Source organism: Ahaetulla prasina, chromosome 12, assembly GCF_028640845.1.
Source record: "Ahaetulla prasina isolate Xishuangbanna chromosome 12, ASM2864084v1, whole genome shotgun sequence".
Lineage (NCBI taxonomy): Eukaryota > Metazoa > Chordata > Lepidosauria > Squamata > Colubridae > Ahaetulla > Ahaetulla prasina.
In genome coordinates, this window is record NC_080550.1 from 12,179,494 (window position 1) to 12,284,941 (window position 105,448).

At 42.6% G+C, this 105,448-nt stretch overlaps 4 protein-coding genes across 10 annotated transcripts; 3 read left to right on the top strand and 1 right to left on the bottom strand.

Moving 5' to 3' along the window:
- The first annotated feature begins 15,612 nt into the window (after window positions 1–15,612).
- Window positions 15,613–23,250, top strand: PDCD5 (programmed cell death 5). Of its 2 annotated transcripts, none has more exons than XM_058155356.1 (6): window positions 15,613–15,780; window positions 18,502–18,542; window positions 19,309–19,370; window positions 20,379–20,470; window positions 21,159–21,306; window positions 22,002–23,250. In XM_058155356.1, the coding sequence occupies exons 1-5, from the start codon at window positions 15,715–15,717 to the stop codon at window positions 21,264–21,266; spliced, it is 369 nt and encodes a 122-aa protein (XP_058011339.1). In that variant the 5' UTR covers window positions 15,613–15,714; the 3' UTR covers window positions 21,267–21,306; window positions 22,002–23,250. The 2 variants fall into 2 exon arrangements, with proteins under 2 accessions (XP_058011339.1, XP_058011338.1); XM_058155355.1 differs by having other exon boundaries at window positions 21,235–21,306.
- A 396-nt stretch (window positions 23,251–23,646) lies between these two features.
- Window positions 23,647–100,434, bottom strand: ANKRD27 (ankyrin repeat domain 27). Of its 6 annotated transcripts, none has more exons than XM_058155335.1 (29): window positions 100,300–100,434; window positions 77,925–78,059; window positions 75,945–76,055; window positions 75,206–75,362; window positions 73,905–74,059; window positions 71,441–71,500; window positions 71,291–71,344; window positions 71,133–71,198; window positions 70,034–70,110; window positions 68,588–68,709; window positions 67,323–67,401; window positions 63,571–63,703; window positions 49,698–49,790; window positions 47,238–47,365; window positions 46,561–46,643; window positions 43,420–43,535; window positions 41,084–41,176; window positions 39,753–39,950; window positions 37,999–38,058; window positions 36,677–36,793; window positions 35,398–35,442; window positions 33,417–33,539; window positions 31,398–31,595; window positions 30,446–30,565; window positions 29,681–29,842; window positions 28,282–28,381; window positions 26,638–26,719; window positions 25,730–25,802; window positions 23,647–25,082 (listed from the first exon to the last, which is right to left on the bottom strand). In XM_058155335.1, the coding sequence occupies exons 2-29, from the start codon at window positions 78,024–78,026 to the stop codon at window positions 24,825–24,827; spliced, it is 3,165 nt and encodes a 1,054-aa protein (XP_058011318.1). In that variant the 5' UTR covers window positions 78,027–78,059; window positions 100,300–100,434; the 3' UTR covers window positions 23,647–24,824. The 6 variants fall into 6 exon arrangements, with proteins under 6 accessions (XP_058011318.1, XP_058011320.1, XP_058011319.1 ...); XM_058155337.1 differs by lacking the exon at window positions 100,300–100,434 and adding an exon at window positions 83,215–83,316; XM_058155336.1 differs by lacking the exon at window positions 100,300–100,434 and adding an exon at window positions 83,043–83,127.
- Window positions 83,343–84,688, top strand: RGS9BP (regulator of G protein signaling 9 binding protein). Its single transcript, XM_058155354.1, has one exon. It carries the CDS (start codon window positions 83,798–83,800, stop codon window positions 84,509–84,511), a length of 714 nt encoding a protein of 237 aa, XP_058011337.1. The 5' UTR covers window positions 83,343–83,797; the 3' UTR covers window positions 84,512–84,688.
- A 15-nt stretch (window positions 100,435–100,449) lies between the features above and the next one.
- Window positions 100,450–104,728, top strand: NUDT19 (nudix hydrolase 19). The gene is made up of 3 exons (XM_058155348.1): window positions 100,450–101,156; window positions 103,015–103,222; window positions 103,786–104,728. Exons 1-3 carry the CDS (start codon window positions 100,455–100,457, stop codon window positions 103,989–103,991), a joined length of 1,116 nt encoding a protein of 371 aa, XP_058011331.1. The 5' UTR covers window positions 100,450–100,454; the 3' UTR covers window positions 103,992–104,728.
- The last annotated feature ends 720 nt before the right edge of the window (window positions 104,729–105,448 follow it).

A 105,448-nucleotide genomic window follows, 5' to 3' on the forward strand; every position in this document is an offset into this window, starting at 1 on the left:
ACACAGCTCAGCCGTGATCGTCAGAGCCTTTTTTTTTTTTTTACTTTTAAAAGTATTTTTTTTTTATAACCTATTTGGCTAAATGGGTAGTGAAAATACTTTTAAAAGTTAAAGAAAAGTCTCTGGCAATCGCACAGCTCAGCTGTAATAATAATAATAATTTAATTTTTATACCGCCCTTCTCCCGAAGGACTCAGGGCGGTGCACAGCCAGATAAAATCAACAATCCATGGATACAATACAAATAAAAACAATGCTAAAAAACTTATTAAATTTGGCCCCTAAATTAAAATACATAAACCATAGAATCCCATTTAAAATTACAAATACTAATACTAATTCTATGCCAGTCCTGCGTGGAAGAATAAATACGTCTTCAGCTTGCGGCGAAAAGTCCGGAGATCAGGAAGTTGACGAAGTCCTGGGGGAAGCTCGTTCCAGAGGGTAGGTGCCCCCACAGAGAAGGCTCTCCCCCTGGGCGTCGCCAGCCGACATTGTTTGGCTGACGGCACCCTGAGGAAGCCCTCCCTATGGGAGTGCACGGGTCAGTGGGAGGCAAACGGTGGCAGAAGGCGATCCCATAGATAACCCAGTCCTAAGCCATGGAGCGCTTTAAAGGTGGTAACCAACACCTTGAAGTGCACCCAGAAGACCACAGGCAGCTTACCTGTGATCGAGGGATTTTTGCTACCAGTTCTAAGAACCACCCGCCGCCATTGCTACCGGATCAGCCGATCCAGTCCGAACCGGGAGCATTTCATCCCTAGTGTGTACCATCTACTGTGTAATGCTTTATTTTTAAGAAAACCATTGTGACAATGAAAGTATTTGCCCATTTGAACATTGCAAACAGAATTGAAGAAAACTCTTGGCTTGATGCAGAGCTACTACAGGTTTTGAGTAGGCGCCCATCTGCTGTGGGCACACCCTCTCTTAAGGGGATGTCCTCTTAAGAGACATCTTAACGTCCTTAAGAGGATGTTCTCTTAACACAAACCTTATTGAAACGGATGGTAAGTAAAGAAGGAAATGATTTCTGTCTTCCTAATTTAAGCACTCTTAAGAGTAACTCCCAGTGGAAGGCAGCCGGTGTTACAAATGGTGGCGGCTGCCATCTGCCTCTGGAAAGCCATCAAAGGATCCTTAGGGGTATCTTTGGTTGATTCAAGCAATTCACGTAAGAAAATTGTTACAATTAATTTCTAAATGCAAGAAACTTTACAGGGTTTCGACTAGCACCTCCCAGATTTAATTAAATCAAGATGGATAATGAGATTAAAGCTCCCCCAACAGAGCTGTCTTCCGTTTCCCAATTAATGAAAAGGTTTCCTCCTTGCCATTGTTCTTGGGAATACCACCGCGGGAAAAAGTCGCGGTTCTTCTGTCAATCGCACACCAAATTCAGGTAGAGGGGATGTTCTGCAACCAAAAAGGAACAAGGTGCCTTTAAGTCAAAGCTGAATCTAGACCGCGTTTTTCTTCTAAAAGTGCGAAAGTCCCTCAATAATTTATCTCGATTCCCTTAATGAGCTTGGAGTCCCCTGCCAGTTCAGCAGAATTCAATAATAAGGTGTTTCAGTTAAGTACTAAACTAAAACTTTAATTAAGCCTACAGGGATGCAAGCTTGATCTTGCCAAGAAGACCGTCTCTAGATTGGTCAACGGGAAAGGTAAAATTTAATTTGTGCTAAGTTCATGACTCGGTGATGCCTGCATCTCTCCCAGGTTGCCTAGACAGATACAGGTCAGCATCACATAATACATTTAACCCCGCTTACTAATAAATGCACTGTCTAGTTTCTCAAGAGAGAACTTCATTTGGATCAATGTATGTGCTGCCCCACTCACTCACTCACACACATGTAGCTGTAGTTTAGTGCAGGGGTCTCCAACCTTGGTCCCTTTAAGACTTGTGGACTTCAACTCCCAGAGTCAGGGAACTCTGGGAGTTGAAGTCCACAAGTCTTAAAGGGACCAAGGTTGGAGACCCCTGGTTTAGTGAGTTTATTAATATTCCCCCTCAATTCCCTTCACCAAAACCCAGAACGGTCCCAATTAAATCCAGCCACAAGCAGACCAAGGTTAGTCCACAGAGCAATGGCCCAATAGTCCACAAAGCGCTTGGAAGTTGCTCAGACAAAATAATCCCACCCGACAAACTTAAATCCACCAGACCAAAACTTAAATCTGCACAGAAAAAAGCTCATGAGACAAGAAGAGCCCAGGGTTTCCAACGCGCGATTCGATTCCAAACACGGTGTCAATCCAGAGTGAGGCAGGAATCAGGACAACCGGAAAGCACACAGCTAAAAACAAACAAGTTCTTCCCAGCAGTGCCTCCATCATCTGCTGTGAAAAATAGCCAGCTTTCCAGTGCTGCCCATCAAGACGGGCAGGGTTTTCTCCTCTTGAGTAGTCTGGCTGACCTTCTCTGCTCCTGCCTTTTCTCTGCCCTACATGTTCTTGGATCAGTTGCAGGAGGCAGTTCCTCCTCCTCTTCGCTGGTCGTCTGCCACTGCAAGCTTTCCCCAGCTGGAGACCCAGCCAAATCCCTTCCGGAGGGCCGTTCAGAGCCATCAACAAACTCAGTTCCTGACGGGCCGGGTATCTGCTCATCCTTCCCCGAACTGACATCTAAGGAGGTATCTGTGGAATTGTCCAAAGGAAACATCTCAAAGTATGGTAGCTTAGCTAGGTATAGGTAAAGGTTCCCCTCGCGCATATGTGCTAGCCGTTGCCGACTCTAGGGGGGCGGTGCTCATCTCTGTTTCAAAGCCGAAGAGGCAGCGCCATCCGAAGAGTCTCCATGGTCATGTGGCCGGCATGACTAAAACGCCAAAAGCGCACGCAATGCTGTTACCTTCCCACCAAAGGTGGTTCCTATTTTTCTACTTGCATTTTTATGTGCTTTTGAACTGCTAGGTTGGCAGAAGCTGGGACAAGTAACAGGAGCTCACCCCATTATGCAGCACTAGGGATTCGAACCACTGAACTGCCGACCTTTCGATCGACAAGCTCAGCGTCTTAGCCACTGAGCCACCGCATCCCTTAATAAGTTTAGCTAGCGCTTCTCAGAAGAGGAGAGGATAAACCAGAGTCCCAGGTGGCTTAAAAGGAAGCCAATTCTGCTTCTTAACATCAGACACCGTGACACACCAGGCAACCTCGGCTACAGATAGTCCTCAACTTAAAAACACTATTTATTTAGCGACTGTTCAAAGTTATAGCAGCACTGACCATCGGTCCTCGTACTTAAGACCACTGCAGCATCCTGGGCATGTATTTATAATGGTTGCAGCACCTCAGGGTAATCACGAGATCACTATTTGTGACCTTCCCAGCCAGTTTCCAATAAGCAAGAGTCAATGGGGGAAGCTGGGTTTACTTAAAAATGACATGATTCACTTAACAACCATGGCAAAAAGGGGTAAAATTAGATGAGACTCACTTAACAATTCCCTTGTTAAGCAATGGAAATTCTGGGTACCTAATTTTTGCTAAGCCAGAGCCCACATTTCTTTTTTTAAGTCGCATGGTCCTCAAAAAACAATGAGCAAAGCCTCGACAAAAATTCAATTTCAGCCCAACAACTTTTCTTTAAAATGTAGAATTACTTTGATGATCCTTTAGTCCTGGGTCTAATAGTTTCCTCTCCACTGTACTGCTAAATATTACAATGGAAAAGAAATATTAGGAAGTTTCTGGTCTTCCGCAAATTTTTAGGGTGTCCAATGATGGCTTGAATTTTTAACTAGCGCGGCCACTGCTGTCATAGATCAAAAGTGGTCCTTGGTTTTTCTTTTGTGTTTGAAGCGGGGGGGGGGGAGTGAGCTGGAAATTGCTTAATTAAAGGCATGAAAACAAGGCATTTTCCTGGAAAAAATATCCAATTGACTAACAAATCCTTGAGCATATACTTTAACTGAAATAGCAATAACAATATCTCTTAGACTTATATACTGCTTTACAAGTGCTTTACAGCCCTCTCTAAGCCGTTTACAGAGTCAGCCTCTTGCCCCCAACAATCTGGGTCCTCATTTTACCCTCCTCGGAAGGATGGACGGCTGAGTCAACCTTGAGCCTGGTTGAGATTCGATCTGCCAAATTGCAGGCAGCCGGCAGGCAGCAGAAGTAGCCTGCCATACTGCATCCCAACCACTGTGCCACTACGGTTGCACGGAAATGCAGAGGAATTTTAAAATGTAAATTTCACATCCCTTTTTTATCTGCTTTGTGGAAGACACACAGAATTTGTGCAAGGAAGGAAGGAAGGAGAGAAAGAAGGAAGGAAAAAAGGAAGGAAGGAAGGAAGGAAAAAAGAAAGAAAAAAAGGAAAGGAAGGAAGAAAGAAAGAAAGAAAAAGAAAGAAAGAAAGAAAGAAAGAAAGAAAGAAAGAAAGATGTATACACCTCCTTTGCTACAATCCATTTTGTCTCAAACCTTAGAAAGGCAATTGAAATTTAAACACAGCGGCAAAAACTTGTTACTATTGTGAAACACAACTGATTGTTGAGCCTAGAGCACATTATGGATGCAAAATACAAATTTAAAAAGAAAACCCAACTGCAATCCCATCTTTGTACATTTAACACAAACAAGAAAGGTTTTTTTTAAAAAAAAAAAAACAATTACAGGCACATAAATATTAACTACTACCTTAGCTGACACCAATATACTCCTTATTTGTGCATTTTTCTTTCCAAGGCAAATGTTTTATTGTCCCAGTCATTCTGATCAGGCGCAAACACTTCCCCAAGCACTAACCGTTGACCATTTTTTTCCCCTCCTGCTAAAATAAATTATAATAAATCTGCATTAATTTCTCTCCTTTTTTTCCAAAGAGCTTTATATTCTGCAGGATTTATCGCCATACTTATCATTTTTATTGCGGCTTAGCGTTTCTCAAAGGTTATGATCCAAGCCGTTTTCAGTAATGCTGCAAACAAATCCCTGCCTTTTTGTTGTTGTTGTTGTTGTTGTTTTAACCAAAGTAGAGCTAAAATTGAGATCACAAATACCATGGGCAGACTTGCCTTAAATAAAGAAAAATAGCTACGTCCATGATTTATTTGAGAACTTCTGCCTTCAGGAAAAGGTGACTTCTGCAGCCTGAATACATTACTGAACATGAGGAGAAATGCAGGCATTTTCTAAATCTTGTCTGGTTTTGTTTTTTTTCTGTCTTCCAATAAAACCTGCAATTCCCATGTTCGTACATCAATACCTGATGTTTCCAATTAAAAAGAACCTTACACAGCAGATGCTAGGAAAGATACCTACGTGATCTCTAGAAAGATGCTCCAAGCTTCAGGGGATGCCGTGTCAACATGTTTGGCTTCCTTTCCATTGTTTTCCTAAGAAGTTTTTTTTTAAAAGGGTTGTATTGAAGTTTATCTTCGTGTAAAATACAAATGGAAATAAAGACAGGGAAAGTGAGGTAGGAAAAGGAAGCGAAAAAGAGATATGAAGGGAAGAAAAAAAGAAAAAAAAACCCAGTAACTTCCAACTTTTTTCAGTGCAGTAAATTACGAAATAAAAAATTACAGTCTCTGTTTTTTCACTTTCATATAATTAGTCGCTACCAGCCATTTCTATAACAACAAATTAATCTTGTCATCAAAAGCCCAAAGTCAAGGATAGCAGGATGAATTTCCTTAAGATTTCCTTACTTTTGCCATCTCTGACAATTCGATCACTTTTCCCCATCAGTTGTGGGAACTGACGTATCTTTCCATATTTGCACATATAAAACTCGCGCTGCACATGGTTTTCCTAAGATTTTAGATGACTGCATGGACTGAGCCGAAAGGATTCTTACGAGCCTGTCTAGGCCTGTGTAGATAGCAATATTTTAGGTTTTTCTTACATACATCCAATGAGAATTGGAAGATAATGCAAGATCTTTTTCTGCAATTCCCCTGTAACATCTCAAAGTTCTCCTATTTTCTCCTGTTTTCTCCAATATTATAGCATTATTAGTTCACCTTATCCAGTAACTGAGGGGCAAAGATTGGGAACGCCAGACACGTCTTCTCTTACATTCCATCATATTTACCACGTTTCCCCGAAAATAAGAGCCTGTCTTATATTTTTTGAACTCCGGAATAAGCGCTGGGCCTTATTTTGAGGGAGGTCTTATTATTGCGTGGAGCAATATTCCTTCCTTCCTTCTCCTCCTTCTCTTTCTCCTTCCTCCGTCCTTCCTTCCTCCACTCTCTCCCTTCCCCTCCTTCATCCATCCTTCCTTCTTCCCCCTCTCTCTTCCCTTCCTTCTTCCTTCCTTCTCCTCCTTCTCTTTCTCCTTCTCCTTCCTCCATCTCTCTCTCTTTCCTTCTTCCTTCCTTCTCTTTCTCCTTCCCCTTCCTCTTTCTCCTTCCTCCGTCCTTCCTTCCTCCTCTCTCATTCTTCCCTTCCTTCTTCCTTCCTTCTCCTTCTTTCTCCTTCCCCTTCCTCTCTTTCTCCTTCCTCCATCCTTCCTTCCTCCCCCTCTCTTCCCTTCCTTCCTTTTTCCCTTCCTTCCTTCTCCTCCTCCTCTTTTCTCCTTCCCCTTCCTCTCTTTCTCCTTCCTCCAGCTCTGTCTCCCTAACCCTAACCAGAGAAAATGGCAGGGACCGGCTGCGCATGTATTTAAATATTTTTGGGGAGGGCTTATTTTTGAGGAGGGTTTATTTTCGGGGGGGCTTATTTTAGTGCATGTGCTCAAAAGGCTCAAAATTGGGCTTATTCTCAGGGGATGTCTTATTTTCAGGGAAACACGGTAATAAGTGCAAAAGTTATTCACCACCACAGATGAGAATGACGTGAACCTTCCCATAACCCTCCCATTGTCCATCAAAACCCAACAGTTCAGTTCATAATCCAACTGTGCTTTCTAATGATCCAATTCATAACTCATAAGCCATTTTTACATGTTAAATACAATAACAGACAGTTAACAGGGATTTGATTAGCGTAATGTTTGGCCTAACCTGTTGACGTATGTATGTATGTATTATGATTAGATCTTGGGTTGATTTGATTATGAGATAGAAATGGAATATTTCTTACTTAACATAATATTCTTGTTAAATAGAGATGGGAAAGTTTATAACTATTTGTAGACTTGTTATGTAAAGGGGAGAATTCATCGTTGTTGTTTTTTCTTGTTTCAATATCCAGCAGGGGTGGATTTTAGATGTTTAATGTTAAATTTATTTGATACTTGAGTCATTTTTTTTTCTTGTTATTAGTGCTGGATCTATTTGTTGTTGTTGTTGTTTTTCTATTTTATTTTTGCTGATAAAACAAAATAAATATATATTTAAAAGCAATTCATGGATCATGAAGATGACCCCTGTTTCTATTTCAGCTTCAAAGACTCCTCCAATATTTTCAGTTGTTAGGTAGAATTTGACTTTGTGTTGATTCCTAAAACTGGGCAAATCAGAAAAATACATTTTACGCATGGACAGTGTTGTTACTATATGAGTAGATAGTGCTACTTGTGTTAGAGATTTTTAAGGGTATGCAGAAGCAAACTATGTCTTGTGGGAAAGGAGATGAATCCGATTATTATTAATCAATATAATTATGATTAGTACTTATAATCAACAATCTACATTAATTCAGCCAACACATTTCTATACTTATTAAAGCACCTGTCTATATGAATGAAGTTTTATTTAATTTCCAAAGATGTATTTATTGGCTCCAGGAGGTCATAACAGATCTGCTAATGGTGGGCTGCATTTATTGATCTATTTAATCGTTCAATAAATACATGTGCTACCCCATCCACATGGCTCTCCGCTGCTTACAAAAATGCAAAGACATAGTAAACGAGTTAACCTTAATCAGTGTAGAGGTTGGCAACCTGGAGCCCCTTTGATACAGTACATCAATTTTCCATCAAATGTTAGGATAGTTTATTATTGAATAAGAGGCAAGCTGGCCAATTTCCATAGTTTTAAAAGCAAATGGGTATTTCAGTGGGTCTTCCATTGAAGAGAAGCAAATCAGATTAGAGCTGTAAGGGACCTTAGAGGTCTTCTGGTCCAGGCCCCTGCTCAAACAGGAGATCCTATATACCATTTCAAATAAGTCTTTTCTTAAAAACCTCCAGCAATGAAGCACCCACAACTTCTGAAGGCAAGTCGTTCCACTGATTAATTGTCCTCGCTGTTATTTCTCTTTATTTTGCTTCTCTCCTTGATTTAATAAATTTTAATAAATAAATAAAATAAAATAAATTAGTTTCCATCCATTGTTTCCTGTCCTGCCTTCTGGTGCTTTGGAAACTATACTGACCTCCTCCTCACTGTGGCACCCTCTCAAATACTGGAATACTGCTATCATGCCACTCCTAGTCTTCTTTTGTCTAGATTAGCCAAACCGAAATCCTGCAATTATTCTTCTAGGCCTTTAATCATCTTAGTTGCTCTTCTTGGCACTTTTTCCAAAGTCTCAGCATCTTTTTTTGTATTGTGGTGACCAAAACTGGATGTAGTATTCCAGGTGTGGTCTTATTAAGGCCTTATAAAGTGGTACTAAGACTTCATGTGATGTTGATTCTATGCCTCTGTTTATACAACCAAGGATTGTATTGGCTTTTTTGGCTGTTACCAAAATTAAGGCGGAGAGAACGAGATACCATCTCAAGAGAGAGCTAAAATCTCTGGGGAGGTGAATTTTGATGTGGACTATGGGAAAGGAATAAGAAAGAAATGGGAATCATATTTTACAAACCTGGTGGTTACAATCACATTTTCAGACAAGTTGAATACTAGAATAAGATCAATGTCTATTATCTGCCAGCGCTGTCCGAAGACGTCTCCGTGGTCATGTGGCCGGCATGACTAAACGGCAAAGGCGCATGGAACGCTGTTACCTTCCCACCAAAGGTGTTTCCTATTTTTCTACTTGCATTTTTTACATGCGTTCGAACTGCTAAGTTGGCAGAACCTGGGACAAGTAACGGGAGCTCACCCCCTTACGCAACACTAGGGATTCAAACCGCAGAACTGCCGACCTTTCAATCGACAAGCTCAGCGTCTTAGCTACTGAGCCCCCACATCCCAGTATCTACAGGGTATTATAAAAAAGACAGACATGGCAATTCAGTCAAAGTTCTACCTATTTTTAATGAACATTATGATTGGTACAAATAAAGCCCGCCCATCTTTTTTATGCGCAAAACATGGCGGCCGAACTGCACTATCGTGGCTGCCATCTTGTCTTTTTTTGACCCCTCCCTGCAGACATCCCGCCCTCCCCTCCCCCTGATAGAAAGGTTTGGTACTCTTAACATAATCCCTCACAGGACTCTTATAAAACCAACATTTCCAAGCTGTCAAGCTGAAGAGAGCAAAACGCCTTTAGATAAAAGCAGAAAGAGAGGGGACAGAATCATTTTCTCTCCCTTCCTGCCACTCTTAAAATACGATCTTCTGAACTCTTGAAAAATTATTTCATTAATATTTCAAACGGCGCTCTCGGGGACACCCAAAGCATTCCCTTCCTCTTCATCATTAACACTGACAGCCGCAACAATAAAAGCTACCTCTTAATCCTTCATCCCGATCATCGGAGGAGATGCTCGTCCCCAGACACGTCAGCTGTCGTTCACGTGGCTGATAAAAACATGCTCGGGGGGCCACGTCTAGAGAGACAAGGAACGGGAGATTAAAATACTCGAGTGTGGAACTTCTGTCGGCAATTCCTTAAACTGTCTTCTTGCCCGTTAAATGAAGACAAATAACTCAGGTGATATCAAAACAAACTCTTCGGGCCATTTATAATCCTAACATCACTCAAAAAAAACACCACCCCAACCTCCAACCCTTTTCGATATCAAGTCATGTCACATTAAATTTGTTCAAGCAGATAATATCTGAATAACAGATTCCCAGCACTGCTGTAGTACAGTTGGTTGTAACTTTACTATCTCTTTCTTTCTTTCCAAGGCTTCACTTGGTACCTAAAGGTGACGGGCGTGGGAAAAATCAGTACTCAGATGAGTGGAAGGGATTAAATTGATATACCGTATTTTTTGGACTATAAGATGCACCGACGTATAAGACACATCAAGATTTCAAAGAGGAAAACAAGAAAAAAAAATAGTTTTTGGCCTTTTCACGTCCGGTTTTTACCCTCCCTGGCCCCCAGGATCATTCTGAAGGTCTCCCAAACTCTCTGCCCGTCCCATTTTTGTGGAAAACAGGGCTGTTTTTGGCAAAAACGGGATGCGCAGGGCAGGATTCCGGGAGGCCAAAAATGGCTATATTTGATGTATAAAACGCACCAACATTGGGGGGGGGAGTGCATCTTATACTCCGAAAAGTACAGTATAGACAGAGGTGGGTTTCAGCAGGTTCTGACCAGTTCTGGAGAATCGGTAGTGGAAATTTTGAATAGTTCGGAGAACCGGTAGTAAAAATTCTGACTGGCCCTGCCCCCATCTATTCTCTGCCTCCCGAGTCCCAGCTGATCGGGAGGAAATGGGGATTTTGCAGTATCCTTCCCCTGGAGTGGGGACGGAATGGAGATTTTATAGTATCCTTCCACTGGAATAGGGAAGGAATGGAGATTTTACAGTATCCTTCCCCTGCCATGCCCACCAAGCCACACCCACAGAACCGGTAGTAAAAAAAAATTGAAACCCACCACTGGATATAGACTTATAAGGCCAAAGTTTGTTATCTTATTTATTAGAACAATTGCATAGATTTGCAGTAGGATTTCTTTTTTCTTAGTGCCTGATTTTCTCTTACTGCTCCTTCCTCCTGATGTATGGGAGATGTTTTCCTCCCGGTTTGATTGTATCACAGGTAGGCCTAAACTTACGACCACCAATGAGCCCAACATTTGTGTCGCTAAGCGAGACAGTTAAGCAAGTTTTGCCCCATTTTACAACCTTTCTTGCCACAGAAAGGTTGTTAAGTGAACCATCACAGCTGTTAAGTCAGTAACACGCCTGCATAGTGAATCTGGATTCCCCATTGATTTTCCTTGACAGGAGGTCGTTGTTGTGCCTCGTCCGCTTTCCCCGCAGCCGGGGCCTTCTTATCTGCTTCCGAACGCTGAGGAATGTCCTAGCATGCCTCCCGGCCCCAGCCCTGGCTCCATGCCCAGACAGGCTGAGGAAGAAGAAGCGCCTCCAGCCCCCAGCCCTGGCTCCATGCCCAGGCAAACGGAGCCACACCCCATGGCCTATATAAAGGATCTGCTTTCTGGCATTCTCTGAGTCAGGCAAAGTCGAACATATCTGGCTGAAGTCACTTTCTGGTCTCCTGCCTGCCTTGAGAACTTTGCTAGGACTTTGGCAGAGCTGCAGAGGCACGCCTGATTCGGATTTCCCTGACCCGGCCGTCAGCGGAGGAGTGGGACACGACAGTCGTAAAAGGGGATCACATGACCCAGGGACACTGCAACTGGCATAAATATGAACCGGTTGCCAAGCGTCCACAAATCTTTTTTCCCATGGCCATGGGGATGTTGCAACGGTCATAAGCATCATGAATCACCTGTTTTCAGTGCTGCAACTTTGAGCAGTCAGTCAGTGAACCGCTGTAAGTCAAGGGCTACTTGCATATCCTCCCTTTTTTTTTTTTTTTTTTTGGTTTTTGAAGGAAAACAGCCACAGGAACTAACCTCAGCTCCCATTCATCAGGAGGAGGAAGCAGTGTGGGAATGTCAGGCACTAAGAAAAGAAAAATCCTATTGCAAATCTATGGAATTGTTTTAATAAGTCAACAAACTTTAGCCTTATACCTCTATATAGCAATTTAATCCTTTCCACTCATCTGAGAATGGATTTTTCCCACGCCATCCACTATTTACTTAGACTGTATTACTATTATTATTCTCATCCTTCCTATTACCTATCTCCTCCTACTTATGACTGTAACCTTGTTACTTGCATCTTTACGGTTTATATTGCTTTATTTTGTTTCCTAGTATGATTTGATTGCTTATTTAATATCCTATGATTATCACTAAGAGTTGTATCTTATGATTCTTGACGAATGTATTTTTATGTACACTGAAAGCATATGCACCGAAGACAAATTCCTTGTGTGTCCAATCACACTTGGTCAATAAAGAATTCCATTCCATTGCATTCTCTATTTACTCTACTCTACTCTGCTCCCAGCTTAAGCCCTGGAAAGGAAGAATGAGATAGTAAAGTTACAGCCAACTGTAGTGCAGCATTTGTTATTCAGATATTATCATCTTGAACAAATTTAATGTGACATTGACTTGATATCAAAAAGGGTTGGAGGTTTGTTTGCCTTTTTGAGTGATGTTGAATTTCTACATTTATAAAATAGATTTATAAATGAAGAGTTTGTTTTGGTATTACCTTATTTGTCTTCACTTCAACTTTGAGCAGTCAGTCAGCGAACCCGTTGTAAGTCAAGGACTACTTGTATTCCTCCCGTTTTTGGTTTTCAAAGGAAAACAGCCACAGGAATTAATCTCAGCTCTATTACCTGTAACAAGTTGCGATCCTTTCTCCCTGCCTCCCCCTCACATCCTTCGGGCCCCCCCAATTCCATTTCAAGCCTTCCTCCCGCCCCTCTACCTGCCCTATCCATCCGGCTCACCTAGCCAATCGCACCGTTCCGGTCAGGTGCCTCGAGAACTGTCAGAAGAGCTGGCAGGGCACAGGGCAGGGGTGAAATCCAGCAGGTTCCAACAGGTTCTGGAGAACCGGTAGCAGAAATTTTGAACAGTTCGGAGAACCGGCAAATACCACCTCTGGCTGGCCCCAGAGTGGGGTGGCAATGGAGATTTTGCAATATCGTTCCCCCAGGAGTGGGGAGGGAATGGGGATTTTGCAGTATCCTTCCCCCAGGAGTGGGAATGGAGATTTTGCAAAATCCTTCCCCCAGGAGTGGGGAGGAAATGGGGATATTGCAGTATCCTTCCCCAGGAGCGGGGAGGGAATGGAGATTTTGCAGTATCCTTCCCCCAGGGATATTGCAGTATCCTTCCCCTGGAGTGGGGAGGGAACAGGAATTTTGCAGTATCCTTCCCCTGGAGTGGGGTGGGGATTTTGCAGTATCCTTCTCCCAGGGGATATTGCAGTATCCTTCCCCAGGAGCGGGGAGGGAATGGAGATTTTGCAGTATCCTTCCCCCAGGAGTAGGGAGGGAATGGGGATTTTGTAGTATCCTTCCCCTGGAGTGGGGAGGGAACAGGAATTTTGCAGTATCCTTCCCCTGGAGTGGGGTGGGGATTTTGCAGTATCCTTCTCCCAGGAGTGGGAATGGAGATTTTGCAAAATCCTTCCCCCAGGAGTGGGGAGGAAATGGGGATATTGCAGTATCCTTCCCCAGGAGCGGGGAGGGAATGGAGATTTTGCAGTATCCTTCCCCCAGGAGTAGGGAGGGAATGGGGATTTTGCAGTATCCTTCCCCTGGAGTGGGGAGGGAACAGGGATTTTGCAGTATCCTTCCCCTGGAGTGGGGTGGGAATGGGGATTTTGCAGTATCCTTCCCCCAGGAGTGGGGTGGGAATGGGGATTTTGCAGTATCCTTCCCCCAGGAGTGGGGAGGAACAGGATTTCACCACTGGGGCAGGGTCCACCGTAATCGGGGGCAAGGCGCACTCCAGCCGCGCAGGGGACAGGATCGCGGACTCAAAAGCCCCCCCCCAGCGCTGGGAGTTTTTTGGGGGGGGGGGAGTTTAGAGCGGAGCAGCGCAGCAGGGCTGGCGTGCAGCGCTGAGCGTCCCTGCAGCGCCTGGCCGGGGCAAAGCTGCAGCTTCCGAGCTGCGCCGGAGTCCCCCGGGCGCAACAAGACTCCGGGGTTCAGGATGCTGCAACCGCTCTCGCCCTCTTTTAAAGGACCATTTCCCGCCCCACTTTCCTCCACCTTCGAGATCGGAAGAAGCTTCTTGGATGAGAAGCGAAACGTCTTTCAAAGAAAAACCAAGGAAGTCCAGTTGCGTCTTGAAGAAGGAAAAAAAGCACCTTTAGGACAACAGTGAGAATCTCCATAGACATTCAAGATCCGCCACCTCAATTTCTTTAACGGAGGGGAGATTAGAAGAGGGCGGAGCGTAGGGAGGGAGACCGACCAATCAGCGTCCAGGTGGGAGGCTTCAATGAGAAGAGGGCGGAGCGTAGAGAGCGTGACCGACCAATCAGCGACCAGGCGGGCGGCTTCAATTAGAAGTGGGCGGAGCGTCGGGAGGTTGACCGACCAATCAGCGACCAGGCGGGCGGCTTCAATGGACCCGCACGTGGTTCAGCCGCATCACGGCCATTCATAAAAATTCTCGCTGGGCTTTAAACTATAAGTTATAAAGTATAGTTCAAGCAACTAAGACCCTGCCTTAGTTCTTGGCCCAAGGTTATTTTACGGGATCTCCAAATGGAGAATGTTCCTTTTATTGTCAGTGCGTTGCCTCGCACGTATTTCCAAGACATTTAAAAACACAAGTCTATTTCTGATTAATGCTCCCAGGCAGGAAAAAAAAAGAGCTAAAGGTTAGGATAAAAGAAGATTAGGTTTATTTCAAGAATGAGTGGATTTACTGCTTGAAGTGGAAAAGGAATGAAACTTTGATTTTGGGTTTTACCAAATAGATGGATAGATCTTTATAGAAATGGCTTGCTGGTATTATTATGAAAAAGCAAAAAAGTTGTGATTTGATGCTAATGCCTTATTTTACTTGCAACAGAGTCGGAAGCCAATGCTTCTTTTTCTTTTCTTTTTTCCCCCCTTATCCTTCCCCACTTCTCTTCCCCCCTTTTCCTCCCTACTGCTTTTCTATTTACTTTTGTATTTTGTATCTGATAATATTTCATAACTCAATAAAAACGTTAAACTAAAAAAATGAGTGGATATACTAAAGTCTGTAATTTTATTTACAGTCTCCGTGGTACACAGGTTTGTAGCTCTGCTGAAATCGTTGTGTCTCAGGTGAAGGTTTTACTTACAAGTATGTCCTGGCTATATTACTGCCGCCTAACAGCACAGAAAGCACAGATAACCGCATTTCCTTCCTTCCTTATTCCATAGCAGAAAAATAATAATTTTGGATAGAGCCGGCGCTCCCTCTGGTGGCCACAAACCCAGCGATTTCACCAGATGGGTTATAAAATTGGGTGGGGGGGGAAGTGTCTACCAGACCAAACCATACCTAAGGATTTATTTATTTATTTATTTATTTGCCATTCCGCAATCTACACCGTTTCCCATCCAATCGTTCTTGAAGGTTAAGGCTTATTAGCAATACTTTGGAATAATTTAAAATGCAAGAAAACCCCTGTTGGCTAGCCAGTGCAACAATACTGAGGGGGGGGAAAAAACACATATTGCAAGTATTACAAAGTCTATCTCTCCTGGCCTCTCTCCCTGCTTCGCTTGCCAAGATCAGCCGAGCGCTCCCACCTGCGGCCACCCTCTATAATATATATATAATCTAACACCAGCGCCTTCTTTGATTCCAGGATCCTGGTGATCGGTGCTCGAGTCGTTAGGCCTGGTAAACCGAGGCCTCTTTCCTGTTCAAGGTCCGCCGACGCCGCACGGCTCATGCGCGCGCTCGCTTTGCTCGGCACTCGACTCCTTGGGTCTGGTAGAAGGCGGTCCGCGCAGGCGCAAAGAAGGCGGCCCGAGAGGCAGGACAGAGGCGGCGGGCGCGGTCGGTGCTGCTGCTGCTCCTCCTCCGTCTCCCTCACGCGCGGCGGGGCTTCTCCGGCCCGTCTCCCCTGCCTTCGAGGCCATGGCGGACGAGGAGCTGGAGGCGCTGCGCAAGCAGAGGCTGGCCGAGCTGCAGGCCAAGCACGGGGTGAGGAGGCGAGCGACACTTTCCCCGAAGGTCTCCCGGCCGACCCCGCGTGAAGGGCTGGCTCCACACGGGGCCCCCTTTCCCTTCCCTCAGCCTCGCCTGAGGGAATCGCGCCTCCCGTCAGAACGGAGCCCCGCAGCTGCCCAAGAGGGAGGGGGAAGAAGCCTTAGGCCCATTTTTATTTTGTTCATTTTTTATTTTATTTATTATTTTACTTATGTATTATTAATTTTTTAATGCCTCCCATCTCCTCTATCATAAGGCGCAGGGACTGGTGGTGCGGATCAGCCCCTCCCGCTTTTCCCCTCATACATTCTTACACATACGCACCCAATTGTGGATTCGCACAACCTGCTGATGCGCGTTTGTGGCCTGTGCTGGTGGGGGGAAGCCGGCCTGTTTTCTGACTCGGGGCTTGAGGCCAACGGCCTTAAAAATGCCTTAAAATGGAGGGATCCGGGTTCAGCTTCCTTGTGGTGGGAAGCTGGAGCCTCCTTGATTTTTTTTGCCTCTTATCTTATCCTGCATTACTATTAATCTTCTCACCGTTCCCCTCACCCATCTCCTTTCACTTATGACTGTAACTTTGTTGCTTGAATCCTTTATATGGATATTGATTGCTTCCTGATTGCTTACTTGTACCCTATGACTATCATTAAGTGTTGTGCCTTATGATTCTTGACGAGTGGATTTTTTCTTTTATGTACACAGAGATCCTATGCACCAAAGACAAATTCCTTGTGTGTCCAATCACACTTGGCCTATTCTACTCTACTCTACCCTGCCCTACCCTACCCCTACCCCTATTCTTATGATTCTTTACAAACGTCTTTTCTTTTATGTACACTGAGAGTCTATGCACCAAGACAAATTCCTTGTGTGTCCAATCACACTTGGCCTACTCTACCCTACCATGCCCTACTCTACCCTACCCCTATCCCACGCTACCCCTACCCCTATTCTTATGATTCTTCACAAACGTATCTTTTCTTTTATGTACACTCAGAGCATATGCACCAAGACAAATTCCTTTGTGTCCAATCACACTTGGCCAATAATCAATCTTTCTTTCTTTCTTTCTTTCTTTCTTTCTTTCTTTCTTTCTTTCTTTCTTTTTCTTTCCTTCCTTCCTTTTCTTTCTCTTTCTATCTACCTACCTACATCTATCTCTCTATCCTATCTATCTATCTACCTTCTTACCTTCCTACATCTATCTATCTATCTATCCATCCGTCCATCCTAGCTGTGGCTTGTCTTAAGGTGGTTTGGGGAATAAACCACATTTGGCATCTCTTGGGTCCCATGCTGAGCCGAAATAAGCTTTGCAAGGATGTGTTGTGGTATAAGGGAAGAGAGTCTTCTTCCAGAGGCTTCATTTCCTTACTACTAGGTTGCTGTGGCTATTAATTTTTATCCTGCCTTTTTTTAAATACAGGTAGTCCCCAATTTATGACCACAGTGGAGAGCACAATTTCTGCTTTACTAAGTGAGACAGAGTTGAGTTCTGCCCTGTTTTATGACCGTTCTTGCCACTGTTGTCAAGCAAATCACTGCAGTTGTTAAGTTAGTTATGCGGTTGTTAAGGGAATCTGGCTTCCTCATTGACTTTGCTTGTCAGAAGGTAGCAAAAGGGTTGCTAAAAGGGACCCTGGGACACCGCAACCATCCTAAATATGAGTCGGTTGCCAAAGTTCTGACTTTTGATCGCCTGACTATGGGGGTGCTGCAGCGGTTCTAAGTATGAAAAATGGTCATAAGCTACTTTTTTATTGCTGTTGTAACTTGATCACTAACACGAAAAGTTGTAAGTCGAGGACTATAACTAAAGGCAGCAAACAGATTTAATTGTCCTACCTTTTCCATAGAATAGTAACCCTGTGAGATGAGGTGGGCTGAGAAAAAGTGGCCCAAAGTCACCCAGCTGGCACTTATTTTCTAGATTTTTCTTTATTCTGCCTGAATTTCTTTTATAAATAACTCACGTATCTAATAAACATCTGATAAACAAATATCTAATAAATGTATCTAATACTCCTTCCTCCTCCTGTTTTCTCCATGACCCAGTGAGGTGGGTTAGGCTGAGAGAGAGGAAATGACTCAAGTCACCTGGTCGGCTTTCATGCCGGAGGAAGGACTAGAACTCACCGTCTTCAGGTTTCTAGGCCAGCATCTTCGCCACTATACTAAATTGGCTCTTAATGGAGATACTGCACTGTTGTGTTTTCCAGTGGAGGAGATTTAATTTGCTAGCTTATTTTTCAGTTTCTGTGTAGGAAGAGCCAGCTTCTCTGGGCCACCCCACTTCAGAGAAGTACTAAAATTAGATGATTTTCCAGTTGGAGAGCACAATATATTTGGGGATAAGCTGAGAATTGAGAATATACAGTAGTTTTGTTTTTGTTAACAGTATGCTTTTGACATAGCAAGCACTGAAGATTGTTTATATTTGCAATTTACATATTCTAAAAGGGATAGAGGCTGGGCAGTTTAAAACACCCAAATAAAATTGTCTTCCTTTAACCCTTAAATTCTTTCTTGCTAAGGTACCATAATGTTTGTGCATATAAGAGCCATTTGATGTTGAGCAATTCTGCCCTTGAAACTCTTGTAATATTAAGGAATATCATGCATGATTTTAGCATTTTGCCAATCAGAGCTCAGAAGAAACATTTCAGTTTATTGCTTCAGTTATCAGTAACCTGATTATTTCTAACTTTTTAGGATCCTTCCAGTGAAATTGCACAACAAGAATCTAAACAGAGGTATTGCTGTGTTCTTTCAGAACTTCTTTCTAGAACTTCTCATTCTTTTTCTCTAACAGTGAGGCATATCCCAAACTTAGCACAATAGCTTATAAATGTTCAGTTTCAAATCTTATGGTTTTAAGAATATTTATAAAAATGATTTCGTGTGCTTTTACAAACATTTCATGATAGAGGATATATTTTCTTTCAAAAACATGCATTGCAGCATTTTAAATGGCGTATTATTGAATATTTGGAAAATCTTTAGAAAAGAGAAAGTTGTAATGGGTGTACACTAACTTTTATGATTGATCAGTATTCTCTGCAAACAGTAGGATCAGAGCTTTTGTTCTCTTGTTTAAAATTTGCCCAGTATTCTGTTGTTATAACATTTTACTGTTCAATGCTAAAAGATATATTCACGATCAAGCTGGTAAAATAAATGGATTTTATGTTTTTCCAGTTAATTTCTTATTAGGATATGAGCTTTCTGGGATAATTTGTAATCTGTCACCCTGATTAAAAAATTTGATCTGGCAATTACTTATAAATGTAAAACTGATTTGATTTTCAGTTTTTGAAGAATTGTAAAAATTAAACATATGTTAATGTTAAAAAATTAACATTCTGGAATAATTAATGGAAAAATACCAAAAGATGATATATAACTAAGTCATGTATTGGTTTATAAAAACAGACATTATCATTAGCATTTTAGCAGAAAGGTTAACATCTTTGGAGCAATTTTTATTTTCTGCTGTGTAAAATTATTCCATTATTACAGGGAAGCTGAAATGCGAAATAATATTTTGGCTCAGGTTTTGGATCAAGCAGCACGTGCCAGATGTAAGTATTTATTTAACATTGTTTGACTTGTTGTATATGACCATTGAGTTTGAGGAAAGCAATTTTGGGTGACATTTGTAAGAACATTCAAACAAGGAATTAGAAAATAGAATACAATAAACCTCTTAAATGGAAGAGAAATCAACATAGCAACAAAACTAACAGAATTCATAGGCCAATCATAGTTTCAGTCAAGATGGATTCATCCAACATTCTAGCCCAATGCCCAGGGAGGAACCAGGTTTCCAAGAAAGACAGAGGAGTCTTGGCATAGACCTCTAGATTAAAGTCTTACTTCATTACAAGGAGGAGTGTCATGGGCTGCAATACTATCCATGCATAAATGGCACTGACATTGTATACATACTCAGAATTTCATTGGTCAGCAGTCCTCCACTTCCCCACCAGCTTTGAATTGCTGTATCTTACTGGGAACTTTCATCCAAAAAGCATTACAGCATGCTATATATATATAATTATAGCAATATTTACATATTACCTGTAGGTATTTTATTTTGTCTTGATTGTGGCATCTGAATACTCTCAAAAGTTATTTGATCTCTACTTGAAAAAGTGGTGCATAAAGCAAACTTTGTACAGTTGTACTAAGATCAGTTAGAATACAAACCATTCCTTGAATTCTGTACCATCCCAGTTGGTCAGCTTTTACAATAGGCTTTATTTAAACACCAGTACATATAAGGGTTACTCTTCTTAATTCAGGGTTAAGGTGAAAAGTCTGGGATGGCTGCAATCATCTTTTTGTTCTTGAATATTAAAGTTGTGAGAGCCAGCATGGTGCTTAGAGTATTGGACCAGGGCTGGAGAGATCAGATTCAAGTCATTAATCAGCCTTGGAAATTTACTTGGTGATTTTGGGCCTTTCTTCCACCCAGCCAAGGCCACAGTTTTGTCCTTTGTAGTCTTGAGCTCTCGCGAGAGCAGACAAATATACCTCTGGCAAATGAATGATGTTTAATTAACCAAATATCTGTTTTCCTCTTGCAGTAAGCAATTTAGCACTTGTAAAGCCAGAAAAGGCAAAGGCGGTTGAAAATTACCTTATACAGATGGCAAGATTTGGACAGCTAGGTGGAAAAGTAAGTTTATTTCTTGTTCTTGGCCCCCTGCAATATTACTCTCTAGCAAAGTATTCAGAGTTGAGGGCATCATCTGTTCCCAAAATACATTTGGTTGGCTATTATTTGAAAAGGGAATAAAAACCTGGGGTGTTTTTTTTTTTCCCCCTATTTGGAATTCGGATGGTGTTAACAGCCTGCCAAAAAAACTTCTAAATTCTTCACTGCAATTAGAATGGTTATCTCTTTATCTCTCTCCCTGGGTAAAGTCCTCTGGTTTCAGAGAACAAGAAGCCGTTTTATATAAAGGAGAGTATAGATGGACCCTTAAAGAACCACTTGCTCCAAGGGAACTTCTGCTGGCGATGTTGCTGAGCAGAAGTGTTTCCTACCTTCTTTATAACTTGCTTCAGTGGGGGAAGAAGCAGCCTGTCTCCTAAGTCCCCTGAGCATTCTGGAGAATGAAGAGATTAGTGACTTGAACAATTAATATGGCTAGTAAATCGAACTGTTAGCTATTCATAATATTTTGACGGTTTGGCCACCTTTGCTTCTGCTTCTGTTCTTTGCTACTATGCTATTGTACGTGGAGGACAAAGTCATAAGTATAGTTCAAACATTGCATCATTGCTATTTGTATTTTAATAACTAAGGTACCAATAATTCAAAATGAGAACAGTAAATATTTTTAAAACCTGCATTTTTTCAGCAAGAGCTCTGTGTACCATACTACCAAGTACTACTACCAAGTCAATATTTTTTCTGTTCCTGTCCTGACTTCTTAGATATCAGAACAAGGGTTGATAGAAATACTTGAAAAAGTGAGTCAGCAAACGGACAAAAAAACAACAGTAACGGTAAGAGGTCTTAAAACTACCGGTAATTTAAATTAATTAAATCTGGTTTGTAAGGAAGAAATGTAGAAGATACAGCATAGCTGCCAGCGTGTATTTGACATAGCTCTTCAGGTACAATAGAGCAAATTACATCACTGCAACATGATTTACAGATATGAAAGGCTTCCCATTTATTCAATATCTGCTCAGTACATTGCAGATTTTTTCCTTGGCCTCTTTTAATGTTTTCCCTCTTTACTCTTCCATCTTTAAACTGCTCCCACTCTTTCAATATTCTACAAGCTGACTGTTCTTTTGAGTTGAGTGTTAGGATGGTGGTGGAGCCCATTTGTATGTTTTGCTATTTGGTTCTTTGGATTTTGACCCTAGTTGGTTGTCTTTTTGCCCTTTTTGATATCCCTTGTTTTCTTCTAATTTTATCTGCAATCTGTCCAGATTTTTCCTTCTACCCCCCCCCAGCTTAAGATACTATGAAAGCTTTAAGCAGATACATTTTAAGAATATAGTTTCACTTTGCACCTTAAAATTGTATAGGAAGACTACCAAGCAATCATATGGGATTACATCAATGCTAGAATTGTTATACATGTGTGTGTTCCATAAAGATTTGATATTGTTACTGTAAATCAACTACTGACAATTTAGCCTCCAACTATTTTAAGCCTGATTTCACCTATATTCTATCGTTCTTCTAGTTCAATAGAAGAAAAGTGTTGGATTCTGATGAGGAAGATTAATTAATGAAATATGAAGAAAGTTGCCAACTGCTAATCACCTGGAATATGTCAAGGAAAGTATCTTCTGTCATAGGCGAAAGTTTACAAAATGTTCTGTACACATTTTTATAAAAAGTAAAACTGATAAGCTTGCCTTCTGTACAATTAAGTGAAATTGGTTTCTTAGATAAGTTTTGTATAATGAGCTTGAGAAATAAGGATTCATTCTCTAAGGTTTTAGCTTTCCTTTGACACCATGTAGTTAAATTTACTGTGCATCTGGCAGGTGTGAAAATATACTTGCCTCTCCTATAGGTGCTTCATGTCCCATAGGAAACGAAATTCTACCTTGCCGACAAACACCAATTTAAGTCTGCAGGCTAAATTACATATTGGAAAAAGAATTTTGTTTTTATATTTAAAAGGGGGGGAGGGGCATACATTAGACCCACACAATTTTCATTTCTTAACCATGAATAAAAAGTTGAGCAGCCATCAAGTTTATTCTTTCCGCCAAGTAGAAATTCTCACCTCATTTTCAATTATCTTTATTGTGACTAATGCCAAACAGGATTCCCTGATAGCTATGTTTTTGAAACTGGCTTTGAAGCCTGATTAACATTACCATGGTTTCAAAGGATCAGAAATACCATGTGTACATTACATATCAGAACACTTCCTGAAGTTTTGCTAAACTTGGCTTGGAACCAAGCAAGACAGGGTTGTTCACAAAAAAATACGGCTGCATTATGTATTGTTGACTGATTTGCTGTATTGTAAATTCAGGATGTTTTGCTTAGAACATCATGAAATTTAATTAAAGTCCGGGAAAAGAAAACGTTCAGCACGTTGTTTTTATACAGAAGTGGATTAATAAATGCTTCAATCTTTGAACATAATTTAGCCAAAGTTAATTTTAAAAAGGAGATTTTGCTGAAATCAATTAAAGGCTGGTTTCTGTATTTTGTCTTGGTTTAATCCACCACCAGATAAACACATTCACGTGCACTGAAAGTTCCCATTTTCAGAGTTGTAAAGCTGCTCAAAGACTATCTTTCATGCATGATGCCACTGTAAACGATGTTGTGCGTTTTTGTTACTGAGCATAAGTGTTTGATCCATACATACAATCTACCCTGTGTAAGTCAGAGTGTTAAAAGGCACGTTTCTTTTTCTGGCTTGTAAGGGCTCTGAAATGTATTAAAACCTTTCCATTGAGCAAAGTTAATTGACCAATTCTTGTCTATTCCTATTCCATAAAGTATTGTTTCTTAATACACATTTTGTACAACATTGGAAGTCCTCTACCTCTCTAGGATGGTGTCTGTAAATATGCAAAGTTCTCCAAGTAGCTTTGAGGGCCAGAGAAGCCGTGTTCGTAGATTGTGTTGAGACCATTTGATTAGATTGTTGAATAAGCATTATAGTTGGGTTTACATGACACATTAAACTAAACAAGCATAACCAAGCAGATGGAGATTTCATCCTATGTTCAATATCACATTGATCCTCAAGAAATGCCTTGTGTTCCAAATATACAGGCACCAGGAACATTTTAGAAACATCTTTGATGCAGACAGATTAGCTTACAAATCATAATTTTGAATTAGAGTCAGACATTAAGAACACAGAACCATTAATTTTACTACTTTAGTTTACATTATTTGGCACAAGTCTAAGGCACCTAAGGAAAATTAGGTGAATTACTTAGTAGAAAAATAAACTTTTTCAGCAGCAAGCTAAAGCTCAGTTTTTAAACCGTATATTAATGTACAGAGAAATTCTAAGACAACCTTGCTACCTAAAACAAGTTATTAAAGACATATCAAACCAATTTAAAAAGCACACAGTTTTGTATACAAACGTTATATAAACACAAAATATGAAATGAAATTATTGCGCTATTTACCATAATTGAATGTTCAACCTAAAGCTGACATTCCATTTCTAAAAGTGCACAACAGACTAGCTGGAAGTGCCTTTGAAAGTAAGGGCAATGAAGCTGCTTTTCAAAAATTGCAAATTATATCAGATGTGCTCTTCTTAACTAGCCTCAGCTTAAGTAGGCCCATTTTGTGTTCCACAAATAATTTAAAATAGCAAATGCGGTTGGGCTGCTCAATTATGTGGGCATTTTGTATAATACAGACATGTTTGGAGTAGAAGTTTCAAATCTGCTCACAGAGGGAATTCTTTTTTTAATTAGTGTCTACTCTCTTCCGCAAGATATAAGGTACCTTTTGTTAAAAGCTATTACTCTAATTTCCAGCCTCCTTTGCAATCAATTCAGTGAGCACCAAACAAGCTGCACAATTTTGCCTCTTTTAACTTTTAAACACATCTCATACTGTTGGGATTACTGTAAGCATTCCATCAATCAGCAGTTCACCAACTAAAACCCACTGCTTTTTCAGAATAAAAATAGAACAATCCTTCCAAATGCCATAAAAAGCTTTGCTCTCACATATCTATTATTACTAAAATTGATTAGAGAGTGCAATACTATAGAATATAGATTCTGACATCTCAATACATTTCTAGGTTTTTTTTTTAATATAGATCTACTGTACGGGATTTTAATGATTTATTCCAAAATAAAACAGGAGTGTCAGTCTCTTAGAAGTGCAAACTCTGTGCCAAGTCAGAGGGGGAAGCTTCTCTTCCTGCCGAACGTCCGATGTAATTTTGAAAACCTTGATCCCGAGTAGCCTCTTCAATGCTGAATGGGAAAACCGCTCTACCTGAATCTCATTTTCCTTGTGTAAGACCCCCAGATTTCCTTATTCATCTTGTTTTAAAGCATCAATCCTCCGGACAGCTGTCAGTGGTATCAGCATTTGCATCTCTGGGCAAGCTGTAGAAGTCACTGGTATCTGTTGTTGAAAGCGCCACGCTAATAGTGTGACTCCGATGTACTTCTCTTTTTCTAAAAGGTGCTATCCCTGCATCACCTTCAGCTGATACAGGTTCTTCACTGCTATTGGCATCAAGATTATGAGTCTGAATTTTCTCTAACACATCCCCTTGCTTCTGCTTGTTATTAAAGTTCTTGATAGCTAGCTTAAAGAAGAAAGGGAGGGAAGGATGGCAAGGTTTATCTTGTTGAAATGCAAAGAATTCCATCTCCAAAAAAAACAAACAAACCAACCCCGCCATTCTGACTGTTCCATGTCCTCCAGAACAGCACTCATTTTGGTACTTGTTTTATAGATTTCCAACCTACCCCTCCTCTTCAAAGAGTTTTATTTCAAATTGCTAATGTCTCTTACTGCTAAAAATCCTTGAAAAAAGTGTTACATTTTGTTCCAAGGTTGAAATAATTGCACGCCCTAATCGGAGATACATTTAGAATCCCTAGTTGGAGAATAACAAAATGCCTTGATAAGATTTTGCAAGGCTGAAATTAAAACTGTGTGTTGAAAGAGAATTAAATCTTCACTGCTAATGCTAGCCACCGTTCATTTCCCTTTTTTTTTTCAGCAAAAAGAACATTGGCAAATCTTACTGTAGGGTCCTGACAGCCAGATAGGTTTCTGCCTTAGCTATACAAAACATCTTTCCCTTTCTACTTTTTCCTCTTCTACCCCAAATGTTCCTGTTTTTATTCTATTAAATAATAGCTAACAGTTTATCTTGTGCAGAATTTATTTGTGTTTTAAAAAGCAAACAGAATCGCAGTGGTATGAAACTATTACTGTATACTTAACCTGGTGCAATAATTCTTCATCAAAGTTAGGCACGCTTTTATCTTTCGTTATGGCTTTGCGCAGGTTTCTTGATCTAAGAGAACACAAGATGAAAACTAAGTTACTCCATGCTTCAGTCTATATCTCTAGGTTCCTCAGGCCAGCCGCTAGGTGGCACTATTTCAATTGAAAGAAGACCAACTTATGTACATTTATAATGTGTCCTTTCCTGGTTTGGATGGATCATCTCAAATTCAAGATTATCTTCCTTTTGAGTTCAATTCAGTAATCTTAAAATGCATAGACACTCAGCATAGAGTCTTAAAAGAGTCCTATTTTTAGAACAGCCAATACAAAACATTGATACCAATTACAGATACTCCTCGGCTTACAACCATTTGTTTAACAACTAAAATTGTGGTGTTGCTGGAAAAAAAGGTGAATTACGACCAGTCTTAACACGTATAGCTGACACAGTATTCCTGTGGTTACATGATCAAAATTTGGACACCTGGTTAGCATGTATTTATGATGCTTGCAATGTCCCAGAGTCACAGCATTGCTATTTGTGACCTTCCCAGCTGGCTTTCGACAAGCAAAATCCATGAGGAAACCAGGATTCATTTAACTACCATATGATTCACTTATGGTAGTGACTGTGACAAGAGGCCTGTAAAAGTTGGGCACAACTAATTTAACTGCATCGCTTAATGATGGAAGTACCGGTCTCAATTGCAGTCATAAGTCGAAGACTACCTGTAATAATAACTGATATGCTACAACATGTCTCCATAATTCTGGGAAGATCATCAAAAGATCCAGTCCTTATTAGATTCCAGTATCTGAGGTAACGTCAGCTCTTCTCATTTACTCTGGCAATATCTTTTAAAATCAGCAATTTAAATACTTCACCAAAATTTGAAGCCTACTTGTTAAATCGGTGGATTGACTCGAGTAGTTGAAGGCGCCGGGCAATGAGATCATCCGTTGACTCAGGAGTCTTAAAACTGACTGTAGATTTAAAGCACAAATATTCATGAAATGGACAGTATCCTTGAGCACTTGACTAGGCAATCCTCCACTAAAATGAACCGTCAGCGAAATCTGCTTTTTTGACAAGCAAAAGAAAGGCCCGAGTAGGTTCAGCGTCATGGTGACAGTGCACTTTGTAATGCTGAATGGGTTACGGGTGGATCAATACTTAAGGCAGAATGTGATCTGGAACGGGCTATATAATTTTTGGCAGCAAGTACAGGGATACGTTTGGATGCTCACTTTATAAATAATAAAACTTCCATGGCATATAGAAAACAAACTAGAGTTAGTCCTCATTTAGCAACACAGTAACTTGGTTATTAAGTGAAATGGCTGCTTAAGTGAAACCACAACTTGTGCTTAATCGTCTCCAGCTTTCTTTTGCTTAACAGGTCTGCAGAGGTCATAATGCAAAGACAGTTATTTTATTATCACTGTCGTAACTGCAAATGGTTACTCTAAAAGAGTCACATCACTAAACAAGGACTACCTGTAGAGGTTTCTCACCGTTACGTATGCCTGCAGTTGTAGGTACATGGACAGGCGCAGAGATGGGAAACAGTTTTAAATACCGCAACTCTGTTTACTTGTCTCATGAAGGGCAAAGAATCTTTCATAACACTGCTAGCTTTGCCATTTACATTTTGTTAGGTGTGAGCTGAAAACAACGCCAAGCGGAAAGGACGTTTTTTGCAGAAATCACAACAATCAAGGGGCCGTCTGCCTTGAAATAGGATCCCCCCAAACAAGAACAGCTGTGTAAAGTTTGTAACTTGTGAGTTTTCTACCAAGTTCTTCCTGGCTACATAAGAGAAGGGTCAACTGGAATAAATGGACTTTCGATCTGATTTACGGCAAAGAATTTTCAAAGGAGACAAATTCCTTCATCCACCAACCAGGATAGAAAGCTCCCCTTAAAAGAGACCCATTTGCAGTATGACTGAGGTTGGTCAATTGTTCTCCTCCTGAGTAACGAAAGCAAGCGACATTGCAATCTGCAATCTATGTTGCAAGTCGGTTGTGAAAAGAAAGCTAAATCTTTGCCCATTTCCATTTCTAGATTCTCAGAGTGGGTGTCATTTTAAAGCTAGGAATAACTAAGCCACAGGTAACAACCTTGCTTACACAATAGGAAAATAAAAAGGTTTAGCTTTTCTTAAAAGCCATATTCACCCTTGGTCCTGGCACAAACTCCATCAATTAACATCTCAGCATTACTGCACTATTCAAACAACTTGGCATTAAGCAAAAAATAAGCTTGAGGTCAAAGATTCAGTATCCGCAAAAGACCCCAAATTCTGTTTTGAAGTAATCGGCAACCTTGCTGCATTGCACCCACTTAAACATGATTTGCAAAAACTCCAGTAATAGTCAGGTAAACACTGACAACCAGCTACCCTCTCGCACACGCACAGGTCGAAACATACCAGCAAAGAGACAAGATACTTTTATTTGTTCAAAACAATCATAACAATATTCCTGTGTTCTAGCTGCTCTTATTCTCAGGAGGCTTTTACTAGTCACAATGGAACACTCACTTTTTTTCCTGATCTTCCGCGTCTTGCGAGTTTTGCAGAGTGCCTGTCCGTCCTCTTTCTCAGATACTGCAGCCTGAAGAAGCTTGAGGAGGCCTGAATTCTTTAAACAGGGTGGAAGAGGAAGGATAAACGGGAGGATTTACTCTTATTAAAAAGATTACTGAATCCCACTGATGTTGCATATGTCACCCAACCATTCCGTCTTTGAGATTAAATTGAAACCTGTTGTCCCATCTGATGCGCTGCATTAATGCTGACGAGGAAAAGACTGCCCTGAGTGAACAAAGACCGAGCTTGCAGGCAAGAAGCCCTGGATTCTGTGCTCGGCGTCTCTAAGCAGACCTGGCTTATGGGATGAACTGGTGGCTCCTGATTTCCTGAGTGGACCCTAATGGATTGACTTTGTGGGACATACTTGTCAAACTGTGGTTTAAAAAATTCAGCACGAGGGATCGTTCAACAAGTAAAGGCATGAGTTGAACATAAAGAGCGAGCCAGTCATCCTGAGCAATCCTGAAACAATGGCCTGATTTGAACTAGGTTACTAAGACATTTTTGTCTTCACAGATAGTCCTCACTTAAGGATCATACTTGGGATTGGCGTTTTCATTAAGCAATGAAGTTGTAGAGCATAATGTCCGATGATCAGCTGCTTAGCAACAGCAATTCTGGTAGCTTTGGTTAAAAGGTAAAGGTTCCCCTCGCACATATGTGCTAGTCGCTCCCGACTCTAGGGGGCGGTACTCATCTCCGTTTCAAAGCCGAAGAGCCAGCGCTGTCCGAAGACGTCTCCGTGGTCACGTGGCCGGCATGACTCAACGCCAAAGATGCATGGAACACTGTTACCTTCCCACCAAAGGTGGTCCCTATTTTTCTACTTGCATTTTGTATGTGCTTTCAAACTGCTAGGTTGGCAGAAGCTGGGACAAGTAAGGGGAGCTCACCCCGTTAACGCGGCACTAGGGATTCGAACCGCTGAACTTCCGATCTTTCGATCAACAAGCACAGCGTCTTAGCCACTGCGCCACCGCGTCCCTAGCTCTGTTTACCATCCTTAAATAAATCGCTGCAAGTTGTTAAGCGAGGACTGACTTAGCTCATGGACTGCAAATCACAATTACATGATTGTGGACCCTTGATGGGCAGAAATCCATGCCGGTTGCTGAACAACCAGATCAAGATCGCATGATCATGAGAGCGCCACGAGAGCAGAACTCCGCATTCAGCGCCATCATAAGTTTGAACAGCATTTAAGCAGGACCATCTGTAGAGGGTCTATCAACCAATTCATGCCTTTTTGCTGTAGGACATATCAAGGCTGGAAAACATTGTGAGCCCTATAAAGATTTAAGCATTTCTTGGCATAGATAATGATTCTGAGACTTCACGGGCCACTTACGGGTTCAGCATAGTCAAGAGGGGTGCATTGCTTGTTGTTCCTAAGGTGCGCCAATGCGCCGTTCCGCAGCAGCAACTGAACCACAGCTTCATAATGTCCTATCACCGCTTTGTGAAGAGGTGTGTTCCCTTCGTTATTGGAAAGGTTAACTGAGGCTCCACGCTGGAAAAGCAAAAAGGGGGGGGGAAAAAAGAAGAGACTTATTTTACAAGCCGTGCCTGCAAATTTCAAAGCCTTTCCAATTTCAGTTGATTCATTCATGGGCAAATACAGTTTAATCTGTGAGGGTCCTGCAAAAAAAAATTCAAAAATTCCATAAAACTTCCTTGGTATTCAAGAGTTGTAAGCGTTAAGTTCCCACTCTCCTTAGAATATTTCCTTTAAAAAGTTTCTGTAGCAGTTCTTTATTAAAGCCTGAAGAAAAGGCTTTTGCTACGTGTGCTAATTTATTATCTTTTCAACTGGAAATGCAGAAAATGATCTTTTTCTGCAAGGTTACCACCCTCGGATTTAAGAGAGGATAGGCACACTTCTGTGCCTTCTCTTCAACACAGTCTTAAAAGAAAACAGAGAAAACAGCTTGTTTGTTTAAAAAGACCCCATGTTTCTGTAACTTCCAAATGTGAGAAGCAAACTTCAGTAAAATGAAAACAAATGTTTTCAATCTCAGTCCTTGCGATCATGAAAAAACAAGGAATTGGTCCGTGGTTACTAAGGCAAAAAGAATAGAAAAACAAAAACAATACTGAATAATGATCTTCTCACCTGTAATAAAATAGCTGCTATCTCCTGATAGCCATTCAAGCAAGCATACATTAAAGGGGTATTTCCATAAATGTCCTTTTTGTTTTGTTTAACACTGCACTCTGTCAGATATTTCACTACCTGTTGAAAAAAGGGGACATTATAGCTAATTGAGTTTCAACACAAAACAACAACAAAAATTCCATTTCCACATTCTCGGGGGGGGGGGGGGGAGTATGAAATCTGCTGCTTTAATTATTGATTCTGATTATGTGCCATCAAGTTGGTGTTGACTCCTAGTGGCCACACAGGTAAGATTTTCTCCATGACAATCTGTGCCCAACCTGGTCTCCAATGGTGCCCCTATCACTACAACTGAATCTATCCAATCTCTTCTTTTCCTTCCACCTTTCCCTGGAACAGACTTTTCCAGAGAGGTAGAACTTTGAACTCTGGTGCTGGAGAAGACTCCCTTGGACTGCAAGGAGATCCACCCGGTCAGTCCTAGAGGAGATCAACCCTGACTGTTCTTTAGAAGGCCAGATCTTGAAGAAGAAACTCAAATACTTTGGCCACCTAATAAGAAGGAAGGACACGCTGGAGAAGAGCCTAATGCTGGGAACAATTGTTGGCCAAAGAAGAACGGGACAGCAGAGAATGAGGTGGCTGGATGGAGTCACTGAAGCAGTAGGCGTGAGCTTAAATGGACTCCAGGGGATGGTAGAGGACAGGAAGGCCTGAAGGAACATTGTCCATGGGGTCGCGATGGGTCAGACACGACTTCACAACTAACAACAAAATGTCCAAAGTAGGTTAACTTGAACATGATCCATTTGTGCTTCAAGTGACACCTCTGGACTGAGCTTTACTTATTAACCGCATGAACGCAGATGGTGCTGCAGGTTGTCTAATCATGATCCAAAGGCCAATGTATTCACTCATGAGCTTCCTAACGGACCATCTGGGGGCTCACCTGAAAATGGCCATTCTGGCAGGCGAAGTGGAGAGGTCCTGCTTGGTTCACATCTTTGGCTTCAATGTTTGCTCCATGTTTCAGTAAGAGGGCTACCAAGTCCAGATGCCCATGTCGGGCGGCAACATGCAGCGACATCAGACCACTTTGGTTGGTAACGTTCACTCCAAGGCCATTCGAAGGCAGTCTGAAGAACTTCTGTTGGGAGAAATAAAATCAGACGGGATATTATCCCAGCATTTCTGCACGATCTACCCCCCACCCCCACCCCAACCAGCTGTCGTGTCCCACTCCTCCGCTGACGGCCGGGTCAGGGAAATCCGAATCAGGCGTGCCTCCGCAGCTCTGCCAAAGTCCTAGCAAAGTCCTCAGGGCAGGCAGGAGACCAGAAAGTGACTTCAGCAAGATATGTTTAGACTTTGCCTCACTCAGAGAATGCCAGAAAGCAGATCCTTTATATAGGCCATGGGGTGTGGCTCCATGACTCAGCACTTATCCAGGCCTGCCCCTCCCTTCCTTCTGTTGCCTCCATCTATCAAGTCTTCTGACGCGTGGGTCACTCCAGTCTGCAGCTGTTGGCAATTGACCTCCCTCAGGCTCACATGCTGTGGAGGAGGGGGAGGGGTCTAGTTGTTCAGTTTGCCTGGGCATGGAGCCAGAGCTGGGGGCTGGAGATACTTCCTCCTCTTCAGCCTGTCTGGGCATGGAGCCAGGGCTGGGGCTGGGAGGCATACTAGGACATTCCTCCGTCTTCGGAAGCAGATAAGAAGGCCCCGGCTGTGGTGAGATCGGACGAGACACAACACCAGCTAAGACCAAGGATAACAATCCCCAAAACACCATGTTTTTACTTCAAACTTCCTATGTGTTACCGTGAGTGGGGCCAACGCCAAATGCACCAACGTGAAATTATATTGGTTGACCTGGAACTAAGGAGGAATTTTCAGGCACCGAGAACAGTTAATCAAACTTAAAGGAAGGGGCTCTTGATCTGCAAATTTACAAATTAAAAATGGCAATTCTAGATACCATTGTGGGAGGGAGGGGGGAAAGTAAGATGACAAGAAAGACACCAGACTGCTGGGAAAGGAAAATTTTGGCTTACTTGCCTAGGTACAGAAGCAGAGGATGAGACAATGGCCGAACAAACTGTAGAAGAGTCAGCCAAGTCAAGCCTATCAAGCCATCTTCTTTGGAAAACCTTAGCAGTGAAATGAATTTCCCTTGACCAGCCACCTAATCCTTACCAACAGCCCACTTAGTAGAAAAGCAGCTTTTCCCCCAGCAGCTCTGTTGTAGTCCGCCAGCAGCCTGCGGAGCTAGCAATGGAGTCAGACAGCAATGAGGCTAAGGAAGAACATGGGCCAGTCCTGGAGGCTGGGGAAGGCCCAGATGAGGGCTCTGCATCGGAGGCAGAGGTGGGGCCAGGACCATCGGGGAGTGATGTGCAGACTCCGGAGCCTCCAGAGGCTGATAGTAGTGAGGCAGAGGAACAGGAGGAGCCTGTTCCTCATGCACTCATGAGAAGAGCTGCCAGAAGGCAAGAGCAGCTCAAGCAAAGAGGACGACTCGGGATTAGGGCCAAGAGATGATTGGCCCCTCCCGTAAGGCTTAAAAAACCAGCAACAGCGTTTGGGTTCTTTGCCGGAAAACAACGCTGATAGCTTTGTCTTGCTGCATTTGTTTCTTATCGGCGTCTTCTGCTTTTGAACTTTTGCCAAGAAAGGCCTTTGGCCGTTTGCCTAATTAAGACGCAAGGTTGGTGATAAGACTGAGGAACTGTGTTGGGAAAAATTTGCTCTATTTTAGTTTGGACTACGCTGAGAATAAGTTAATTTTCAGCTGTTCTAATAAAGTTTGTTCGTTTTTAAACTGACTGAGTTTACTACTACCTACTTGGGCCTGGGTCACAAGAACATGGGGAACATCTTTAGAAGACAAGTGCAATTAATCACAGACTTCTTACAAGCCAAGTCAGAACATACCAACGTGCCAACCCGATAGGGAGCATCCACCAACCTTTTGCACAGGGCTGCATCTCGAACACTGACACAAAGGGTGACATAACTCTGGGGTCCCCATATTGCTGCCTTCCTTGGGATCTTCCAGGTCATCATCTCCCCATTCCAAGAGATAGCGCACCTAGAAGAAATGCCGAGGGTTGGAAAAGATCCCGTTCCCTACTACACAGTGATCCATCTTTATAAACTCTGCACCCTTTTCGTAGGCAGCCTCACTGATTTCCTGCCCTAATTAAAAATTCCCCTAACGGGAAGAAGCTTAAGACTAAAACATTTGGCCTTTGGAAATCTAGTTTTCCGCCTGAAAGGATTTTTGCCCACCTGGGCATTACAGAAGCATTTTGAAAATCTTTATCACTCTGCAGGTTTGCCATTCTTCAGCCCGGGGGGGGGGGGGGGGGCGGGAAAGATGTCATTTCCAGCAAGCACAACCCAGCTGTCTGGTATTTCCCCAGAAACGGGCAAATTAAATGAGACATGCCAAGAGACGTAATATGGCCCCTCATGACATTTCATTTCCTACCCGGCGAGCGATAGAACGGTTAAATGTTCTCGCTGCCAAGATGAATTTGCTAAGGAGATGTGATCTAAATTAGAAAAGACAGCCCCCCCCCTCTTAATCTAGACTTTGATGTTCTCCTCTGCTCAATCCTTTTAGCCGGGATTGCTGGAGATTAAAAACCAGAAGGCTTTGCACCAGAATAGGCCAATGTCTTTCCTCGGCTCTTGCTGCTATTTTATTGATCTTTTCAATATGCTTCATATGTTTGAATGCCGGAATGCTAATTTTTATCTAGAAGAAATACACTTTTTTTTTTGACTGCAAAAAAACAGCACTTTGCTCCCCCAGTCAGAAATGAAGGAAACATGGTTACAAAAGCTTTTTTAAACAAGCCCTGCTGTTTAAAAACCCAGCATGTGCTCCATCTAGATCTAGAAGAAAAATTTCTGTTGGACCAGATGTTTTTAGTGCCCTTCACCTCTGGCCAGGAATCCACTTTCTTCTTCTTCTTTTTTTTTTTAATTTGAATTTATATCTTGCCCTTCTCCGAACACTCAGGGCGGCTTACATTGTGTAAGGCAATAGTCTCATCCATTTGTATATTATATACGAAGTCAACTTGTATTGCCCCCCACCCCAACAATCTGGGTCCTCATTTTACCTACTTTATAAAGGATGAAAGGCTAAGTCAACCTTGGGCCTGGTGGGACTCGAACCTGCAGTAATTGTAATTGCAGGCAGCTGTGTTAATAACAGACTGCATTAGCCTGTTGAGCCACAAGAGGCCCTTCTTGGCACTTTGAGTGACATAACCTATTTGCATGCTTCCTCTTTCGGGTCCAGTCAACACCTCCTAAGGCAGGGTCTCGTTGTCTACATCGCATCACAGTTTGCCATAAACCTACATCATACACGGTTACGGAGAAACCGTAATGGTTGGTGTTCCTATAATTGCGAAGCCAACCCAACCATGTACAGACCAAAGCAAAGCAATGTGTGAGAGAACTGTAACTCTAAATCAGTAGTGTCCAACTGTGGCAATTTTAAGACTTGTGGACTTCAACTCCCAGAATTCCCCAATCAACACTGGCTGGGGAATTCTGGGAGTTGAAGTCCACAAGTCTTAAAATTGCCACAGTTGGACACCCCCCACTCTAAATATTCACCTTTTAGCTCCCATCCCACAGATAACCGACTCTGATGTAGGAAACGCTTCATTTCTCACAACAAAACCTAGAAGTTGCCCACCATTACCAGTGGGCAACTAGAACAGGGCGAAGTTTTACAGCCTGCCCCACATTGAGAGTACAATTCTAGATATTACCATTATGCAATCGACAAATCTATTTCCACTTGGATTTTTTTTTTTCAGAACTGCTGGCTTATAGTGGGAAACTCTACTTAGCACCATCATCAATGCATGCACCCACTAGTATCTTCAGTCTTGCAAAGCATGGATCCAGTGAACAGCTCTTACCATCTCCAAATCTCCATCAGCAACTGCTCTTAACAGTTTGTCCACCTACAGAATAAACAACACCAGAAAAAAGAAAGCATCTATTACGGAATTGATATACAGTATTGCAAAGCAGGGTTTTGCTCTTATGAACAGCCCAGAAGCTGCAGCACATACAGAACAGGCTAAGGTAAAGGTTCCCCTCGCACATACGTGCTAGTCGTTCCCGACTCTAGGGGGCGGTGCTCATCTTTATTTCAAAGCCGAAGAGCCAGTGCTGTCCAAAGACGTCTCCGTGGTCATGTGGCCGGCATGACTCAACGCCAAAGGCTCACGGAACGCTGTTCCCTTCCCACCAAAGGTGGTCCCTATTTTTCTGCTTGCATTTTTTACATGCTTTCAAACTCCTAGGTTGGCAGAATCTGAAACAATTAACGGGAGCTCACCCCGTTACGTGGCACTAGGGATTCGAACCACTGAACTGCCGACCTTTCGATCGACAAGCTCAGTGTCTTAGCCACTAAGCCCCACTGTGTCCCTACAGAACAGGCTATGAACATGTTAAATGGCTGCTGAAGCTGAAGGTTTGATTTGACATAAAAGGACCCTAAAATTTAGAAAGAACTGGGATAGAAAGCCAGTTTGGCTATTTCACCACGCTAAAAAGCAGGATACCGTGAGTTCAAAGCCACACCTGAGCCATGAAATCTGGCTGGGTGACCTTGGACCAGTCACTGTCTATCAGCTCAAACCTCCTCACAGGGTTATTGTGAAGAAAAGAGGAGGAGGAAGGTGTATTGGATATATTCACGGCTTTGAGTTATTTGTAAAAATAATAAAGGCAGGATACAAATGAAATGAGTGAATGAATGAATGAACAAATAAATATCTTACGAATGCCCTTCACTGTTACAAATCTAGTTGACTGCTAAGTGCAAGAACCATGCATGTAAGCAGCCTTCTTAGTCGCAACCCCTTCATTCTGAAACGTGTGAGATGCTTAACGATTTTGAGCTTTTAAGCTCCAGTAAAAGATTATCCCCCTTCTCCCTTCCCAGTATGCATCTGTGCTATCCTCTCTTTCATCTTCTATATTTCATCATCTACATTCATCCACTTCAATCTTCCTTCCGCAATCTGAAGTTGGCAGCGCACGAGGGGGCATGTATGCACCTTCGGCCTCCCGCATCTGCCAATCAAACGGAGGGAGCCCGATGCTATTTAAGGAGGAGCAACAAAACGGGAGTTATATTAGAACTTGGGACTGCCCGGCCAAATGCTCACCAGATCATCAGCTTACCTCTTTACAATTAGATTTGGTTTCTTCTGTTGTCACTGGCATTATGAAAGATAAACTGGAGGTGGATGAGAGTTGGCTGATGGTGTCTTCACAACACGAAGAAGATTGGACGGGTGACTAGGGGACCCCATAAAGAAATCAAATGGAGAAAGTTAGCTGCATCCCTCATTTATGTAACAGCTGATCAGGAGGATGCCTCTAAGCCGGGGGGGGGGACAAACTCAAGGCCTGGGGGCCGAATCTGGCCCATGGGGTACTTAGATCTGGCCCACGGGGCCACCCTGGAAACAGCGAAGGACTGTCCAGTGGTGCCTCTGCCAGCGAAAACAGAGCTTGGGGGGGGGCATACGCCTGTTTTCTCTTGCAGAGGCACCACTGGCCGGTCCTTCGCTGTTTCCAGGGCAGCCCCGTGGGCCAGTTCTAAGCACCCTATGCGCCAGATTCAGCCCCTAAGCCTTGAGTTTGACATCCCCGACTTAGAGGTATCCTCCTGCAAAATTCTGCCAGCGAAAACAGGCACAAGCCACCACCACCCCCAGCTCTGTTCTCGCTGGCAGAGTTTTGCAGGAGGTCATCGCAGCCAAAAACGGAGCTCAGGAGCCCATTTTTGCTGGCAGAGCATTCAGGCCACCTGTTGTGTCTTGCCCGCTCTCACCGCAGCCGGGGCCTTCTTATCTGCTTCCGAACACGGAGGAATGTCCTAGTATGCCTCCCGGCCCCAGCCCTGGCTCCATGCCCAGACAGGCTGAGGAGGAGGAAGCACCTCCCGGCCCCAGCCCTGGCTCCATGCCCAGGCAAACGGAGCAACTAGACCCCTCCCCCTCCCCCACAGCATGTGAGCCTGACGGAGGTCAATTACCAACAGCTGCCGACTGGAGTGACCCTCGCTTCAGAAGAATTGATAGGCGGCGGCGTCAGAAGGAAGAGAAGGGCAGGCCTGGATAAGTGCTGAGTCATGGAGCCACACCCCATGGCCTATATAAAGGATCTGCTTTCTGGCATTCTCTGAGTCAGGCAAAGTCGAACATATCTTGCTGAAGTCACTTTCTGGTCTCCTGCCTGCCCTGAGGACTTTGCTAGGACTTTGGCAGAGCTGCAGAGGCACGCCTGATTCGGATTTCCCTGACCCGGCCGTCAGCGGAGGAGTGGGAAACGACACCACCACAGGTGCCCCCTGACACAAGTGATGTCATGCTGGCCAGGCCCACCGCAGCCAGGCCCACCCTGGCCCACTGAGGTCAAACACAACCCTGATGCGGCCCCTCAAGGAAATTGAGTTTGACACCCCTGCTCTAAGCTTTGGGACTAATCCTTTGAATTACCTGAGAAGCATGTTGTCCTTTTTCAAAAGTGAGGTAGTTCAGTTCCATTAAGGAAACAATCTGCGGAGAGATGAAAACCCAATGAGCCAGAAGTGCAGATCTTAAGAAATTAATCACCTGGATATCATAGAGGCTACCAGAAAATAAATGAACTGAATTCATAGATGGTGCTAAATTATAATAAAGCCTGTTTTCTTATGGCGAACACATCTGACAACCATTGTGGCTTGTAAACCATTTTTTTTTTACTCAAGTGTTTTCTGTAAAAACAGCCAACTGTGGGTGATTCAGGAAACTTCAGTGAAAGAAAAATGCCCTAACTATATCCCCAAAAACTTAAAAACTTAAGTAAAACTTAAACTGGGCCGCGGTGTGGCTCAGGCTGTAAGAAGCCTGTTATTAAAACACAGCTGCCTGCAATTACTGCAGGTTCTAGTCCCACCAGGCCCAAGGTTGACTCAGCCTTTCATCAGGTAGGTAAAATGAGGACCCAGATTGTTGGGGGGGCAATAAGTTGACTTTGTAAATATACAAATAGAATGAGACTATTGCCTTACACACTGTAAGCCACCCTGAGTCTTCGGAGAAGGGCGGGATATAAATGTAAACAAACAAACAAACAATAAACAAACAAACAAAAAGAAGCCAGTCAAGTGCATTTTAAAGTCACATAGGATTTTGTTTTGTTTTTTGTAGCTTCACAACAAATTTTTAGGCAAAGTGAAAAAAATAATAATTAAGCCAAGCAGAATAGTAATAAACTTGAACTGGTTAGGTCTTTTAAGATGTCACAGGACTGCTTGTTTTTATTAATTTGTATTGAAGGTGCTAACAAAACAAACAGGAAAACTTTGGGAGCCTCTACTATGCATAAACACAAATATAAGAGCACACGCATGGAGATTCCATATTTCTCTTGCAGCTCTTCTGTCTGTATGAGTAAGTATAAAACACAACTGCGACTTTTCTCCAACATTATCAGTCAGAAGCTACTTTTAAATGGCTGTGCAAAGATGTCTCTTTTTTAAAATAAGTCCTCTAAAAAATCAAAACAGAATATGTTTAAAGGAAGAACAGATTCTTTGTGGGGCTGCCACAAAGAAGAGGGAGTCAGGCTATTCTCCAAAGCACCTGAAGCCAGGACAAGAAGCAATGGATGGAAACTAATCAAGGAGAGAAGCAACTGAGAACTAAGGAGAAATTTCCTGACAGTTAGAACAATTAATCAGTGGAACAACTTGCCTCCAGAAGTTGTGAATGCTCCAACACTGGAAATTTTTAAGAAGATGTTGGATAACCATTTGTCTGAAGTGGTGTAGGGTTTCCTGCCCAAGTAGGGGGTTGGACTAGAAGACCTCCAAGGTCCCTTCCAACTCTGTTATTCTAATGTGGAGGAAGGGCACAGCAAAAGCTGTGGGCCACGACCCAAGGGTTGGTGCCCCCTGCTTTACAGCACTCTCTGGGCAGTTTACAGTGTCAGCATATTGCCCTCACCATCTGGGTCCTCATTTTACCAACTTCGGAAGGATAGAAGGCTAGACAATCGGGATCAAACTCCAGGCTGTAGGCAGAGTCAGCCCGCAATACTGCATTCTGACCACTGCGCCACCCTGGCTCTTTCATTTAATTATTGCTGTAGTATTGCTAAGATCTCTGCCCTCTCTTGTAACTAAACCGTGGGAATATGCAGGATGTCTTGGCTTCGAAGTTACAGGAAAAGCATCCCAAGAACGCTCAAGTTGGTTAAAAGGTACCGTTGAATTCAGTGCGCATTGCAGAGGTGTCTCTTTCATCCGGTTCAGAATGCTTGGGTTGGCTCCATTCTGCAGGAGGACTTCGATGATCCCTTGGTAGCCCCAGCGAGCAGCTATGTGAAGAGGAGTGTCTCCTTTTTCATTGCCAATATCTAACTTGCAAGAATGGACATCGTAGTAAACCAGAGCTTTGACGCACTACAAAGTTAAAACAGAACAACTGATATAAGAACTTTGCATGAAGGCTACAGCACATAGACAGCCTAAAGGAAGCTGCTCCTTCCAGAGATTAACCCTGCTATGCCATGAATGCTTGAACACCAAAGTCTCCTCTCAGACAACACACACACACACACACAACTGACACATTTTTCCATTTAATATAAGAGCGAGGAGACCGACTGTTCTAAGCATGGCCCTCAAGATTTTGACTTTCAAAGAACCACAACAGTAGCAGGGCCACTGTCAGAAGACACCCGTATCTTCATCCACATCCCCATGGAATGTTTTAATCTCTTGCAGTTTTGTGTTAGCATGCATTGGATTTAATGTGTTTCAGAGAAACCTTGAAAGGCTAGTAGTGGTGTCTTGAGCGCAGGAAATGGAGAAAGAATGGCGTACAAATAATTCGAATCAATGAATAGCCTATTTTTACGTTTTGTATCCGCAAGAATAACCAAACACTTGATAGGAAAGGAAACTAAAGCATTTGGAATTTGCTTGCCCCTCAAAAGGGATGGATAAGAAAGTTATGGTCTAAATGACACTTCACTAGCTTCAGCAGGAGTCTCCAATCTTGGCAACTTTAAGACTTGCGGATTTCAACTCTCAGAATTCCTCAGCCAGGAATTCTGGGAGTTGAAGTCCACAAGCCTTAAAGTTGCCAAGATTACAAAGGTAAAGGTAAAGGTTCCCCTCACACATACGTGCTAGTCATTTCTGACTCTAGGGGGCGGTGCTCATCTCTGTTTCAAAGCCGAAGAGCCAGCGCTGTCCGAAGACGTCTCCGTGGTCATGTGGCCGGCATGACTCAACGCCAAAGGTGCACGGAACGCTGTTACCTTCCCACCAAAGGTGGTCCCTATTTTTCTACTTGGATTTTTTACGTGCTTTCGAACTGCTAGGTTGGCAGAAGCTGGGACAAGTAACTGGAGCTCACCCCATTAAGCAGCACTAGGGATTCGAACCGCTGAGCTGCCGACCTTTCGATCGACAAGCTCAGCATCTTAGCCACTGAGCCACCGTGTCCCACTTTGCCAAGATTGGAGACCCCCTAAACTACAGAACTGAAGGGCACCTAGGAGAACTGCTGTTTTAAACTATCTACTTACGTCCTCATGCCCGTAAGTGCAGGCTAAATGGAGTGCAGTGTTGCCATTATTATCCTGGGCTTCCGTGCTTGATTTATAATGTAGCAAGAGGAGCTGAAAATAAAAGGAAAAAGCCAATGTTATCCAGAGAAGAAATTATAACAGGCTGGTATATCTACTGGGCGCTTTATCATTTCTAAAACCAAATGAAATCACTAACGCCCATCTTCCCTTTTTGGACCGAGCTGCAAACTGGCATGAAAACATCTCATTCTGCACTATTAAAAAAAAAAACACCAATGCAGAGTTACCACCGAGCTACCCAGACCTTTCTACCAATAGGTAAACACTGCTTGGCACTTCAAAGAACAGCTACAAAAAAATAAAAACTCCTTAAGCTAAGTTAATCAGAGGAACGACTTATCTCCAGAAGTTGTCGGTTCTCCATCACTGGAGGCTTTTAAGAAGACACTTGGCCAATAAAAAAATTCTATTCTATTCTATTCTATTCTATTCCATTCTATTCTATTCCATTCCATTCTAATGATTCTTGATGAAAGTATCTTTTCTTTTATGTACACTGAGAGCATATGCACCAAGACAAATTCCTTGTGTGTCCAATCACACTTGGCCAATAAAAATTCTATTCTATTCTATTCTATTCTTTTAAAAGCAAAAAAAATGCTTTTAAAAGAAAAGAAAAGCCTCTGCCGATCAGGCAACTCAGCTGGGATCGTCAGAGCCTTTTAAAAGCATTTTTTACAACCACTTCAGCCGAAGAGGTTGTAGAAAAAAATGCTTTTGAAAGTGTAAAAAAAAAAAAAGTTGGCCATGCCCACCCAGTCACATTACCTCCCTACCAAGCCACGCCCACAGAACCGGTAGTAACAAATTTTACATTTCACCCCTGACTTGAAGTCAACATTTCCAGGGTCATTTCAGGGAAGGCTCAATGACGTCACTGCCAGTAAAAATGATTCTAAAAAGCTGGCCTTTCGCTCTGATATAGGACAGCTTTCTCTTTCTTTTATTAAAAGGCTTTTTTTTAAGTTAAGAAACTTGATGGTGGGCAACAGCAGAGGTGGCTGGAACCATCTGGTAATGAATGACTTTTCCAAAAGTCATTCATTACCAAATGTTTCAGATGTTTGGAAACATCTGAAGCACTTTTCATGGAATTTAAATTTTACAACATTGAATTGTTTTTCCCAAGTCCACCTCTCCCCAGCTCCCCAACTCCTGAATCCGAAAAATGGTGGAAGATGCAGTTCCATCAATCAAAATGTTTTATTCATGTTTGGCTATTTACGGAGACGTTATCGCAATGCCCGTAAAAGACATCGGGAAGCGGGCACAGAAGAACTGAAGGCTAAATGCATCCGTTCTTTGGGCTGCAGGCCAGTATCAGTATGAAATAAAATTACAAAATTCCATATGCAGGGCCAACATTTCCATTAGGTAGAGTGGGGCCACCAACTCTAGGAGGAAAGGGAAGAGCAAGGAATAGAAGCCAAAGGTTAGCAAAGCACCGAACAAGGTGACCATTTTTCACACTTACGACCGTTGCATCATCCCCATGATCACGTGATCAAAATCCAGGCGCTTGGAAAAACTGGAAGCGTCGTGGTGATACTGTCTGGAAAAGAGCAAAGCTCCAACGAGCTTCGCGAAAATCCAGCCAGATAAACTGCTGTCGGGGGAGACTTCGGACCAGAACTGTCTTGGAGGGACGGGAAAGAAAGAGAGGCCAAGACGAACAGGCAAGTTCCTCAACGGGTCGGAGGCAGCTTTTTGATCCGACGGGGGGGGGAGGGGGATGGCGGCCATTTTGAACGACCGCTACAAGCTGGGACAACCGGACTAAGATTTGTGCAGGAGCGGCGACTGAATGGAGTACTGTTACCGGGTGAGTGATTGGCCAACTCACAGGTAAGAAGAAAAACTCTCTAAAGCTTAAAAAAGGTTTATGACGGTTGCAGTGTCCCAGGGTCATGTGATCCCCTTTTGCAACCTTCTGATCAGCAAAGTCCATGGGGGAGCCAAATTCACTTGACAGCTATGTTACTCACTTAATAACTCGCAGTGCTTCACTTAACAACGGTGGCAAGAAAAGTCATAAAATAGGGGCCAAACTCACTTAACAACGATCTTCCTTAGCCACACAGAAATTGTGTGTCGTAAGTCAAGGACTAACTGTATTCTAAAAAAGCCATCATTCCACTATTAAAGCAATCAAGCATTTTGCTTTCGGGTGACTCAATGCTGAAAAAATACCTAGATGTTCTTTGTTGTCTGTCTAGAAATAAAAACAAAATGACACATAGCGCAACGTGATTCACAAACTGCTTGTAGCTTACTGTAACGTTCTGATATCCTTTTTGACAGGCGAGATGAAGGGGTGTTGACCCGTGGTAATCCGTGGCAGTGACAACAGCGCCTTTGGAGACTAACAAGTCAATTAACGGGGCTTGCCCTGCAGAGGAAAGAAACGTGCTCATTACCACCCACATGATACCATGTGGCTGTGGCTTTTTTTTAAACCATGTTGCATTTCAGAGTCGGTTTTGTTCTGACCTAGGCCTCCCAAGATCATGAAGCAGACTCCTAGTCCCGACCAAACCTCTTTTATTTAGGTTAAAGGGAAATTCCACTCCAGCAAAGTCCCAGTAAACAGTCTTCCATGAGATTTCACAACTACAGACCTTTATCAGGCTTGGAGAGTTGCCAGGCCAATAACTTCCAAACGCCAGGCTGTAGCAGCAATTACTTGGCAAGAAGTCAGGAACAGATCTTCACCTTCATGAATTGAACTAATTGCCTCCTGCAAACTCCCCTCCCCTTCGCTCCTTTTTATTCCCTATGGGAGAGGCCATTCACTGTCCATCTGTGACTTTACTCCTGAGTCGGCCCTTGTTCCTTAGCTGTTCCCTTCTCCTGGCAGCTCTGTGCATGCGCACATCGGGAACAGGATCCAGCTGTTCTTCTGCCCCACTAATATCCGACTCTGAAGGCAGCTGATAACTGTCGGATGGCCTTGGCCCCCTCTCTGCCTCCGACGCAGAGCCCTCATCAGAGCCTTCTCCAGACTCCAGGACTGACCCATGTTCCTCCCCAACCTCCTCACTGTCTGACTCTGCCCCCAGCTCCGTTGGCTACTGGCGGGCCACAACAGGTTCTGAGAAAATGAATAATTTTCTTGTTATCCTTCCTCTGCAAACTGTGCGATACAGATAGTCCTCGACTTATGACCACAGCGGAGCTCAAAATTTATGTCGTAAAGTGAGAAACCGGTTAAGTGAGGTCTGCCGCCTTTCAACGACTTTCCTTGTCACATTGGTTATCGCCGCAGCTGTTAAATTAAGCCACCCGGTTGTTAAGTGAATCCGGATTTCCCATTGACTTTGCTGGTCAGAAGGTCGTAAAAAGGGGATTGCATGACACACATACCCCTGCAACCGTCATGAATGTGAGTCAGTCGTCAAGCATCCGAATAGAAATCACGTGACCTTGGGGGGAATGCTGCAATGGTCATAAATGTGAACGATGGTCGTAAGTCACTTTTTTCAGTGCCGTTGTAACTTCGAACGGACACTAAATGAACTGTTGTTAAGTCGAGGACTACCTGTAACTCTTCAAGGGCCCACAGCAATTTTTCGATTCTGAGCTGAGCAAGCGAATGCCCAGCAATTAAAAATGAGGTTGCCTTATTCCTGAGGTTCAGAGATGAATACCAGCTGAAGGCAATACAGCAAAACCATAATTTATTTGAGGGGAAACTAACCAAGCAACCTCCAGATAAGGCAGGGGTCTCCAACCTTGGCCACTTTAAGACTTGTGGACTTCAACTCCCAGAATCCCTCAGCCAGCTTTGCTGGCTGAGGGATTCTGGGAGTTGAAGTCCACAAGTCTTAAAGTGGCCAAGGTTGGAGACCCCTGCTCTAAAGCACTGTGAAGTGGTATATAAGTCTAAGCGCTATTCAACTCCCAGAGCTTTGCTGGCTGAGGGATTCTGGGAGTTGAAGTCCACAAGTCTTAAAGTGGCCAAGGTTGGAGACCCCTGCTCTAAAGCACTGTGAAGTGGTATATAAGTCTAAGCGCTATTCAACTCCCAGAGCTTTGCTGGCTGAGGAATTCTGGGAGTCGAAGTCCACAAGTCTCAAAGTGGCCAAGGTTGGAGACCCCTGAGATAAAGTATTTGCCCTCAAACGTTCAAATATTAATGATATTACCAAGAACATCAATGTCAGCTTTCAAGACTAAGGCTCACACTTTCTCAAGGCAAGGCAAGAAACTGGAGGAGCCAAAATGATTTTAAAACCTGTTCCCTGCCAAGTCAAAAAACCAAGATAACCTACTATCTATTTCCTTCTGGGGAAAAAAACCAAAATAATCAAACTCTGCAGCTCAAAAAAAAGTTCTTATCTTGCAAACGGTCGCCTTGAAAATTGCTTCATATCATGTTGCTTCTTTGCATCATTGCAGCTGCCTAGCCACTTGCCATCACAGTATTTCATAATTCAAGGTTTTTTCAGTATCCTCCTTAGTTTTCCTAGCTCTTCATACAAACTGTTTGATCTTTTTTTAAACGCAAATAATCCTTAGTATTTTTTTCCCCTGGTCAGATACATTGGTCCGATGCAGGTTTTTAAAATGCAAATTCTCCTTTTCCGAGCTCACTTTTTATAGGTTACTCCTCTTGTTTACACAGAACGTATTAATTTTTAAATAGCATTCAAAAGTTGTTGTTGTTTTTTAATATTTATTGGAGACAGTACGCCTATTTTTATTGGAGAAAGTGAAATACAGATGGACTTGGTCCTGGCTCCCAAATCAGCTGGTAGTGGCATATCCCAATTCATTTCCAGCAAAAATATTCCTTAATGAAGTAAATTTTTTTTTGTAATCCTACTTTTTTCGTTGGTTTATTTTGCAAATGTATACAATTGCCCATTTCAATGAAATAACTCTGGGCGGCTAACCAAACATAAAGCAAAACCAAACAGGTAACAGTGTTAAAAATAAACAACAAAAATGTCCAAGTAATAATGTTTCAAACAAAGTAAAGAAAAACACAGAGATGGGGCTCTTTGCCCTAAAGGGTTTGAAACAGGGGTGGGGATTCTACCGGTTCAGACCGGTTCAAGCGAACTGGTAGCTCCAACGATAAGCTGGAAGCGAACTGTTCGCTCCGACAATCAGGTGTGCTTTACTTACCTTTATCTTCTTAGCTGATTGGTGTGGCAGAGCGGATTGCCGCGCCTCACCTTTTATTACTCCCAAATGGTAACACAGGAGATTAGTATTTGTAAAACTGTGCACGCATGCACAGCGCGTGTTAGGCGCGCGATCACCAAACTGGTTGTTCAACTGGCAGCATCCCCACCACTGGTTTGAAACCTTGAGAACATCCAACTAACAGAGCTAAAGGATCTCTGATTGTATTGGAAAAGGCTATGCTGCTACATTTGAAGAAGGGGGGGGGAAATTGCAGCGCTCACCATAAATAGCAGCTACATGAAGTGGAGTGAATCCCTGATCATCTCTAGAAAATGGTGTAACAATCGAAGGATCATTCAGCTTCCTTAAAGCAATAATAAAAGACACGATCAAACCCAAGCAGAATACAATTTTAATATCCTCGCAGAAGAAGTACTATAAGTACTAAAGTATTTAGAAGTATTAAAGTACAGCTGGGACACGAGGGTTCCAAGGCCACCCATTATAATTCTGCTGTCCTCTGAACTTGTTCTTCTGTCAGCTTCAACCCTTTCCTTCTAAAAATAATGGCATCACTATCGCCATTGACAAATTCACCATCTGCCAATTGCAAAAGGCAGCTTTACTTGAAACAGCTTACATCCTGTGACCGATACGTCTAACACTATCGAACACCCACATCTGTCTATCCCAGATCCTTGGGAAGGACTCGATAGGTGGCTAGAAATGCCAAATCCGGTATGAACAACTGGCTGACTCTGCGACAAACAATAATACTGGCCTAAGCCTTGGGAAGATGACTGAATGAATGCCTGAATAATCCTTATGCACATGCAGATCATAATCTGGCATTAAATCTGAATTAAGCCACTGAAGGCAGAATCAAATGTCTTAACTTTCAATCTGAATCGCTGGTGATAAACCCTTAGGAGAGAAAGAAAAGAAAACAACCTCTTACCCAGAAACTAGCTTCTCACATTTGTCACAAAAGCAGAGCGGGTGGCACATGTTTTGCAAAGCATCTTTATCGCTGTCTCCTTGGCTCAGTAAGTGTTCTACTTCCTCTTGGTTGCCCGAAGCAACATGCTGCAAAGAAGAATGAGAGAGACTCATCTGGGCAGGTTCAAAACCCAAAACTCAAACAGAGAAGACACCACAAGAAGAGAAAGTCCTTGGAGAACCATAAGAAGGACTCAAGGTCAGTTCTCACATCACAGCAATTGGTAGAAAAGCTGGCCGTTGTGTTTCCATCACAAGTCCCTGGCTGTTGTGACCTAGGCCCAAGTAGTTATTACCAGACACAATCAGTCCTAAACAAACATATTTTATTAGAACAGCTGAGAATTTCTTCATTCTTAGCTTAAATCCAAATTAATTCCAAAACAAAGTCCTTCAGAAAAAACTTTGTCTTCTTTGGCACCCTGCCAAAAGCTTTTCTTGGCAAAGCCCCACGAAGTTCAAGAGACGCCGACTCAAAACAGATGTAGCAACGTTGCTTTCCTACAAAGAGCCCAAGAGACGTTACTGCTCTTTTAAGCCTTATGTGAGGGGCCAATCATCTCCTGGCCTTACTCCCAAGCTGTCCTTTTTGCTTTAGCTGTTCTTGCCTTCTGGCAGCTCTTCACATGCGTGCACTAGGAACAGGCTCCTGCTGTTCCTCTGCCTCTCTGCTGTCCGCACATCGCTCCCAGATGGCCCTGGCCCCCTCTCTGCCTCCAACGCAAAGCCCTTGTCCGGGCCTTCCCCTGACTCCAGGACTGGCTCATTGTCCTCCCCAGCTTCCTCACTGAGTCCACTGCCAGCTCTGCAGGCTGCTGGCGGACCACAACACTGGTTTATTGTCTACCATCTCTAACAATAATTCCAGTTCCAATACACCTGGAAAAAAAACCAGGTAGGAAAAGGTAGGTGTGAGATTACAAATTTTGCTCTCTATGATATATTTCCATAAGCTATTTTAAAAATGTAAGAACTGCACCATTTAACAAGACAGGAGTGGAGTCCACACTCCACTGACTGTTTGGATACTGGAGGTTTTTAAGAAGAGACTGAACAGTCACTTGTCTGGAATGGTATAGACTCCTGCTTGAGCAAGGGATTGGACTAGAAAACCTCCAGGGTTCCTTCCAACTCTGTTATTCTGTTTTTTCTAATAAAAACATCTTCATGTTATTAATATGACTTACCACCCCCAGGTTAACCCTTTCTTAGGATCGTATAACTTTATTTGAAAATGTGGATTGACGTGTGGATTCATCTCTCCATTTACAAGAATTTCCAAAGAAGTGGATATTTTTTAAAAAAGAAAAATAAATTTAAAAATTGTACATACAACTTCAAGAATAATAAAAGGATCACAATCAAACTGATTCAGCAGCTTCTCTGTGCCAGCAAAGCCATAATCAGCTCCAAAGAAAACTCTCAACGCATTAAAGTTTAAATATTTAACTAAAAAAAGGAACTTTAAGAATGTGCCCACGGAGATCACTGCTAGGAAAGCTCCCCTCCCAGACTCATCTCTCCGGTGGAAGATGATTAAGTGGAAGGAGAAATCACACAGGCACCGCTTAGAAAATAAATATAATTAAAGCCAAATTCCACTAATGGTGATGCTACTCCAATTAAAGCATCCATAATTTGTTGTGTGCTGCTGGCATCCTCAGGAGCTGGCAGCAGAGTCAGACAGCGAGGAGGTTGGGGAGGAACATGGCCCAGTCTAACATGGGGAAAGCTCAGACGAGGTCTCTGCGTCGAAGGCAGAGAGAGAGGTAGACACCAGCGAGGCAGAGGAACAGCTGGAGCCCATTCCCAATGTGTTCATGCACAGAGCTGCCAGAAGACAAGAACAACTCAGAAAGCAGGGTCGACTTGGGAGTAAAGCCACACCTTGGAGATGACTGGCCCCTCCCATAGGAAACAGAAGAGGAGCGAACGGGAAGAGGGCTTTTGCAGGAAACAATTCGCTCATTTGGTAGTTTCAAGAGTGTAAAGTTCTGTTCGTGACTCTAAGAGACTCTGTGCCAAATTTTGCCTTACTCTGCGTTTGGAAACAAGTTATGTTGCAGCTTGCAAGCGAGATAAGGTCTGTGTTGATAAGTATTCCTTTGAAAAACTGTTTGGACAGGCCTTGCTGACTGTGAATGAAAGTAATTCACAGTCATGTAAATAAGAGAGGTTCTGCCAGGACCAATTCCTGCTTCCTGCTTTTTAAGGGAGCCTAGGTCAGAACATAATTGTAATTCTAAAAGCCAAAATAAATGGCACAGGAAAGATATGTGCTGTTCTTTTATCAATTCCCAAAAAACCCAGTTTTAGTCCACAGATAGCCATGGAGACAGTCCTTTAATGGGTATGCAGGAAAAAGGACAATATTTGGCTAATTCTTGCTGAACTAATCTGAGAGCTATGCAATCCAAACCTTAAACAAGCAGTCTATCGGGGTGATGGACAGTTGAGAGAGAAGATTCATTCTTTGTCTTAAGAACAGCTTTTCGCCAAACCCTTCAGATCCCTACAAAAAGAAAAGAGAGAAACTATTAGCAATGAGGAATATGTAACTGAAAACAGGTATTTGCGGCCCTCTTTTTTCCCCCTGCTGGTTTAACAGGCGTCTGACCCGTTTCAATCGACAAATTCCATTTTAAAGCCCAACTCTCAAAAAATTGAACACTACCAGTTTTCTTGCACGGAGAGGTAGGGGTTTTCAGTTTTAATTTAACCAATGACTAAAATGAATTCCCACTTTCAACCAAAAGCTTACAAATACGTAGATTCCTAAAAAAAATAAAAGTGAGCATTAAGAAAAATAAAATCGCCACCAAACAGACGACCACAATGTCGTCCAGGGAAACTTCTGTTCTTTTACCAACTATGTTATTGATCTGATGTATATCCCGCCTCTTTTAGAGAAGCTCAAAGTGGCATACTTAAGGAGCCCTTTTTATCTTAGAATGCAACTCTGCAGGGTGTGTACAAGTATTCTGCAGTAAGGTAAAAGTAAAAGTTCCCCTCGCAGATATGTGCTAGTTGTTCCTGACTCTAGGGGGCGGTGCTCATCTCCGTTACAAAGCCGAAGAGCCAGCGCTGTCCGAAGACGTCTCCATGGTCATGTGGCCGGCATGACTCAACGCCAAAGGCGCACAGAATGCTGTTACCTTCCCACTAAAGGTGGTCCCTATTTTTCTACTTGCATTTTTTATGTGCTTTCGAACTGCTAGGTTGGCAGAAGCTGGGACAAGGAACGGGAGCTCACCCCGTTACGCGGCACTAGGGATTCGAACTGCTGAACTGCTGAGCTTTCGATCGACAAGCTCAGCGTCTTAGCCACTGAGCCACTGAGCACTGAGCGTCCCTTTATCGCTATAAATCAGAGACTCCTGCTTGTTTTCCAACATCTTAACCACTACCCGGCATTGTCTCCAGTTTTATAATATTAAAAGTTTGAGCAGCATCTGCACATGGCAGAACCTCATTCAAGAGTCAGTCTGATGGAACATAGCCTTCCTTGTATCAAGACGGCCCAGTTTCTAATATTGTATCAGTAGGGATTTATTTGTGGCCACAGATCAGAGTTGTATCGACAGTAACCATTCTCAGATAGGAATTATAATTACATTTTCTCATTCAACAGTCCTCTTGCAATGGAGTGTTTAATCGGCAATGTTCACACTATTTTTTAAGGAATAAAAAAAAATTGATACAGGTAATCCTTGACTTACAAGTAGCCAGGGTGGTGCAGTGGTTAGAATGCAGTATTGCAGGCTAATTCTGCTGACTGCCAGCAGTTTGATCCTGACCGCCTCAAGGTTCATTCAGCCTTCTGTCTTTCTGATGTTGGTAAAATGAGGACCCGAATTGTTGGGGGCTACAGGCTGTAAACCACTTAAGAGAGGGTTCTAAAGCAGGGGTCTCCAACCTTGGCAACTTTAAGACTTGTGGACTTCAACTCCCAGAATTCTGGGAGTTGAAGTCCACAAGTCTTGAAGTTGCCAACATTGGAGACCCGTGCTCTAAAGCACTGTGAAGTGGTATATAAGTCTAAGCGCTATTGCTACCACTACACTTGGAACCAGATTTTCTGTAGCTAACCAGGTTGTAGCTAAATCACAGCCAAATTTATAAAAAAAAATTTGTCATGGTTCTTAGCAAGTCATTGATTTTGCTCAGGCAGGACCGCCTGCTGCTACCGAATACCTCTCACCGACCCGTGCGCTCTCACAGAGAGGGACTCCTCAGGGTGCCGTCGGCTAGGCAGTGCCGGCTGGCGGCGCCCAGGGGAAGGGCCTTCTCTGTGGGGGCTTCCACCCTCTGGAACGAACTTCCCCCAGGACTTCGTCAGTTTCCTGACCTCCGAACCTTCCGCCGCGAGCTTAAAACACATCTATTTATCTGCGCAGGACTGGACTAGATTTTAAAATTTAAATTGGTTTTAAATGGGTTTTATTATGTATATTGTTATTTTTAATTATTCGGCCATTTGTAATAAGTTTTTTAACTGATGTTTTATTTTGTATTTATATGTATATTTTTATTTGGCTGTGAACCGCCCTGAGTCCCTAGGGAGATAGGGCGTGATAAAATAAAAATAAAAGTGAGCATTAAGAAAAATAAAATCGCCACCAAACAGACGACCACAATGTCGTCCAGGGAAACTTCTGTTCTTTTACCAACTATGTTATTGATCTGATGTATATCCCGCCTCTTTTAGAGAAGCTCAAAGTGGCATACTTAAGGAGCCCTTTTTATCTTAGAATGCAACTCTGCAGGGTGTGTACAAGTATTCTGCAGTAAGGTAAAAGTAAAAGTTCCCCTCGCAGATATGTGCTAGTTGTTCCTGACTCTAGGGGGCGGTGCTCATCTCCGTTACAAAGCCGAAGAGCCAGCGCTGTCCGAAGACGTCTCCATGGTCATGTGGCCGGCATGACTCAACGCCAAAGGCGCACAGAATGCTGTTACCTTCCCACTAAAGGTGGTCCCTATTTTTCTACTTGCATTTTTTATGTGCTTTCGAACTGCTAGGTTGGCAGAAGCTGGGACAAGGAACGGGAGCTCACCCCGTTACGCGGCACTAGGGATTCGAACTGCTGAACTGCTGAGCTTTCGATCGACAAGCTCAGCGTCTTAGCCACTGAGCCACTGAGCACTGAGCGTCCCTTTATCGCTAAAAATCAGAGACTCCTGCTTGTTTTCCAACATCTTAACCACTACCCTGCATTGTCTCCAGTTTTATAATATTAAAAGTTTGAGCAGCATCTGCACATGGCAGAACCTCATTCAAGAGTCAGTCTGATGGAACATAGCCTTCCTTGTATCAAGACGGCCCAGTTTCTAATATTGTATCAGTAGGGATTTATTTGTGGCCACAGATCAGAGTTGTATCGACAGTAACCATTCTCAGATAGGAATTATAATTACATTTTCTCATTCAACAGTCCTCTTGCAATGGAGTGTTTAATCGGCAATGTTCACACTATTTTTTAAGGAATAAAAAAAAATTGATACAGGTAATCCTTGACTTACAAGTAGCCAGGGTGGTGCAGTGGTTAGAATGCAGTATTGCAGGCTAATTCTGCTGACTGCCAGCAGTTTGATCCTGACCGCCTCAAGGTTCATTCAGCCTTCTGTCTTTCTGATGTTGGTAAATTGAGGACCGGAATTGTTGGGGGCTACAGGCTGTAAACCACTTAAGAGAGGGTTCTAAAGCAGGGTCTCAACCTTGGCAACTTTAAGACTTGTGGACTTCAACTCCCAGAATTCTGGGAGTTGAAGTCCACAAGTCTTAAAGTTGCCAACATTGGAGACCCGTGCTCTAAAGCACTGTGAAGTGGTATATAAGTCTAAGCGCTATTGCTACCACTACACTTGGAACCAGATTTTCTGTAGCTAACCAGGTTGTAGCTAAATCACAGCCAAATTTATAAAAAAAAATTTGTCATGGTTCTTAGCAAGTCATTGATTTTGCTCAGGCAGGACCGCCTGCTGCTACCGAATACCTCTCACCGACCCGTGCGCTCTCACAGAGAGGGACTCCTCAGGGTGCCGTCGGCCAGGCAGTGCCGGCTGGCGACGCCCAGGGGAAGGGCCTTCTCTGTGGGGGCTTCCACCCTCTGGAACGAACTTCCCCCAGGACTTCGTCAGTTTCCTGACCTCCGAACCTTCCGCCGCGAGCTTAAAACACATCTATTTATCTGCGCAGGACTGGACTAGATTTTAAAATTTAAATTGGTTTTAAATGGGTTTTATTATGTATATTGTTATTTTTAATTATTCGGCCATTTGTAATAAGTTTTTTAACTGATGTTTTATTTTGTATTTATATGTATATTTTTATTTGGCTGTGAACCGCCCTGAGTCCCTAGGGAGATAGGGCGGTATAAAAATACAAAAAATAAAAAATAAAATAAAATAAAATAATAAATAAATTGGAAGCTGTGTGGGAAGGTTGCAAAAGGTGATCACGCGACCCTGGGATGCTGCAACTGTCATACATACATACCAGTTGCCAAGCATCCAAATTTTGATCATATGACGATGGAGATGTTGTGACAATTGTGTGAGGACCGGTTATAAGTGACTTTTTTTTAATGCCACTTTAACTTCCTTACTACTACTAAATAGGTTTGCAATGCCCTTGTCTACTGCTGCTTCTTTTATTATAAAGTTTGGTTTTCATTTGTTTGGTCAGTCATGTTGAGCAATTCTCTCCCAGGAAGTTAAAAATGTAGAGGGTCAACTGTGAAATGATATATTGAACAGGTAAGAGAGCGAAAGCTGTTAACAGGGGTAAAGTCTGAAAGTCCTCTGTTGACCCACACTCTGTCAAGGGCCTAGGAGTACTCATTTCTAAAGATCTAAGTCCCAGAGCTCACTGGAACATCTTGTTGTGTCTGCGCTCCCCGAGCCGGGCCCCTTGCCAGAAAGTGACTCGGAAAGTGAGGGGGAAGAGCCATCAGGACCTACCTCGGGAGCACTGGCTTCCCTGGCTCAGCTCCAGGAGCCAGAGGCAGGCCAGGTGGAGGAGATAATGAGGCCTCCGTCCCCTGACTCTTCCCTCCCCCCAGGCCACACCTCCAGACCTGGCTTATGGCAATCAGGCCTGGCTGGATCCTAGGTTTCGTAGGCAGGAGAGGCGGGAACAACAGAAGCAGGGGTGGGGCAGGCCTAGGAAGTGCTGAATCACAGAGCCACACCCCACAGAGTATAAAAGCAGTCCTGGCTGCTCTTCTGCTCCGTGACAAGCAAAAATTGAGCTGAACTCTTTGACTTGGAGAAGTGAGCTGAACATTCTGCCTGGACTGCTGACTTCCTGGTTGCCTGGCAACCCCAAGATAAAAGGGAGACTTTGGCAGGCAGCTGCAGATTCCCTGTCAGTACTGATAGCAGCTGTGAACTCAATTACTGGCTCGTTTAGCCACCTTGTGTGGCTGAGGCTGCGAGGGGACAGAACACATCATTGCAAAAATGGCATTAAGAGTTGTCAATCTTATTTTACAAAGTTTTCTCTCTGGTAACGCTGTACTCCAAACTAGGGCATATAAAACCTTTGCCAGACCTATACTTGATTACTGTTTACCTGCCTGGAACCCTCACTGTTTTTCAGACATCAATACATTAGAAAGGGTCCAGAGATATTTTACTAGGAGAGTTCTCAAATCTTCTGCTCAAAATAAAATTCCCTATCCCACCAGGCTTGAAATCTTAGGTCTAGAAAGCCTCGAACTACGCTGTCTACGTTCCGACCTATGCTTAGTTCATAAGATTATTTACAACGCTCTACCTGTAAATGAATACTTTAATTTCAACTCTAATAGTACAAGGGCCATCAATAGATTTAAACTCAATGTAATTCGCTCTAATCTTAATTGTAGGAAATATGAGTAAATGTCTGGAACAATCTACCTGATCCTGTTGTTAGTCTCTCTAATCCTCCTACCTTTTACCATAAACTGTCTACCGTGGACCTTTCACATTTCTTAAGAGGTCCCTAAGGGGGCGTGATTAAGTGCACAACGTGCCTACTGTACCTGTCCTACTGTTCCCAATTTTATGTAATCATTCTATGTGTTTATGGCTACATTTTGCCAGTTCATGTCAGAGGGAAGAAATAACTAAGTTTACATCGAACAAAAGTTGTGATGCACTTTGGCCTTAGGCTTTGTATGTCATGTGTCAACTTACTGTGGCTTGGAAACCATCATTTGTAGTTTCCATAAAGTATGAACTTAGCCACTGTGATTCATTCAAGGCTCAACACATATTTTGTAATCCTCTGTGCTGTAATGACATCGTTCACCTCTACACTAAGCTAATATGCTGGCCTATGTCTGTAAGAAAGGTTTGATTTGATTTGCGCTAAGCTAAACCCAAATGAAATGCTTTTATTCAGCACATCGTGTCAGCCTAACTAGTGTTGCTTTAGAACATTCAGAGAGCCATTTGGACACGTTTCCCACAGAAAAGAAAACACTGGAAGCCACAAAACCATTTCCGTGCCTATTTCCTGAGCGGCCTCAAAACTAGTATATATAGTTGAATTAAACATTGTGTTTTCTCCTGAAACATTTCTTTTCTTGAAATTATCCATGGTTGGCTTACCGAGGGTTGAAAACCTCAATAAATCACGTGCCAGCGCAGTGGTTCTCAACCTTTATAGTGCTGCGACCCCTTTAATACAATTCCCCATGATGTGGCGACCCCTTTAATACAATTCCCCACGATGTGGCGACCCCCAACGGTAAAATTATTTTCGTTTTGAATTTATTGCGCCTGAAGCCGTATTGGCTAGCGATCTGAACTGCTTGTGATTGCCTTGAGGACGGAGGCATTAAAGCGGAGACTCCTCCCCTATTACATTTATGGCGCCTGAAGCCAGATTAGGCTAGCGATTGGGAGTGATTGCAGCTGGCTTGAGAGGGAGCAAAGATTTCTCTCTTTTTTAATTGATCGCGCCTGAAGTCGAATTCGGCTAGCGATTTGAAGAGCCTGCAGCTGGCTTGTGGAGTCAACCATTGGAACGCGATTCTTCGACTCGCAAGTATACTTCCCATATTTCCGATGGTCTTAGGCGACCCCTGGCAAATCGTCATTCGACCGCCAAAGGGGTCCCGACCCACAGGTTGAGAACCGCTGTGCTAGCGGGTATCACACATTTGAGGTTGTGATGCATATTTTGAGCGACACGGAGCTGCAACAGAGGGATGAAAGAGCCACATGAGGCTCCAGAGCCACAGGTTGCTGACTCCTGCTATAGATTATGATCTCATTTGCTGAAGACTTCCCACCCATGTTTAAGATAAGAATAGGCAACCTGGTGACCTCTGGGTATTTCAGCCAGCCATTCCAGAAATCCTCAACAAAACATAGGAGCCAAGGATGAGAAACTTGGTCCTTCTAGGTATGTCATTAACAGATCCTGACAGCACAGCCCACGAACAGCTGAAGTGCAACATCTTTAGTGTATACTTGGGTGGAGAAGGCAGCCTTAACTTTTTATAACCCAGGAGATTATATCCTTGTCTTCCCCCCCCCTCAAATTTCTGAAAGAATTGCAGCCTGAATCAAGACCAATTGCAGTCCCAGTTGGTAATGAAGCAACATTAGCAAGTCAGCTTGGATCAATTCTAGTTGATAAGGAATATTACTTATTTCTTTTTCTTATGCCACCCCAGTCTAGTTCATCTTTCAGACTGAGATATATACTTTGCTAAATCATTGTGGCTTCATCTGACTCCTCACAAGGTATAAGGTATTTTCAAAGAGTAAAGGGGGAGAAGCAGCACCCCAAATTCCCAGCATATATCTGACCAAACATTTTCCTTACTTCCTAAGCTATAGAGCAGATAGATTGAGTAAGCTACACTTCAGTTACCATGACTAAATCTTGTCATGTAAGCACAGCATTGGGGATTTAAAGACAAGTTAGGCCAAAAAGGTTGAAACAAGAAACGCATGTAAAATCCAGATCTTCTGCAAAGAAACATACATGCAGCCATTCATGATTTGCCCCCCAAGTGTTCTATGTTCTAACATCCGAAATAAGAAGTTTTTAAAAACTGAGGTGTAGATAGCTGCATTTAAGCAAAAGTACCCAGAAAAAAATGTAAACAAGTACTGGGAAACTGGGCATGTTTTATTTGCTCATTTTATACTTTAAAGAACTGCACACACCTCAAATTTATCAATGTGTTTTATTTTACAGAAGGCAGCAAACCTCTCCGTCATCGCAACACATTTTTGCCTTAAACTTCTTCAGAAGTTAGCAGAATAACAAGTTACGAACAATCGTCCAACTAGCTGCAGGCCAAGTATTAATAAGTGCAACCATTCCATTCCATTCCACACATCTTCCCTCACCCGCTTTTTTTTTTTTTTAATTTAACATGGCTCTGAGATCCAACGAGCAACATTTCTGATCCACCTCTGCCATTTTAGAAAGGGAAAGACAAGTTTGCTTGAAAAGGTATCCCACCGAGAAGCAAAGTGAACAGCGTTGCAAGGGTGATTTTAAAGCGCAGAAGAGGAGTGAAGAGTTTGCCAGAAAAGATCCCCAGACCTTCAGCGTCAAGTGATCCAAAAACCAAGCCATTAAACCCCTAAAGTTCCATTCTTTGTAGATGGCTCACAGGCGCAGCTTCCGCTCAGGTTATCGCATCCACCTCCTCCATCTTCGATTCAGATCAGGAGCACCTAAGGTTTTGGAAGTTTCTCTCATCATCAACTTTGTAGTAACTCTATTATCTAAAGCACAAAAGAACCACCTGTGGCTCTCCAAAAGTTGACAAGCTACAACTTCCAACATATGTACCATATTTTTCGGAGCATAGGACACACTTCTCCCCCCTTAAAGAGGCTGAAAATTTGGACATAACATAAATTTATCAGATTGGGAGAAAATATGGAACAGAAATTATAAATTAACAAAATCAGCAGCATACAAAGAAAATGCATATAAAATGTTCTACAGGTGGCACCTGCCCCCTTCGAGACTAGCGAAAATGTATCCCAAAATGTCTCCCATATGCTGGAAATGTAAAAATAAAGATGGAACATATTACCATATGTGGTGGTCCTGCCCCGAATCACGTAAATATTGGTTAAAAATTAAAAAGTGGCTACAAGAAATTACGAATGAACAATTGGATCTAGAACCCGAACTTTTTTTATTGGGGATTTTAAAAAAAAAATACTTGAAGAGTATAAAATATTTAATACTACATATATTAACTGCTGCTAGGATGGCCTTTGCTCAATGTTGGAAACAGCCATGTGTGCCCTCAGAGAGACTTATTATACAAAAGATTATGAATTGCGCAGAAATGGACAAACTAACTCTGAGTCTGAAGGGTAAAGAGACATCAGTATTTTATGGTATATGGGAACGGTGGTATGGATGGATGGAAAGGAGATAGGAATATTTAGTTACTAAGCATAATCAATAGATAAAATAAGAATACAAATATGTAGAATTTAATGTTTGTCATTATTGCACGGATTATTGTCAGATGAAAAACACCACAAATAGCTGTTAAATGATATAAGCTTTTCTTTTTCCTTTTTTTATGCTTTTAATGTAAAAAAGTTCAATAAAGTATATTTAAAAAAAAAAAAAAAGGCTGAAAATTTGGGTGCATCTTATACTCTGAATGTAGCCCCTGCCCACCTGCCGGCCCCCACCCACCGGCCTCCGTGTGTTCTCTTCCTGTTTGCAAAGATTGCCGCCGACAATGGCTTGTGTTTTTGGGCTCTGAGCATCACATTTGGAGGCTTAAAACGCAATGCGCGGTACCCAAAATGTCTACTCGGAACAGCTGCTGCCTTCTCTTATCCCTTCCGAACTTCACTGGAGCTCCCTCCGCTGGTCAGCTGTGCTTTGGAAGCTTTTTTCAGCCCTAACGAGGCGCTAGTGACCGAAGCGATCTTCCGCGCTTCGCCTGCTTTTCTCATTGCTTCTCTCTCCAATGATCAGCTGTGCTTTAAAAGCTGTTTTTTATCCCCAGCTAGGTGCTCAAAACCAGTGAACTAATGTGCTGAAGCTGACCAGACTAAGGACGCTAGCCAGATGAATACCTGGTAGGCAGGGATTTATTTTTTTTTCCTATTTTCCTCCCCAAAATCTAAGATGCATCTTATACTCCGGTGCATCTTATACTCCAAAAAATAGGGTAATTTTGATCATGGAAGAGAGTCTTGAAGACCTTTTGCTTCATATCATGGAAAATTCAACACTGGCTTAAGCTCCAGAATGTTAAAGTATCTAACGTTCTGCATTCAGAGTGATTAGGTTCAACAGGCATATCTAAGTTAGAATGGCATCACACTAACTGGCTCAGCGGTCATACCAGTTCAGGGACAAGATATAAGCCCTATTCTAACAGTGGCCAGTTCCAGAGCCCAGCAGGCGTGGACATTTCAGTAATACTGAAATGTGACTTAGGCCTCCACATGATTTAAAACATGTGTTCTATTCTGCAAACCCCTTAACAATACAGAAAAGGAGGTGGTGGTAATGGTTTTGTGACTGTAAGACTATTTCCAGTCACAAAAGGAATACTGGCAGGTCAATAAAAAACCCTTGCCCATTCAGGGAAAACTATGGCCACCCAGGATTATTGACTGAGATGGGCAGGCATAGAAATCGTACAAATAAATTAACTTCATTATGCCGTAAATGGCTGTGAAGGAGTCCTTAATATTTTCGGGGTGTAATTTTTTTTTTTATTCGTAAAACAACACAATATGACAAACACAAAACATATATTCCCTTTTTACAACAATTTTGTAATGGTAGTCTTCTACTATTTACATTTTCCCCTAGCTCTCTTATAATATATATATATATATATATATATGTATGTATGTATGTATGTATGTATGTATGTATATATATACATATATATATATATATGTTTTCTGAGGTTTTCACGGGTGTTTGTATGTAGGTCTTTGCTTGTTCGGGTTTTCTCCCGTGTAAAATTGGAAATGTCTTGGCAACGTTTCGACGAAGTCTCATTCGTCATCTTCAGGCTTCAGCTTCGTGCTTCTGGGAGCAATGTGTGATCACAGCTGTTTCTTCCTTTTAAAAGGAAGAAACAGCTGCGATCACACATTGCTCCCAGAAGCACGGTTGAAGCCTGAAGATGACGAATGAGACTTTATATATATATATATATATATATATATATATGTATGTATGTATGTATGTATGTATGTATGTATATATACATGTATGTATATATATGTTTGTCTTGGCAGCGTTTCGGCGAAGTCTCATTCGTCATCTTCAGGCTTCAGCTTAGGTGCTTCTGGGAGCAATGTGTGATCACAGCTGTTTCTTCCTTTTAAAAGGAAGAAACAGCTGCGATCACACATTGCTCCCAGAAGCACGAAGCTGAAGCCTGAAGATGACGAATGAGACTTCGTCGAAACGTTGCCAAGACATTTCCAATTTTACACGGGAGAAAACCCGAACAACCAAAGACCTACATATATATATATATATATATATATATGCACAGGTTTTGGTATGTTCGGTTCTTTTCCCATGTAAGATTGGAAGTATTTAGGCAACGTTTCGATGAGATCTCATTCATCATCTTCAGGCTTTGGCTTTGTTCCTATGTGAGCAAAGATTTGCTCAAAGATTTGCTCACATAAGAACAAAGCCAAAGTCTGAAGATGGTGAGTGAGATCTCATCGAAACATTGCCTAAATACTTCCAATTTTACACGGGAAAAGACCCGAACTTACCAAAACCTCCAACTTTCATCTTAAATGCAGAGCAATGGAAGCTGCTAGATTTTTATTAGATGGCACAAACTGAAAGAAAACGCCAGATGACCTACAATAATGAAGCATCTAGCAACGCTTTGAAGATAAAAAATAGCTATCACTATTGGTTAAAATCTGCCAGCTACCTCTATTTTCCTTCCAGAAAATACCTTGAATTGCTAACCTTAAATTCCCTATCCATCAGCTTTTAAAAAAAATTATCTCCAGAGTGCCTTCAAAGTATTAGTGCTTTCTAAAATATCTCTGCAATACCCCGCTATGGTTTTAGTGACATGTGACCACACCTTCTACAAGCAAAACCATTTATTGCTGGCAGGAAAATCACTGTAACTCAGCTGTATGTCTTGACACACAAAGGTTGTGGATTTAGCACTTCGTTCTCCCTCACTCAGCCCAGAGTGTAAAGCTGTTCAAATATATTCCACTTAATGCATCGGCAAGGCTCTAAATGATTTGACTAAGCCCAGAAAGCTGAAAACGAAAGGTGACTGTTTTTAACTTCTAAAAAAAGGACTTGTGCCAACATAATCCTAAATCAATGGTATTTTTAAACCAGGGGTGAAATGCTCCCGGTAGTGATGGTGGCGAATGGTTCGGAGAACTGGTAGCAAAAATCCATGCCCCCCCCCCACCCATGCCCACCTGAGCCGTGCGATCATCAAAGGTGGTTGGTTTGTTTTTGTTTTTTGCTTTTAAAAATATTTTTTCTTCGGCCGAAAAAATGTTTTTGAAAGTTAAAAAAAAAAGCCTCTGATGATCGCGTGGCTCAGCTGGGATTGTCAGAACCTTTTAAAAGCATTTTTTCTACAACCTCTTCAGCCAAAGAGGTAGTAGAAAAAATGCTTTTAAAAATAAAAAAATAAAAAGTTGGCCACGCCCACCCAGTCACATTACCCCACTGCCACCAAGCCACGCCCACAGAACCGGTAGTAACAAATTTTACATTTCACCCCAGTTTTAAACCCATCTCTAAAAAGCCCTCCATGAACTGCTGACATAGGCTAATTTTTAGTGTAACAGAAGGTGACACGTTTATGAAATACAGGGCAGATGATCATCCCAGTAATGTATCAAATTAAGTTTGATGCGACATATTCTATCAAAATATAATCTGCCTTGGCCCCGCTCTAAAGCAGGGATCTCCAACCTTGGTCCCTTTAAGACTTGTGGACTTCAACTCCCAGAGTTCCTCAGCCAGCTTTGCTGGCTGAGGGACTCTGAGAATTGAAGTCCACAAGTCTTAAAGGGACCAAGGTTGGAGACCCCTGCTCTAAAGTTTATCCTTGACTTACAACCACTTGTTGAGTGACCATTTGAAGTTACAACGACCCTGAAAAAAGCGACACGATTACTTTTCATGCTTACGACCATTGCAAGATTCCCATGGTCATGTGATCAAAATTTGGACGCTCCGCAACTGGCATATATTTAAGGCAACTGCGGGGTTCCAGGCTCACGTGATCCCCTTTTTTGTGACCTTCTGACCAGCAAAGCCAATGGGGAAGCCCGATTCACTTAACAACCGTGTCACTTACTTCACCGCTGCCGCGACTCGGTTAACAACTGCGGCAAGAAAGGTCGCAAAAGGTCGCAAAGCTCCCTTTCGCAAACATCTCGCCGAGCAAACAAATTTGGGGCGCTCAATTGCGTCATTGTAAGTCGAGGACTTACCTGAACTGGCACGCCGTGCAAAAATAATAACAATAAAAATCAAAAGCTCCTGTCTTGGGACACGGTTTATGCTTCAGTAAATAAAATCCTGCATCTACAACTGAAACGCGTAGGGGGGAAAAACCAAGCCGCATTTACGCAAGGGTGTTTTCTGCAGTGTGCAATTTTCAGTTTTGGGTCTGTCCTTCACGCTCTTTATAAGCACCAGATCAAAGACGGGTTTATTTATTTATTTTTACATCAGCCTTTATAATTCAGCAGCCTAAGGTTTCAGTTGCTAAAATGCTTGAGCGGCCTAGGATAATGACCTGGCTCTGACAAGTGAAATGCATATCTAAGCTAGCTCTCCGGACTCCTGTTACAACATGGCTAGAATCCCTCAGACCCACAAAAAGCGGACACTATTAGAGAGATTTTGAGGCTGGGATAGGATAGACGCAGTGGTGGGATTCAGCCGGTTCGCACCTATTCGGGAGAACCGGTTGTTAACTTTCAAAGCAGTTCGGAGGAACGGTTGTTGGAAGAAATCTTATTTTGTTTTTTTCCACTTTACAGGGCTAATCCTGTAAGGAAGGCAGGAAGGAAACATTCTGGTGGTGTTTCTAGCCTAATCTTTATTGCCCTGCTTACAGAAACTGCCTCTCGGGTTAACCCTTATTACATTGTAACAGCTAAGGCGAAATGCCCATCAACGTGAATAATGTTGAGTTGGCCACTCCCACATGGTCACATGACCACCGAGCCACGCCTACCCAGCTGGTCATTAGGGGAAAGAACCAGTTGCTAAATCATTTGAATCCCACCACTGGATAGACGGCATTACAGGGACTTACCGGTGTCCGGTCAGAGAGGTTTCCTTGACGGATATATTCTATTGCAGCCTCAACTGAGGTCAAGCAATATCCCAGCTCATCCTTGGCTGAGCTGCAAAATCTGAAGTTTTTGATGTAGCTCAGGTTTGCCATCCTAGACAGGGAATAAAAACGACATAAGCAATGGCCAGGAAAACAAAAAACAACAACACCACCACTTTGTGTAACTGGACCCAATTTCTATCCATTAAACAGAGCTGGGCGTTTTCTGATACTTGTTTTTAATTCTGCTCGAGTTTTCAGTTATGAACAAGTCAGTGGTGAAATCCAATTTTTTTTTTACTACTGGTTCTGTGGGCGTGGCTTGATGGGTGTGGTGGGCGTGGTTTGTTGGCCGTGGCAGGAGAAGGATACTGCAAAATCTCCATTCCCACTCCTCTTCTGTGGGAAGGATACTACAAAATCCCCATTCCCTCCCCACTCCTGGGGGAAGGATATTGCAAAATCTCCATCCACACCCCACTCTGGGGCCAGCCAGAGGTGGTATTTGCCGGTTCTCCAAACTGCTAAAAATTTCCGCTACTGGTTCTTCAGAACCTGTCAGAACCTGCTGGATTTCACCCCTGGAACAAGTATTGTATTTCAACTCGGATAAGTTCTAAGTTTACTCTTTCCAAAGAACCAGACAGTTCTTATTTGCGCATCCTATTTTATAAGGCCCATTATGGTTATCATGGTGATCCAGGAGACATTAAAGATAGGTTCACCTATGGCACAAAGCCATGATATTCTTAAATCAGTCCGTCTGCTGGACTTGCACATTTTGCTAAGCTCTATTTACTAACCCTAGCAATTGAGTTTGTACAACATACAAGGCCAAAACCAAACGGCGCTATGGCTGTAGTCAAATTTGATAAGCCTCTCACCAATTTTTACTGAATAGTTGGGTTAACCCAATGGCTTCATCCAATGTTCTAACTATATATCACAAGTCTCAACCATTTTTTTTTATTTACATTTATATCCCGCCCTTCTCCGAAGACTCAGGGCGGCTTACACTATGTTAGCAATAGTCTTTATCCTATTTGTATATTTATATACAAAGTCAACTTATTGCCCCCAACAATCTGGGTCATTTTACCTAACTTATAAAGGATGGAAGGCTGAGTCAACCTTGGGCCTGGTGGGACTAGAACCTAAATTAATTGCAGGCAGCTGTGTTAATAACAGACTGTCTTACCAGTCTGAGCCACAGAGGCCCTGTGCCATAAGCATAGGCAGCTGGATTCCCAGAATACACTGTGTCACCAAAAAAACAACAACAAACTACACTATGGCTTAACAGAGTATGTGAACTCAACCAGAATGCAGAAATCCAAAACGGAGCCCAAAAGTTTTATCTACCATCAAAATTTGGGATGTACTACAGTCTTTGAGATCAAGAGTTTGCGCCCATATTCACCAGGATATGAAATGGCAGAGCAGGGGTGTCAAACTCAATTTCATTAAGGGCCACACCAGGGCTGTGGCTGACCTCAGGGAGCTGGGCGGGCGTGGCCAACTGAGTGGGCATGGCCAACTTGATGCCACTCCCCAAAATGTTGGCATGTTTCCTCTTCGCATTGGGTAGACCGGGCAGAAGTGATGTGGGACAACCCCTTACATTTTTCAGGACAGCCCTGTGGGCCGGATCCGTCCACATCGCAGGTTGGATACGGCCTGTGGGCCTTGAGATTGACATCCCTGTGGTAGAGTAACAGAATTTGCCTAGCCATAAAAAACCAAACCAGAATTCAAGCGCTTACCACATTTCTGCTTATTTTGATTATATAATGCATATTGCCCTTAAAGAAAATACATTCCAAAAATGTTTAGCTATAGAGCTTTATTTTTGCCTAGTATCACCCTGCTATAAAACTCACCCCAATACATTTACTAACAAACTCTGAAGAGGTATCACAGAGTATTGTGGGGTACGGAGGTACAAAAATGTGTGAGCTTTTAATCCTTGGTTTTGACAGTCAAAGATACAAAGAATTAAAAATCAGCTTTAAGTTATAACTGACATCCAAGAACCTGCGTATATTTCTAATGCACATAATCCATGTAATCCATGGAAATACAGCAGTTAAGAGGCAGATGTTTCGTTTCTATCTGCACATCACGCCAAATAATGGTCAAGGTCTCTTTCATAACACCCTATACACATTTCAAAATCTGCGACCAAAAACACATAATGTCTGAGCTGCAGGAGTTGCTGATGCCCTAAAGCAACAACAACAACAAAAAAGAATATGCATTCTGTTTAGTATTCAGTTGTTACTGGAATTTTTGGATGCTGCTGCTATTATTATATTATTATTATTATTGTTATTCTTGGGATGGATAACATATCATCAGTGCTACATCATCATCATCATCATATAGCACTGATGATGTTACCTAGTCTGGGTAATGAAATGTCTACAAAAAAAACAAGCTGGAACGGAGCACACTCAAAACTATAGAAATGGTGGTAGACTTTAGGAGAAACCTCTCCATATTTCCACCTCTCACAATTCTAGACAACACAGTATCAACAGTAGAGACCTTCAAGTTTCTAGGTTTTACAATGTCGCAAGATCTAAAATGGATAGCTAACATCAAAAACGTCATCAAAAAAGCACAGCAAAGAATGTTCTTTCTGTGTCAACTCAGTAAGCTCAAACTGCCCAAGGAGCTGCTGATCCAGTTCTACAGAGGAATTATTGAGTCTGTCATCTGCACCTCTATAACTGTCTGGTTTGGTTCTGCAACCCAACAAGACAGACACAGACTTCAGAGGATCATTAGAACTGCAGAAAGAACAACTGCTACCAACCTGCCTTCCATTGAGGACCTGTATACTGCACGAGACAAAAAGAGGGCTGTGAAAATATTTACAGACCCTTGCATCCTGGACATAAACTGTTTCAACTCCAACCCTCAAAAGGATGCTATAGAGCACTGCACACCAGAACAACTAGACACAAGAACAGTTTTTTCTCCAAACGGCATCACTCTGCTAAACAAATAATTCCCTCAACACTGTCAAACTATTTACTAACTCTGCACTTCTATTAATCTTCTCATCGTTCCCATCACCCCTCTCCTTCCACTTATGACTATATGACTGTAGCTTTGTTGCTTGTATCCTTACGATTTATATTGATATTGATTGGTTCCTGATTGCTTATTTGTGCCCTATGACTATCATTAAGTGTTGTACCTTATGGTTCTTGATGAAGGTATCTTTTATGTACACAGAGAGAATATGCACCAAAGACAAATTCTTTGTGTGTCCAATCACACTTGGCCAATAAAAAATTCTATTCTATTCTATTCTATTCTATTCTATTCTATTCTATTCTATTCTATTCTATTCTATTCTAATTCTAATTCTAATTCTATTCTATTCTAAACTCAGAGACCACCAAAGACCCCTCATTCTGGATCATTTGAAGCTTCTGAGTGGCTTCCAAAAACATCCCCATGTAGAAGCTACTGCAATACTTGAGCTCTGAGGTTCAGTGAGAATATTATTTTAGCTAGTGTGGCTATAATGTCCAGTTCAAGGAGGATTCTCCCGTGATGTTTCATCAGAGCACTGATGATGTTACCTAGTTTGGGTAAAGAAACGTCTGCGATAAAACAAGCGAGCTCAGAGAGCAGCAGGAACCCCCTCATTTCAACTTTGAGCTACCAAGGTTCTCCTTCATAGGATTCTTTGAAACGGGGGAAAGCAGGTTACGTACCAATTGGGAATTTCTGTTTTCACAAGCAGATAGAGCAACACAGAAAGAAGATCGTCGGCACACATGGTCTCCATGTTAACTGAAGGGGAAAGAGAGAAGAAAAGAAATGCACCCCGTTTAGAACAAGTATCTCAAACGTTCTATTTAGGCACTTTGGAAACATGCTTAGAATAGGAGAGTTCCTAGACTATAGATCGACAATGCTGAACCTAAATCAAATTATAAATGAATGCCTAATCTAATCATAATTCGTAGCGGTTTTGAAATGGCTTAAGAGCTTTGTTCTCCCATGAAGCTACCCTGTAAAAGATTGTTTCTCAGGCTTAGCAATTTGAAAATGTGCGGATTTCAAACTCCTAGAATTCCCCAATTATTCCAACTGTCACCATCGGGTCAAGGATTAAGTGGACTTGAAAATGTGAAGTCCAGAGGTTTAGTGTCTATGGAGTCACTCAGGTCATGGTTTCCCAAAAGTGCTTTTTTTTTCAGGAAGCATTTGGACTTTTCTTGTTGTTTTGAAGATGTTTCGCTTCTCATCCAAGAAACTTCTTCAGCTCTGACTACATGGTAGAAAATGTAAGGATTTATACTCCTTGCAAATATCTGGTCATTTGCATTCACCTGGACCATGATGACCCAGATAAACCTCCAAGTGGCCTCAACGACCCTCTAAAAGGATGCAAATGACCAGCAAATGACCTTATGATTTAGATTGATATTGATTGTTCCTGATTGCTTATTTGTACCCTATGATTATCATTAAATGTTGTATCATTAAGTGTTAAATTGTACCCTATGACCATCATTTGTGTTGTAAATGTTGTACCTTGATGAAGGTATCTTTTCTTTTATTTACAATGAGAGCTTATGCACCAAGACAAATTCCTTGTGTGTCCAATCACACTTGGCCAATAAAGAATTCTATTCTATTCTATTCTTTCTGCAAGGAGTATAAATCCTTCCATTCCCCACCATCCAGTCGGAGCCGAAGAAGCTTCTTGGGGGAGAAGCAAAACATCTTCAAATAAAACTCCAGAGGTTCAAACACTACTAGCAAATTACTTTTCATCCCAGCTCTTGCGCTGCATTTCTCCATACAAGAGAAAGATGCTTCCACGCGAAAGTCAAGTTGCTTCCTCCGTTTTCCGAAGTCATGCAGACAAAGCAAAATCTGGACCCTGATTTAAAAGCTCATGGAGGATGCTTTCAAAAGGGCAGAGAAGCAACTCCTTGAAACGGCAACTTCAACCCCGCCAGTGACACACCTCTTTGACTTGGAGACTGCATGATAATTTGGACCACTTTCCGCAGGCAGAGGAGCTTCTGTTGTGGAGAGGTGCACTTGTTCAGCTGGCCCAGTTCCCGCTTGGCCCGTGGGATGTTGAAACTGAAAAAAGCCCAAGTCAGAAAGAAAACATCAGCTTAGAGTGCAACAGGGGCAAAATAGAATAGAATAACAGAGTTGGAAGGGGCCTTGGAGGTCTTCTAATCCAACCCCCTGCTTAGGCAGGAAACCCTACAGCACTTCAGGCAAATGGTGATCCAACCTCTTCTTCAAAACTTTAAAAGAAATAAAAAGAAGTAACTTCTCAAAAGGTATCCAGGTTTTTATCCTTGACTGAAATTGAGCCTGTGTTGTGACCCAGGTTCCTGGACTCGGACTGGGACTCGGATGATTCAGAAAGTGAGGAAGAAGACCTGGCAAGGCCTGCTTCTCCTGGGCCCACTCCCTTCCTGGCACCCACCCAAGGGGAGGAAGAGGAACCAGCAAGGCCTGATTCCCCCGAGCCTTCTTCTGATTTGGCAACGCCCCAAGAACAATTTTGGCTTGATGCAAGACTGCGCAGGCATGACTGGCGCGCGCAGCAGAGGCGGCGTTGGGACAAAGTCAAAGAATGATGAGTCACGGAGTGACACCCACAGAGACTATAAAAGCAGGAGGCGGAACTTCCTGGCTTTTTGTCTTGGACAAAGCAGTGAATTTGCGCGGGCAAACTGTATCAATGGAGGGAAGAATATATTCGTGAGTAACTCTGGCCTTATCTATAATTTCCTAGTTATCTCCAGAGACTTGGCAGGCGCATGGGTAGACGTGGCCAGAACATTTATTGATGTAAATAAACTAGAAAAGAAGGCCTTTGACTGACTCTTTGTTGGGAGTATTGGGGGAGGGAAACAGAACAGCCTGCATTTAAGCAGGTCATCATCATCCCTGATTTTATAACCTTTTTGCAGCGGTCGTTAAGTGGAACTTGGCGGTTGCTAAGCAAACCATCATTCGCCATGGGATGTTTGTTGCCAGAAATCAGAAGAAAATACCGGTTTACACATCAGTTTCAGTGTTCATACATCCAAAAGGAATTAACAGCCCAAGGCAGCCGTGAGCGAAACGTTAGGCCACTATCTATTTAAAGCAGAAATAGCAAATTGCATCCTTCGGGTTACGTCTTCTTCTTCTTTTTTTTTGAAGCAGCAAGAAGTTGGCTGTCTCCGTTTTCCCAAGTTTATCTATCCATACTTTCTTCACTCTTCCCAGGAAGAAAACAAAACAAAACTGTGCTAGGAAAACCCTTTAAAACAGGGATCTCCAACCTTGGCCACTTTAAGACTTGTGGACTTCAACTCCCAGAGTTGGCTGGGGAATTCTGGGAGTTGAAGTCCACAAGTCTTAAAGTGGCCAAGGTTGCTTTCAAAAGTAGTTGAGAACTCACCTGAACTCAGGTTTGATACCTAGCTCTTTCTGCTGCAGATCTTGTAAACTTCGGGTGATTTTGTTGAAAGCTGCATCCTAAGCAGGGGAGACATCACAGTAAATCCTGGCACAAGAGGCTTTTAACAGAACTTCATTGACCATCTTAGTATCCCTGAGCATCTGTAGCTCCAGTGACTCTACTAGTCAACCTCTATTATTTATTTATTTTTTTGATAAAAAGAAAAGAAGTTAACATAATCTAAAGCAGGGCTGAAATGCTACCCAGATGTCGTGTCCCACTCCTCCTTCCGGGTCGGGGAAGTCTGTATCAAGCGTGGCCACAAAGCCTCTGCAGCTTTGCCAAAGTTCTGTCAGAGTTCTCAGGGCGGGCAGGAGTCCAAGATGTGACTTCAGCAATCCAAATTAGACTTTGCCTGACTCAAAGAATCCTTACACACTGTAAGCCGCCCTGAGTCTTCAGAGAAGGGCGGGATATAAATGTAAATAAAAAAAAAAAAAGAATGCCAGAAAGCAGATCCTTTATATAGGCCATGGTGTGTGGCTCCATGACTCAGCACTTATCCAGGCCTGCCCTCCCTTCCTTTTGCTGACGTCGCCTCTCCATTCTCCGGAAGCGTGGATCCCTCCACCCTCCAGCTGCCGGCAATTCCAGCTCGTGACTGGCTTCCTGCTCCTCATGTTCACATGCTGTGGGGGAGGGGTTTATTTGCTCAGTCTGTCCGGGCATGGTGCCAGGACTGGGGGCATGCCAGGCCGTTCGCCTTGCTCCGTCTGTCCGGGTATGGTGCCACGACTGGGGGCTGGAGGCATGCCAGGCCGTTCGTCTGCACTATCAGTCCCTGGCTGAGGTAACAGGAGATGAGAGGGGCCCGGCTGCGGAGAGGGGGGCGGGCGAGGCACAACACCATTCGGGCAAATCAGTAATAATAAAAGTTACTGGTTCAGGAGAACCGGTAGTTAAAAAATGCTACTGGCTCATTATTTCCGACAATCAGCTGTGTCGCATATATTCTCAGCCTGGGGGGGGAAAAACTACCCCTGTGTTTCGCAACATAACTTTGGAAAGGGGAGGACCTGAGGCACATCTGGGTACCTACCTCGCTGGCTTCAATGGTCCCCACATATTTGAAGATGACGTCATAGAGAGAGTGATGGACATACATCTGTACCAAGAAATAAAAAAGCAAAGAAAAGTTTCTGAAGGTCTTCTCCGAGGGGGATAACCAAGATCCTAACGACCATCCAGGATACTTACATCCACCGCTTGCTTCATCAGGTTCATCTGAAGTTCCTGCTTTGCAAGCATTCTCTAAATTATTTTTGGGAGAAAAGAAAGCATAATGAATGCACAGGCTTGCCTAAGAAACACACTGCCGGATGTTTCCATGCGCACATCTATACTTACAAGATGGGAATCTCGCAACAGCTGCTGGATGCACTTGGTGTAGAGGGCGTTCACAGAATCCTGAAGATCAAAGCAAAAGTGTACTGAGAAAACTGGGAGCTAGTGGGAGCTAGGAATAGCCAAGCATCTAAAAATACCAGCCAAATCTTACTGGAATAGCAATGGCACTTAAGATTTAAATACCGCTTCACAGTGCTTTTACAGCCCCTCTCTAAGCGGTTTACAGAGCCGGCCTATTGCCCCCCACCAACAATCTCAGTCCTCATTTTACCCACGTCGGAAGGATGGAAGGCTGAGTCAACCTTGAGCCTGGTTGAGATTCGATCTGCCAAATTGCAGGCAGCCGGCAGGCAGCAGAAGTAACCTGCAGTACTGCATTCTGACCAGGGGTGGGCTTCAAAAAATTTTAGCACGGGGTTCTCTGGCCGGCTGCTGGGTAGGAGTGGCCTAGTCGGCTTCCTGCACCACGATGGTGGGGGAGGCCTTTTTGCCCTCCCCAGGCTCCAGAGGCTTTCCTCGAGCGTCCAGGAGGGCGAAAATGGCCTTCCCAGGGTCCAGTGGACCTCCAGAGGCCGGAAATGGGCCCCTCCCGAACTTCTGGTAGGTCCGTTTTTTACCCTCACCGAGCCTCTACATATGCCCTGCACTTACCTGCATCCAAAATGGGCCGTGTGGGAACTCCTGAGAGGGGCACTGCAAGGTGGGCATGGCCAGCCAGGAGTGGGATTTGGGGGGTTCTCCGAACTGCACAGAATCTTAGCTAGAGGTTCTCCCGAACCCCCAGCAGCCCACCCGATTCTAACCACTGCGCCACCGCGGCTCATAATTAAATGTTTAAACAGAACGATAGGTCAGTTATAAAAGAACGTTGCAGCTGTGTACATCAGTGGTTCTCAATCTTTTTTTTTTAAATTTATTTATTTATTTACATTTATATCCCGCCCTTCTCCGAAGACTCAGGGCGGCTTACAGTGTATAAGGCAATAGTCTCATTCTATTTGTATATTTTACAAAGTCAACTTATTGCCCCCCCCAACAATCTGGGTCCTCATTTTACCTACCTTATAAAGGATGGAAGGCTGAGTCAACCTTGGGCCGGGCTCGAACCTGCAGTAATTGCAGGCTGCTGTGTTTTTAATAACAGGCTCCTTACAGCCTGAGCTACCACGGCCCATTTTCTTCACTGTGGACCACCTTTAAATATCTTTTATAGCCACGGACCACCAAGGACGGTCCACGGCAAAGAAAAGATTGAGAACCACTGAGGTACACCGTAACATTTCTTCAAGCCTTCGCGGAAACCCCTGTGATAACTTCACAGAACCTCAGGAATCTGCAGCCCACAGGTTGGGAACCACTGGTGTGCATTACAGTTTGTCAAGTTACAACAGTTCATTTAGTTACCGTTCAAAGTTATGACGGCACTGAAAAATGTGACTTATGACCATTGCCGCATCTCCATGGTCACATGGTTTACATTCAGTCGCAGACAATATTTAGTTCATATTTATGACGGTTGCAGTTCCGGGGTCATGTAATCCCCTTTTGCGACCTTCTGACAAGTCAAGTCAAGGGGGAAGCCAGATTTACTTAACAACCGTACTCCTAATTTAACAAAACTGCAACATTCCAGCAAGAAACAAAACTGGCAAGAAAAGTCATAAAATGGGGCAAAACTCACTTAACAGATTTTCTGCTTAGCAACATAATTCTGGGCTCAATTGTGGTTGTAAGTCCAAAACTACCTGTATTCAGGGATACATCTGAGGCACTCTTAAAAAGCTGCCCACAGCTGTTTTTCAGAGATAGATGGTATAAGGTAAAGGTACCTCTCGCACATATATGCTAGTCGTTTCTGACTCTAGGGGGCGGGTGCTCATCTCCGTTTCAAAGCTGAATAGCCAGAGCTGTCCGAAGACGTCTCCGTGGTATGTGGCCAGCATGATTGAATGCCAAAGGCGCATGGAACACTGTTACCCTCCCACCAAAGGTGGTCCCTATTTTTCTAGTTGCATTCGAACTGCTAGGTTGGCAGAAGCTGGGACAAGTAACGGGAGCTCACCCCGTTATGCAGCACTAGGGATTCGAACCGCTAAACTGACGATCTTTTGATTGACAAGCTCAGCGTCTTAGCCCCTGAGCCACTATATCCATTTAATAAATAAATATCAAATATCGTGGTAACACTTAAAGCTACACCCCGATTCAAACGATTTGCAAAAAAAAACAACACCAAAAAGTCTTGCAGGATCATTCTACTTACACAAGCCAGCATATGACTAATTCATTTCAAATGTAAGCAACATACTTTAGGTGACACGCAGATGACATGGCCAGAATTTCCACATACCTCCTTCCCCATATAGAAGAGATTGTTAAAGAGATTGAGAAATGTTAATTTAATGCTTTTAATCGTTTTGCCATAGGCTGTTAAGTATTATTAAATTCATTGGGAAATACTAACGATATAATGTCGCAGGATTTTCCTGTCATGATCCTTGAAAGTCCTATGGAAAGATGCGATGGCTTTATCGAATTTTTCTGCATGCCTTCCCAAGAATTCTTTCACGTCTTCCATGTTTTTCAAGGAGTAAGAGTTGGATGGCGTTGAGGATGGTTCTGAAATGGGAAGGCACTCGTCAGCAGACCGAAAAGTTCTTTGCTCCCTCCAACAATCAGAGGAAAATTCACACAGTGGAATTCATAGAGGCAGACTTTAAAGCAGGGGTGGGCTCCTGGGGGTTTGGCAGGGTTCGGACAATCCTCTAGCCAAGGATCGCCGAGGTTCAGCGAACCCCAAAATGCCCCCCCCGGCTGGCCATGCCCCCCCAGGAGTCTCTATTTGGCCCGTTCATCATTCCAGGTAAGTGCAGGGGTCGCGTGGAGGGTCTGGGAGGGCAAAAAACAGGCCTACCGGAGGTTCCGGAAGTCCGGAAAGGGGCCTGTTTCCAGCCTCCGGAGGGCCTCTAGCAGTGGTAGGTCGCTATTGGTTCGCCCTAATTCGGGCGAACCGGTAGTAGCGGAAGCGGGAGGCTCCACCCACCCACCCATCCGAATGTCATCAAAAACGCTCTGTGCATATGCAGAAGTGGTGCACGCACGAGTGAAGCAAGCGGTAGCAAAGGTCAGTGAAACCCACCACTGGCCTCCGGACCCCAGGGGAAGCAGTTTTCGCCCTCCCAGAGGCTCGACAAAAGCTTCTGGAACCTGAGGAGGATGAAAAATGCCCCCCTCCCCCTGCTGTGGTACAGGCACTGACTAGGCCATGCCCACCATGGCCACACCCACCCAGCAACGGGACAGCGAACCTGTTGCTAAAGGATCTGAAGCCCATCCCTGCTTTAAAAGAAGGTTTATAAACTAGGATGGTTCTACTGCCAAATTTCTTTGATTCTGCTTGTTTTGTGACTCGTTGACACATGATCCAAAGTCATGGTTTGCTTAAACGTGGTTGGTTGATTAAGCCACAGTTAGCTGGATTTCCACAGCACCAAACCAAACTCAGAAACCAAGATGGCTGGGTTCATTCAAGACGCCCAGCCAAAATTCAATGAAGCCATATTATGATTGAATGCAATGGGTGAACTTAGCTGCCGATAAATTGTTCCTCACAGGTGTGTAAAGAGGGTTTAAGCTTCATTCCTGCAGGTTCATTTTTTTTTTATGATTCCCTTTCAGGCTGAAAAAGTAGTTTACTCATGCAGAGACAGGAGGTGTTCAAAAACTGATCAAGCACCTACGGTCAATGCTGAAAAAAACCTTTACCTTTATTTTCATTTTTTTCTAGAGGATGAGCTATACAAAGGATGTTAAAGCTCTCTTCCCTGTCATTGTAAAACGTTTCCTCAAAGAGAATAGGTATCGAGCAACGCTGGTTAAATTCTCCCCCAAGGATGATCATATTTCCTTGTATAAAGACTTCCTGTATAGGGAAAGAGAGACAAAGTCAAAGAAAAATCCAATAACTAAACAGAGCAAACGGTAAAAACCTGCAGGCTCAGAGGCGCCAACTATATTCCCGAAATAATATCTATAGACGTCCAAAATTAAATCAAGATTTAAAAATAGCCAAACTCTACGAGATCATTTGCTCTCATGAAGAGAAATAACTGCTAAAACCTCATTAGATTGTGGTTAAGAAGGTTGAAAATCACTATGGCTATTATACCTAGTTTGCAATTGTTCAAGCCGCCACTAAATGCAGCAAAAGATACCAAAAGTGCAATATTTTTTTTGCATTCGCAAGGACCTTCAGAATTTTGCAGTTCAAATATTCTAGCTCTGGAAATCACCAGCCGTGGAAATTACCATCCTTACAGACAAACGTGTCTAGGTAATGTAGCCTAAAACAGATTAATAAATTCTTTAATCAAATCTTGCTAGTTTATCGCATTTCTCAAATCATCATGAATGAATTTGTTTACATTTTTTTTCTACAGGTGAGACTGCAGAAACATTATCCATCCAAGTCTGAACTGGCTCCCGTTATTTCTATCGCCCGTACCTTTCCATTCAAAGTGTGGAAATTGTTGTCTGCTGCTTTAAGAATGTAAGAGTCAAACTGGCAAGCTGAAATGATGCTGCTTGAAAGACTGCCTTTACAAGGTACCAGTATCTAGGGAAAAAATTAGACGATGTTATTGCATCCCAAATCCAACACACTTTTGCTAACTACAGTATTAGAAACCAAACTATGGCATTGGATTTCCTGCTTGAGCAGAGGGTTGGGCTAGAAGACTTCCAAGGTCCCTTCCAACTCTGTTATTTAACAATGAAAAACAAGCAGGGCCTAGTACCCTACTGCTTTATCTACAATTTCATCAAATATTGAACAAGCAAATAAAAGGCTGAGTTTCAAGAAGAACTAAAGAAAGAGCACCAAGGAATATATATGTATTGTGTGTGTGTGTGTGTGTGTGTGTGTGCGCGTGTGTGTTTTCTGAGGTTTTCGCAGGAGTTTGTATGTAGGTCTTTGGTTATTCGGGTTTTCTCCCGCATAAAATTGGAAGTGTCTTGGCGACGTTTCGACGAAGTCTCATTCGTCATCTTCAGGCTTCAGCTTCGTGTTTCTGGGTCTTCTTGCTCCCAGAAGCACGAAGCTGAAGCCTGAAGGTGACGAATGAGACTTCGTCGAAACGTCGCCAAGACACTTCCAATTTTACGTGGGAGAAAACCCGAATAACCAAAGACATATATATATATATGTCCAACCAAAGACATATATATATATATATATAAATTATTTTTAGATTACCAATCAGTCGATCTTTACTGCGGTCAAAGACCAAAATGTTAGATTTGTGTTTGTCCACCTTAGAATCTTGCAGATGTATGGACTTCAACTCCCAGAATGCTGAGTTGGCTAAGGGAATTCTGGGCGTTGTGACTCCGGCCCTCAAGCCTGTTCTCATGGAGAGTGACTCGGAAAGTGAAGGAGAGGAGCCAGCAAGGCCTCCCTCACCAGGACCCTCCTCGCTGGCACCGCCCCAAGTTCCAGCTGCAGGCCAGGAGAAGGAGCTGACAAGGCCTCCCTCTCCGCACTCTCCTCCTCCCTGGCAATGCCTCAAGTCCTAGCTGCTGACGATCAATCCTGGATTGATCCGAGGCAGCGACGTAAAGATAAGCGTCAGAGGAAAAGGTGTGGCAGGCTCAGAGATTGCTGAGTCACTGAGCCACACCCCACAGGGTATAAAAGTGGGTGGAACTGCCATGTGGGCCTTGTGACGGACAAAAAAGCTACCAAGGGTGCACTGTAGCTTGGTTGTTGGAGGGTTAATAGAGTTTGTCAGTGAGTTTTGGCAACGGATCTTGGATACGAGATAACGGACGGTCACTGCCAAGTATTTCCTCAATTGAAGAAAATCAGGTCTGTAGCAAATAAAAAGACTGGGAGAAACGCGTCTTTGTGTTTGCTCTGTGAAGTGGGGACGGGGACAGAACACTGGGACTTGAAATCCAACACATCTTCAGATTGAACATAGATTATACTGTACTGAATCAATCCGAGTGTCTTTTAATTGCTCCGTAGCGGAGTTGCTAAAAGAAGCTTTTCAAATTATTCCAATCATAGAAGCTATGGTCAACAGCCTCAGTTACACATAGTGTCACGTGTCCAGTCCTTTCGCTGTGAAGATCAGACACAAAAGTATCCTTTTGATGTTACAGTGGGAAGTGGTACATAAATATTTTGAATAAACACATCCCTAGATCAGTTCCCTTACTGGGAATTCTGAGAGTTGAAGATCACAGCGTTGTTAAGGTTGAGAAACATTGTCCTAGATCAGGGGTCTCGAACCTTGGCAACTTTAAGACTTGTGGACTTCAACTCCCAGCAAAGTTTGACTGAGGAACTCTGGGACTTGAAGTCCACAAGTCTTAAAGTTGCCAAGATTGGAGACCCCTGTCCTAGATGAAACCTATGCTCACTCTTGACGAGTGAGAATCTTGACGAAGAGAATCTTGGGAGCAATCCTAATCTACTTACCGTTCCATGGAGTTCGGCAACTTTCCTGCAGAGATCCGGTCGTCGTTTCTGCATGGTTAAATAGAAGGGGTTCCTCAACAGATCTTCATCATACACAGCCATAGGTGCCACCAAAATATCCACTCCAGCAGCCTTCTGTAAATTAATCCATAACCCCCAACCCCCCAAAAAAAACAACAATCAAATTTCAAAGCAATATAATCAAAGAAAATAATTCCCAAAACAAGAATGTACTACTGTCTTTTTAAGAAGTTCTTCGTTCTGCTATTATGCAGCATTTGCCGTCTTTTATCTGAAATATGTTATGCTACAGCATGTTGTTGGTAGTAGGTAAATATAATGACTTCCTGGAAGCAAATTCAATTGCTCAATTTCAACTGACGAGACATTCATGCAGGGTTCTTTGGTAATACAGAAGCTCCTGTTTCTGAGGTATTTTTTTCCCCCAGTTTCTCAGTCCATTTCTAGAACTTCAGGATTTTCTGGTAATTTCCTAACTTATAGCCAAGCTCCAACTCTTAATATTTTTTTCGTTAGTCAGGCTCCTAATGTTGCCTCCTCCTTCAAAAGTGATATCCTCTTTGAGGATTGTGCCATTACTGCTTGGTGGCATTCTTGAATTGCCGCAGAGACAATTATTGTGGCAATTGCTCCGCTAACCTGGCACCTACACAATTTCCTGTAGAAGCTTTCCCATTACAAGAAAATTTTGGTGGATCAGGGTTCCTTCTCTCTTCCTTTCATGGGATAGGCTTTGGTTCTAGGTTCTCCAACTTCCTATCCTCATGTCAGCTCTCCCGGATAAACCAGACAGGGAACACAATTAGATGACCTACTTCTATTTTATTTGCAAAGATTCACACAATCTTGCAAGCCTGAAGGCACAAAGTTCCCATCGCCACTTTTAACAGGGCAGGACCTTCCTAAGTTTTTTTTTTTTCCTCTGACCGTTAAGTCACTGGGGGCTACTGTCTCCCTTCTCTGATTGTTTCCTAGGCAGCATCTCTTCCCCTCTTACCCCAAGATCACTTACATATTCCATTACCCCTCCAAATCTTTTTGACTAGCGTCCATCATCTCAGGAGACACGGGCCATGCTTTTGCTACAATGGGAATTATGGTCCAAAACATCTGGAGCAAACCAAAACTGGACTAAGCCAAGGATGCAGAGCCTGATGCTCCAAAGTTTATCCATGGCTTTCAAAGCCCATCAAAAAAAGTGGCTACAGAATTGCAATGTTAATGACTGCAGGGGGAACCGTTTTGTATTTATGGTTTTTATTATAAGCTGCCCAGAGTCACTTTGCAGACTGAGATAGGTGGCATATAAATGTAACAAATAAAAAAATAAACTACGCGGTTAGTGATTGTTAGACTGCATTAATAACAAGCAAGTATAAATTACATGCCAGAAACCAGGCTGCTCAAACACGCGAAGCCCCATCCATGGGATGCAGGCAGCATGCAAAACCATGTCCCTTCCGGTCTGCGGAAAAACCCTTCTCCATGGAACCGGTGCCTGGTACCCAAAAGGTTGGGGGGTGGGGTCCTGTTCTAGGGAGCCTGTTACATGAAATAAACTCATAAATAATTGACATAATCAAAAGTCCCATAGAAAAGAATAAATGTAACTAGGGTTAAACTGTGGAGTCCTGGATGCTCTCTTGAGTTTAGTCATTTGCTTTCAAATGTTTCATTACCCAACTAGGTAACATCACATGGTATCTAGCTGAGTAATAAAACATCTGCAAGCAAACAAGGGCCGCGGTGTGGCTCAGGCTGTAAGAAGCCTGTTATTAAAACACAGCTGCCTGCAATTACTGCAGGTTCTAGTCCCACCAGGTCCAAGGTTGACTCAGCCTTCCATCCTTTATAAGGTAGGTAAAATGAGGACCCAGATTGTTGGGGGGGCAATAAGTTGACTTTGTAAATATACAAATAGAATGAGACTATTGCCTTACACACTGTAAGCCGCCCTGAGTCTTCGGAGAAGGGCGGGATATAAATGTAAATAAATAAATAAATAAAAACAACCAAGATCAAAGAGCACTAAGGACTCCATAATAAGAACTAGAATACAATTAGAACTTTGCTCAGCCAATAAGGTCCAAATGACACTGAATGGTGTCACTGAATCAAAAGGGAGGAATAATTTGCCATTTAAAAAACCCGCAAAGCTATGTCCCCCACTCCCAAGAAAGTTTTTTCTGAGGGAACTACTTCTCTTTTCTGGAACTTCTAAAATTTCCAACCAACTTGACCCTCCCTCGTGCAGCAGAACAACTTCAATTTGGAGTAGATACACGTGAGCAAAATTGTTAAGCTTTTTCGTTAAATCAACAGTCATTCAAGATAGCTGATGAGAGCCAATTAATAAGAGATAACAGATAATCTATTTATTGTAGCTGGATAAGATAGGGAAGAAACAATGACTCTTCACCAGTTAAGAGAGAAGTTGTTTAAATATTTTGACCCTGAGCACTCGGGAGTATCTTGCACACTATTTTCTTTAGATAAAAAGTGGACATTCGCACATTCATTAAAGGCGCCAGCAACAGGCCAGCTTCAAAGCTCAGACTCTAACTGCAATTAAGTCTGGTTAGCAATATAGAAGAAAAATCACTTGACCGGGAAATTAAAAAAGAAACTCAACAGAAAATAACTTCTGTGTTGCATGCAAGATTAAATCTAGTTCATCTAGTTCAGTATTTGCTAACTTTGGCAATTTTAAGATCTCTGGACTTCAACTCCCAAAATTTCCCAGCCAGCATGGAGAGAAGTTTGGAAAACTCTGATCTAGTTGTTCCACGATAATATCAGTTCAGAAGCTATCTATAGTACTTGCAAAGTCACCTCTGTAAATCTGTGTTTCTCAACCTTGGCAGCTTGACTGAAGGTGTGTAAACTTCAACTCCCAGAATTCTCCACACAGCCATGCCAAGGTCGAGAAAGCAGTGCTGTAAGCAATGGCTACTTAAATAAATGTTTTTATCGTGCAGCTAACGCTATTATGGCATAGCTTCAAACTTAATTGCCAACCTCTCTGCCCAAGGAAGTTAGCTGATAAAATGCAGCACAATGCTATTTACATATGCCACAAGCACATGACTTGATACAATTTAGATATTAAGAAGAATCCTTCCATGCTTTGTATGTCCACTTGAACAAGTTTGAGTTGCTCAATATATCTACATGTAGTTTACTTCCCAGGAATGGGTGTCCTTTAAAACACACAGTTTTGACATTATTTCTATCTGCCTAATAATCAAATCAAACTGGGTGCATGGGAAAATTAAACCATTGCCCAGACACAATAGGTAAGAAACAGAAACTAGACCAAAATTTTGCAATAAAAATAAACTTACAAGCAAACGTCACTCTAGGTGGTAAAGTTAAACTTAGTGTCAACATTTTGCATTTGTAAAAAAGGGTTTTCGGTATGCTTCAGTCCCTTGTAATTTGAACAGAATCCTGAGGAATAACTAAAACATTGCAGTAATATTGTCACTCAGAGAACAAGATCCATATTTCAGGCCAAGCACCACTCAGCCTAACACTCACCATGCTCAATCAGTGGCAATTAAATCATGTGCTACATGTTTGGGATCCTGCAATCTTTATTAGAATCCAGACCTTTTAAGTTCAGCGGGAACTAATGTGAAAAAATCTAGTGGGATTCCATTAGACCAGTGTTTTTTCAGCCTGGGCAACTTTTAAGTTGTGCGGACTCCAACTCCCAGAATTCCCCAGCGCACCTAGGATTCTGGAAGTTGAAGTCCACCCAACTTCAATTTGCCCTGGTCAGGGGAAAAACACTTTTGTATTATAGGACTGTACTGAATTAATCCAAGTCTCTCTAGCTGCTCCACAGGGGAGCTGCTAAAGGAACTTTTAAAAAATTATTCCCAGTGCACTACTGCAAAGCACCACATTAGATAAGTCATTTAAAGTCACTGAACTCCTATATCATTTTACTCGGGTGAAATCCAGCAGGTTCGGACAGGTTCTAAAGAACCAGTAGCGGAAATTTTGAGCAGTTCGGAGAACCGGTAGTGGAAATTTTGAATAGTTTGGAGAACTGACAAATACCACCTCTGTCTGGCCCCAGAGTTGAAGTCCTCCAGCCAAGCCGGCTGGGGACTTCTGGGAGTTGAAGTCCTCTAGCCAAGCAGGCTGGGGAATTCTGGGAGATGAAGTCCTCCAGCCAAGCAGGCTGGGGAATTCTGGGAGTTGAAGTGAATATGACTTCAGTAACAGAGTTGTTAATGCTTGGAATAAACTACCTGACTCTGTGGTCTCTTCCCAAAATCCCCAAAGCTTCAACCAAAAACTGTCTACTATTGACCTTCACCCCATTTCTAAGAGGTGAGTAAGGAGCGTGCATAAGAGCACAAGAGTGCCTACCGGTCCTGTCCTATTGTTTCCTTTCATTATATCCAATTAATATAGTTATTACATACTTATATATATGCTTATATATTATTATATAGTTACTTTCATGCTTTTGCTTATATATACTGTGTGACAAAATAAATAAATAAAATAAATAAATAAGTCCTCCCGCAAAGCTGGCTGGAGACTTCTGGGAGTTGAAGTCCACGAGGCTTCAAGCGCCCAAAGTTGGAGACCTCTGCCCTGCAGGACTTTTTAAGCCCCAGCCACCCCCTCCCCCACCCTGCATCCCAGGCACTGCGGCCCCGCAGCAGGAAAGCAGCCCCCCTCCGGCCCTTCCCTTGCCCCCCACTCCCCGGCGAAGCTTGCTACATAACTCAGCTCTCCCCGGAGAAGCGGCCCCTTTTTTTGGGGGGGGGCAGGCAGGGGCTCCGAGCCATTGCTAAGCTTCGGGGAGCCCGGAGGCCTGCAAAGCAGGCAGAACAGGCAGGCAGTCCCGGGAAGCTCCCTCTCTCGGCCGCTTTGAAGTTCCGCCCCGAGCAAGACCCATCCTCGGCGGGAGAGAGGGAGAGAGACGCCCGGAGGGGGCTTCCCGGGACCCCCACCCACTCCCGGACTCCCCAAAGCGGCACCCCGGTTTCCTGCAACCCTCCCTCGCTTCTTCTCCCCATCTCAACACACACACACACACACACAGTCCCACGGCCGGGCCAAACGGAGGCTCACTTTCCTGCGAAGCCCCCGAGGGTCTCCTGTGCGCCCCCTCCCCACGGCAGCGGCAGAAACGGCACCAGCGGCAGCATCCCCTCTCCTCTTCCCAGCCTCAACACCACCCCCCTCCCCAATTAACACCCCCCCAGCCTTAGTTCCTAGTCCGGGCCCCGTAGGCGGATCCTACCCAGCAAGCGAGCCAATGAACCCCGGTCCTTCCTTGTCGCAACCGCCCCGGCGCTTGGGCTGGCTGGGCAGCCGGCGAAGGTGGAGCTTGGGAAGGCGGCAGCAGCAGCAGCAGCAGCAGCAGCAGCGGTGGAGGAGGCGCGGCAGGGCGGGGGCCAAGCCAAGCCGACCCAGCAGCAGTGGCAGCAGGAGGAGGAGGAGAAGGCGGCTCCCCCCAGGATGGTCCCGCCGGCGCGCCAGCTGCGCGCTATTTAACCCTAAGCGCCCAGACCGCGCCCGGCCCGGAGCTTGGCCGGCCTTAAAGGAGACGGTCGCTGCCTGTCGGAGCTGCCACTTCGGGGCTTGCTTGGATTGGGGATTTTTATTTTTTTTCCTTTTTTCCCCCCCCGCTTCCCCTGGGGATGCGCTCAGGGCGAGGAAGCGCGTGCAAAGAGGCGGAGGCGCCCCCGGTTTGCAAAGGGGGGAATAAGCAGCAGAAGCAGAGGGGGCGGCCCGGGGCTCGGGCCATGCGCGCCCCGTCCGGGCAAGCTTGCTGGCAACGTTTGGCTTGAGCGCTCCGGTCCCCGGGTGGCCGCTTTGCCACGATGGCCAAAGAGGAATGCAAAGCGCTCCTGGACGCGCTCAGCAAAGTCACGGCTTGCTACCGGCACTTGGTGCTGACCGTCGGGGGCGCGGCGGACTCGCAAGAGCTCCGCGAGGAGCTGAAGAAAACCCGGCAGAAAGCTCAAGAGTTAGCCGGGGTGACCCGGACCCAGCTGACGGCCGCCCTGCGGGTTAAAACGCTGCCCCGAGACGAGCGGGCTGAATTCGAGCGCCTCTGGGTCATCTTCTCGGCTTGTTTGGAGATCTTGGAGAGCGACATGCGGAGGGCTCTGGAGCTGGGCCAGGCTTTCCCTCTCCACGTGCCCAAGAAGCCGCTCATCCAAACCGGCTTGAGCGGTGGCACCTCCGGCGTGGCCGCCCGGGCGATGAGCGTCCAGAACATGAAGTACGAAGCCGAAGCTAACATCGACGTGGTGGACCTGACGGACCTGGAGCAGGAGATCAACCAGGTGGGCGAGATGATCTACGAGATGGAGATGAAGGTCAACGTGCCCCGGTGGACGGTCGAAGCCAAGCAAGACCCGGGCGCCGAGCTCAATTCCACCGTCAGCGGGGGCGCCTCGTCCTTGGGCGCCGTCTCGGGGGTCGAGAACAAAAGCCTTTGCGACCCGAGCAGGATCCTGGCCGGCATCATTTTCAGCGCCGTCCTCCTGATGGCCATCGCCCTGGCGGTGTGTGTGGCCAAGCTGTCCTAAAGCGGCGGTCACCCAACTGGTGGGCCGTGGACCGCTGGTGGTCCGCGTGAAAATGGTGGTGGTCCACAGAAAGACGATTTGCATTTTTTTTTAATATTGCACTAAATACTATTTGTCTTTTTTTAAAAAAACATCCCTTTTAGTGGTCCGCCGGATTTAAAATTATGAAAGGTCTTCCTTGCAATGGGGGGGGGAGGGGAGTTTTTACAATTTTTGGGGATCTTGGACTGGAGGGGAGAGCAGGATCGGCTGAGATGGGTGGGTGTGTTTTTTTTTAACGCTCCCGGACGGAGGGTTGATCCAAGCAAGAGATCTCTCCCTGGGTAGAATATACAGTATGTATATATATATATATATTCTACACTGTATATATATATATACTGTATATTCTACACTGTATATATATATACTGTATATTCTATACTGTGTATATATATATATATACAATAAAATTATATATATATATAATTTTTTAATAAAGCCTGCTGGCTGGGCCTTTCACGGTTAATAATAATGTGCGGGTATTAGAACTTAACCACGGTAGGGGATTTGACTGCTATTTATAGAAGGCCGTTCCCGGGAACTGGGACGGAAATACGGGTTGGGATTTAAGCTTGGGGTGGGGTGGGGGTTCATGTTTACAAACGGGTCATCATCACCATAACAATTTGCACCTGATGTGGAGAGAGGGCTGCGAACCAGAGGCCAAGATGGGGAGAGGGGCATATATGTTGGTTTCAATACAAGCGGGCATTAACTCTGAAGCTGAAGGAGTGCGTTACTTTTTTACCTACTAAACCAAGAGGTACAAGCCTGGAGGCATAGGAACTTGTCTTTTGTGAGTGAAAGATTAAAGCTGAAGTTGTTTCGGTGAACCGTGTGCGGTATAGAAATCCAGATTTGCAGAAGAAAACTTTCAGCAGCATTTAAGAGAAAGATAAGGAGTTATTTTCAGCTCACGACTGTTTCAGGTTTGTTTTGCAGGGGACAGGAGGATAAAAAAAAACCCCACCCTTATCAATAGGTTCTTAGTCACACACTAGCCAATTTTAAACACTTTACACATAAGTGTAAATCACTTTTTCCCTTCTTGAAATGTACTGCTGGAATTCAGTGAGATTTCATTCTGAACATGCATTGGATGGCAGTGTGGTTTCTTTTGGCTTACTTTTTTGTGCTGGGATTTGCGGTGTGTTTAAACTAAAATATGACAAGATCTTCAGCGAGTTCAGGATTTTAGACAGGGCTTTTCCTTCTGGGTTTAGAGACTTCATCCTAAGGGAAGCAAATCTATTTAAACCTCCTTCCTGTCTGTTTTCAGGTACTAAAAACTCTTCCTTCTAAAACAAGAGAAGTTAAGATTTTAACCATAACTTCTCGGGTGTGCTTATTCATTAATACATGAGAAAACTAAGGGACTCTTGAGTAAACTTGTTTCTATAGTTGTATAGATGGAATTAATTTAAAAGATAAACAGCTTGAAAATTGAAGTCAGTGAAGACACAAATCTTAAGATTAACCTAAAATCTCTTTTGAGTTTGGATGTCATGCCAATTATGATTATCTTGATTAATTGAAAAATTATATTAGAGTCCCTGGAATTACTAGATAAAGATAATCTGGCAGCAAAGAGTAATCCATTGTATCTAGGCTAAATTTGCAGGTCAACAACAGCCCATCTACAGGTATAGACTATCTCCAAGTTGCTGTGTAATTATTAAGAGACAAACAGGAAAATAAAGTTTCTAAAATTCTGTTTACCAATCTGTTAAACCCATCATACTTTACAGTTGTGCATGGCTTTAGGATCAGTGTACTGATCCCATTAAGTTCCTTGCAATTGGACAGATGCAGGTGTTGTTTTATATAAGCTTTAGGAGGCAGATCCCCAGATTCAGTGGGTTAATTTCTTAAAAATTGAGGTTCGTTGAAATGATAGTTCTAAGTTCTGAAAGCACATTATGTAGCTGAAACTCTATGGGTATCTTTTTAGAAATAAGATCTGTTGACAGGTAGCTCTCAACTTACAATGGAGCCCAAAATTTCTGTTCTTAAATGAGACATTTGTTAAGTGAGTTTTGCCCCCATTTAACAACCTTTCTTGCCACAGTTAAGTGAATCGCTGCAGTTCATAAGTTGGTAACCCGGTTGTAAAGCAAGTCCAGTTTTCCCATTGACTTTTGCTTGTTCAGAAGGTCACAAAAGGTGATCCCACGACCTTGGGAAACAGCAACGGTCACAAATATGAACCAGTTGCCAGACATCGGGTCATTTTGATTACACGATTATGGGGCACGCTGCAAAGATCATCACTGTGAAAAACGGTCATCAGTCACATTTTTTCAGGGCTGTTAACTTTGACCGGTCGCTAAATGAACTGTTGTAAATCGAGGACTACCTGGATTTAATACATTCGCTTTTTAGCCCCTGAATCAATATGGGCTGAAAGGCAAGAAAGACATCAATAATTAAATTTGCGCTTTGAGTGGCTAGCACTAATGGACGCTGTGCGGTCAAAGCCAGATTCTGCATTTGCAACCAAGCAAATCTTCTACGTTACCTCGAAAATAAATAGTCCTGTGTTCAGGAAGCAAGAAAATACTGCATTCCCAGGTACTCTTAAGGCATCGATATATTTTGATGGTTGATTGTAAATATCTGCTTTTGAGAAAGTCCTCTCGGAGCAGGGCTGGGAGCTACAAGGTTGTCAAAACTGTGTATTTCTTTTGGTGCTAAAGTACCCAATCCCTCTTTATTGTAGCACAAAAAATGGCTGCTATTGTATTGTTCACTTTCACCTGAAGAGAACAGGACCCATATTTGCATGTTAACAAGGGCTAGATATTTCTCTTAAATACGTCTCATATAATTTATGGGAGAACACCAAGATTTAAAGTGCTCTTACATAGGCTGCATGCAACACTGTTATAAGCTGTGAGGAAGAAGCCGCAGGAATTGCCTAGCTGGAATTCTCCCGAGACACATTTTTTTCATTTGGAATTAAAACAGTATTTCTTTGCACATTGAGAACTCAAGTCTAAAAACTTATCAGTATGGATAAAGCAGCCATCTCTCCGCTCTTGTTCTACAGGGTTGTTGTTTTTTTTGTAACCCAATTCAGGTTAAAGTCACAAACACGTCACTGCAAAATACTTATTTTCCTGAGAACCGAGTTACTTTTATGAAAACATTTACATTTAGGGAACAGCTCCTAATTCCAATAAGGTTTTATTTTCCAAGCAGACCCGGTTTACAAAGGTGTTGCTCATATCTGTGCATCCGTTAACCGATTCTGCATTGCTTGTTTTTTTTTTCTCTGTATAAGCTATTTCTAAATGACATCTCATCAAGACCTGACACAGGATTTGTCAATATCTGATTCATTAATATCTTCTTCGCTCAGTTCTCATCACATTTGCTCAGCACCACTGACTGTGCAATATGGTTTAGGGACAGTTGTTTTATCACGTGTGCAAAGCTGACCAGATAATACTATGGAAGAAATCTCTTCTTATGGGACGTGTATGTGTGTCAGATGGATCTGCAGGAACCAATGAAATAATCTAAAGCATGATACGCTTCTGTTCATCTATTAAAAAATTGTAGGATGTCTGTTCACTTTCACCTCTGCTCTAAGGTTCACAAAAGCATACCACAGTCATTGTCCATGTTTCTTTCTGGAAGAAAATTATCTAGAACTCTCATTTTTAGGCTATACAGAAAGGTTAGCGTTAAATTTTATAGACCATAAAAGTCTGGCCCATGCGGAGATTTTCTGTTAGCGAAGTCTTAAAACTTTCAGAGTCTGTATAGATGGTTAAATCATCAGCCCTACAACCATCACAATTATGTGATGTGATTAAAATTTATTTATTTATTGAAGTTTATTTAAAACCAAGTTGTTTTACTCTTTTAAAAAAATGGTTAACAGTCTTGTAACAGCCATAGATATTTTCATTATAACAAAAAGTGTACGTTTTCATTGAAATGAAACAAAGCAAAGTCCCTTTTTAATAGGATTTTTTTATTTTAAAAAGTCCAATTCTGCTGTATTTTACAAGCACGATGAACTTGAGAATTACGACAGGAGTGTTATTCGAGGAATTACGATCTCTGAATGTTTGATTTTAAAAACAATGTTGATTTGTTGCATTCCAACAAATGCTGGGTCCCCATTAAAACGATTGTTTCAGTATTCGTGTGAAAGTAAGCATTATAAACTGGCATTCCGTGGTTCAAGAGTATTCTTTTACGCTCAGGATAAAACCTATTGCTATTATTTATTTAAAATAAAGCCTCTTCTGTTAACTTGCCAGCCTTTTGAACAGATTGCTTTTAAAGACAAACTCCTAAATGTGTGTGTGTGTGTGAGAGAGAGGGGGGGGGAGAACTTCTTTAGCAATACTTAACTTTCACATGTTTTCAGAAAGTCATGTAGCAAGAATGCTGAATTATAGGCCCTTCAATCTTTTCCTTCACTATGTTTCTAAACTCAACAATGCCAAGCTGGGACAAAAATGAACTTTTTGCTAAACTCAGCTGCAGTGTGCAATATATCCCAGCTGCAGTGTGCAGTATGGCCGGTTGTACTTATTAAGGGTTCAAAATTCTCTCCCAAATTAGGGGTCCAATGGAAAAGTGGCATTAAAAGAAACCTTGATCCATTTTACACTTCGTTCCATTTTTCTCTTGTGTTCAAGTAATTACAAATGGGAGTTGGATTTTGCTTCACTGCTTAAGGCAAAAGAGATGCATATTAACATTTCTTTGTCAAGAGTAATAGAGAGCATTCAAGCGAAACAAACAATACAGTTTTGGATGTTAAGGTAGAATACTTTTGAGCATCCCTGTGTAGAACTGTCTAGATTCAGTCAAGTAACCAAGGTATCAACTCGCACAGCATCCCTGGCTTGCTCTTGAGTTGCCATAGGCCAGGGTGGATGGGAAACTGGTGAAACTGCACAGCAGCCAAAAACCAATGCACATTCCATACTTATCTCCCTCAAGGCTGTATCCCCGGGATACCTACAGCAGTTGAAGGGGAGTGACCTCTACAACTCGCAAAATTATTCCGTGGGTGAATGTGATGTGAATGTGACACACCCTGGGGTGAGGGGGGGACAGGGTCATAATTGGAGTGTAAATTATGTAGGGTCAGATCTGGCTTCACCTGGGAACGTGCAGACATGAAGATCCTAATAAAAGACTGGATATTTTTTTTAAGCTTGGCTCAAGACTCATGATTTAATTAGGGCATCCATCGGAACCCTGACACCAGGAGAGAAGCAACCAAGAACTCAGGAAAAAAATTCCTAACAGTGAGAGCAATCAACCAATGGAACAGCTTGCCTTCAGAAGTTGTGGGTGCTCCATCACTGGAGGCTTTCAACAAGAGACTGGGCGATCATTTATCTGAAATGCTATAGGTCTCCTGCTTGAGCAGAGGATTGGACTAGAAGACCTCCAATGTCCCTTCCAACTCTGTTCTATGTTCGAAGTATTTATGATGCGGAAGAATATAACACACTTTCAAACTGTCCTTTGAAAAACTGCAAAGTATTTTGTACGTTAAAATTGTGAGCCGTGTGATTCCCTTGGATGTAAGCACAATTAATGATGGTGTGAATGATTTAAGAGTAATCTTTCAGAACTAAACCACTGGCGTCCACGTTTCATCGTAATTGCTCATTTCTTGCAACATTTCTTGCTTATGAAATAGCTGCAAGATGTATGGTCGGCACAAGAATGCAGCTTTTTCATCTGCAGTATTTGAAATTGTCAAAAATGTCTCTTAATACCTCTATGCTGAAAAATTAAAGAGTCATTTTTTCCCACATCTAACGGTATGTAATAAATAGGTTTTCTGGCCTTGAAAAACAGGCTCATCAAAAAAAATTCGGTTTACTTTTTTTAATATCGGCGGGCCCAGGATAAACATTCCTCTGTCCCATCTACTACCTCTTCTGCATCCATATTTTTATTTGGTGGTTCTGTGAAGAGTTAAAGCTCACTTAAGTTCACTTGTTTCAGTGACTTAAAAGTTACATAAGATCAGCAGCAAGTTAAAAATAGGCCAGGTTACATGACAAGCTTACCTACAATAATCTGAAAAGTAAGTTTCTGCTCTGTCCGCGTTACAATCCATCACAAATCCATTTCTGCCGCGGAAATTGGACACTACGTTTTTTTTCTGCTAAAAGGCAGATGCCCTCCGAGTCCGGAGCTTCTTTCAGGCTTTAGAAGAAGCACTCCCCTCAAGCCTCCAGAAACTTTTCTGGGGCTTCTCTGGATGGCTCAACTTCAGCCCAAATGCTCATCTCTCCCTCTTTGCCTGAGGGGGAGATTTTCAAGCTGCCGGACTGCTGATTTGCACTGTCCTGGCAGCTCTACAGACTACTGGGTTAGAGGTCTAAAAAAGACCGCCATCAATGAAGTGGAGCCAAACCGGAAGCCAATTTCCGTAAGAGGGTGGGGGGACAGTGTTATACAAGATGCTTCCATGGTCACGTGACCAACATAACTATACTCAAGGTGCACAGAATGGTGCTACCTTCCACTGAAATGATAACTATCTACTAGCATTTGCATGCTTTCGAGCTGCTAGGAGCTGAAGCAAAACGGAGCTCACCCTTTCACGCACAAGTCTCGAACAAACAGGGCTATCTGTTGACAAGCTCAGCATCTTTAACTTTTAACCCTCTGCATCTTTATTGAGGAGAGACCAATATGTTAACAGTAAAGATAAAGATTGCCCTGATTCTAAGGTGAAGCTCATTTCCATTTTTTAGGGGGTGGGGAGCAGCAAATGTAATACAAGATGCTTCTATGAGAAGTGTTGGGCACCAAAAGCGAATAAAGCACCAGGTACAGATGGTTTGACAACTACTTATTATAAAAATTTACAAAATGAGATGATTGTACCACTTAAGGAGTTATTTAGCAGAATACAAAGGGGAGGAGAAGCTCCTCCCTCATGGAGGACAGCTTTTATTTCATTAATACCTAAAGAAGATCGAGATGGTGTTAAACCAGAGAATTATAGGCCAATATCGCTTTTAAATACTGATTATAAGATATTTGCTAAGATATTAGCGAATAGATTGATGCCACTGATGACTCAATTAATTCATAATGATCAAACAGGATTTATTAAGGGGAGACAGATGAGATATAATATGAGACAAATTGTAAATTTACTTGAATATTTGGAAAGAAACAGCCAGGTCTCAGCAGCATTCTTCTTTTTGGATGCGAAAAAGCTTTTGATAGATTGGATTGGCAGTTTTGTTTAAAGTAATAGAAAAATGCAATTTGGGGATTATTTTATTCAAGCAATTAAGGCTATATATCAAAAGCAAACAGCTCAAATAATAGTAAATGGTGGATTAACAGAATCTTTCAAGATTGAGAAAGGGACTAGACAAGGATGTCCCTTGTCACCATTATTATTCATTCTAACTTTGGAAATATTATTGAGTAATATCGTGGTTTAGATCGAATAAAAGGAATTAGAATTAAAATCAAGATTATAAATTAAGAGCGTTTGCAGATGATCTGGTTGTTTCTTTATCTCAACCAATACATTCAGCTGTATATCTAAAGGAGACAATTGATCAGTATAGTAAGGTATCTGGGTTTAAAGTGAATCAACAGAAGACAAAATGATAATTAAAAATATGAATACACATCAGAGGAAGAATTAGAAAGAATAACTGGATATGAAGTAGTTAAAAGGTTAAATACTTAGGAGTATATATTACAGCATCGAATGTAAAATTATATAAAAATAATTATGAGGTATTGTGGGGAAAAGTAATTAAAGAAATGGAGAATGGAAGAAGTTACAATTATCATTGTTGGGAAGAGTGGCAGCTATAAAATGAATGTTTTGCCTAGATTTTTATTTTTGTTTCAAATGATTCCAATATTGAAGAAAGATGCAAATTTACAAGAATGGCAAAAGGATTAATAATTTTGTATGGAAGGGTAAAAAACCGAGAATAAAGTTAAAAATAATGCAAGACGTTAGGGAAAGAGGGGGTTTAAAAATGCCTAACTTGAAATTGTACTATGATGCAGTTGTTTTAGCTTTAATTTCTGATTGGATTAATTTAACAGAGGAAAGGATTTTGAATATAGAAGGTTATGGTTTGTTATATGGATGGCATGCATATGTAATATATGACAAGAAAATTGATAAGACATTTAAGAATAATATGGTCAGAAGTGCTTTGTTGAGGGTTTGGAAAAAATATCAATATAAGTTAGATGGAAAGATACCAATATGGACCATCCCCAGACATATGATAGAGAATATAAATATATTACAAAAAATGGAGGTTATCACTTACAAAGAGCTTTTGACTATGGAAAAAGGGGAATTACAGTTAAAATCTAGGGAGAAATTGAGGGATGAAGGGAGAAATTATACATGGTTCCAGTATGGACAATTGCAATCTAGATGGAAAATAGATCAGAAAATTGGTATAAGGCAAAGTGATGATAATTTGGTAAAACAAATAAAAGATCAAGGTCAACAGCATATAAAGAGATTATATAATGTATTGGTTGAAATTGATTCAGAAATGGAGTTGGTTAAAGATTGTATGGTAAAATGGTCACAAAATTTTCAACAACCTATAATGTTAGAAACATGGGGAAAATTTGGGTGAGGAATGTTAAATTTACGCAAGCACAAAATTTAAGAGAAAATTTTTATAAAATGTTTTATAGATGGCATTTAGATCCTAAAAAACTGTCATGTATGTATCCAAATGTGAAAGCAAAATGTTGGAGATGTGATTGTGAGGATGCTACCTATTATCATATATGGTGGACTTGCAAAAAAGTTAAAGCCTTTTGGATTAAAATATGGTGGATTATGCAGAACATTTTGAAAAAGAAGATCAAGTTTGTTCCACAGTTCTTTTTATTAGGAATAATCTCAGATTGCACTGTTATAGAGACAAAACTGATTTTGAATTTAATAACTGCTGCAAGACTATTGATTGCACAATATTGGAAGAAAGAAGACTTACCTACAATTGGAGAATGGATTAGTAAAGTATCAAATTTAGCATCCCTGGCTTGCTCTTGAGTTGCCATAGGCCAGGGTGGATGGGAAACTGGTGAAACTGCACAGCAGCCAAAAACCAATGCACATTCCACACTTATCTCCCTCAAGGCTGTATCCCCGGGATACCTACAGCAGTTGAAGGGGAGTGACCTCTACAACCCGCAAAATTATTCCGTGGGTGAATGTGATGTGAATGTGACACACCCTGGGGTGAGGGGGGGACAGGGTCATAATTGGAGTGTAAATTATGTAGGGTCAGATCTGGCTTCACCTGGGAACGTGCAGACATGAAGATCCTAATAAAAGACTGGATTTTTTTTTTAAGCTTGGCTCAAGACTCATGATTTAATTAGGGCATCCATCGGAACCCTGACACAAGGAGAGAAGCAACCAAGAACTCAGGAAAAAAATTCCTAACAGTGAGAGCAATCAACCAATGGAACAGCTTGCCTTCAGAAGTTGTGGGTGCTCCATCACTGGAGGCTTTCAACAAGAGACTGGGCGATCATTTATCTGAAATGCTATAGGTCTCCTGCTTGAGCAGAGGATTGGACTAGAAGACCTCAATGTCCCTTCAACTCTGTTCTATGTTCAAGTATTTATGATGCGGAAGAATATAACACACTTTCAAACTGTCCTTTGAAAAACTGCAAAGTATTTTGTACGTTAAAATTGTGAGCCGTGTGATTCCCTTGGATGTAAGCACAATTAATGATGGTGTGAATGATTTAAGAGTAATCTTTCAGAACTAAACCACTGGCGTCCACGTTTCATCGTAATTGCTCATTTCTTGCAACATTTCTTGCTTATGAAATAGCTGCAAGATGTATGGTCGGCACAAGAATGCAGCTTTTTCATCTGCAGTATTTGAAATTGTCAAAAATGTCTCTTAATACCTCTATGCTGAAAAATTAAAGAGTCATTTTTTCCCACATCTAACGGTATGTAATAAATAGGTTTTCTGGGCTTGAAAAACAGGCTCATCAAAAAAAAATCGGTTTACTTTTTTTAATATCGGCGGGCCCAGGATAAACATTCCTCTGTCCCATCTACTACCTCTTCTGCATCCATATTTTTATTTGGTGGTTCTGTGAAGAGTTAAAGCTCACTTAAGTTCACTTGTTTCAGTGACTTAAAAGTTACATAAGATCAGCAGCAAGTTAAAAATAGGCCAGGTTACATGACAAGCTTACCTACAATAATCTGAAAAGTAAGTTTCTGCTCTGTCCGCGTTACAATCCATCACAAATCCATTTCTGCCGCGGAAATTGGACACTACGTTTTTTTTCTGCTAAAAGGCAGATGCCCTCCGAGTCCGGAGCTTCTTTCAGGCTTTAGCCCTCAAGCCTCCAGAAACTTTTCTAGGGCTTCTGCAGGTGGCTCAACTTCAGCCTGAATGCCCATCTCTCCGTCTTTGCCCGAGGGGGAGATTTTCAAGCTGCCGGACAGCTGATTTGCACTGTCCTGGCAGCTCTACAGACTACGGGGTTAGCGGTCTAAAAAAGACCGCCATCAACGAAGCGGAACCAAACCGGAAGCCAATTTCCGTAAGAGGGTGGGGGGGACAGTGTTATACAAGATGCTTCCATGGTCACGTGACCAACATAACTATACTCCAAGGTGCACAGAATGGTGCTACCTTCCACTGAAATGATAACTATCTACTAGCATTTGCATGCTTTCGAGCTGCTAGGAGCTGAAGCAAGTAACGGGAGCTCACCCTTTCACGCACAAGTCTCGAACAAACAGGGCTATCTGTTGACAAGCTCAGCATCTTTAACTTTTAACCCTCTGCATCTTTATTGAGGGAGAGACCAATATGTTAACAGTAAAGATAAAGATTGCCCCTGATTCTAAGGGGTGAAGCTCATTTCCATTTTTTAGGGGGTGGGGAGCAGCAAATGTAATACAAGATGCTTCTATGAGAAGTGTTGGGCACCAAAAGCGAATAAAGCACCAGGTACAGATGGTTTGACAACTACTTATTATAAAAATTTACAAAATGAGATGATTGTACCACTTAAGGAGTTATTTAGCAGAATACAAAGGGGAGGAGAAGCTCCTCCCTCATGGAGGACAGCTTTTATTTCATTAATACCTAAAGAAGATCGAGATGGTGTTAAACCAGAGAATTATAGGCCAATATCGCTTTTAAATACTGATTATAAGATATTTGCTAAGATATTAGCGAATAGATTGATGCCACTGATGACTCAATTAATTCATAATGATCAAACAGGATTTATTAAGGGGAGACAGATGAGATATAATATGAGACAAATTGTAAATTTACTTGAATATTTGGAAAGAAACAGCCAGGTCTCAGCAGCATTCTTCTTTTTGGATGCGGAAAAAGCTTTTGATAGATTGGATTGGCAGTTTTTGTTTAAAGTAATAGAAAAAATGCAATTTGGGGATTATTTTATTCAAGCAATTAAGGCTATATATCAAAAGCAAACAGCTCAAATAATAGTAAATGGTGGATTAACAGAATCTTTCAAGATTGAGAAAGGGACTAGACAAGGATGTCCCTTGTCACCATTATTATTCATTCTAACTTTGGAAATATTATTGAGTAATATACGTGGTTTAGCTCGAATAAAAGGAATTAGAATTAAAAATCAAGATTATAAATTAAGAGCGTTTGCAGATGATCTGGTTGTTTCTTTATCTCAACCAATACATTCAGCTGTATATCTAAAGGAGACAATTGATCAGTATAGTAAGGTATCTGGGTTTAAAGTGAATCAACAGAAGACAAAATGATAATTAAAATATGAATACACATCAGAGGGAAGAACTAGAAAGAATAACTGGATATGAAGTAGTTAAAAAGGTTAAATACCTAGGAGTATATATTACAGCATCGAATGTAAAATTATATAAAAATAATTATGAGGTATTGTGGGGAAAAGTAATTAAAGAAATGGAGAATTGGAAGAAGTTACAATTATCATTGTTGGGAAGAGTGGCAGCTATAAAAATGAATGTTTTGCCTAGATTTTTATTTTTGTTTCAAATGATTCCAATATTGAAGAAAGATGCAAATTTACAAGAATGGCAAAAAGGGATTAATAATTTTGTATGGAAGGGTAAAAAACCGAGAATAAAGTTAAAAATAATGCAAGACGTTAGGGAAAGAGGGGGTTTAAAAATGCCTAACTTGAAATTGTACTATGATGCAGTTGTTTTAGCTTTAATTTCTGATTGGATTAATTTAACAGAGGAAAGGATTTTGAATATAGAAGGTTATGGTTTGTTATATGGATGGCATGCATATGTAATATATGACAAGAAAATTGATAAGACATTTAAGAATAATATGGTCAGAAGTGCTTTGTTGAGGGTTTGGAAAAAATATCAATATAAGTTAGATGGAAAGATACCAATATGGACTATCCCCAGACATATGATAGAGAATATAAATATATTACAAAAAATGGAGGTTATCACTTACAAAGAGCTTTTGACTATGGAAAAAGGGGAATTACAGTTAAAATCTAGGGAGAAATTGAGGATGAAGGAGAAATTATACATGGTTCCATATGGACAATTGCAATCTAGATGGAAAATAGATCAGAAAATTGGTATAAGGCAAAGTGATGATAATTTGGTAAAACAAATAAAAGATCAAGGTCAACAGCATATAAAGAGATTATATAATGTATTGGTTGAAATTGATTCAGAAATGGAGTTGGTTAAAGATTGTATGGTAAAATGGGCACAAAATTTTCAACAACCTATAATGTTAGAAACATGGGAAAAATTTGGGTGAGGAATGTTAAATTCACAAGCACAAAATTTAAGAGAAAATTTTTATAAAATGTTTTATAGATGGCATTTAGATCCTAAAAAACTGTCATGTATGTATCCAAATGTGAAAGCAAAATGTTGGAGATGTGATTGTGAGGATGCTACCTATTATCATATATGGTGGACTTGCAAAAAAGTTAAAGCCTTTTGGATTAAAATATGGTGGATTATGCAGAACATTTTGAAAAAGAAGATCAAGTTTGTTCCACAGTTTTTTTATTAGGAATAATTCCAGATTGCACTGTTATAGAGACAAAACTGATTTTGAATTTAATAACTGCTGCAAGACTATTGATTGCACAATATTGGAAGAAAGAAGACTTACCTACAATTGGAGAATGGATTAGTAAAGTATCAAATTTAGCAGAAATGGCAAAAATTTCTGCCTACTTGAAAGACTGTACACAAGAAAAATATATTTTGGAATGGAGAAAGTGGATTGATTATATTCAAAATAAGTATCAGATTAAAAAATATCAATTAGTTTTTGAGTGAAGTTAGGAATTGCTATGTATTAGAGTTTAAGAAAGAAGGGAATTGATAGTGTGATGGTGTGATGGTGTGAAATGGAATATGTTTTATGTTATATTTTAGATTATGTTTGTTAGTTACAATACCTGTATTCTGTTCTGGGAAGTCTCGGGGGGGGGGGGGAAATGTGGGGGGGGAAGGGGAAGATTATAAATTGATTGATTGCCATTGTACAGGAATAATGGTAGAATTAAACAAGTTGGAATGGTGTAAAGTCGGGACTGCTCGGTAACCACTCCCGAAGGGAAAGGATAAGGAAAGAGGAGAAAAGAAGGAAGAAAGTAGGTAGGCAGGTAGGTAGGTAGGTACGAAAGAAGGGAGGGAGAAGAAAGGATAGGAGGAGAAGAAGGAAGAGAAGATAGAGGGTTAGAAAGGATGGTAGTGAGAAGTGGGAAAGAGGAGGGGAAGTAGGAAAGTGAGGAAAAGGACGGTGGGGAAAGTCGAAGAAGGATGAGAAGGGTAGAAAGGATTAAGGGAGGGAGTGGCGGTCGAGCAGCCCTGATTGAGCATAATTTGAGTATAGGATCGATTGTTGGATAAGTGGTTGTATTGTACACTGGTCAAATTGTTGGAATTATTATGGAAAATTTAAAAAAATTGCCCTGAAAAAAAAGAAAATACCTTATGCCACCAGACTTGAAATTCTGGGTTTAGAAAATTTAGAACTACACTGCCTTCGGTCTGATCTAAAATCATCTGCTACAATGTCCTACCTGTCAATGACTACTTCAGCATCAACCACAACAATACACAAGCACACAATAGATACAAACTTAACGTGAACCGCTCCAAACTCAATTGTGGAAAATATGACTTCATAACAGAGTTGTTAATGCCTGGAATGCACTACCAGAGTCCGTGGTCTCATCCCAAAATCCCCAAAACTTTAACCTAAGACTGTCTGCTGTTGATCTCATCCAGAGGTGGGTTTCAGCAGGTTCTGACCAGTTCTGGAGAACTGGTAGTGGAAATTTTGAGTAGTTCGGAGAACCGATAGTAAAAATTCTGACTGGCCCCACCACCATCTATTCTCTGCCTCCCAAGTCCCAGCTGATTGGAAGGAAATGGGGATTTTGCAGTAACCTTCCCCTCCCATGCCCACCAAGCCACACCCACAGAACCGGTAGTAAAAAAATTGACCTCCCTTCATTTCTAAGAGGTCCATAAAGGGGACGTGCATAAGCGCACCAGCGTGCCTACAATCCCTGTCCTAATGTTCCCTTTAATTGTATTCGCTTTACGTATTCAATGCATGCTTATATATATTATCTAATATGTACTCAACAAAAGAAGGAAGGAAGGAAGGAAGGAAGGAAAGATGGAAGAGGGAAGGAGGGAGGAGGGAAGGAAGGAAGGAAGGGGGAGGGAAGGAGGAGGAAGGAAGTACAGAAGGAAGTACAGAATTCTAGACCAATTCTAGAATACAGCTCACCTCTTTGGAACCCTCACCATATCTCTGACATCAATACAATTGAAGGTGTCCAGAAATATTTTACAAGAAGAGTTCTCCATTCCTCTGTAAACAACAAAATACCTTATCCCACTAGACTTGAAATCCTGGGCTTGGAAAACTTGGAACTCCGTAGCCTACGACAAGACCTAAGTTTAACTCATAGAATCATCTATTGTAATGTCCTTCCTGTTAAAGACTACTTTAGCTTTAACTGCAATAATACAAGAGCAACCAATAGATTTAAACTTAATGTCAACCGCTTTAAACTAGATTGCAGAAAATATGACTTTTGTAACAGAATCATCAGTGCTTGGAATACTTTACCTGACTCTGTGGTCTCTTCCCATAATCCTAAAAGCTTTAACCAAAAACTTTCTACTATTGACCTCACCCCATTCCTAAGAGGCGTGCATAAGTGCACGTTCCTGTCCTATTGTTTTTTTTTCTTTTCTTCTTCCTATATATTGTTGTGACAAAATAAATAAATAAATAAATAAATAAAGGCAGGAAGGAGGAAGAAAGGAAGGAAGGAAGGAAGGAGGAAGGGAGGGAGGGAGGAAGGAAGGAAGGGGAGGGAGAGAGAAGGAAGGAAGGACAGAAGGCAGGAAGGTGGGAGGGAGGGAGGAAGGAAGGAAGAAGGGAGGAGGAAGGAAAGAAGGAAGGAAGACAGGAAGGAGGAAGGAAGGGAGGGAGGAAGGAAGGAAGAGGGAGGGAAGAGGAAGGAAGGAAGGAAGGAAGGAAGGAAGGAAGGAAGGAAGGAAGGAAGGAAGGAAGAAAGAAAGAAAGAAAGAAAGAAAGAAAGAAAGAAAGAAAGAAAGAAAGAAAGAAAGAAAGAAAGAAAGAAAGAAATCCCCGAAGGGTGGTGGTGGGAGGAGACGGGAGGGGCAGAACCAGCTTCTCTCCACCCAAGCCTACCTCGCAGGGTTGTCGGTGCCAGGTTTGCGGGGGGCGGGAGAGCGGGCAGCGCCCTTGCCAAGGAGAGGAGAGGTGCGCGCGAGAGAAGCCCGGAGCCGAGTCCAAGCGAAGCCGCCTCTGTCCCGCCGCCTGCCCTTCTCCTCCGCCCGGGAGCGATGACCTCGCCGGCCTGGCGGGAAGCTGCCACGCTGCTCCTGGCGGTGGGCGGCGGGCGACGACCCCCTCCCGGGGCCGCAGCCGCCGCCGCCTTCGACTACCAGGTGCTGCTCCTCCGCCGGAGCGCCCGCAGCGCTTTCATGCCCAGCGCCCAAGTCTTCCCGGGCGGCGTGGCCGACGCCGCCGACTTCTCGCCCGCCTGGCGGGAGCTTCTGCCGGACTCGCCGCGCTGCGGGCTGGACGCTCAGCCTCCCGCCCGGCCTCCGCTCTTCGCCGCCCGCCGGCCCGAGCTGGGCGAAGCGTCCCTGCCGGCCGACGTGGCCTTCCGCATCTGCGCCATCCGGGAGACCTTCGAGGAGAGCGGGCTGCTGCTGGTGGTGCCCGCCGAGGAAGCCGCCGCTGCCCGGACGGACGGCCCGACTCCCCTGCTGCCCGCCGCCGAGCGGCTCCTGCCGGCCGCCCGGTTGGAAGAGTGGCGGCGCCGGGTGCAAAGCGACCCGGGCAGCTTCCTGCAGCTCTGCCGCCGCCTGGGCTGCGCGCCCCACTTGCGGGCTTTGCACGAGTGGGGCAACTGGCTGACCCCCGTGGAGCCGGGCAGGCCGACCGCCCGCCGTTACGACACCGCTTTCTACCTGTGTTGCTGCCTCGGGCAGGAGCCGCCCGCCGTCTCGCACGACCGGCAGGAGGTGGCCGGCTGCAGGGTGAGGAGCTGAGCGAGGGCAGCTGGCAGGGCACCGGGTTGCACGCGGGGGTCTCTTGGGTGTTTGCAAGCAGGGGCAGAGAGACTTGGGCATAAGGGAGGTGGGGGGCTTTCCCAACCTCTGGTCGGTTATAGGTCGTCCTCGACTTACAACGGTTCGTTTAGTGACCGCTCAGAGTTTGAAGGGCACTGACAAAAAGGGACTTGGGACAGGGGAACCCACACACACACAATCTTTTGGGCACCAAGGACCAAGGAGAGAGGCTTTTCGCACAAATCATAGGGAGTATGGTTTATGCCTGTGTCTGGGATCTGGTCGGGTATAGGTCGTCCTCGACTTACAACTGTTCACTTAGTGACCCTTCAAACAAGAAGTGAAATCTACTTACCTTCCTTACCGGTTCGGAAATGCATGCACCGCATGCGTCCTGTGCACACACACACACCCTCTGTGCATGCACAAAACCTTTCTGCCCATGCGCAGAGGGTACAAAACACTTTACTTCCTGGTTAAAACTTCATTACTTAAAACGAAGTAATGACGCCGGGCAGGTGGGCGGAGCCTCACACCACGATTGCTACCGGTTCTCCGAACCACCAGCCAAGATTGCTACCGGATCGGGCAATCCGGTCCGAACCGGGAGCATTTCACCTCTGGTTCAAAGTTACAAGGGCATTGAGAAAAGGGGCTTAGGAAAGGAACCTCCAACCTTTTGGGCACCAGGGACCGGTTCTGTGGAGAGAGATTTGGATTGGACCGGAGTGGGTATGGTTTCACATGCTGCCTGCATCCCATAGATGGGACTTCGCTTGCTTGCGTGACCCATGTTTCGGGCATGCAGCGGCCTGGTGCTGGTTCAGGGACAAGGGTTTGGGGACTCCTGACTTAGATCCATTTTTCACCTGACTCTTGCAGCATCCCGATGGTCATTTGATCAAAAATTCAGGCGCTCAGCAACTGACTTATAGTTATGACGGTTGCAGTGCGCCCCAGGGTCATGTGATCCCCTCATACGACTTTTTTTTTTTTACAAGCAAAGTCAAATGGGGAAGCCATGGTTCCCTTAACAGCCATGACACTAACTTCATACCTGCCACCATTCACTTAATTACTGTGGCAAGAGAAGTCATTAAATGGGGCCAAATTCACTTAACAAATGTTTTGCCTAGCAACAGAAATGTCGGGCTCAATTGTGACTGTAAGTTGAGGACGACCTGTACTTGCTTCCAGAAACCTAGTTTGCATCCTTGGTCGGCAGGAGAGATTGGGAAGGGAGTCCTAAAGTAGTATTTTTCATCAGTTGAAGGTAGGTGGAGTTCAACTCCCAGAATTCCCCAGGCAGCATGGGGTAGTCCTCCTCTTAACGACCATAATCATAAGGCCCAGAATTATGGTCATGTCGAGGTCATTAAGCAAATTGCAAATTGACCACAATCAATTTTACAAACTTTTTTGGGTGGTGGCGGCGAAGTGAACACCACAGTCAATAAATGAATCCCTCAGTCTTAATGACCGCAAACATAGCAGTCATTTTCAGAAAACCCTGAAAATATATTCAAAAATATGGATCAAAAATTCCTGCTGTCTAGTTGGCAAAACACATCCTCAAAATACATTGTAATATCTTTTGCTCCTTTCAAATAATATTTAAAACAATCTGTTCCTGAACTTGCTAGTTGACATATCATAGCATCCACTGTCAAGCTGATATCTAATAAAAAAAGCTAAAAATAAATACTAATATAGAATAAAACAGTCACTAAAAGCACCAGAAAACGGAATCCGTTCTACAGAATATCGTTTTAATTGGGAAATTACATTGCTTGGAGATTGATTTTAATGCTTTATTCTTTTTCAGTGGTCAACCCCTTTAGAAGCTATTGAACTTTATAACTCTGGAGAAATCTGGATAGCACCACCTCAACTTTATGAGTTATGTAGGCTCTGTCATTTTTCATCCCTTCGTGATCTGGAGCGGTTTAGCTCAGAACGAGCTTTAGAAGGTTGTGAACGCTGGATGGCAGTTTTATTGACAGCTTCAGATGGCTACATACAATTGTTGCCAGGTAGGTAAAAATGAAGAACTGGCCTCTTAAAACAAACGAACAAACTGTGGTTTATTGATGCACTGAACACTAAACAGAAGCTGCAACATGAATCTACCTGTCCGAATAAGTGGGTTTCTGGGGCCATACTCCAAAAAGTGGATTGCTTAGGGCAAAAGCTAAATAATCAAATTTAAATTTCCTAATTTAAATTTCACCTACTACATTTAGTAGGATTAATGGGCAGATATTCATTAATCTTCTGTTATATGGAACATACAGTGTACTCAGCTATAATGTTACGTTCTTGGTTGTAGAAGTGCTGTGTACTGTGAAAGCAGTAATTGTGGTTTGTAAATCTGAGATCATTGCTTAACATGTTTATGAACCCAATAAATAAAAAGTACAACTTGATTGCATTCATATCTTCCTGTGCATCTCTACTTTAATACTTCTGTTCTTGATATGTTGAGACAAAAACCTTTATTAAAAAATAGTGTCTCCTAATCAATATTTTGAAAGTATTGTTAGTTTCAAAAATTCACATTTATACCTTATAACCGAGAGAAATAATTATATTTTAGGTGACGATTTATATCCCAAAGATCCTGATTTTACTGGCGAAAGGAAAGCTGTGCTGACAACAAATAAAAACATTGAAGAACTAATGAAAGAGGGCAGAAACCTTCACCGGGTAGTAACACGAAGCTTTAATAATGTAACTATCCATGTGAATATTGAATCCAAATATAAACATATAAATCCAGTTAGATTGGACTCTAAAATGTGAAATAATGCAGATTGCCACAATCAGTTGTAGTATTTCTCATACTGGAATTACTAAATTTCGAGAAATGTTGGAATAACAATGAATTAATAGCACTGTGCCATTTTCTGGACATACCTCAATATGTATGTAAATTATTTCAGTTTCAAGTTGTGTTGATCAGTGTCATTATTCTTGTGCCAATTCTGGAATAGAGATCTCTCTTCTAAGAACCCAAATTTAATTTATTGGTTAATTAATTTCTTTCAGTTATAATTGATAAGTCATAAATGATAAGTAGGCATCTAGAGTACATGGATTTGGGTTCATGGCAGTGATTGCTTGCCTTGACATTGGATTCAGAATAGTGGATATGATCAAATGATTGAAGCTCCGCCCCTTTTCAATACGCATTTAGCGCATGCAACACACATTAAAAGGGGCAGAACTTTGGTCCCCCAGGTGCATCTGCTGTTTTAAAGGCAGTGACACCATTCCTGCAGATGTTCCTGTTGACCGATAGATCATTTGCCAACATTAAAAAGAACTGAACACTTTGAATGTTACCATACCTTTCTCTCCACCTGTATTCAAAATAAGTGCATTGCAGATTGTAAATGCATATATTCAGAACTACTTCTGGGAAGCACTGTTTTAGTTTAACTTGTTTATGCTGAAATGTCACCTATTGTGCCTTTACATTAACTGTGTTATGTAACCCTAACAAGTATCTTGTTAAAAATAAATACTTTTAAGCAGTGGTTTTTTTCATGGTTCTTTTATTATTGCTAAATGAATTGTCCCACAAATGGTCATTTCTCCTCAGTTACTATAGGTTTGGAACTAGCTGGATTTTTTATTTTTTAAATATATCTGGGTAGAAACTCAGAATGTACAAGACAGTCATTACACCCAGCCAGGACCATAAAACATTGAAAATGTTTCTTTAGTAGTATCTAAAGGATCTGATGCCTTCTCTTCCCATGGTTAGTGTCCAATATATCCAATAAAACACGGGAACCCAATAATAAATCCAATAAATCCAATAAAACACGCCAATCAACGGAACCCCCCAAATATATATTTATTTAACCCATATTTGTCAGGGTTGTGGCTGTAATGGGCTGTCCTGTCTCCCTTTTTATGTTTTTAAAGATTTGGTATATCAATTTCAACAGAATGGAATATGTTAGCTTATTACAATCCTTCCTAGTCAATCATACGAACATCTTCCTCCTATGTGAAATCCTTCCTTCTTTTCATATGCTTAAAACAGACATTTCCTTATCTATAATTACCTACAATGAATTATAGAATAGAATAAAATCTGGAAGGGACCATGGAGGTCTTCTAGTCCAGCCCCCTGCTCAAGCAGGAGAACCTATACTATTTCAGATTTCTAGTTTCTTCTTAAAAAACCTCCAGTGATGGAGAGCCCACAATTTCTGGTGGCAAGCTGTTCCACTGGTTAATTGTTTTCA

Bases quoted from the DNA above. Each gene is read 5' to 3' on its own strand.
- PDCD5 (XM_058155355.1), top strand. From the start codon at position 15,715: ATGGCGGACGAGGAGCTGGAGGCGCTGCGCAAGCAGAGGCTGGCCGAG. The intron at 15,781-18,501 runs GTGAGGAGGCGA...CTAACTTTTTAG, and splicing joins AGCTGCAGGCCAAGCACGGG to GATCCTTCCAGTGAAATTGC. The intron at 20,471-21,234 runs GTAAGTTTATTT...CTGACTTCTTAG, and splicing joins TTGGACAGCTAGGTGGAAAA to ATATCAGAACAAGGGTTGAT.
- ANKRD27 (XM_058155334.1), bottom strand. The intron at 74,060-75,205 runs GTAAAGGTTTTT...TTCCCATTTCAG, and splicing joins AGAAAAAAATGAAAATAAAG to AACCATCCTCAACGCCATCC. The intron at 33,540-35,397 runs GTAAGAGCTGTT...CATTTCTTCTAG, and splicing joins CTGATGGAGATTTGGAGATG to GTGCGCTATCTCTTGGAATG.
- RGS9BP (XM_058155354.1), top strand. From the start codon at position 83,798: ATGGCCAAAGAGGAATGCAAAGCGCTCCTGGACGCGCTCAGCAAAGTC.
- NUDT19 (XM_058155348.1), top strand. From the start codon at position 100,455: ATGACCTCGCCGGCCTGGCGGGAAGCTGCCACGCTGCTCCTGGCGGTG. The intron at 101,157-103,014 runs GTGAGGAGCTGA...ATTCTTTTTCAG, and splicing joins AGGAGGTGGCCGGCTGCAGG to TGGTCAACCCCTTTAGAAGC. The intron at 103,223-103,785 runs GTAGGTAAAAAT...ATTATATTTTAG, and splicing joins CTACATACAATTGTTGCCAG to GTGACGATTTATATCCCAAA.